General features: G+C 37.4%; 14 protein-coding genes, 3 long non-coding RNA genes, 1 other non-coding gene and 1 pseudogene across 26 annotated transcripts in view; 9 read left to right on the plus strand and 10 right to left on the minus strand.

The window, feature by feature from the left end:
• Positions 1 to 10,463: 10,463 nt before the first annotated feature.
• LOC147491002 (eukaryotic translation initiation factor-like) lies at positions 10,464 to 11,489 on the minus strand (annotated as a pseudogene).
• A 6,525-nt stretch (positions 11,490 to 18,014) lies between these two features.
• On the plus strand, positions 18,015 to 20,204 carry LOC147491003 (cytochrome P450 93A3-like). The gene is made up of 2 exons (XM_086565976.1): positions 18,015 to 19,043; positions 19,421 to 20,204. Exons 1-2 carry the CDS (start codon positions 18,018 to 18,020, stop codon positions 20,078 to 20,080), a joined length of 1,686 nt encoding a protein of 561 aa, XP_086422102.1. The 5' UTR covers positions 18,015 to 18,017; the 3' UTR covers positions 20,081 to 20,204.
• A 764-nt stretch (positions 20,205 to 20,968) lies between these two features.
• FAB1D (FORMS APLOID AND BINUCLEATE CELLS 1A) lies at positions 20,969 to 29,805 on the minus strand. 2 transcript variants are annotated; one of them, XM_086565807.1, is made up of 11 exons: positions 29,642 to 29,805; positions 28,003 to 28,883; positions 27,732 to 27,876; positions 27,318 to 27,662; positions 25,670 to 26,605; positions 25,193 to 25,518; positions 24,580 to 24,706; positions 24,318 to 24,485; positions 22,011 to 23,717; positions 21,653 to 21,919; positions 20,969 to 21,550 (listed from the first exon to the last, which is right to left on the minus strand). In XM_086565807.1, exons 2-11 carry the CDS (start codon positions 28,869 to 28,871, stop codon positions 21,224 to 21,226), a joined length of 5,217 nt encoding a protein of 1,738 aa, XP_086421933.1. In that variant the 5' UTR covers positions 28,872 to 28,883; positions 29,642 to 29,805; the 3' UTR covers positions 20,969 to 21,223. The 2 variants fall into 2 exon arrangements, with proteins under 2 accessions (XP_086421933.1, XP_086421934.1); XM_086565808.1 differs by lacking the exon at positions 29,642 to 29,805 and adding an exon at positions 29,519 to 29,636.
• A 1,291-nt stretch (positions 29,806 to 31,096) lies between these two features.
• On the plus strand, positions 31,097 to 38,118 carry LOC147491005 (uncharacterized). 7 transcript variants are annotated; one of them, XR_015199177.1, is made up of 8 exons: positions 31,097 to 31,280; positions 31,391 to 31,481; positions 32,355 to 32,453; positions 32,975 to 33,030; positions 34,760 to 35,097; positions 36,042 to 36,168; positions 36,624 to 36,683; positions 37,219 to 37,627. It is a non-coding gene; the product is annotated as an uncharacterized LOC147491005 (long non-coding RNA). The 7 variants fall into 7 exon arrangements; XR_015199180.1 differs by lacking the exons at positions 36,624 to 36,683; positions 37,219 to 37,627 and adding an exon at positions 37,983 to 38,118; XR_015199179.1 differs by lacking the exons at positions 36,624 to 36,683; positions 37,219 to 37,627 and adding an exon at positions 37,634 to 37,658.
• Positions 38,119 to 44,119: 6,001 nt separating this feature from the next.
• LOC147491006 (uncharacterized) lies at positions 44,120 to 44,767 on the plus strand. The gene has a single exon (XM_086567160.1). It carries the CDS (start codon positions 44,120 to 44,122, stop codon positions 44,765 to 44,767), a length of 648 nt encoding a protein of 215 aa, XP_086423286.1.
• Positions 44,768 to 45,048: 281 nt separating this feature from the next.
• LOC147491007 (uncharacterized) lies at positions 45,049 to 45,708 on the plus strand. The gene has a single exon (XM_086567161.1). The coding sequence runs from the start codon at positions 45,049 to 45,051 to the stop codon at positions 45,706 to 45,708; it is 660 nt and encodes a 219-aa protein (XP_086423287.1).
• A 4,601-nt stretch (positions 45,709 to 50,309) lies between these two features.
• On the plus strand, positions 50,310 to 51,523 carry LOC147491008 (uncharacterized). The gene is made up of 3 exons (XM_086567162.1): positions 50,310 to 50,444; positions 50,552 to 50,722; positions 50,780 to 51,523. The coding sequence occupies exons 1-3, from the start codon at positions 50,310 to 50,312 to the stop codon at positions 51,521 to 51,523; spliced, it is 1,050 nt and encodes a 349-aa protein (XP_086423288.1).
• A 635-nt stretch (positions 51,524 to 52,158) lies between these two features.
• LOC147491009 (uncharacterized) lies at positions 52,159 to 54,294 on the minus strand. The gene is made up of 4 exons (XR_015199104.1): positions 54,176 to 54,294; positions 53,568 to 53,720; positions 52,577 to 53,149; positions 52,159 to 52,499 (listed from the first exon to the last, which is right to left on the minus strand). It is a non-coding gene; the product is annotated as an uncharacterized LOC147491009 (long non-coding RNA).
• Positions 54,295 to 56,814: 2,520 nt separating this feature from the next.
• LOC147491010 (uncharacterized) lies at positions 56,815 to 58,094 on the minus strand. The gene is made up of 3 exons (XM_086568711.1): positions 57,878 to 58,094; positions 57,691 to 57,796; positions 56,815 to 57,617 (listed from the first exon to the last, which is right to left on the minus strand). The coding sequence occupies exons 1-3, from the start codon at positions 58,030 to 58,032 to the stop codon at positions 56,949 to 56,951; spliced, it is 930 nt and encodes a 309-aa protein (XP_086424837.1). The 5' UTR covers positions 58,033 to 58,094; the 3' UTR covers positions 56,815 to 56,948.
• An 18,678-nt stretch (positions 58,095 to 76,772) lies between these two features.
• On the plus strand, positions 76,773 to 84,153 carry LOC147491011 (uncharacterized). The gene is made up of 5 exons (XM_086565217.1): positions 76,773 to 76,926; positions 78,382 to 80,375; positions 81,788 to 81,908; positions 82,776 to 82,835; positions 82,928 to 84,153. The coding sequence occupies exons 2-5, from the start codon at positions 78,508 to 78,510 to the stop codon at positions 84,029 to 84,031; spliced, it is 3,153 nt and encodes a 1,050-aa protein (XP_086421343.1). The 5' UTR covers positions 76,773 to 76,926; positions 78,382 to 78,507; the 3' UTR covers positions 84,032 to 84,153.
• Positions 84,154 to 86,499: 2,346 nt separating this feature from the next.
• Positions 86,500 to 89,337, minus strand: STOP1 (C2H2 and C2HC zinc fingers superfamily protein). The gene is made up of 2 exons (XM_086565227.1): positions 89,157 to 89,337; positions 86,500 to 88,344 (listed from the first exon to the last, which is right to left on the minus strand). Exon 2 carries the CDS (start codon positions 87,701 to 87,703, stop codon positions 86,696 to 86,698), a length of 1,008 nt encoding a protein of 335 aa, XP_086421353.1. The 5' UTR covers positions 87,704 to 88,344; positions 89,157 to 89,337; the 3' UTR covers positions 86,500 to 86,695.
• A 497-nt stretch (positions 89,338 to 89,834) lies between these two features.
• Positions 89,835 to 94,629, minus strand: KT2/3 (potassium transport 2/3). Its single transcript, XM_086565226.1, has 11 exons — positions 94,366 to 94,629; positions 93,972 to 94,190; positions 93,325 to 93,483; positions 93,058 to 93,115; positions 92,638 to 92,955; positions 92,265 to 92,504; positions 91,713 to 92,030; positions 91,447 to 91,635; positions 90,921 to 90,996; positions 90,271 to 90,843; positions 89,835 to 90,147 (listed from the first exon to the last, which is right to left on the minus strand). Exons 1-11 carry the CDS (start codon positions 94,602 to 94,604, stop codon positions 90,038 to 90,040), a joined length of 2,499 nt encoding a protein of 832 aa, XP_086421352.1. The 5' UTR covers positions 94,605 to 94,629; the 3' UTR covers positions 89,835 to 90,037.
• A 2,638-nt stretch (positions 94,630 to 97,267) lies between these two features.
• TRNAR-UCU (transfer RNA arginine (anticodon UCU)) lies at positions 97,268 to 97,340 on the minus strand. Its single transcript has one exon. It is a non-coding gene; the product is annotated as a tRNA-Arg (tRNA).
• Positions 97,341 to 97,469: 129 nt separating this feature from the next.
• Positions 97,470 to 98,429, plus strand: LOC147491015 (uncharacterized). The gene is made up of 2 exons (XR_015200328.1): positions 97,470 to 97,571; positions 98,184 to 98,429. It is a non-coding gene; the product is annotated as an uncharacterized LOC147491015 (long non-coding RNA).
• Positions 98,430 to 98,600: 171 nt separating this feature from the next.
• Positions 98,601 to 101,723, minus strand: KOM (Rhomboid-related intramembrane serine protease family protein). The gene is made up of 6 exons (XM_086565756.1): positions 101,101 to 101,723; positions 100,307 to 100,470; positions 100,042 to 100,205; positions 99,690 to 99,955; positions 99,473 to 99,599; positions 98,601 to 98,937 (listed from the first exon to the last, which is right to left on the minus strand). The coding sequence occupies exons 1-6, from the start codon at positions 101,403 to 101,405 to the stop codon at positions 98,815 to 98,817; spliced, it is 1,149 nt and encodes a 382-aa protein (XP_086421882.1). The 5' UTR covers positions 101,406 to 101,723; the 3' UTR covers positions 98,601 to 98,814.
• A 24,269-nt stretch (positions 101,724 to 125,992) lies between these two features.
• Positions 125,993 to 126,772, plus strand: LOC147491017 (uncharacterized). The gene has a single exon (XM_086565966.1). The coding sequence runs from the start codon at positions 126,071 to 126,073 to the stop codon at positions 126,650 to 126,652; it is 582 nt and encodes a 193-aa protein (XP_086422092.1). The 5' UTR covers positions 125,993 to 126,070; the 3' UTR covers positions 126,653 to 126,772.
• Positions 126,773 to 137,749: 10,977 nt separating this feature from the next.
• LOC147491018 (F-box/FBD/LRR-repeat protein At1g13570-like) lies at positions 137,750 to 140,250 on the minus strand. The gene is made up of 3 exons (XM_086564160.1): positions 139,824 to 140,250; positions 138,274 to 139,210; positions 137,750 to 138,184 (listed from the first exon to the last, which is right to left on the minus strand). The coding sequence occupies exons 2-3, from the start codon at positions 139,195 to 139,197 to the stop codon at positions 137,909 to 137,911; spliced, it is 1,200 nt and encodes a 399-aa protein (XP_086420286.1). The 5' UTR covers positions 139,198 to 139,210; positions 139,824 to 140,250; the 3' UTR covers positions 137,750 to 137,908.
• Positions 140,251 to 140,498: 248 nt separating this feature from the next.
• LOC147491019 (GRAS family protein RAM1-like) lies at positions 140,499 to 142,186 on the plus strand. The gene has a single exon (XM_086564159.1). It carries the CDS (start codon positions 140,693 to 140,695, stop codon positions 142,046 to 142,048), a length of 1,356 nt encoding a protein of 451 aa, XP_086420285.1. The 5' UTR covers positions 140,499 to 140,692; the 3' UTR covers positions 142,049 to 142,186.
• Positions 142,187 to 142,545: 359 nt separating this feature from the next.
• LOC147491020 (uncharacterized) overlaps positions 142,546 to 142,576 on the minus strand; it is a 6,013-nt gene continuing 5,982 nt past the window's right edge. For both annotated transcript variants that reach the window (XM_086564158.1, XM_086564157.1), the window contains one exon: positions 142,546 to 142,576. This exon is cut by the window's right edge and continues 618 nt beyond it. The gene's annotated coding sequence lies outside the window, so the exon portion shown is untranslated.

Consider the following 142,576-nt stretch of genomic DNA (forward strand, 5'->3'; position numbering starts at 1 on the left):
TTGCCCGACAATTTGATAGCATTTCTATCACTCAAAGACCCCGAAATGACATACGTCATGCAGATTCGTTGGCTTATCTCTCCGTCGCAGTTCGAAGTGAATAGTCAAGACACATCATTGTGGAGTTCCAGAAAGAGCTAAGCATTGCCCTTACCGAAAAAGAGTTGTATGACTTGTATGTATATGAAAGCAATTACCTCTTTTGCTTGCACGCAACAACGAAATACGACCCACGTATAATCACACCAATCATGACTCGATAGCGGAAAAGGGAGATGGAAAATTCACAACATGACCGTACTTTGGATCTTCCATCAGAGTCCATAGATCCATTTGTTCCTCCTAAGTTCGCTCCAGAAACAGATAGTGAGTTGGTACATGAAGCAGATGATAGTCCTGAAGTTCTTGATATGAACCTATCGGAGCCAGTGATAATCTTCGATGAAGTTGAGTCTTCCTTGAATGAGAAAGAAGATACATCTTCCAGTCCAGTAACAGAACCTGCTTCAGAAAGACTAGTGAGCACAAAGCAACCCCGACCTGTAGAAGACGAAACTTCCTCAAGGAAATGTCGTAGAATCAGTGGAATCGGAGAAGGTACTGTTGCATTTCAGGTAATAGAAGAAGGCGTAGTAGAGTTACTTAATAATAGTGACGGAGTGAGTGTTTGTTGGGTTGTGGAATCGTCGAGCGTATGAAGCTCCGGTATCTCACCAGCAAGCTTTAGAGTTCTGAAACTTTTCGGAATTTCAACGATTTGTCGATATTTCGGCCCCAAACCTTTTCTCCCCTTTTTTTCTATGTACACCTATATAAAGGAAATAGATTAGGGTTTTGAGATAACTTTGAGAGATTCATTTCTTGGGTATTGTGGGAGCTCTATTGAGCTAGGGTTTGAGTGAGGCCTCTTGTTCTTGATTCTTAATATCTCTTGTAAACTCTCCAATCTTTGCTATAAAGGAAACTTGGCTCTTGTGTGGATGTAGGTAACATTTACCGAACCACCTAAATCTTTGTGTCTCTTTGCATATTTACTTCCTTATTTATTGTTTGCTTGCTATGGGTGATGATAAATTAGTGGCTTTGCTTGTTTGAGTTTGTTGTGATAACTACCAAAGTCTTGGGTGGGTGATTTCTTTGGTGTGAGCTCCAAGTTGAAATCATTTGGGATAGAAAGTAACTAGATTGAGGTGTGACTTTCTAGTGAAATCTCCCAACAAGTGGTATCGAGCTACTGGATCCGAAATGAGCTCTGGGTGTGTGAGGAAAAGACTCCGCCTTTAGCATTGGAGGCTAGGTGTTTGAGGAAATTCCTCTGAGAGGTTCTCCACCGTTGGTTTTGATTCAGTAAAGTCATGACGACCGACAAAGAAAGCTACAGGATAGAGAAGTTTGATGGAACAAACTTTGGCTATTGGAATATGCAAATTGAGGACGTTCTCTATCAAAAGGATTTGATGAAAACATTGATAAGTGAGAAGCCTGAGGAGATTCCGCAAGACAAATGGGATTTGCAGGATAGAAAGGCCTTGGCCACAATCCGATTGAGTCTTTCGAAGTCGGTAGCCTTCAATATTAAGACTGAGAAGACGGCGAAGTCTCTCATGGAGGCACTTACTACGATGTATGAACAACCCTCAGCCGCGAACAAAGTCTATTTGATCACCAAGCTATTTAGTATGAGAATGTCGGAGGGGACATCCTTCAAGGATCACTTAAATGAATTCAACCAAACTAAGGACCAATTGGAGTCGGTTAAGATTACATTTAGTGATGAGGTGCTAGCTTTGGCGATACTTGGACAAATGCCTCCAAGTTGGAAGGCTACAGTTGCGGCTATTAGTGGCTCTGCGGGAATGACCAAGTTGAAGTTTGAGCACGTTGTTAGTATGGTACTAACCGAGGAAATCCGGAGACAGGATTGTCCTTCATTTTCGGGGTCGGCATTGAGCACTGAAAGTAGGGGGAGAAATTCAAACAGGAATCGTGGTAAGAAGAAGTGGAGGGGGAGATCGAAATCTCAAGCCCCCCAATTGCAAAGCGTTGAACACAAACCTTGAGACATAAGTGAAGTGGTGTGCTATAATTGTGGTAGGCCTGGCCACTATAGCCCCAATTGTCCGGCACCAAGAAACAACAACAACATTAATAAGAACAAGAAAAATAATCAAGAAGCTAATGTTGTTGAGATAGTAGATGACGATTTGATATGTTCGATGGAGCACAAGAAGGAGTCTTGGGTACTTGATTCCGGCGCATCTTTCCATGCTACCTCACATCGAGAGTTCCTTGAGAACTACACCAAAGGTGACCTTGGAACGGTCTTTCTCGATGATGACCAACCTTGTGACATTGTCGGCAAGGGTGACGTGCATGTCAAGATGAATGGCTCATCATGGTTATTGAGGGACGTCAGACACGTTCCGGATTTGAGGAAGAATTTGATTTCTGTGGGGCAATTGGCAAGTGAAGGATTTGTTACAGTCTTCACCGGTGATACTTGGGAGGTCTCGAAGGGTTCATTGATTGTTGCAAATGGTAAGAAAGATAGTACTCTCTACATGACTGCACATGGTTGTGAGTCGATTGCCGTGGCACATGGCAAAAAGGATCCGAATGTTTGGCACCGCAGACTTGGTCACATGAGTGAGAAAGGAATGAAAATCCTTCACTTTTCTGGTAAACTCCCAAAGTTACAGTCGACTGAAATTGACTTCTGTGAGAACTGTGTATTTGGAAAGCAGAAGCGGGTGAGTTTTCAGAGAATGGGTCAGACTCCGAAAGCAAGAAGGCTTGAGTTGATTCATACAGATGTCTGGGGGCCTAAATGTCTCTTCACTTGGCGGAAAGTCATATTTTGTGACTTTCATTGATGACCATACTAGGAAGGTGTGGGTCTATTTCTTGAGACACAAGTCAGAAGTATTTGAAGTATTCAAGACTTGGAAGGCCATGGTTGAGAATGAGACAAGCTTGAAAGTAAAGAAGCCGAGATCCCGACAACGGTTGGAGAGTGTATGAGGATTCGGGTTTTAAGAAGTCTTGTCTTGACAATGGCATCAAGATGGAAAAGACTTTGCCGGGGACACCTCAAAGAATGGGGTTGCAGAGCGGATGAATAGAACAACGACAGAGAGAGCTAGGTGTATCGTACATTACACTAGCGAGGCTTGCCCAAGCAGTTTTGGGCGTAAGTGTTAGCACAAAGAGCTTACCTAATCAATAGAGGACCATCGGTACCTTTGGATTTTAAGATTCCGTGAGGAAGTGTGGAGCGGGAAGGATGTGAACCTTTCCCATTTGAAGGTGTTTGGTTGTGTGTCCTATGTCCACATTAGTGACCAAGCTATAAGCAAGCTTGATGCTAAGTCACTAAAGTGCACCTTCATCGGCTATGGCAATGATGATTTTGGGTATCGCTTTTGGGATGATCAAAATCGGAAAATCATTCGTAGTAGAGATGTTGTGTTTAATGAGAAGGTGATGTACAAGGACAGAGATGAAGCACAAACCAAGGAATCGGGTACAGAGTATGTTGAGTTGGAAGACTTCGATGTAAGTCGTGGTATAGTGGGAGCCCCACAGTCAGAGGATGACAGTAGTAGTGACTCAGAGAATAATGAGGATACTACACCACCGAGTCCATCTCCACCTCGTGCCCCAAGGAAGACATCCAGGCCACATGTACCGAGTACGAGATATCCACCCTCCACCTATGTGAATTACTTGCTACTTACTTCGATGGTGGCGAGCCTCAATGCTATGATGAAGCATTGGAGGTGAGTGATGCAAGCAAGTGGGAGCTTGCTATGCAAGATGAGATGAAGTCCCTCATCTCTAGTGGCACGTGGGAGTTAGCCAAACTACCCATGGGCAAGAAGGCTCTACAGAACAAATGGGTGTTTAGAGTCAAAGAGGAACATGATGGTTCCCCAGAGATACAAAGCGAGGCTAGTAGTCAAGGGTTTTCAGCCAAAGCGGCGCCGACTTCCGCAGAGATATTCTCCCCAGTGGTGAAACTGAATACTATTCGGTCAGTGTTGAGTATTGTTGCAGCGAAAGATTTGTATCTTGAGCAGTTGGATGTTAAAACTGCCTTCCTCCATGGTGACCTAGTTGAGGAAATTTACATGCAGCAACCGGAGGGTTTCATCAAGAAGGGTAAAGAGAATATGGTATCTGTGCCGAAAAGAGCTTGTATGGTTTGAAAGCAAGCCCCTAGGCAAAGGGTACGAAGTTTGATAACTTCATGTAAGGAAATGGCTACTATAAGTGTAAATACCCGACCATTGTTGCTACTTCAAGAGGTTCGACTCAACCACGCCATCATGTTGCTATATGTTGATGATATGTTAGTAGCAAGTTCGATATGTCGAAAATTGGGAGATTGAAAGAAGTTAGCAAGTGAGTTCTCTATGAAGGACTTGGGTGCAAATAAACAGATTCTAGGGATGAGGATCGAAGAGATATAGCGAAAAGGTATTCGAGTTGTCTCGGTGAGTATATTGAGAAGGTATTGAAGAGGTTCAACATGGGTAGTGCGAAACCAGTTTGCACACCTTTGGCAGTCCACTTCAAGTTGTCCAAGGAACACTCTCCCAAGACTGTTGAGGAAAGAAACTTCATGGCTAAGGTACCATACGCCTATGCCATTGGAAGTCTTATGTATGCCATGGTTTGCACGCGTCCGGATATAGCCCAAGCAGTGGGAGCTGTCAGTAGATTTATGTCTAATCCTGGCAAGCAACATTGGGAAGCCGTGAAGTAGATATTGAGATATCTGAGAGGTACTACAGAGAAATGCCTATGTTATGGAAGGGGTATTGTGAACCTGCAAGGGTATGTGGATGCCGATTTTGCAGGAGAAATAGATCGCAGAAGAAGCACTACTGGTTATGTATTTACAGTAGGTGTTACTGCAGTGAGTTGGATTTCTCGATTCTGAAAAGATTGTTGCTTTGTCTACCACGTAGCGCAGTATGTGGCCGTTCTGAGAGGCAAGCAAAGAGATGATCCGTTCTGAGGGATTGATGGAAGAGCTTGGGATGAAGCAAGAGAAAAAAGTGTTTACACAAAGACATCAAAAGTGTTATACATCTTGCTAAGAATTCCGCCTTTCATTCTAGGACCAAACATTGGTCTCCTGGTATCATTTTATCCGATCTAAGAGGATGAGGTTTTGCACTTGAGAAGATCCAAGGGAGTGAGAATTACGCGGATATGTTGACCAAGACCGTGTTTCTTGAGAAGTTGAAGGCGTGTTCAACCCGATTGGGTCTTCTTGCTTGAAGACCATGATGGATGAGCCGAGTGTTTCTTTAGTAAATTGGAATTGGATGGAGTTGTTACAATTGAGATGTGATGTGCATGTAGAATCTCGAAGGTTCCAAGTGGGAGATTGTTGGGCTGTGGAACCGTTGAGCGTATGAAGCTCCGGTATCTCACCAGCAAGCTTTAGAGTTTTGAAACTTTTCGGAATTTCGACGATTTGTCAATATTTCGGCCCCAAACCTTTTCTCCCCTTTTTTTTTCTATGTACACCTATATAAAGGAAATAGATTAGGGTTTTGAGATAACTTTGAGAGATTCATTTCTTGGGTATTGTGGGAGCTCTATTGAGCTAGGGTTTGAATGAGGCCTCTTGTTCTTGATTCTTGATTCTTGATATCTCTTGTGAACTCTCCAATCTTTGCTATAAAGGAAACTTGGCTCTTGTGTGGATGTAGGTAACATTTACCGAACCACCTAAATCTTTGTGTCTCTTTGCATATTTACTTCCTTATTTATTGTTTGCTTGCTATGAGTGATGATAAATTAGTGGCTTTGCTTGTTTGAGTTTGTTGTGATAACTACCAAAGTCTTGGGTGGGTGATTTCTTTGGTGTGAGCTCCAAGTTGAAATCATTTGGGATAGAAAGTAACTAGATTGAGGTGTGACTTTCTAGTGAAATCTCCCAACAGTGTCTAGCTGAAATATATCGACTGACTTATTGAACTTAGCTCTGCACTAACGATTAAAAGTTTAGAATTGGGATAGAACTTGATGCCAAAACTCACTTTCCTACTAAATCTTGCAGGTTTCTCTGTCTGATATTGTAGCCCATTTCAAGGGATCAAACGAAGAGTTGGTAGTTGAAGTGGTAAGCTCCCTTGAGAGTGAGTTCATAATATATAAAAAGAATGATCTGTACAGAGTTTTGTAAAAGAAAAATGCGCATGGAGGACACTGTGATTTCAAGATGTTTGGAAATGCTTGATCTTTTGAGAAAAGATGAAGACCAACGACCTATGGCTGTGTTTGTTTACTGGAAAACCAAGCGGGCAAATGATGTTTTCCCACTTAAATAGTGATTTTCCCGCGTTTGGCTGCGAAATTGAGTAATGGCAAACAGAATCTTGATTTGCCTGGAAAATGTTATTTTCCCATGAGAAGCGGGAAAATACGCTCCACTTCCCCCCCAAATCTTTTTGCCAGTGAGAAAATAGGAGTTCTTTTCCGCTTACGCAATTTCTAAAGACTGCATGGGAGAATGTACATCCTGCATATGTTTCCTCCACTACGATCAGCGTGTACATCCTACAATTTGGAAAAATCAAATGGCATTATACGATCGTTGTGTTGAAACCAATGGTGTCCCTGGCATACTATTGGAATGCACCTCTTTCTAATTCTGTCCATTGTAGGTTGTCCGCTCATTAATCTCAATACTAATCTTAGCTACGTACACTTTTTGTTCGATGTAATCTCTGAAAATGTTTGGTGATTGTTAGATGTTCTACCTTAGTCATCATAATTTTCAAATGTTCTTAGGCTACCAATGAAATCTTTATTAAAGCTGCACTTGATATACTTTGTATTGCTCATCTGTCTTACAGAAGGAGACTGTTTGAAGCTTTCGAGGGCCAATGATTTTTATAGTTAGTACCATAGTACAAAATATTGTGATATATCAGGATAAATGTTGAGATTTCAATAAAAGATATATAAATATCATGATAAATTTAGAGATATATATAGCTATAAATGTTAGTGATATTTTGACAATATTTATGATATATTGTGATATTTGGTAATATTTTGTTTAGTTAATAATTTTATTTAATATTTACTATCATAATTCAAATAAATATAAAAATATATCGTGATATATCAAGAAATATCTACAATATTCATGATAGTTATTGATATTTTAGATATATCTATGATATTTGCATATCAAACAATATAAAATATCTCCAAAGAAAAAAATATATCCATGATACATATCAAGAAATTAGTATCGATAAACACCTATATCCTGATATTTTATACCCATATTTTGCTTACTTAGAACTTTAGAAGGCGCACACCTGAAAACAATAGTGTATTTTTATACATACACGCCCCGTCCCCACCCCCCAAAATGGGGTTAAGCCCTCCATAACTGTTTGATACTAGCCATTTGACCCGGCCTATGGCCGGACTTGCTATATAGATAGCTAATGACTCAAAAGCCTAAAGTCCACTTAAATAAATCATATATGTATATTGATAGCTAATGATTCATTGCTTATAAACGTACTTTGCGGTTTATCAACTTCACCAACTAAAATACTTGCATTGTCCCATAAATTCAAGTTCCAAAACAAAGTAATAAAATATAGAGTCCAATCTGTTTTCTTTCCTTTTTTGCCCAATGTATCCAAAGCATTTTCCTCTTCTGGCTCTTTCCATATCAAATGATCTTTCCATTCATGGAGAATAACACGCCTATACTGACAGTCTGATATGGTCAATTGTACGATATCATGTTTCTCTGTAAAAGACAGAGTCTAAGGAAATCGACACAATTCTAAGTGCAACAAAGGCTCAGCGTCATAGTTGTAAAAAATAATATTATTTCAGAGTTTGCAAAAAGTTTGTTCAAAAGTGATTAATTGAAACTTTGAGCAACTCCAAAAAACAATCCTTTGTTTAAATGAACGGAAACAAAATAGAACACTCAAGGAAGAAGTGTACAGATCAATAGGAGTAAAAAAAAAGAGATCCTATATTTCTTACCTATCATTAGCAGCTACACCATCGCTAGTGATACATTAAGTTAGTTTACATAATCGCCCTCGTTAGTTCTGAAAATACGAAACGAAATTAAGGGGTGTGATGTGACCTCTCAATATCATTAACTACTGGGATTGGACCACAATTTCTCTTGTAGAAGAAATCCATAGGAGTCACATATGAGGAAATAAATATAATTGAATTAAGAAATTGAGGAAAACAAAAGCTAGGGGAATTACCTGTCAGGGTCTCTTCAAGAAAAAAAGCGATCAATTTGACTTGGAGTAACATAACGTTTAGGCATATAGAGTTGGAGCAAGCAGTTCAATTCGAACTTCGAAGGCACGGGAATCATTGCAATGGTTCAAAAGGCTAGATGATTTTTTTTCTTTTTCTTTTAGATAGTTTGGGGTTTTCTGGGTGGATGGCGAACAATTGAAAAACCAAAGAAAAAGCAAAAACGGGGCATTTCGCTTTGTTGTTCTTATAATTTGATATCCAGAGTTTCCATAAGTTAAGCAGTAACTTTATAAAGAAACTAATCATAAAATAATCAATTATTCAAAAATAAGAAAATACTCAGAAGAAATTAAGTATAACAAAACAAAATGGATCACAGAAGAAGCCAAAGCACATTCATATATTCAATTATCTGGAAGTACTAATACTCAATATGCTCAATTATCCGGAAAAATGTTCTCTTTTTTTTTATAAAGATAATATAAAAAGTATTATCATTGTCTTGAGTTGTGACCACTAAACAAACACACTAAGCACTAACAACCGTGTCGTTTAAAACGTTGGCTCCACTTTGACGTTGTATGCATAGGATAACCTTTGAAGAGATCGATGATTTTTGTTGGTGTTGTTGTTTTCAAAGGCAATCATTTTTGTATGGCCATGGAAGAATGAGTTGATAATTCTCAAGCAAAGACAGCTCGAGCAACATTCTCCCATCGCGTTCCGAGGATCGACCAACGGGACCCTAGTCCGAGTAAAGAAGTCATCAACAATATCGTGAATGTTGTCAACACGGCAATATACTCCTATGCCAACACAAATCTGCCTCCTCGGGCCATTAACTACTATAATCGGTCTAAGCCGTTGATACCACCTCTTTGTTCCCCATTTGACTCTCGAGCTTAATGATCGACAATGTGGACCTCAAGAGGTGTCATTTTCAAATGCATCGCCGGTATATCTACATGAACTTTTAGCCGCCAAACTTATTTTTCTCAAGTTGCTTTAGTGTTGATGAATAATTAACATTAATCCGGGGAAGAAACTATAAAAAGGGTATCGATTAATTCCATTTCTCTGGCTTCTATAAAAATTTCAGGTGTGGCAAAAGCAAACTACACATGCGTAACATTGTCATCGGGCTTTTGCACCACACCGGGAGGATAACCCCAGCACTTCTATACATTAGTAGCAAAATGTGAACGTGAGTTATGCCCTCAATCACTATGCCCCGCCCTTGCTTGGTCTTCAAGATTGCAATTTCGTGAGGGAAACATTCCCATCACTTCGACACGCCCACCCTTGGAACATTACCTTCGGATGGCGGTTCTTGGTCCGGGACTCATTTCTGCGTGTCATGCTCGCATAATTCTCGGATTCTCATGCAAACCGCTCCAAAGGGAGGAAGTGTTTGTGAAACAATCCCTACCAATAAGTGGTCCCGACAAAGAACAACATCCATAGTCGCAAAGAATAATAAACTATCCCCACCGCGTGGGGACATAACAAAACAAAATGGATCACATAACAAGATGCAGATTTGCCGAGGTTGAACTCACATAACAAATGCCCATCGAAAGGCCTATCCGTCTCAAGAGAGAAGGCTCTTACAAGCCTAGATCTCTTCGGCTTGTGCCTCCAACACTACCCCACCCGGAAGGATCTGCACTAATGCACTCGATGGTGCCATCAAATATATCATTATGGATGAAATCATCTTCAACCTTCTTCAAAACCTCCTTCACCACTTTAAAGTCCAAACACCCGAAAAGGACCGCCCATGATCTCACCAAAATTGCCGGGTGCTTTGGGTAAATCAATGCCAATCTCGCTCAACCAAAACCCATATAGTAGACATCCAAGCATCAATGTCACCGCCGCTAAAACCTTCCTTGTGAACAAATACTCAAAGGAGTTTCACAATAGGTTCTACCATGTGAGGGCTCATATCCAATCCAACCAAAAGGCCTCCTTTAATTTACAACATCCGGTGGAATTCCGTAGCATTCACCGAGCTTTTCTTCCACACAATCGTATAGCTTCATATAGAATGCAAATGCCAAGTATTCCTTGAGAAGAGAGACTGTTTTCTTACGGTTCATCCGGTTTATTTTGCAACCGAGTGGTCGTTTCTCTGCCGGCAATACAGGTGCTACTGGTGACATGCTTAGTAGAGGATCGTGATGCTACAGATCAATAGTAGTAGTCTGATTGGAAGGACGACCGAGCCAACCTGCACCACTACCTTGAAACAATAGACTTGTTCTCCCAATTATTAGGCCACCACAACCCTAAGTTAGAAGCTTTGAGTTGATGGCTGTTGGCTTGTTGGCAAAGGGAGCCTGGACACACACAAATGATCGGGCAAAATTGTCAATATTATCAATTCCCCGCATCCCGGCATCTTCCTCGCCTCCATTCCCGGCATTATACCCTAGGCCCAGTCGGTTGGGAAACCTCCTGCTCAAACCCCAATTGCATCCACGCCCGATTTCAAGAACCCTTATGCTAGCGGTTTGCACCCGGACGCAACCCAAGAGTCTTTTCTCAAGGTCGAATGAATTTCTCCACTATGGTCTTAGCTTTGATATGTCAAAACAAATTTGGAAGAGTAAGTAAAGAAAGATGGACTCAAGTATGTAAGGCTTTCATGAGGAAAGGGAATTGAGGAAGTATACCTCCTTGCGGCTGGGGACCCACTTGTCTGCTTGCAGATTCAGAACATCACGAACCATGAATTTCAGCCATTGTGCCAGTTGGGGGTGTGTGGTGAGATCCTTCATTCGGTTGAAGTAGGCATCATTAACACGCCGAGACTTGGGAATTTCATCCAGCTACTTGCCAATGGTGTTGAGAAACTGACAGTCTCAACATTTCCCTCATCCGGACAAATCTTAGGATATTGTCCCAACAACTCCTGTAATCAATCATCAGAACAACTTAAGAAACTGAAAAAAACTGAAAAAAGGAGTGACTAAAAATGTAGAGGGTTCTGATAACAACCTGAACAATGTGGTGTATAATCTTCTCAGGCACCATCTTATGTTTTAAAAGTTCACCTATAAGACGAATGTTTCCAAGAGTGTGCAACTTCGATTTTCAGCACCTTCAAATGCTTCTTGACAATTATTCATGAGGACACGCTTGAAAGTTATATCCTTCTCACCAGGCTAATCAGAAGGGAATGGTGGGAGTTTTTCATTGAGATTGGAACAAAGAATTGTACATGTAACATTTAGACGTCACCTACATGGGAACAGAGAAGGTTACATTTACATAATGAATCAAATCCACAACATAAAGAACTCCAAAAAAAAAAGGGAAGAAAAATGAAAAAGAAAGAGGAGATGATAATGAAATCCAAGAACAGAGCATACTCTATGCACTAACCCCAACTTTCTACAGTCGCTTCCTTAAGTGAAACAAAGGAGTCTATCTCATCTTTAGTATAGAAAATACCATGATTTTGAATAGGCGGATAAAGTATGAAAAGACTTTTCCCTTTCTCCTGGTTTTTGATCAGTTACAGATCAATTTATTTGCTTCTTTTTGGACTGACAGGTATAAACAATGTCGACTATTTCAAGATTGCAAAGTGTTTGTTATTATAGCTAACCATCTTTTGTAAATGCATGATCTTTTGTACAAAACAATGCATGAGTTGCATAATCCTATTCTGCAATTAGCTTTAGAAATAAACATATCCAGTAGTATAAGTTGTACGAACTATACAGAACATACTTCAACAACAACAACAATGTCCATATATATATAAGAAATAAAAACATAATGACTGGTATATATAATGATTTTTTTTAAAATATCAGTTTTGGAGGCATCTGATAATTTACATCCAGGAATGGTAGTTTGTTCTATGGTCACAACTGAAGGAAGTGGGACGAAACTATAAAGTCTAATATAGCTAACCTAGTAACCTAGTACTAATAATACCGTATTATCGAATAGGAACAAAGTCAGGAAAAACCCGAAATGAAAATTCGCAATGCACTGTCCAGAAGATATGCAAGAGCCATTATTACCTGGTAAGAAATTTGTGGTTTCTGTAGGATTACCACCACTGCAGACACTGGATTAAGTAGTAGAACCGCCAATGTGCAACACATTCAAATCTGGAAATTTATTGTCATCAGATGCATTTCAAGCAGTGCAATATATCTCTCCGCTAAAAAGGAATATAATAAATGACCACTTTTCTTTTAAGATCAGACAGAATAACCCTGAATCCAAAATGTCAGACGTGTTGTTCATTACTTTGTAAATATGAAATAGTGCAGTAACCTCCCTTCACCATTATACGTAGAAGTGAGAAATAAAAAATATTAATCTTCCCCGTCTTTTATTATTGGAGCCTGTGCTGGACCAGTTTGGTTATATTGATTGATTACCCTAAATATCTACAGTGGGCATGCCAGTGCTCGTAATATAGATTCTGTGACACCCTTTTTGAACCATTTAGAAGATTTCACGAAAGCCCATTGTTGAATTTATAGTTTCAGGTTGCAATTTTCGTATACAAATTGTGAAGTCTGACTAATAAGGAACTTTAAATGTCTCTCACTTGGTCCTTTGACAAACTTGTGGAACATGGTTCCTTCAAGAGAAGTACTAAACAAATAAAAAAAGAAAAAAAGAGAGCGCAAACTCAATATTCACCTGAATATGATCATTGGGGTCGATGACATTTGCAATGCCATTGGCAAAAGGTTATGAAACTTCAATAATGTTGGTAAGGTTATTGCAATAGTTTGATTTACTTGATGAATGGAGGGCTTGAATGGATGACCTCAGTTTATGGGGATAAGATTTAAGAAAGAAGTTTTTATCTACTTATCTATTTTGGGTTTTTATGTATTTTGGGCTACGAACAATTGAAATAACTAAAAAAAGGGCGTAGAATTCATTTTTTTAAGTAAAATCTGATGTGTCAGTGTGAGAGAAAAAAGGGGGATGACGTGGGTCACTCGGAGCATTCTCAACTACTCAGTATTAATGGTCTTTGATTAGACAAAAAGCACTGTTTAATTGTTTGACTTTGACCTAGTCACCTACAAAATGATTGGGCCGAGTGCACCCAACCCAACGTGTTTTTTAGGGTGAAACTGAGCGCCCATCACACTTGCAGCTCCCTAAATGAAGATAACCATACCCGTCAAATACTTCACCTGTTCACTTCACGCCATTTAGTAATTTAGTACTATCACAGTATCACCGTTCTTTAAATTGTTATCATTTTATTGTAGTATAATGAAGTATACATGAGATGCGGAACATGGAATCCTAATGTAACATGGAATAGTTCCTAATGTAATCTAAATCATCATATCCTTAGTAACTAACCGGCTTTTTTTTTTCTACCAAATTAATCCCCCTTGGACCTTGGTAAAAACTTTATCATACTATTGTGTCACGTGACCTCTGTGATTTAAGAATATTTTCTTACGTGTATTGAAGATGGAGTATGGAATTACAAATTCACAAGTTCACAACCCATACAAAATTCACCTTCTTCCATAATTTCACGTGTGACCAGACTGTTACAGTTGTGATTCTCTAATCACACAATCCTAATGAAGTTTTTTCCTCCAAAAGAGTGGAGACCACATCAAGCTCTTAAAATCCAATCTTTCATAGCAAAACCAATATAATTAAAAAGTTTTCATTGCAAACAAGAATTGATATGTCCCAAGGAATAGAGAGAGAGATATGTAAGTGGTGGTGGTGGTGGACTGGTGGTGGATGTAATTGGAGGTGAATGTGAGATATAGGGACAATTAGAATGGTATTTCAATTTTGACTGATTTTGTGGGTCCCACAAAAATTAAAATTAAAATTAAAACGATAGAAAAAATAGTGATTTATAACAAAAATGGTAAGAGTATTAAAATGAAAAAAAAAATATGAGTAATATTGAGGGGTTGAGTTTTCCACTATTTATAGTAGTAAGTAGGGGTGTAATACATGGCGGGGTGGGTCAATTACGGGTCAAATAGTAATAGGTGGGTCTAGGGGATACAAATCCAGGTGGTCGACCCAAGGGCGGGTTTGAAGTGTCATGTGTTTTAAGATATCACCCTAATTGGGTCGTCACTTTTAGGGGGTTTTGGTAGTCATCCGGCCTGGATAAAATTATCATTTTAACCCAATTTTACCCAAAAAAAACTTGCTAATTCTGCAAGTAATATATTTCCAATTCACAACATAGAAAAAAAAAATGGAATCAATCAATTAAAAAAAAAAAAAAAAAAAAAAAAAAACTTGAACTTGAACCCAAAACCATATTTGCAAATTTGAAATTTTTTTCTCGTGATTTACCATTTGTAAATTGATTATTTTCCATAGCATGATAAAATAAATATGGGAGTGAGGGTCTATGGTACAAAACAATAAAATATAAACTAAAAAAATTTGAAATTAATACAAGGGTGAATGATTCATCTTCTCCAAAATTCGAAAGTTGAATTTGAACTTTTGATATTTGCCCAATGTTCAAATTTGAATATTTGAAATTTATATTGAACTCATAAGTTTGTGTTCATATCTCCCGAATTCCTACAAAAGTTAAAATAAAATATAAACAAAATACAAAAATATTAGTGTTAGAGTCTTGAAATTGTGCGGGTCAACGGGGTTGGATCAGCGGCTTTTGACACGGTACGGGTCGGGCGGCTTGACGGGTCGGGTTTGAGCATAGAACCTACACCCATAGCCCGACCGCGTAAAAATGGTAGCGGAGCGGGTCTGTTTTCGGGTCGGTACGGGTTTGGGTGGGGGTGAAAGACTGGGTACCCTACCGGATGATGGGTCAACGGTTTTTTTTTACACTCCTAGTAGTAAGATTATTTTAAGATTATTCAACCCTTTGAAAATGGACTACATAGTCATTTCAACAATTCTTTAGAAAAAATTAGTTTCTTTATTCCAACTAGCCTAGCTATTTGTACGTGTCTACGGCTCTCCGCCACGTTAACATTCCCAAATTTTTATATTTTTTTATGTTAATTTATAGATGTGAAATTACTATTATACCTTTACATGTGTACCTTTATGACTTTCTCCCGACACAAAGGCCCACCGGTGGCCACATATTTGACAAAAACCAATTAAATAACAGTGAAATTACCATTTTACCTTTTGAAAAGACCAAGAAAATTAAAAAATTAAACAAAAAAAAATGGCATGGGTTGTAATATTGGTGTTTGGCAAAGGGTACAAATGGAAAACAAACAATTAATAACTTAAATAATCTTCTTGTAGATGAAGACGTTTTTTTTAAAGAACAAAGATACCCTTAGAAAAAAAAAGACCACCAACAACTTAATTTTGAAGAGGATAATTTTTTATTTAGACATTTCACGACACTAAATTATTAGAAACCAAATCCACACAAATAATTTTAAACCTTTGTCATTTAATGTTCGTCTCTCTTTTTTTCTTCATTACCCTGCCAAATTAGTTTTCTTCCTATCTCGCCACTTTCAAATTGGATATTTTCCAACGAAATTAGTTTAGACTTTAGATTTCAACGAAAAACAATGAACATTTAACACAATTTAGTTTAGATTTTAGATTCCAATGAACATTTAACACAATTAGTTTAGACTTTAGATTCCAATGATAAACAATGAAAATCGTTGATATTAATTTTTTTTTTTTTTTTATTTATTTTTCTTAATTTTAACACCTTTTCTTCAATTGTTCATTAAAGTTTGGAAACAATGACAGTTTTGTCTTTACATTTTTGGCATTTGAAAAAATAAGGTGAGAAGAAAAGTAGAAAACCCTGCATTGAAAATGTTCTGTGACAAATATTAAGAAGAAGTTGTCAAGAAACATGAAACAAAATATGACTACCATGATTCACTTGAGCTTCAGTTCAATTTTTAACTAAAACAAAATTGTATTAATTGCACTAATACCTAACATAGCCTCAATCTTAAAGTGGTAATGGTAAAAATATTTTTCAATTAGTTACAACATGCTGAAAGACGTTGAATATTTAGATCATGAGTGATATAATGAAATGGAATATTACATGCACTTCACACCCTTGTTAGCAATTCGGTGAATTATTTGCTAATCGAATCTTTGAATCCCCAAACATTTAATACTTTCAAAGTTTTGAAAAATTCAGAATAATTAATGATTTTTTGCCCTGAAAAGTATAATACATTATTTTACAAATATTTTAAAATTTCGGCAGAATAATTTGTTGGGGTTTCGAAAGGGTTGAAATATTGAAAAAAAATAAATTAAAAAGAATGAGACAAAAGAAAAGTATTTGTTTGCTTCTTGTTCTGCCACCCCTACTTCTTCCTTCTAAATCTCACGGTCTCACATCTCAAAAGCAAAAGAGGTACTTTCTCATCTCAGATTCACCATTTACTACTATTTATTTTTGTAACAAAATGTTTAAAACACGTATAAATTAAACACCGCATAATTATTGTATCGTGAATTTTTGACCGTACCATTTTTTTTAGTCACCGAATAATTCTTAAATTATTCTCGGATTGTATTTTTGCAGTATCCCGAATTGCTAACAAGACTTCACACCGAAGCAGTACTAACGTAGGGAAAAAATTCCTGGATAATTACATAAAGCTGCAGACCATGGTCTCTAGCCCATGTAGCAAGCCTATGGGCTTAAACTCATTAGAGCTATAGCACTAGCATGTAAAAAGCCCAAGAAATAAAAAGTCTAGATCGAGAGTTCCCAAACGAAACAGATAGCCCAAGAACAAATCTTTTGCCTACAGTGGCTTGTTTGGTCACTCCATGGCCGTATGGAAAGTTTTGACAGAGATAAAAAGTGAACTAACTTTTACCAATTTAAAATGCCGACAAAACTTTCCCCAAAAATGAAAACCCATTGTCTCGATCTTTTCTCCTTTTCAACAACTAAATTTACTTACCTTATCAAGCACCTGCTAAATTATAGAACATTTTGTTTTCGAAAATCTTCCAGAGAAAATATTTCCAAATTAAAACTTTTCACATTTGCATTTATTTCTATGATACCACTAGGAGTGGAGCCAGTCTGCCAGTGCATCAAAGTTGATGTTCGGCCATAGAAGAAAATTTCACAATATTAATTTGTTGGGTTCCCTAATTTGTTTTAGAAAAGACCTCATAATAATAATAATAATAATAATAAAAAAGTAAAAAGTGGAGAAAAAAAAAAAAAATGAAAATGAAAAATCGATTTTTTTTTTTTAAATGAAAGGAAACGGACCTAGTAAAAAAAAGGAATATAGGGAAAAAACCCAACAAGTATTGATTATGGGGTACCACGTTGGATTCTTGGCCAAAATGTTCTAGAAACCAAAGTGTCACATCTGCCAAAATGGCTCAAGAAGCATTTAGAACTTAGAAGACCATATGTAAGTGTCAAGTCTGTTTTAATTGCTCAATTAAATGAAGATATATAATGATGATGAGTTGCTGAGTGATTGGGTTTGGGTGGTACCGTGGTAGGTTTGATATTTGGACAGTATGATCGCAGTTAAATAAGGATTTATTGATTGACGGAGTTGCTGGGTGATTGGGTGGTAGGTTTGATACTTGGACAATATGATATCAGTAGACTGTCACACTATTATTTTGGCCTTGAGAATTATTTTGGCCTGGGAGGCGTTGACCATTGTCGTACTTAAATATACCATGAAGTTTTAGTCTTTCAAGTTGAAACTTGAAAGTAACGCAATGTTGATGTGTGTGGAATGCATGGCAAAGGCAACAAACAGTACATATACTTTAACTGTTACCCATACGTTTCAATATATATAAAAATAAAAAACACTCAAGTATTAGATAACACACGATTCTTAGAGCTCTCATTATACACTATGGACATGGCAATTCTCTTTTCCACTATAACTTTCTTCATCTTTACAGCAATTCTATGTCGAAATTTTTTGTTTTCCAAGACCAAACTAGGCCAAATGCATCTCCCACCAAGTCCAATGAGACTACCAATTATTGGACACCTTCACCTCCTCAACAACACCCCTCATACATCTTTCCATAATCTCTGCAAACTTTACGGTCCATTAATCCATCTCCGTCTTGGGTCAGAAATTTGCATTGTCGCTTCCACGCCTGAAACTGCAAAAGAATGTCTCGTTACTAATGGTCTCACTTTTGCTTCACGTCCAGTTAACATTGTGATTGATCTCCTAACTTATGATTCAGCTGGTTTCGGTTTCGCACCTTATGGTACTTACTGGCAGTTCATGAAAAAAATTGTCACTACTGAAATACTATGTGAAAGAACACTTACACAGTCACAACGCCTTCGAGCTGATGAAGCTTCTGAACTGATTAGCATATTGTTAAACAAAGCCAATAGTGGTAAAGTCGTGAATTTGTCCGAAGAAGTTGCTAAAGTTTCGAACAATATAATTTCTAGGATGATGTTGGGCTTTAGGTGCTCTGGAGAGGATGAATGGGGCAAGGGGATTAGAAGTGTAGTCCGAGAGGCCACGGAGATCATTGCGACGTTTAACTTATCCGATTTTATTTGGTTTTTGCGACATATTGATGTGCAAGGAATTAAAAAGAGAGCCATGAATATTCAGTTCAGATTTGATACTTTACTTGAAAAAATTATCAAGGAGCGTGAACAAGTTAGAAGGACGAAAGTGGAGAAGAGTAGCAAGGATTTTCTAGACATGTTACTTGATCTATCAGAGGATGAGAGCTCGAAAATCAAATTGACCAGAGCTAATATTAAGGCGTTCATGTTCGTAAGTTACTTTGACCTTTCTTCATTTTCATTGTTTTTTTTACATAAGCATTCTCATTCTCATAATAATTAATCACTTCAACATGTACCAATAAATAGTCCAATATACACACTCCATAACTCCAAGTCTCCAACATCGATCACTTGTACATGGTATATTACTAATCTACTAGATTTTAGTTGTTTTAGCAGCAAAATTGTTTGTTGCTTTGCTAGGTAAAATTATCCAACTTGTTAACACAAGTATGGTAAATGCAACTGATAATGGGCTTTGTTAGTGTTTGGTCAAAGTAATGTTTGTAACCTCCTTTAATACCTGCAATTTACTTTCTGGTCCCTTAACTCAATCTTTGTTTTATATATTTTTTTTCCCTGTAGGACTTTCTTACAGCTGCAACTGATACATCTGGGATTGTTGTGGAATGGGCAATGTCAGAACTAGTTAATAATCCTGCACTTATGGAAAAAGCAAAAGAAGAGATAGATTCAGTTGTGGGCAAAAACAGGTTGGTTAAGGAATCTGATATTGCAAATTTACCTTATTTGCAAGCAATATTCAAAGAAACACTAAGACTTCACCCACCAATTCCTATATTTGAAAGAGAATCGACAGAAGATTGCAAAGTTGCTGGCTATGACATACCAGCAAAGTCCATTCTTTTCATAAACAATTGGTCTATTTGTAGAGATCCTAAAACTTGGAAAAACCCACTTAAGTTCCAACCTGAAAGGTTCATGTCTCAAGGCCCAGGTAATGAAAATGCAAGTATGGTTGATGTTAGAGGCCAACATTTTAATATTTTGCCATTTGGATCTGGAAGAAGGGGGTGTCCAGGCGTGGCATTGGCAGTTCAAGTTGTTCCTACAGTGTTGGCTTTGTTGATCCAGGGCTTTGATTGGAGTATACCGTCCAATGGTAATGAGGTAGCACCCAAGGTAGTTGATATGAGTGAAAGGCCTGGATTAACTGTTCCGAAGGCCAAACCTCTCATGCTTGTACCCTCAATCAGGTTGAATCCATTTCCAATGAGCATTTAGATTGAAAAAGAAAATTACTTGTTGTACGAACTCTAGTATTTTAGGATTTATTAGAATTTGTATTGCGGATTCTTTAAATGGTTCTTTTCACAAAGCAATTTTCTTTAACTGCTTACTTGAGCAATTGCATGCGTGTCGACCCCAGCAGTAAATAAGCACTTTTAGCTCAAAAAGCAATTACGGAATTACGATTTTGTTTTAAGGACAAGCTCAATAAAAACTGCTTTTAAGCAGTTCTAACTGGTACTAATATCCAGTTTTCCATTATCATCAGTACATCTAATATTCTTGCGCCTCTGTGCGTCAATGTGAGGAATTCATCGAATGTTCTACTATGTAATCTTAAGGTCCAACGCAGTTTATCATTATGCTACGCTATCGTAGCCAATAACCGTTGGACATTTAACTTTGATCATCACATCATGCTTAGTACAAAGGTACAATATCACGAGCTACAATTTATTAAAGATAAAATTGTGTATTATATTGTCTTCTCCATATGCAAAGACTAATATCAGATTCACCAAACAAGCTGTAGTGGAGATCCCTGGTAAGATGCGTAAAACAATGTTTTTGTTTTAAAGATAAAGTCTCACACCAATATCTGACAATTAAAGGAACACTAAGACCAACAGAAAACATACTGAGAATGAGCGGGTGATCCACTTGCAGATAACTACAAACTTATATCTCTTATGAGATGTCAATCACATGAATCTTGAGGGCAAACAGTAAAGAAGTAACTTTATAAAGGGTGCCATGCTAAGAATTATTCAACCATCCACTTACGGTGTCATGAATCCTGCATTGACTAAAACCATGCATCAAGCACAACAAGAATATATGCAATCTTAAAAAATAGAAGTAACCCTGAGAGAGAGAGCACACTTTCTGTAAAATGGTACTTTTATTATCTCTGTTAGAAAAAAAATGATTTGCCATTACCTTTCCTCTTTACAATATCAAAGAATGAAAAACCAATGTACATTTGGACCTATAAAAATGTAACCAACCCCAATGTAAAAAATATTGGGTTGTGTTAACTGACGAGACATCTATCTACAGTCCTTGAGATATTGACAATACAATATGAAACACTAATGTGATAGGGTATACATTTGGTGGTAAGAATCAAGCACAACTTCAACTGTTTTCTGTCAGCTCATTTTTCAGTTGAAAAGAGTTGCTTCTGTCGCCACAACACTTGCAAGGTCCAGCAGATGTCTCTGGACACCAATGGCCAGGAACACTTATGAAGTGCAGAGACATGAACTTCCTGAATCTTTTCTTGTAGTCTACTGGGGAGACAACAGTAGGAGTTGCATGTCTAGGAACAATGGAGGCCTTTGCCAATGTCTCGAGCTGCTTCTCCCAAGTATACTGCCTCAGATAGTCAATAATACCACATACAAGTTCACGCTGCTGCATGTCTACTCCCACAAGTAAAGAGTAATCCATGACATTTATTGACTGCAGACATCAGCATAACAAAAGGAAAAAGGAAAGAAAAAATTAATAATTAAAAAATAATCCACTAAGATTTGGGGTGGGAAAAGAAAGACCACAACTCACAGTAAGGAAAGAAGTATCATTCCAGAGAGCTCGCTCCAAGGCATGCTTAGTTTTCCCACTAACATACAAAGGAGAGACATTCATGTCTTCAACAAAGTTCCCATCCAACAAAACCTCTCCAATGCCATTTGCATTAGATGTATATCTAGCATACTCGGAACCTTTCAGATCGTACAAGCGTGTTATATTTTTACCAAAGAGAAGATTTTCCATAACCATCAGTTCGTACTTCAGATCCTTTCCACTTTTAGGCTGCCTAATGGTTACCTGCATAAAAAGAAACGGGAGACGATAAACAAACACATTAGTAAAGGTTTACTCAGAATGTTGTCTTACATATGGATCAAAGGTAACCAACCTGATAGATGCCCAGTATTTTTGCAAGGCACGTCTGGCTTCCTGAGTTGAGGGACTGATTAGTATACTTGAAGTACTCGTGGGCAAACTTCACAAACGAATCATATTCTTTCTTCTGAATTTGCTTTATGACAAATCTGTCATCCAGTGTCTTCACAAAGAGAGATCCACTCTTCCCACCTTTAGCATCCCAGTTCTTGCAACGACTTAGAGAAGATATATAATCAAGTTCACATGGACAACAATGTCTTCGAAGATCATGGAACTGCTTCTCATACAAGCACATTACTGAATATTTTCCTTTCTGCGGAGATTTTTGAACACCTAGGTGAATCTCCGGATGAGGATCTTTCAGATGTACAACACTGGAAAAGGAGGTGTAAGACTCTTCGGATGAAACACTTTCCCCTGAATTAATTCCTTCTGAATCCAAAGAACCATTTGATGACCAATATGATGATGCCACAGAAATATCACAATCCAGAGAAGATACATTCTCCATTCCTCTTTTGAAGTTTCTTTTCTCTTTCCTTGCATCCTTCTCAAGTAAATCTTCAGTTGAAGTATCTCTCTCATGCAACCAAGCTAAAGCACATGCAATTATGCTTGTGAGTTCACCCTCATAGGCCAGCACAGATTTCTTTTCAGGACCAAGTGGGATGTGCAATCTAGAACCTTCCTCAGCGTTCAGTTGATAGGCCGAAGGCAGGAATCCTGGTGTATAACTACTTGTGAATTCAAACTTCTGTAGGTAACCTCTCTGGAGATCTATACTATAATCTTTACAGATTTCTGAAAAACGTTTCCACGCCCAGCCCTGTGAATCATCTGTTTTAGATACTAGTGACTTCTGTGAGATGGATGCACCTCTGTCCAGACCCTTGGAACTGCACGTAGATGATGCTTCACCAAACTCTGAATTATGAATACTCATATCAGTAACAGAATCATTGTGTTTCAGTTTCTCTTCAACTACGGGAATGTTTATATTTATCTGCAATGGCTCAGAAACAGGTAACTTCTCTTGACACTTCCTATCATGTGCAAGAAGACTAGGGAAGAGATGAGAGAGACTGGAAGGAGAGTCTTGACCAAGAGGAGTCTCAACCACGATTCCACGTGCAGCGGATGCAGTATTGTGAGTTGTGCTGTCAATGTTCAAACCACCCATGGTTGGCCTTCCATCAGCCTGGGAATCAGCAAAGCTATTCATTGCATTGTTCAGGTGCCCAGACTCTGGAACAAAAAGTTCATACTGGTGTTCTGAAGCTTGGAATCCTTTAAAAGAATGTTCACCTTTGCCAGCAGATATTCCATTCGACTTGATTTCAAGTTCTGCATCGGCATTGCCACAACGGTTTACAGGATAGTCGCAATCACTAAAAGATGAGGAAGCAATGTGCTTGCTGTGATCAACAATAATAGCATTTTTCCCATCAGAGACATCCTCTGAAGAATTTGCTTTTCCCTCAAATATCTGATCCTCAATCCCATCCTTCCGTTGCATCAATTTTACTTCTTGAAGTGTTGATTTTAAAGCCCAATTAGTATTAATGTTTCCGAAATCAGATGACAGAAGAAGTTGCAAACGCCAATCCCAAACATATGACTCGAGCAAAAGTTCCTGGATTAATCTATTCAAGATGAGAGGCTCATGTACAGCCTTCCCCAGATGCTCGTTCTTATTATTGATCTCCTGAAGTTTTGCCTATTTGTTAAAGACAAGGCAGAAAAATCATACTCTATGTCAGAATCTCAATGAATTAATTATGAAATTAAAGTACAACCATAACATGATTCAGAAACTCAAACTTTTAGATTTCAAATATAGCCAAAGTTTGTGACTATGCATCCTGTAAAGTGTGTCAAACTTTGGTGATTACTAGATTTTATTTGTCTTGGTGGAATATAAATGTGAATAAATAGAAAAGTCCTATCACACTTAGAAACTAACCTAGAACCAGAAGATCAGTCAATGGCCAATATAACCTTGGGTCAGGCATGTACATAAACCAAAATAGCGCCCTCGAGGACCTGCTTATCTGGTAAGGGCATTTACCCCCATTTAAAAAATGATGAAAAACAAACTAGCTACACTACGGTGTTGATATAGTTGCTTTTAGCATGTAAAGAATTCTCGTTTAAAAAGGCAGAGATCATAACTGATGCTAGTCTGCTACTGATTAAGTACAATACATTCAAATGGGAAATTGGGGAAGGAAGAATAAGTAATAGTATAAAGATCATTTTAATAGTCGAATGCGATAAACAGAAGGAAGGTGTTAAAAGAAACCATGACAACACTAACCTCAAATTCGAAACGTTCCTGATTCAGCATCTCCTCAACTTCAGAAAGTTTTTTCAACAAACTTGTAAGGTCCAAGGATAGCTTTGAATGTGAGCTGCAAAATTCAGATTTTCTATTCTGCAACAAATTAGCAACCTCGTTGAACAGTAGCATCCCCCTCTTCCAAACCTTTGAAACAAAAAATCACTTGCATATAAATTTGCAGTAAAGACACATAAACATTGGGAATCATTAAATGGACTGTTTTGAGCAAAAAACTTACAGTTTCTGCTTCTTTGTTGATCCAAAGTTGTCCATTCGGGTTGTTGAACTCCAAAACAGGTGGTGGCATACAAGCCGTATAGATATTGACTGATGAATATGTGAACATTGTAACCATAGCTCCCAATCTGTGATGAGCCAAAGACACCACGGATCAAAAGATAGTAAAAGACAAAATTCAACAAGTCCCAGATTGCCAATTAACTGATGTTACAATAAGACTTTATCACAATATGCTAAAACACGATTTTCGAGAAATCAAGTATTCTACAGATATGAGATTAGAAAATATAACTTTATTGCGAGTATAGCCACATAGGTGCAGATGTAAACACAAGTTACCTACAGGATGTCTGTGAACAAAATGTTTGGCTATTTAAAGATGGAACAATCGTACTAATTGCTGAAGTTCTCCACTTGTGGGAGAAAAAGATATTTGACATTTTCCTTCTCCTTTCTGATGATGAATATCTAAAAGATATTTGACATTTTCCTTCTCCTTTCTGATGATGAATATCTACTTCCTATGGTATTTAGTTCATGTTAAGGTCTGGAACAGTCTATCCCACCTTTCTACAAAGAAACTGAAAAACTTATGAGTTCAATGCCCATACCCATAGAAATGATGGTAGTCTCTTTGGAGTGAATGTCCACAGCTAGATTCGTTAGTATCAGAGTGGACTGAAAAGCCGAGCTCCAAGAACTTTCCAAATGATAGATCATGAGCAGCGCTGGACATTACCACTCTCCGTGTAGATCTCTGTTTCTGGTTCACGGGCACACACTTTGAGCATTGGGCCCACATCCAGAGCTTCCCTTCAGCTTCACCAGGCAGGGACGACTCGACTGAAAGCTGTTTGACTCGTATCATGAGCTTCCCACTTTGGTGCAAATAATTATAAACATGAGCTTGTAGTGGATCACCACAAACGGAGCACTCCTGTCACGATTTCGTGGGGAAAAAAACAGAAGGAAAAATAAATACATAAATCAATAATAATAATAAAAATAATAATAATAACTTACTGAAATGATTTTGAAAGCTAAGAAAATTGAAAAATAAAAAAAAAACACAGTTGAGCTATGCATACCTGATTAAGCAAGAGACCACGCAAGAGCTGCCCGAGGGACACATCAAAGTTCCTGTAGTACTTCACACGATAAAGATGCCTCTTCTTGCAAATAGTCCTTTTTAAGAGACTCCAACTAGATACTGAATACAAAATGCTTTGAGCATCTAGCATTGTGTAGATGTCATCCTTAAGTTTCATTTGGTCTTCTTCATTATTAACATTAGCTTTGCATAGTTCAATTGGGATTTCATTACAAGCTAATATGGATCCAAGTGATTTGGTATCGGGCGACACCACTAAATCAGCATTATCCTTTACTTCAATTTCAAAATAGGTAGATTCTTCAGAAGGTGTGTGAAGAGGCAATACAGGCATACTCTGGCCAGGCTCCCTTTCCTTGTAGTGAAAGTTTGAGGAGAAAGAATGATGAGAAGGAGAGAAAGATAAAGTAAAGCGGTCTCGAACTACTTTCTTAACAGATGCTGAGATAGCTGACAATACACTCCCTAGATGAACAGTTGGCACCGCTTCATCACGAGGACTTTCCAGTTGGTAGTCATCGACGTCATCAGACATATTACGATGAATATGTTTATTTTGACCAGTTTCTTTCTCATATGAAGTTATATTGTTACTAAATCCAGTAAAAGCAGAATTTTGCTCCATATCCATGTTGTAGTTGCACGAGGTTCCTTCAGAAATAGGTATATCCATAGTCAATGAGGAAGCAATTTCAGATAAGGAATCATTCACAGAATAAGCATTTTTACAGGTGTTTGGCAGATGTTCTTGAGAACATTCATCATCCACTGCAGAACAGATAGTTAAAAACATTGCTCTTTGATCTACACGGAAAGAAGCCTCCAAAATTAAATGATATGCCAGAACAACTGCAGAATGCACCACAGACTTGATCTTCTTTAGTGCATCACTATGAGCTCCCTTCAGCAAAATCTGCAGGACAAGAACCACATCAATAATCCCTTTTGAAGGCTGGCAGATATCATACAAAATCGTGAAATACAGGTGCCTTTATGGAAGCACAAGCATGGATTTGATAGAGATAGGGGTCCAAGCATGTTTTTCTTGATAGGTTGTTCCTGAAAGTGTTAGTGGAATTAGAAGTCGACAGAATAGGGTTTTTTTTTTTTTTATCTACTACAAAAAAAACGACAACAACAACAACAACAACAGAAGAAAGCTCTTAGAATTACAAAATTACTTTTATCTGCAGTGAACGCTGATTTTCACTCACCAGATTTAGTAATTTCAGTAAAACAACCAACTATCTACAAGCAACACATTGAAAAAAAAAATACCAAACAACAAGGTAAGAGAAGAAAAGAGTACGTAAAAACAAAAAGATCTTGTTTTACTGTTATACCAATGCGAAGGAAGTATGTATATCTTCATGTACAAACAAGTTATGTATGAGTTTATCTATTATAAAATGTATTGGACCTAGTACGCAACAGAAGATAATTGCAAGAGTGGGTTCTGTGGAGATAATGATGTTGCTTTATGAAAAGTATCTAAAATTCTTGTATCCCGATCCTAAGGTTGTCCTTCATAATTCAAAAGTTCACTACAAAAATTTATTTGCATCATTGAAATAAAAGAAACTGCAACACATGAAGTAATCCCAAAATGGATGGATTGGACTCACCGTACTGCCCAATGGTCTATGACATCCCTCAAGAAACATCAATGTCTTAACTGGCTTCCTCCCTCCTTCCCTTCCGATGCCATGTTCCTCTACAAACTTTTCAAAATATAATGACTCACATTGCTTCAACTTCTGGCTCATCAAACTGTCAGCTGAAGAGAAGATTTGTGAACCAGTGTAACGAGCGATTCTCTCTAACCGGTGAAGCTTCATATCAAAAGCTAGAGTTATTCCTTTTGCAAGAAATGATTCTTGGACATCTCGAGAAACAGTTTTCTCCACTAAAACCACATTTGGATGGCACATCTCTATCATCTCAACAATAGATTTAATATCATCCTTCTCCTGTTCAGAACGAAAAGATTAGCACCAGCCACAGATGAAGATTAGCAATAAAATGCTAGATAATGTTACCTTCTCCATTGAATCAAATGAAGACAACGCGCTTGTACCCTGTCCAAGAATTCCTTTGAGCAGCAGGAATTTCGGATTTTTGTGGTTGGTTAGCATGATCTTATGTGCAGCACTCTTTTTAAAAACCATTCCGTTGATCACTTTACTGCAAATATGAGTAAAATATTTGTAAATTATAAAGTGTGTTTAGGACTACTGTCATACAGTGACACCTTTATAACATCTATGGTAACTAGTAAGCATAGAAGAAACAGCTAATTCAATAGCACACCTTTCGCTTCTCAAACCAGTTGCAATACATTTCACCTTCACATGGCCATCTAGATCCACTATTTTCCCACCAACTGTATCAGGCTTGATAAGCAATGCAGCTTCCCAAGACAAAGAAGTGACTAGATCCAACCAATTCTCACCAGCCTCTTTAGGGATGCAAATACCCTCTGATTCTAAAAGTTCAGTTACAAGGCTCTTAAACTTTCCATTCATTACTGATGTCATTGCCTTCTGAAAATCCTCCTTAAATTTAGAGCTGCGTTTTTCACACAGTCTACCCAATGATGACGGTTTTCCCCATTTCGCAACATCACTACATTCATCGTCATCATCGTAGTTAACCACAGTGCCCTCTACATTATCCTCCATATCTTCAGGATCAGGAGGTAACCATATACTGGGATCTGTTTCAAAATCAAAAGTATCACAAAGGGGTTTTTCGTCATTCACAGGTTGAAACGAGTGGCTAGGGCCATCAGTACCACCCTCAGTCCCTTCTGCACAATCACCAGCTCCAAGGATTTTTACATCTCTTAATTGTCTATCGTCAATACTACATATATTCTGGTTATTCCTACTATCCTCAAGATCTTCCGCCATTCTTGTAGCAAATCCTTTCAGTGGACTAGCGAAGCTAGATTTAAGATACTTTTGGCCAGTATCTAGTGAATCTAACAAACTATCTGGACTGATCGTTGGAGTTACAACCGGAGACGGTCCATCTTGGATCAAACACTCTTGCTGTACAATCCTCTCTCCACAAAATTTACATAATGAAGCAGGATCTCTGGCATCCAATTCAGAAGGAATATCTTCCTCAATTCTATCCCCAGACTCTGTTGATTCCGCACCACAATAATGATACATTTTGTACAAGTTCTGCAAAATCAGTGAAAACCGGATGAGATCTACTATAGACTGTTGTAAATTCAATCTAAAGGAAAGCATCTGAAGGTACTAACAGTTCTCTATATCATAGTCTCCTCAGTCCTAGTTAACATCCTTTTATCAAATCCAAAAACTCTACAAGTGCAAAATCTCACTAAAACTAATCCTGCTTAATTCTAATTCAACACAGTTTCTTGGAAATATTGTTCCACATATCAATCATTTTACCAACCAAGATAGCCCAACATATAACATTTTAAACTGGAATGAAATAAGAGCATAACTAATTAAATGAACACCAAATCAACTACTTTAAACACCATGACTTCCATTAATACTATTAAACACTGAGATGGTTTCTTGCATGCAGTTAGGGGCATTATTGCAAAAACAGTGAAAACCCAAATCTCAAAACTAACCAAATGTACATATTCTAACCTCTCAAAAACTGAAATTTAGACCATTTATACAAGAAAAGAACCAATGCTCAAACCATAAACTAATAAAAGAAAAGCATCAAATGAATCATAACACCTACATCACAGTACACAAACAGCCCAACACATAACAAAGACTTGAAAAAAAACTACAACATCAGATTGGAATAAAAAGAGAGCATAACTTACTTGTAAAGAAAACCCAAACAAGAAGTAAGTAACATGAAAGCAGTATAACTTGCATTTATACTGATAAAGAACGGATTTTTAACAAAAAAATAACGTTAAAGAGAGTAAAGAGAGTAGACTTACTGAGATGGTTTTGTGTGTATAGTGTGTTGTTGTAAAGAATGGGAAAGGAAAACTAAAGAAGAATGAAAATAAATGAGGAAGGAGAGTTGGAGAAGAAAGCGTTTTTTTTCTTCTTTAAGTGGGGGCCAATGCATTCATTTTTAAAAAAATTACAGTATTTCGAGACGTGTACTGTTAATTTTGCATGGAAGTCTTTATGCCGTGTGTTTGTGCATCAGTGATTCAGTGCATGTACTCAAATTTACTCTGTTTTGTTTTATAAATACGTGTGTTATTGTGTTAATGATTGATGTTTGGTGTGTCGACTTTCTTTACGCACTTGGCACGGTGCCGTAATTGTTTTGAGGGATATTTTTTCCTAAGTGCGTCTCCACCGTAGATGGGTAACCGTCTTTGAGAATATGAGGATCTCGAGATTGTGACATTATAAAATGCATTATATGAACGAAGATGTCATTTCGAATACTCCTAGGGGTGGGAATTTGGCCATAACGACCCTAACCCGGCCCTGACCAACCCGACCCTAAGTCCTATAAAGCCCTCACAGAGTTTAGGGCCTACCGTCCTAATGCCTTCTAGAGGCGGTAGAGGCTAAGATTCTAAAACATAGGCCCGACCCTAATTCAGTCCTCATTAGCCCGACCCTAACCAAGCCCTAACCGGCCCTATTTCACACTTCTTTATATATATATAATAGCAGTCTCTTTTCCTGCTCTCTGAGGGTGTCCACGTAGGCTAATTTTAAGTACCCTTTTTACTCACGAGAAATCAGGATGGATTAAGAAAAAAGTGGAGAAAAAATTGGCCGAACCACTTAAAAAGTAAAGTGGAGAAAAAAACTGCGATAGATGTCTCCCACTTAAAATGGAAACCCCACCTCAAAAACCCACGACTGTTCCCAAAAAAAAAAGAAAAACCCACGACTAAAATTAAAAACAACTCTTGAGATTCTCTACCCAGACGAACCAAACTGTTAATCTGAGACGTGTGGAACCCTATGTTCCGTATCTTCCTCCCACAAATCGCCATAAATCAGGAAGAGGTACAGAAGCATTACTAAAAAAAAAGGGAGATATCTCCCACTTAGAATGGAAACCCACCTCAAAAACCCACGACTGTTCCAAAAAAAAAAAAAAAAACCCCACAACTAAAATTAAAAACAACTCTTGAGATTCTCCGATGAGTCGACCAATTCCTCTGCCCGGATGAACGCGAAACCGTTAATCCGAGACACAATGGATTTCGATTGTTGACCAATTCCTCTACCCGCACGAACGAAACCGTTAATCGAGAAAAAATATTGTTGTTTTTGTACATGTTGTTTGACCGACTATGTGGTTGTTTAGAATCTTGAGGGTGATATACTTTTTAATGACTACTATGTGCTTTGATGCGTGGGCGTTCTCTAACAAGGTTTCGCCCCGCCTCGGTTCATGCCCTATAAAATTTCAAGAAGAGAGATCCAAAAGATTGTATTTGATCCTCTTACTTCCTCTGCGTTTATGCCTATTTCAACTGTAGATGCTTTCGACACCAACCACAAAACATTTACTGGCTTAGTTATACATTTGAAACAGAAAACACAAACACTGAAAAGCCTTCTTTCAGAGTTTTCGAAGCCGTTTTCAACCGTTTGCAGGCAACGTCTCCCACCCCGATTTTCTCTTTCTTCTTTCATCTCTATATCTCTAACTATTTATATATGGTCGTCGTTAATTTCATTCTTATTCAGGTTTTCTTTTTGTTTAGGGTTCTTTTACTTCTTAATCCATAAAGATAATGAAGTCACAAGAGATGCTCGAATTCGAGTCATTGGGTTTGAACGAACGAAATTTTGACGGTAAGAACAGCAAGCAAGTACTTCGTCCCTCTCTTTCTTTATAAAGTTCAAAATTTTCATAACAATTGTGTGTTTATTTCTGAAATTTGGTGCATTAGGGCTTTAAAGTGGTGTCTGTGAGCGCCCTAATTCACCCTGTTAATTGATTTCTTAGTTTAAGTTTTAAAAAGTGGCACTTCGTCAATTTGCCTTTTGGGTTGTTGTTAGTGCTTATTTAGTAGATCTGAGAAGTGGGATCTTGCATTTTGTGGAATTAGAGTCCTTTGTTACAGAATAATAACTACTACCCTTGAAAACCATCAAGCATTTAGTTGACAGTAAGACAGAAGTACTGAATTTATCATTGATAGTGGTCCTGATGATGTAGTTTAATATCTCACTTCTAATTTATAATATGATTATGTAGAAAGTTTTACACCACTCTTTCTCAAAGTCTGTATGCCGGTTTTTATTCCTAATGATTTGTTCTCATTCGTTTCAGTCTAATTTCAAGTAGGAAAGGTTAAGTAACTGAGGATTTCTACCTTTTAATAGCAAGTGTTTTTTTATCCAATTAAATTGTTGGAAAAAAATATTATGCTTAAAGAAATGGGTACTGTACAAAATTGTGAGAAGGTGAGTAAGATTTTAACAAATTGTAAATATGGAATATGGGATAATGATTACATAATGGTATAACTTATTTAATGTAGCTACAATATTAAATTGTACACGTAAAAGGCCATTATACTTATATGATCTTTTGTAATAATTAATCGATTTAAAGCCTTGCTTATTTTTTTATTTTATTTTTTATTTTTTTTCCCCATTTGGATTGGTTATGATAAGGTGACATTGATTTTAAAAAGGGGATTGGTGATCGCTCCGATGCAGGTTATTCAGCAGGAGAACCACTACTTATCTGACTGAGAACGTGGCCATGTATATATATGGTCAAATACAAAAATTTGACTGCAGAAGAAGAATATGAAGGCAACAAATTTCTTTTTAGTCAGCTTTTTTTTGTTGGATAAGAATATGTTAGGAAAGTGATCATTCTCTTACAATGGTTATAAACTTAATTAGTTTGTTTCATAATATATAAAAAGTCGAGCTTCATTTCTGGAACAATATTCATAGCAGCCCGGTCACTACGTTCCATTAAACTCTCTCTCGTTTTTCGCTTTTCGATTAATTGTTCTTAACTTTGTTAAAACTGTTCTAGAGCCTAGGGGTTCACACACACTTTATATCAACACATCTATATCTATTATTGCACAATATGAATGGGTGTCTTTAAAGATGACCCAATCCACAGTACGAATTGGTAAGTATTTGTAAATAAGGTTTTATATTGTACTTAAGCAATCAATAGTATATTAAACCCGTCAAAATGACCTTATCCACATGAGCTCGAACTGAAAATATAGACACTAGAATAGGTTACTTGGAAAAGCTCCAAGATAACAATGTCTAAACTTTAATGGTATTTTTGTTACTGTCATTGCTTACAGGAATAAGTTATGAAAAGATAGTATGTTGTAAATACCAACTGTAAGGATCTTGAAAGGTTAGTTTTTTACTTAAACCATGTAACTAAATGCCATGTTAGGCCAGAATAAATAACTTATGTAACCAAAGATGCACAATTTAATCCTTCTCTCTATTGGTTTTTAGTGTAAATTTGTAACCTGAAATTATTTATGTTTGTAGTTATAACATAGATCAGGCACAATGAAATCACATGCATATCACATATGTATCATATGCAAATTTAAGGAATTTTCATTCTGGGGTATGTATTTCATATACTACTTACACATTAAATATCGTTAGCCTTATAATTATGCTTGGTTTTTCAGATTTAGTATAGGAAAAAGATTCTAATGAATTTACTTTGTCTGATCTCTTTTGTGACCTGAATTTCAGTTTGTGAAAATCGGAATTATCATGTTTGTGATGTGTTTTTTAAGGAAAAGGAAGTGTACTCATGATTTTTGTTCGGATTATAGATATAGGTTATCGGTTGTTTAGTGTAATCCTTTATTGAGTGCATTAGTGAAGAAGAATGAGATTGAGAATGTAGAAGGTGTGTATAAAGAGATGATTAGGAGGCGAGTTGAGCTGGATTTGTTTAGTTTTAATACTATGATTAATGGTTATTGTAAGGTTGGGAAGTTGAATAAGGCTAGGGATTTAGTTGAAGATATGAAGGTCTGGGGGGTTTTTCTGAATGTTGTTACTTATAATACTCTTATTGATGGATATTGTAAGATGGGAAAAGTTGGGAAAATGTATAAGGCGGATGCGTTGCTTAAAGAAATGGTGTCGAGTAATATTGTTGCTAATGAGGTTACTTTTAATATTCTCATTGACGGGTATTGTAAAGACGAGAATGTTGGTGCTGCTATGAAGTTGTTTGAGGAGTTGAAGAATCGGAAGAATTCTAGGCCTAACATCTCTCCTCATCACATCCTTCTCAATTAAGTCAATTCTTATTTGCTTATACATGTATTGCATGACAGGGTCATGTTTCCCAAGTTTCCTGTTTTGTGGGTGTGGCGCCACTTGAGTGGATTTCGAGTTAGGTCATATAAATCAGGTATTTTGTTCTCCTGCTTATGTCATTTTCCAAGTTTTTGTTTTGTGTATGTGGTCAAACTAAATGTGCATGGTCTTTTCCTCTGAGAATGTGTTGAGGTGGGTGCCTATAGATAGCTATATCGGTCGGACTGGCCTTCAAATATGAACGTTATGTTTTATGGTGTTTATTATGAATCCACGATGCTTGGTCCAGACGAGTCATTCATTAATCCAATGATGACTGACTATTTTGATTTCACGAGAAGAACACGTTTAGCTACAAACCAGTGTAGATGATTTTCGTAGCTTCAGAATGACATCTATGCATGATGACCACTGTATCTATTATCTTTTACTGTTTTATCTAAATGGGAGTATCAATTGTGTTGCATATTTCTTGATTGGTTTGCAATATTAGTCAGCAATAGGCATCTATGCTTAGTATACTGACGTTGTTATACTCGATATCCTATATTCATTTCCAACGATTCTACAAAGAAATTGAGTGGGAATAATGGAATATAAAAGAAATCCAATGCAAACTACAAATACATTTCCTACTCTTTCAAAAGATACCGAGTCTTTTAGAAATAGTTTCTATAATTATTCAAAGCTGGTTTTTTATCCTATTGAACATTGTTGTTACTAGAAAAAAGGTTAGTCATCGTCTCTATTTGTAGAATTTGTATGTTTTGCTTCAATTGGAATTTTTGTAGATGCAGAACTCAAGGTTTGGAATTTGGAAAGTTGCATGCATGAATTTTCAGTATAACGAGATGGAAGTCGTATGATCAAGATAGAATTTGAAATTTCTTCCTTTGTAACCAGGTATAGCAAGACTACAAGAATGGATAGTAATGTATATGTGAAAAGAAGCATATGGCTGTAACCAGATTGGTTTTTCATTACCACGTACCAGAGTCATACTTATATGACAATGAAATTTCGACAATCCACCAGAGTCGATCAATGACAAGTTGTATCACTGCACACCATCTCTCAGGTGTTATTTGCAGATCAAAGTATTTAATAATTGTCTAAAATGGTGGATATGGTATGCCCTCTCTATCCTATAATGCTCACAAATAGGTATGAACATAAATTCATTAATTTTTTTTTTTTTTTAATCTATGATTTCACATTGTGAAATGATCACGTAAATCTGTATGATTGTATTGAGGTCACTGCACACAATTTTTGTTCTTCACTTGAAATTCTATGAATTGATTTCTAATTAAAAATGTTTTATATATTCATTTATTTGTTTTTGTTTATATCCAATGTAATTGGTGATAACTAAACTGACATTCAATTTTCTAAGCCATTGCGGCTATTAGAATTGAGATATAGGAAAATTGAGGATACAATGAATATAGACTTTTCAACTGGGACCATAAATGAATGTAAATAATGCCTTTACACTTTTGAAAATATCTCTCTTTGGTTGTGTTACGTATTGTTATATATATTGGAAAAGAAAATGGTCAGGGGCATAGGATATGGGTCACTTCCTTCCTAATGGTAGTTTTGTAGCATACTTATTTATTGATCTTAGGTAGTATACAATTAGGTAAGAATCAAGATCATAATCTGGTATATATATCTTAAGCGACACTAGGATGGTCAAGACATGGTTGGAAGCTATTTACTTTATATAGAATTGTTGTGATCAGATATGCATCTTTGTAAAATTTAGTTTAGGTGCATCTCAACAGTTTAGATTGGCATCCATGCTCTAGCAATTCAGTTGGTATAACTTTTCTTTTCTTTGTTTGCAATTCCTTTTTTCTAATTTATTTTAAATTTTCATTATTTCTTTTCAAGCATTGGATATAGGTTCACATGAGCCACAATATTAACTATTAAGTATAGTGTTAACAATAAATCATTGATTAAACCTAGCAATTATGTGTGTTAAATTCCAGTTTTTGTGTAAGTGAGTGCATTTCTTTTTAATCTTAATTTCATTTTAATTTATTCTTGCATTTGCTTCTCTAGATTTCACACTTGCACCTTCAGACATGGAAGTTGCATCTTTGGATTAAGATGACGAGTGACCACAGTATGAGGCCAATTAATGATTGAACCAATGAGTTCAACGTGGAATTTCATGGGGCAAAAGAAAGTACGTTGTTTATGATTCCTCCTTCCTACTGCTTATGCTTTATATTCTTTTGTTTTTTTTTTCTAGACGAGCCATAAGATTATCAAAGTTGTTTATAAGAGAATCCTAGCTGAGAATATGTTAATATTGTTTCAAGTGTTAATAACTCCTTGGTTATTCACGTTTGACGACTAGCACATGTATATGGATCAGTCAATAAAAGGAGTGATATCTCTAGAATCCATTGGTAGAATACGGATTAAATTTCACCCGGAAATTCTATGTAAGAGATTGTTTGCAACCTTCTGCAACAATCTCTTAGATTATGGGTTTTGCATACTCAAATTGTTTGCACACCATGGTTACCATGTATTCTATTGGCAAATGTTTGAATAGACATTCTAGGTGTTGTCGAATCATGAATGTCGTAAACATATATGCATGTCTAATGTTGACGTTGTGGATTTATGATGTAGTTGTTCAAAGGATTGGAGAGTCCCCAATCTTATTCCAGACACCATGGAAGTTTATTGAAGGTAAATTTCCTCAAAATAATTTGAGTTAGTTTTTGTGTAATCTAAAATGCCTAGATGAACTTACAATTTTTTGTTATCATTTTTCCTGTAATAATGGAAGCGATAGAAACCATTCCTGCCCTTTGTATAGAAAATGCAATGACTTTTGGTGTATATTGCTTTTAGTGGGACGTTATTTGTCATCTTAGTTTATACAAGTAGAAGTTGGTTGTGTGAAGTTGCTTTTTAGATAAAGGAACCTATAAGAGCAACCTAGAAGGTTGGAACCTTTTGAAGTCCTTAGCGTGTTCCCAATTTAGCTAATGCTTGAGTGTTCTAGAGAGTTGAATTATGAGGATTTTGTTACTTGACTATTGTTAATCTCCTCTCTTATCAGATTTGTAATCCCTCATCATTTTAAAGACGATAATCTAATTTTGTTGATTTGGTATTTAGGTTTTAGTAGCGTTAAAGCTTTTTGCCTCTTTTGGTATTTTAAATTGGTGTACAGTTATTGGGATTCGTAACTTCCAAAGTATATGAATCTGGTATGCAGGTACGCGTGATTGAACATTCGATTGAGAAACAAAATGGATGGATGAATGCACATTTTTTTTTCATCTTTTTTTGGAGTTTTTTTTTAAGTTTGGTATATGTATATTGAATGGATTTTTACTGATACTTTTAACCCTATGGTTTAGCAGTCATATATGTTTGGTTACAAAAAAGAATACCAAAAAAGAAAAGAGAAAAACGCATGTCTTTTGTATACTCTTATTTTCTTTTTTTCGAAGTGGGTATGCAAGAGACGAATACATGTATCATTCCACCAGCGACAGTGATCAAAGAAAAAGTAAAAAACTATATTAACAAGTATTTGCAATACAATTTACATGATAAGTCTGACTATTATATCTGCAATAGAGGTTAATAGTCTCAATTCGTTACTGATTTGTTTCTTAAAAAATGAGGGAGTGCATATCGATTCACATTGGCGGCCGGGTATTCAGTCGAAATGCATCTTTGGAACTTTCTTGCCTCGAGCACGGCATCCAGGTACTAATCAATCATTCAGATCTGAAACATGTTTTATTGTTTTCTCATTCTCGATTAAGAGTTTGTTAGATCTAGAGTTAATATGTGTGTAGAATATGTTAGATCTAGGCTTATTATTCTACGCTGAATGTAACAGATCGTATTTTTTTATCTGAAATTTGATTGGTTTATTTTAGTAGATCTAAATGCATGTTACGTTGAAAAATGATTGGTTAAGAGTATGGACCGTTATGTTATGTTAAGAATTGTGTATTCATTTGTCAGCCTGATGGCCAAATGCCAAGTGACAAAACTGTTGGCGGAGGAGATGATGCATTCAACACCTTTTTCAGTGAATTCAAACATGGGGCCAACATGAGCTCATGGGTTTGCTTTACCATTTGTCACGACCGGTCATGACAACTTCAAGAATCAAGGTAAGCAACTAATTAAGCATTGAAACAAGACCATGTATAGGGAATTATGGTTCTTCCATAAGCAATACTAGAAACAGTGGAGCGCTAACTATCTTTAGAGACAGTGACAATCAAATACTTTGTGTCTTGACACAAGGTTTAGGCATTGCCAGCAACTGTGAAGCTGAGTATTTGGCAATCGTATTAGTAAAATGTGTTGTGTAGAGCAACTGGAAGAATTTATGGATTGAGTGTGACTCTCTTGCATTGTACTTAGACTAAATGGAGATAAGCCCCTATGGAGTTAACAAGCTGGAGATTGACTCACATCGACAGATGATGTAGAGTCCTTTTAGGTTATATTTCAGATTATGTTGATTAGCGAGAATGTAGGTTGTGGGGTTAAGTGAGAATGCAAGACGATTGGATGCAAAACATATCATGGTTATTAATGCATATATTGTCAAGGAAGAGATGGTAGACGATTCATTGAATAAACTGTTAATTATGTAAGTCATGCCATCATCTTCCTAAATGTTTTATGTTTCATTTTTGTAATAACATTACTGGTCATATTCTATGGTTAAGACTTGGTTTATAAATCAACGTACGATTTTTATTCAGCTACCATATTACACTACCAGTTTGCAATTGATTCATGTTATGATAGATAATATACATTTATCTCTATTTTCGTTGAGATAATAGCTGTCATGTAATCACCCTCTGGAGCATTTTTTTCTTTGATTTTGTTTACTCCCTTATTGGTTCCAACAGCTGAAATATAATTTTTGCATTTAATTTTCATGGAAAGTTGTGGATATAGTCGCCTCTGCCCCAAGTCAGACAACAGCAGCCAGAGTTGTTGTAGATTGTGTTGTGCGAGCATGTAGAATCAAGTTTCCTACGTCGAAAAGTGACGACTGTGTTGTTATATGTCTCTTTCTAGATGAGGTTTTTCCATCCAGTCAAGTTCAGGAGGTTGATTTGGATGAGAGGCTTGAGAAGACAAACCCAACATTATCAGTTGCAAAGGACAATGACACAACAAATGCGAAAGTGCAGGGTTCAAATTTGAGCAGTGGTTGGGTTCAAGATCCTATATACTTCAACACGTGAACACCGCCCGAAGCTCGATGAAATTTGTTCTGTTTTCGATTCGATGAATGAAAAGCTTCCTGCGAGGAGCCAACTTCAAGGAGCATTGCTGAGTGCATTTCAAGTACATAAGAAAGGTGTTACCAGTGTGAATAGTCTGCCAAACATTCCCAGATTTCCGTCCAGCGATAAAAGTGTTGCTAATTGGAATAAGTGGTTCAGAATTGACCCTGATCCTATGCTCTCCTCACAAGCAAAGTTAGATCAATGACAGTTGAAGTTCATTCTTCCCCAAGAAAGTGCATGATAGCATTGAAGTGGCAAATGAACATTTTAATTTAAAGCTTCCCTGTATATGATGGGGTGTGATCTGCCAATGGTTGCATGCGTCTTTGAAACTTCATATGGTCTTTACCAAATTTTTGTCAGTTAGTAGTGATTGTTTATGGCCGAAGGTATACAAATCATGTACTCATGTTGTCTTCCATTGTAAGTGTGGAATAATCAGGACTCATTTGGTAGTTCCACTTATAGGAGGACAACCTCCCTTCATTTTATTATTTTATTTTTTCCTTCTGCGTGATTTTTTGTTAATCGAATTGACAATATTCTATAGTCTCTTATAAGTCTTTTATTTCTAGATGCAATAGCTCTTTTGCCATTCGGCAGGTGGTGTAATTTGGCAATACGTGTTCTTCTCTCTAAAACCAAAAAAAAAAAAAAAAAATCATATAACAGCACCGTCCAAGTATGAGAACACAACATTAATGAATAGTAGAAAAATAAACAACCACTCAAGGATACCTGCAAATAAACCCAGCGCAAATGCTTTAGAAATCAATCAAGAGATGAAAAACCTATAAATTTACTCACCAACAACCTATAAATTTTAGCATTGGATTTATTTTCCGTGACAGATGAAAAACTTTACTTTACACATTACATGTACATCAGTAAGCTTATCATGAACTTGGCAACAAACTAACGATAGAAAATTAGGAAATTATAAAAATCGAGAGCGAGTTCAAGGGATATTGGGAAAAATAAAAGTACCTTTAAGAGAGACTAAATTTACTTCTTCGCTAAAGTCAACTGAAGAAAGATACTCGAGAGATAGATTAACCCATTTGCTTTCTTATAAAAATGAGAGTGAGAATACACGTATAGAAATTAGAGATACAAGTGGTGAAAGTGAGACCATGTGTTAAGGATGCTAATGGGCTAAGAATTAAGCCAACATTTATCATAAAACCCATTAAAAAAAGAAAAATTAAAAAGACAACCCAAAATTTGGATATCTTAATACACTATAAGGCCCATTGATACAAAAAAAAACCTTTAAGTCTAACAAATTATTAGCACTAGGAACTTTGATCAATTAATTTACTTTCTGAGTTTCAATATAGTTTGGAAGTAAGATTTTTGATACATAATAAAAAAAAAATTAAAAAAGTAATATAAAAACGATCCTCGTTCGTTGAACGGGCTAAAAAACTAGTTCACTATAAATACACATATCATAATTGTCCAACTCTTTGTTAAATATTTTCAATTAAAATAACATTGTCCTTTGTAATTTATCACTTACACCCAAGGGTACTTCCAATAACTTGTCTTATATAACAAAAACTTGTCAACTTAATGTGTGAAGAACAATGAGCACTAGCCTAATAAAAATAAGACTCTATTCCTTTGATCATCAAGTCAAAGTCCATAACTTATTATTCTCAATTTCTTTTCTCACTTATTTCTTATAAATTATATTTTTATTCACATCCAAGCCAAGTCTAAAACTAAAGATTTCCTTCCACACCATTAAAGCAAAATCTGAGCGGACATTTGTAACATAGAAACCAAAAACAACCTTTGTCGGAAAAAATGACATTTGTAATCTCAAACCTTTCTCCATCACTTGTTCAAAAGCCAATATTTTCATTTCCATATACAAAGCTTGAATCACTTTTAAATTAGAAGAAAGGTAATATTATATTTGTTTGAATCTATTATAGAAATAATTTATGATATTACAAATAGTTTAACAACTTCCATGACCCTTAACCAAAACTATTATGTTTCTTCTTTATATCTATTATTTCTTCTTTTAAAATGATAATATAATTATTTATCTATGTATTTCAATTTAAAATATAATTTTAGTGAGGTTTGAGTACAAGGAAGAACAAATTCTGAACTCTCGATGTACTTCAGTTCATTAGATTGTGGATGTGCATTTTAAATTTTTGGACTTATACATGATTATTACTAGATTGGTTGGACTTTGAGTTTGTAGATTATTGTACATTTTTGTAATATAAATGAGTTTTAAAACTGATGTAGTAAAATATATATATATATGCCCGGCCCTAAAGCCTTTAAAGAGGGCTTAGGGTAGGGTAAGGGCTTGAGGTTTAGACTTGTGACCCGGCCCGACCCGACCCTATGCTGACTTTAGGGCCAGGCTGACCCGGCCCTAATATTTGAAGGGCTTTAAATGTTTAGGGCCGGGCTAGCCCGACCCGGCCCATTGCCCACCCCTACTCCTAGAGGGATGGTACGTACATTTTTCAAAAATATCAACATTTATTTTGGATAGAAGGTTTGTATATACTTGTTATTACGAAATATATCATAATCTCTTCAAAATAATTGAGTGAGTCCTCTCTGCCTCGGACCTAACTTTATCTGAGATATTTACCCTTATTTAAATGTTTATTTTTATCTCATAGGATTAATAAGACATCACACCAAGTGTTTATGACTTAGCTATAATCTACGAAGGTAAGTGTTTTGATGGGTGGTAATGACTGTTTTTCGTGAGTAAAAACAGAGGAATAACCAACAGAGGACTAACGGGGCTATACTGATTTCCTTTTAAAAAAAAAGTATATATAGTAAACTAAAAAAAAACGAGAAGCTAAGTTGACTTACCGATACAAAAGAGCAAAGGAGACAGACGAGGATAGTGAAAAAAAACACAAACAAACACAGACTTTTCACTTTTTCGGGCTTCAAAACCCTGGGTTGTTTCGTCCCTCTCTCTCATTAAGGTGATTGAGTCATTGAGGCATTGAGCTCGCAGCACGCCGGCACCAACCTTCTTACTTGTTGGGGATTATATCAATACCAATCGATTCCCCACTACACAGATAACTTATATTTGAACACAATTCAACTCCGGACAAAATCTAAATATCAACTACAACCTATACTAACATGCCCAACTCGCTAAACAACTATTAACAACAGATAATAATGTAAAGCAGTAAAAGCAAACCACAACACAAAGATTTACCGTGGTTCGGCCAATGATGCCTACTTCCACAAGAGCCAGTTCTTTATAAAGTGGGAAGGAAGATTACAATCTCTCCTTTCAGTCTCTCACCTTACTAGATCACTCTTATCTCTTTACAGGATTGTATCTCTGTAAAGATTATCTCTCAATCTTGATAGCTTTCAAGATTGGGTTTCTCTCTTTGTTTTAGTCTGGATTCCAATCCTTCTGACTTGGTTAGGTTAGGTTTTCCAAAACCTTGATTTTGGTTTTTATCTCCAAAAACCAAATTTCGCGGTTACTGTAGCGAGGCCCACGAACTTAGACTTGAAGCTGGTCGCTTCGCTTGCAGAGCGCTGGTCGGCGCCTAACGCATCTTGAGTCTTGAGCGGGTCGCCCAACGGCGAGTAGGCGGCTCCGAATCGAAGCCGAATTTGCTCCGTTTCTCTCCAGCTCTGTTTCTCTCCTCATGTGAGGGATAACTCCAACATTACCTTCGCGCACCAACCTTCTTATTGTCGAATTGCAGAATTGTTGAATTACGCGCAACAACTCCACACTGTTGATCACTTGATTCATTGATTGTCAAATTGCATAATTGATGAAAGTGCTTAAAGGTTAGTTCAATTATGAGTTTTATTATTAGTAGTGATTAAATTTATATTATTATGACTTTGTTGAATAGAAAAAAAATTGATTTGTAGGGTTGTGGATAACTTTACAATATCATAACACTACTACTGTCTACTACACGTCTACACCATTACACCAAGCATCTAGTTATTTATACTTGTATGATTTCGTGTTTGTTTATTACATTATAACTCAAACTCGAAAAATAAATTGAAAAAAACAAATGATTTTATGTGAGTCAATCCTTTTTCTTTGAAGTGTATGTATTAATGTATAAAACCAATTTATTAATAATGATCTACTATCTTAGGTTACCATGTCGCAACACCAAACGCCAAAGAAAACAAAAACTCTATTATTGTTTTTTAAGCGTAAAGTTGCTACCTCGGAAAGTGATGAAACTTTTATGCCTAATCTTAATACTTCAAAAGTTGGTGGCAATGAGCAACGTCCTTCCAAAGTCCAAAGGGTTGTGATAGAAGAAAGTGAACCTTCTCTTCAAGTCCAACCGGTCGTGATCAACGAAGTTAAGCATTCTCCTCAAGTCCAAAGTGTTGTGCTTCAAGAAGTTGATGTGACTTCTTCATTTGAATAAGATCCGGGTTTACGTGTTCCAATTTACGAATACCCGGTTAATCAACAATAAGTGGTTAGAATATATTATCTCTCCAAGGGACCTACACAACATCGTCTACAGGAAAAAGAATATCCAATCACTAAGTTTGGAAAGCAAGGTCGTTGGTTCAAGTATAATTGGTTCTCACAATTTCCTTGGTTATAGTACTCAATAAATAAGGATAAAGCTTATTGTTTTTCTTGTTTTATTTTTGAAACAAATCCGCCGAAGCGTCGAATTTTCTATTTAAAATTTTACAAACTGGAAGAAGGTTAATGATGGAAAGAAGTGTGCTTTCTTGCAACATGAAGGAGGTCCATGTTCACCACATAGGTCGGCCACCTTGTCTTGTGAGAATTTTATGAATTCTTCTCGACACATTGATAATATGTTTACAACACAATGTCAAGAAGAGCTTGCTAATAATCGTTTGCTAGTCAAAGCTATTGTTCAATGTATTCAATTGTTTGCGCTACGAGGGATTTCTTTTAGAGGTCATGACGAGTCAACCGAATCAAAGAATAGTGGGAATTTCAAGGAAGTGTTGAAGTTTGCGACGATGTTGAATGAAAAAGTTGCTGAATTAATAGGTGGGGCTTGGAGAAATGCCAAATATACCTCACCTAAAATTAAAAATGAACTTTTGAATATATATGCTGAAAAAATGAGAAAGAAGATTCGTGAAGAAGTTGGTGATGCAAAATTTTGTATCCTTGTCGATGAAGCACAAGATAGTTTAGACAAAGAACAAATGGCGATTGTCATAAGATTTGTTGATAGTGGTGATTTTGTTAGAGAGCGGTTTTTGGGCATTGTCGGCGTGAAAAACACTTGTGCATTGACTTTGAAAGAAGATATATCCAATGTTCTTGCTCGTCACAATTTGCTTGTTACAAATCTGAGAGGTCAGGGGTATGATGGTGCTAGCAATATGCGTACATGGTCAAATGGAAGAGATTGCAAACATTGTTTCTTAAGGAGTGTCCATATGCATACTATGTGCATTGTTTTGCACATCGTCTACAACTTGCCTTAGTTGGGGCTTTTAAAGATGTGTCGGATGTTTGGTTATTTTTCTCAAAGTTGACTTCTATAGTTAATCTTCATGTTTCACAAAAGCGTAAAGCTAAGTTACAGGAGGCTCGACAAATTGAGATTGATAAGTTGGTAGCTAGTGGTGAAATCATTAGTGGAAGAGAACCTAATCAAGTGTCCACCTTGCAACGAGCTGGAAATACTCGATGAGGTTCTCATTTTGAATCGGTTAGTAGCTTAATAGAGTTGTTTGATGCAACTTGTACAGTTCTTGAAAGTGTCATGGAGAATGAGTCAAGTAACTCTATGCGTGGGGAAGCTAAAAGTGTTTTAATTGCAATGAGAAACTTTGAATTTGTCTTTCTCTTGCATTTATTGCACAAGATAATAGGAATCACTAATTTATTGTGTCAAGCTTTGCAAGTAAAGTCTCAAAACATTTTAAATGCTATCAGTTTAGTCTCGAGTACAAAAACACTTTTTCAAGAACTAAGAGAATCAAATTGGGACACTTTTCTTAGAGATGTGATTTCATTTTGCGAAAGATATGACATTGCTATGCTTGATATGGGTGCTCGTTACATGGCCGGTACAGGTCGTTCTTGTCAGCAGAGAGATTACATTACAGTTGAGGATCATTACCACTTCGATATTTTTAATGTTGTAATAGATTACCAGTTACTGAAGTTAAAGAATAGATTCCCCGATGAAGCAATGGAGCTTCTTTCTCTTAGCTCAGATTTAGATCCAAGTGATGCTTTTAAGTCTTTCGATATTGATGATATTTGCAAACTCGCCAATTGTTTTTATTGTGAAGACTTTACTAAGCAGGAGATATATATTTTGAAAAGCCAACTGCAACATTACAAGATTGATGTGGTTAATCATGCTTTTTTTTCAGAAAATGTCTACAATCTCCGAGTTATGTCAAGGATTAGTTAAAACAAAAAAGTCAAAACACTATTTTTTTTATTGATAGATTGATTTGTCTTATCTTGACACTTTCTGTTTCCACGGCAACTAAAGAACGAGCATTTTCAGCTATGAAAATTATCAAAACACGGCTTCGTAACAAAATGGGGGATGTGTTTCTTGCCGATTGTATGACTGTCTATATTGAACGAGAGTTTGCTGAAGAAGTCGATTTGGATGGGATAGTAAATAAATTTATTAATAAGTCACTGACCAACCTTTTTTTCTGTGTTTAGATGGTGTATGGATGATGTAGATAGATGATGATCGTTGAACAAAAGAGAAGCGTATCAAAACCTAATTATCCCTCACTAAGTAAAGGATGAGTAGGTATCGTTCCACTTTTAAGTGTATGTTATGTGAAGAAACGAGGACTTTGGAAAGGGGGTTTGAGGGATTAAAAACTAATATTGTAGAGATTGTAGATTCTAATGTTAAACTAAGCTAAACTAACTAAACTATTGAGAATTTATAAGAGAGAGAATTCAAGAGATTAGAATCCACCAATACTTTTAATCTATGACCTTCATGGTTGTTCTTACAAGTAGACTACAATTAGGCAATCGAGCGAGTGCCGATGCCTCTTAGAATCTAAAACATCGTTAACAATTAACTCTACTTAAGGTTGTTCCTATGTTTATGCTATTAATATCTTCTTTCCTTTTATGTAAGCTCGGGGCAACCATTCAATGTATTACCAAGAGCAACATCAAGGAGTACTTCCTAACAGGGCAGACCATTCAATGAATCACCACTTAAAGGCAAACACAAAGAATACTTCCCCTAGGCGCCCACTCCCTCGAAGCTACCCTTCTAAAGGCAACATAAAGAATACTTCCCTAACTCTAAAAGAATTACACTACTAGAAGAAAAGTAAAGAACACTAGCATGATATTAATATTGCAAAACATAAACCCTATTCTATACTTCCATCCCCCGGTGTGGGCAATGGAACTAATAACTACAAACATAAAGAACTAACCCGATTGAAGAACACCATGAACCGAAGAATCATTAAACCTTAAGCATCGGGCTTTATCTTCTCCCTTTAAGGAGAAGATTAGCCTTCCATAAAGAAGGAAGAACACGAAGAACGAGAAGAAGAAGAGTTGAAGAACATAAGACTAGAAAGAATAATTTATTAAGACTCGGCTAGTTAAAACCGATCTTTTATTATTAATCTCTCTCGCTCAAGTTAAGGCAAGAATATAAGTGAATTGGCCAAATACATGAGGCACTTAGGTCCTCTATTTATAGGGGTTACAATGAGCTCTAGAAGCATTCCAAACCGTCATTTATTTCCTAATACAAATAGACTTCTTCCAGAGTCCGACTTCGTCTTCAAAACCGAGAAGGAATTGGCTCTGATTAATCGATTCATGCGTCGATGCATTATCCATGCGTCCCACTTAATCAATATGGGCGACGCTCATCGTCCCGGCCCCTGACGCAATCAATGCTGGGCGACTTTCGATCCATCGTCCCGCACGCATAAGCCGATTTTTCTCTCTTTCGCTCTATCCTTCTATCCTCTTTTATGGGCTTTGGTCCAAGCAACGAATTCTTTGGCCTTGGGCTTCCAAATAGACTTTAAAATAGGTCCAAGTCGCATCTTTAATAGCTCCAATTCCTTGGCCTTCTCCATGATTGTCCATGGGCCTCCCATGATCCTTAATGTTCAATTGCCCGTTTTACCCCATTTTCTCTAATATTCTACTTAAACTCTCTTTTTTCACCAGAGAATCTTAAAACACAACTTATAAACACTATTAGTCCACTAAGATGGCTAAACAAGAGGCATAATCGAAGGTTAAACAACACTTTTTGAGCACTTATCACAACTCCCAACTAGCCTTTTTGCTAGTCTCTTTAGCAAATAAGATAAAAAATAGATAAGTGATCAAAATCACATCCTAATAACAAAAATAAAATCCTAACTCATTTTCACAGGCATCGCGATTGCATTTACCATATGCAACAAGGCTTTAAACCTTTAAGTTCCCCAAAAAGAACGAAGTTATAGTCTCGTGAGGGTTTTCGTGTGATATATACACAAAATCAATCAATAGCATGTTCAAGAATGATAGTATTTTTTCGGAGAGAGAGAAATTCCTTACCCACTTAGTGTTTACTCCAAATGCGGTCTCCATTGCTAACTACATTCTTGCAAAGACTCATAGATTATGATGGGAGATAGTAAAATTGACAAAATTCTTAATCAAGGCTTATGTGTGTACTTAGTCAATCTCCTATACTCTCTATCCAAGAAACGGAATCCCTAGTTTACCATAGGTAGATAATCTCGACTTTCAATCCTCATCGGTCATACTCTCCGAGAAAAGAATCTCTCGGAAGATGGTCTACTATTTTACCTCATGTATGTGGGGAAAAGAATAATGCATCTAACATCCCACATACTACCTTGAAAGACAAACTTCTGAATAAAAAGTAGTCTCATGGAAAGAATGTCAATCACATATGAAGTGTCGGGTCCTTCACTTTAGCATCCTCTCACCTATTCTAGACTTAGGTACCATCTTGAAGTGATAAGTCATGGGTTGTAACTTGGCTTGGGTATTGGTTTATGAAGGAAAGGTAAAAAGGATTCTAAGGTTGTTTCAAAACACTAAGGGTTTTGCTTCTTTCTTTGGAAGATTTCTTCAATTTCTTTTGCAGAAAAATTCTTCCTTTATCTTAGCTTTTCCATCCATTCGTTCAACTTTTTTTTTTTTTTTTTTAAACTCGGTGGTATATCCTTGATTAGTCTTGGATATGCTTGTTTTCCACTAGCTTCTTTCACTTTGAACGAGAATGATGGACTTCATTGTATCTCTCCGATATTTCCTTGTAATCTTCCTTTTGTGGTCTTTTCTTCCTCCTTGTGCCCCTCGTATTCTCGAAACATATGGGTATGGCCGATAAAGATTTTGGCTATACTCCTTGTCCGGAGTTGGGTGACGGGTAAAGGGTTTTATGAAAAGAAAATGGCTTATTGTAAGGCTCAAAAGGGTTTAACATGATGGTCCTACTAGGTGGGATAAAGGCTGAATGGGTTCACTACTTGACTTATCAGTATGATACTCTGTTTTGAATAGACTACAAGACCTAATGGCTATCTCCCCAGTTGACACCACCAAAAATTCGATATAATTCGATGGCTAAAAGTTGTCACTAAAAGGCTTTCGTGATAATTATGGCTGTCAGAAAAGTCGTTGGCGAAGGTGGTGTCACAAATGCATCATTGACGGGTTAAAATTGTCACTACAACCGTTGGCAATGCTTCCACATCCGCGACACTTATGCGACTGTTTGCAACCATGACCTAGAACGACAACTAAGGCTTGTCAAGAATTCCAACAATTAGCGTGATGACCCAAAATTGTCAGCTTAAACAAGATATTTCAATGGTTTAAAATCATCAGAGTTGCCAACAGCTAATTTCTTTCGCAAATACTGACAACTATCTCGACGACTCAAAATAGTCAATATAGCCAATTTTTTCCCAACAGCTTTAAATTCTCAGAATGGGCTACACTTATAAATTGTTGTAGAATGTGTCATTAATTCTCAACAATGACGAGCTTTTGCTGTTGAAAACGGCATAAACCAATACTAAAGCATAGTCGCTAAAGATTATAATATAAAAACAATTCGTACACCACAAAACCACCTCAAACAAAATTCCATAACCAATACCCTTTTTTATTAAAAATCAATATACATGACATAGAAGTACAAAACATTTACAATTTTTTATACTACATTACAGAATGTTTAGCTCCCGAAATCAATGGATTATCAACAACTCATCTCGCTTAGTGAGTCCAAAAGAATTGTCGAAAGTAATGGCCTACATTGCAACAAATAGCCACCGTATCCAGCTCAAGAAGAAATTTCCTGGTTACTGGAGACAGTTCCGAAAAATCTAATTGCCTGTGAAGCCAAAGGAATTTCCAAAAAATATAAGAAAAATGTTTCACTTCTATGAAAGGATTGATAATTGGAGCATAAGATGCCTTGGAAATACTTTGATGCATACCTGCAAGGCAAACATGATGTCTGATTCATCAACTTTTAGTGTTACTCTACACATATTTGAAAATTCCAGGAAGCCGGCGGGAGGAATTTGTGCTGATTTGCTCAAGTCAATGTAACTTAATGACCAAAAAACGTTCGCATTCCCTAAATAGTCTCCATCATACAATATGCCATCAACTTTCCCTATATCCGTTCATAATTTCCGATTACGAGGACAATATGATAATTGAGACATGTCAATATTGAGGAAACGAGGGTTAAGCAAACAGACAAAATTGTATTAGCAAAGTATAAGATCATAGTGCGTAGTTAATCCGAGAATCTTAAGGTGACAGACCTTATGCATACCTCTGGATTGAGTATTGAGATGCATTACATAACATGCATTTACAAATATAATAATTAATGGCTAAATTCATCCGTTGCTTATTGATATCAATGTCTAATATGTCTGGAATATTGTTAGTAGGAAAGACACACTCTAGGTTAAGTGGGTGTGGAAGAACCTAATAAAGGATAAGTTCTTTTGGGACATGAGCATTCCTAATGACTGCTCCTGGAGTTGGAGGAGTATTTTGCAGGGGAGAGATGATGCAAAAGAACTAGTGTACTATCAAGTTGGGACCGGCAGTGATATTAACTTATGGATGGACCCTGGCACCCAGTTGGTATCCTTAAGCCTTATTTTTCCTCTGGGCTCACCTATGTATTAAATGTGAGTCTAAATGCAAAAGTTAAGAGTCTGATACATAATGGGGTCTGGCAAGTGCCGCAGGTACTGCAGAGACATATGCCTGAGGTTATGAAGCAAGCAGAAGATGAAGTCGAGGTGATTGGGGGCTCAGACAAAGTGGTTTGGACTGCTACATTGCATGGTGAATTCCAGCTCAAGGAAACCTATCACTCGATCAGGAGGAAGAGACAGCCGGTAGCTTGGAGAAATCTGGTATGGTTTCAAAACAAAATACCTCGTCATTCTTTTATTGGTTGGATGTTGTTCCAGGAAGGAATTAAAACTCTTGTGAAATTGAAGAGGCAGAAGGTGGTTGATTCGGTGTTGTGTGGAATTTGTGGACAGAAGGATGAAACAGAGCGTCATCTGTTCTACGAATGTAGTTTCGCACGCTATGTGTGGAACGAAATGCTCCTGAGGGCGGGATATCGGAGAATGGTGGTTGTCGAATGGGAGGATGAGTTGGAATGGATTATTGGATTGAGTAAAGGGAAGGGATGTAAAAAAGATGCGATTCGTTTGTGTACAAATGTGTTTTTTTACTGGGTCTGGCAGGAGCGAAATGCGCGAATATTTGAGAACAAGTATCGCATTGCCCAGCAGGTTGTGGAACTGATTATTCAAGATGTCAAGATCAAATTGCATAGCCTGGAACTGAAAATGGAGGATGAGCCCGATAGAGTGAGGTTTATGCGACAGTGGAATGTTAATGTCCAAGTCAGCAACAACGATCCTATAAGCTGCAAATGGGAACGACCAGGGGAAGGCATCACAGTTCTGAATTCTGATGGTACGCTGCAAGGGCTCAATGGAGGGTGGGCAGCAGCTATACGCGACCATCAGGGGCAAGTAAAGGCAGCAGCAAAAGGAAACTCAAAGTTCAACACTATTGCCCTTATTGAATTGGAGGGAGTGTACAAGGGTTTAAAGCTAGCTAAGCAACATCAATGTAGCAAGGTGGAAGCTAGGACAGACTCGACTAATGTTATCTCGCTTATACAAAAAACGAAGTAAAGTGCCTTGGCGGGGACGGAAGTTGTTAGCAGATGTGTTCAAATTATAGACCACTTGGAAATGTTTGATATTAAACATGTTTATAGGGAATGTAATAAGTTAGCGGATGCTTTAGCTTGTAATATCCCATCTGTTAGTTTCATAGAAGTTATCCCTAGCTTCGTTTTCGAGGATATAAAGAAAATTGTATCTGACGGCGCTATGGGAAAAACTTATATCCGATTGTAACTCACTATATTTTTATTATTAATGAGAAGGGGTAGGGGACCCGTAAACAACCTAAACTTGCTGATAAAAAAAAAAAAATATATATATATATATATATATATATATATATATATATATATATATATATATATATATATCAATGTCAAATGATACCTGATGGATATAATTCATACTGCTGTTTCTTTCTCTCTTTTTTCTCGAGTCTAAGTGTGAGGTCATCACTATAAATCGTACTCAATCACTCTTACATGGAGAGACCATAATATGAAACGGAGTTATAACTAATGAATCAACTAAAAATAATGATCGATCAAAGTACAGGTAAATGTGAACATAAAAAATTACCATCAGGATCAAATTCCTGGTCATAAAGAGATATGTTCAAATCAGGAAGTACTACTGCAAATAAGAGACACTGGATTTGTACTCAAAAGAAACCAAAAATACCAATATATATAATTATATATACAACTACAAGCCTAAAAGATATGGAAAGATACAAATCAAACAGAGAGTTTGTAACTGTATACCTGTTGGAGTTTTACTTAGAGGTGGACTATCTGGCCTATGGAAATACACATGCTCATAATGGCAAAGAAGGTCCTTGTAATATTTCCTCAGCCCATATGAACCATTTGTTGCGTTTGCAGGAAAGTTGAAAACTCTGCTTAATTCTCCATATATGAATAATCACGGACGATGCCCTTGTAAACAAGGATAGGGAATGGAACTTAATTTGTGTTATCAGCTGCACCAAAAATAGGCAATGAGTATCTTAATGGCCACTTCAAACTCTAAAAATGAATCTAAGGAAAGAGAGCACACCTCTCCAACAGTAGTATCCTTCTTAGTTCCACGGAAAAGCTTCACCATAGAGCAAAGTACGATATGCAGTGACAAATGTATGAGTAACTCACAAACAAAACCTGAATGTTATAATGTGAAAGCACAGGAAGGGCTAATTAAAGTTTTTCAGCGTACCAGTTACCAGTAACCATGAAACCATCAATGAGTACCAGTTACCAGTAACCACATAAATATTTTTTCTTCTAGGACAAGGAAACAGATACCAATAGTTTGTTTCTTCAATGCAGATCTTGTAATAGACTGTGACCTCAATGCAACTTATTTGATTATTAGCCATGTCTTTTGGCCCAATCTCAATCCTTAAAGGAACACCTTTCATTTCCCACTGTGAGTATTTCCAACTAGGTGAATCCTCTTCTATATCTTTCTCAGCATGGACACCGGCATTGCTCAATGTTTCCACAGTGGCAGAGCACACATCAAAGATGACCTGCATATCAGCGTCTTCGTAAGGAACAAGAACCACAATAACTTGGATGGATGCCACTTTAGGTGGAAGAACCAAACCTTTGTCATCACCATGACTCCAATCTGTAGAAGTAAGAGAATGAAACGAGTACATTATACTACTTTCTTTGGCTGGCAGATAGCGACAAGGACTTGCCAAGCAAATTTATGTTTTTCAGATTTGTCAAATGCACATCTCGTCTCTTCATATACAAGAATGAACAGTCCTACAAACAGCTAAGTGAACAGGAGATATAAATTACTTTCAGAATGAATCAGACTTCTATAAGTTCTATATTAAATGAACTCTTGATCTGACGAAGAGTCTATTAGTTTTCACACTCAATTTTTAACTATTCTAGGACAGTTGGAAAATATCAGTAGAAGTGCTTCTCATCCAATGCCTTTATAAAATTTCACAGAGATGGTTAACTCAGTACTGTTAAGTACCTAAGCAATTATGTGAAATAAAAAATAACAAAAGAAATTGTGTGAGAGTTACTGTTCAAGTGTTGTACTCCCAGGAATTCTGCCAGACCATAGCCTTCTCTCTCATCTCATTCTCGAAGGTTATCTCGAACATCTTGGCAAAATTCTGACCGAGGCAATGGGATGTTGCGCCTTGTATACCATGACCAGTATTTGGAATAAATACCTGCCAAAATATTATCAGAACAGAGATGCAGAAAGCTCATAGTTTATAGTAATCACTGAAACAAGTAGATGAGTTGCACGAAACTATCACGAGTCACCTCAACAGTTGTTGTATAACTCATGAAAGGACCCATATCTCATCCTTCATTAACAGTCTTAGAGTGGACTCTGAGAAAATGGCAAAGGAAGAAGAGAAATACAAGGGTTTTGGGGGATGGGGAAGCTCATGAAGACTTAGATATTCACATGTCTGTCTCTGCAAAGTATCTTCTTATTTCTGCATTCCTTGCTTTGATGCAGCACTGTTTGATTCAGCCGGAGGTGGTGATAATAGAAAGCGTAGGAGGAAGTATGTCTGCTCTCTCTCTCTTTATTTTTATTTTTTATTTATTTATAAAGGGAACAATTGGGTTGGAGTTGGTTCATCTGATATTTCTATTGAGCTGTTATACTAACCTGCAACTCCTTTAAACTGTATGTTTTTCTGCTTAGGACAAGTGAAACATCCACACAGCAGAAGGAAAATGCGGAGCAAGAATTGCTTATGAAAGGACTAGGAAACTTTTCAAGCTCGCTTGCCTTCCCTTTTACAACTGGGATTGCTAGATACTCCCCATATATCCTTCTATAGAGCTCCAATATTTCACGAACCTGATAAATATTATCACATAAAGGAAAATAGAATGACCACGTATCCAAAAATATATGCAACATGCAACAGAATATCTTCTGGTTGTCAGATAAGAGATAACAGCATCTACACTAGAGTCTAAGACACATAGCCGCAACTACAAAAGCTAATCCTGAATATACCATCATTTGGAATCCAATACTTCATAGAGTTGCCAATAAAGTTTTAATTGCACTGAACTAGTTAACAGATTGGCTCAGTTTTCCAAATTAATCAGGTAGTACACCTTGTTGCAGAAAAGTTTACTTGTTAAAGTGTTATAGTTTCATTTTTCCTCTGTTTTCTGTGAAATAATAATATTCCAGTATCACTAATTTCTTTGTAGAATGTATATGACCTCTATAATCAAAATAAATACTCCAATATATGTGTTATATTTCCATCACAAGAAACTTTTCAGGCTACCAGTAGATATGTTATCAACTTATTACTTTTACAAATGACAATCAAATTAAAACCAGTGACAAATCGTCGACATGGATTGTGGAATTTTCAACACAACCAAGTTTCAAAACTTCAAACGTGTTACGTTTGTTTTGTCGTCTCTTGATTTATGCATAAAGCGTTTATTGATATTAAGAGATAGGAATAACAGGAAAAGGGTAAATAATGAAAGAAGAAACAAGGTCAATACACATGTACATGAATAGCATAATCCTATATGTCAGGTATTGAGGCCAACGATTTTAAAGTATCACAGGACTCCTTAGCAAAACTTTTTTTTTTTTAACTCACCTAAAGCAAAACAGTTGAACATTTTATATTAGCTCAAGTAGAATAGAACAGCTTGGCATAAGCAAATCAGCTCAAGTGAAATGCTACGCAACAAACACCACTGCCCAAAACTTGGCCAGTATTTAATATAATTAAACGATTTCAAACTATGTGTATGCGTAGAGTGTTATACAAGTCTGAGAAATATAAATACTCTGAAGTCTGAACCATTAGCTTATCTCCATAAGAAACAAACAAAAAAAAATGAAGAAGAAGAAAGCACCTACTAATTAAGAAGCGAAACTGATGTTCATGAAGGGACCAAAGTCAAGTCCAGTGAACTCTGCTCTAGACTGAATGAACGACCTACCTGCTTGCCTTGCTCCGCTCTGCTCTACTTGTCTCCACTGCTTGCTTGTCCGTCTAGGTGAGTGGTTCTTTCTGCTCTTTCTAATGAGCTTACTTACTTTTTTGCAAGTGTCCGTGCAAAAAGTGTTTTACCTGTTCCAGGAGGACCAGAGAGAAGAACACCCTGTCAGACACCAAAGAGCTACATCAAAATCTACCAATAGAAACTAAGCTTATTCCAAAAAGAATAAGATATTGTTGATTAAAAATAGTACGTAATAAATAACAGAATTAGAAAAAATTATCCGAACAAACTGCACTTCTCTCTCGTAGTACTGCATAGGGTTTCCCATATAAATCATTAACTCGTCAAGAAGATCCCAAACATCACCGCCTAAAACTACTTCTTTGTACATGGATTTTGTTTCACCAGCATCTCCAACAGGCTGTGTAAAGATTGATATCAATGTACGCAACGGATTTATAACAATCAGAAATTCCAAAAAGTATGTGAAACAAAAATAAATCATTGATTTTATCCAAGATGATGAATACAGGTTCTAATCACAACTCCTCAAACCTTAAGGGATATTAAGTGATTCACTGAAAAATAGAAGTTATAGACTACAAAATAGAAGGTATAGACAGAAAAATGGAAGGTACAGCATTTGTACATTTAGATTCCTTAGTAAAGTATGACATCAGATCGAGCTTAAGAATATTAATTTTTTCCTAAGTAGTCGACTTAGTTTGACCTTTCATGGTACTAATGGTAGATACTTTTATATTCCAAAAAGGGCGGAGCTAAAAAAACAAACTAACAAAAAAGAAATCATTCGTTCGTGTAAAAGAGTGGAAAGTAAACAACCTTAAAAATAATACCTTGCCAATAAAAGCTGATGAACCACCAAGTCGTACGATCCCAACATCAACAATTCAACATTAACAGGTGCACCTCCTAGAGCCTTTTTAAATGTGGGAGATTCAGCCAATGAAATCCCACTAATAGTTGGGACAAAATCAATTAGCTTTTCCCAAAGCAAATGTCATATCACGAAAGCCATTCTTTCCTCTAAGCTAGTATTTAAGAAAGGAAACAAAGCTACATTCCAACATCTTAAGTAAAACAGCAATAAATAAAGAAGATAGTAAAATCTCAAGAAGAGTTTATCAAATAATTACCTCCTAATAAGAGAGAGCTGAGATGATACCTGGTAAGACCACCATGTTCCATTATTAAAGATTAAACCTACCTTTTTCCCTCCTCCTTTATCCGGGCTTGGGACCGGCAATGCTAAGCAAAAACTTGGCATTGGCGGAGTTTAAAGGTTTACCTAGAAGATGGTAATTTAAAATTCACTAGCACCACATAATACATTTAAAAAGACAAACTATCAATTGTCAAATAATATACAATTCAAATGACTTTCTTAGCCAGCAAAAGGGTACTACATAAACAACTACAAATAATAATACCTAACGCTTCCTCGACCGCTTTCGTATATTAGTCTTCTCAACAACCACTACATTTTCATTAGGATCATTATAGATCAGCTCATCATCCATTGCCTGTTCACTATTGCTGGTTCCAACTTCAGCACTGGTTACGACTGATTCATTGGGAAGAATACAAGTTTTATCTTCATAATATGCCTTTGCTGGAACCTCTAGTACAACATGCCATTCCGGCTCCTTGGGATCTTTAGAGTAAAACACCTGGTTAGCATCTTGTGCAAAAATGAATGGTTCGTCACCTAATTGATTAGAACTAGCAAAGTTCGACAAATTTACTAATCTTAGATTCGCTTCCTTATCACATCTAACACCATGGTGAGTCACTTTAACCCAATCACACTTAAAGAGGACAGGCTTGTACCCTTCTCGATACTCTAGCTGGATGATATCTTTGAGAACTCCATAGTACATCAATGATTCATCTACTGGAGTCTTGTCTTTAGCACTAGATCGACAAGCGGTTATACAATCTGTGCTAACCCCACTGTTTTGGTACCTTTTAGTTTTCTCATGGTCCTTAGTAACATAGAGGAAGCCGTTTATGCAGTACTTCTTGTAGCGCGTAGCAATCGACAAAGGTCCTTTAATAATATCTAAGAAATCAACATCCGTAGAGTCAACGATCTCTGTCTGTAAATATTAACAACAAAGAATTAGATTTGATCAATCAAAAGCAGGCAAATATTAAGTTATTTTCTAGTACCTGCTGTTGCAACCAGGGCAAAAACTCTTCTTCGCTAGGTACCTTATAGTGTCCAGATTTCTTTCCTAAAGTTGCCTTACGTTCTTGTAAGAATTCAGTGTATTTCCTTAAAGCAAAAGGGGGAACATTTAAGCTTACATAAGATGCACGATGATAATTTAATATATAGGGTTACAATAACGCATACCTTTGCCACGTTTCATATTTAGGATGACAGTTGAGTACCCAATGGCGAGCTTGTTCATATTCAATACCATGGATGACAAAGGTCTGACCTACGCCAACTGGTCCAGCCTCACCATTGTCATCAATATCATCTAAAGATTTAGCAGAGTCATCCATTTTCTCCTCCAGTTCTTTCAAAATACTTGTTTTACCTTTTCCTTTGTACTGATTGCAATATGTTATTGCCTCCTCATCAAGGTATCTCTCGCCACACAACCACCGAGGCGAGCTTTGTTTGCAACATAGCCTTTAAAAGTCTTCATAAACCTTCAATATTAACGACGTGTTAAGTATAACATATTTCAAATAATATGTCTACAATGTAAATAATCAAAATTACACCATACCTTTCAAATGGATACATCCATCGATAATAAACAGTCCACAAACCCGAGCCTCATAAGCCAAATGGATAGGCGGGTGCATCATGACAACAAACAAACGGCGGAGGAAATACTTCTCAAGTTCACATAGTGTCCTTGCCATATCCTTCTCTAATATTAACGGTGAATCAACATCGATAATCTTGGAACATAAAGCATTAAAAATGAAGAGAAACTTTTAATTAAAGGGCTTAATTTCCTTCCTATCCTTAAATGCATGTTGGATCAACATAGGAAGCAAATCTTTGCATCAAGATGTGATAGTCATGAGACTTCATATGTGCACCTTTTAAGTCCATACCATCTTCTGTGACAATATTTCTCCAATTGCTACTAAAACCAAAAGGGACACGTAAATCACGTAGTGTCTGGAGAAATAGCCTTTTCTCTTCTTTCATGAGCCAATACCGACCAGGCCTCTGAATTTCCTTTCCATTCTGTTTTTGCAGCCATAGTCGCTTCTTGATTTTCAGCCGCTTCAAATCTCTACGTGCATTAGCATCATCTTTCGTTTTTCCTTTTGTGTTCAGCATCAATGCAATCAAGTTCTCACAAACGTTTTTCTCGATATGCATAACATCCAAATTATGGCGCGGGGGATATGCTCCCAAAGACTTCGAGAAACTTAAAGAAAATTGATTGTTCTGAGAAGCAAGCTGATGCATCACCATCCGCATATTCATCATCTTCTCCCACCTTTCTTTTTTTCTTTTTTTTAGTTTTCCCCCACACCACATCTAGTCCAGCAGTCATTTTTTTCACTGCTTCCCCACTCAAACGTATTGGTTGTCCACGAGACTCCTCTTTCTTATTAAAAGTGTTAGCACTTGTGTCTTTTTTCTGCTTGTATCGTGGCGACCGACCAGCCACCTCCTTTACCCATGAATGCATGTTTCATTCCATATCGAAACCACATAGAATCTGTCTTTGGACCGCAACAAGGACAATAAAATTTACCGCCTTTCTACAACCGAAACATCCCCATATCTTTGGAAAGTCATGTATTGTCCACAACAACATAGCACGAAGATTAAACTTCGGTATTAGTGAACGATCCAATGTTGTGACCCCTTTCTCCCACGGAACTTTCAACTCCGAACCAAAGGTTGCAAAACACATCAATGTCCTTCCCTCGGGTTGGCTTGGGCCTTCAATGAGTAGTGTGAGCATTGTAAATTGTGGCTTCATGCATAAACCCGGTGGAAGGTTATAGAATTACACACAATACAGGCCAACAAGCGTGTGTTGTGCTAAACGTGCCAAAAGGATTAAATCCATCCGTGGATAATCCCAAAGCGAACATTACGAGGATCGGATGAAAAATCTTTATACCTTCTATCCATGGACTTCCATGTGTTAGAGTCGATTGGAGTGCCTCATCTTTCCGGTGTCATTCTTCCTGGTTGAATGCCAAGTCATCTCTTTAGCCACCCAGGCACGCGTATATTCTTTGCGATCTTGGAGTTATTGGAAAATATCTCAATATCTTAGCGGGGACTCATTGTTTTGTTCTTCCATCAAACTTGAACCTAGACACACCACATGTGTCACACTTGATCTTTTGGAATCTGTTTTCCCCAATACAACATACAATTATTTGGACAAGCATGAATCTTCTCGTATCCAAGTTTCACTTCTTTAATGACTTTCGGCGATAATGAGTATTTTTGGGGTGTTGTTATCCGGAGGTAACGCGATCCTTTAGAAATTTGGAGCTCAAGAAAAACTTCTATTGCTCCATCCATGGCCCACTTTTAGGTTCAAGCAGACAGGTGTAAACCTCGAGCACATTGTACTTACTACCATTGTACAAAGGGGTTCGGATACTCGGCATATTTCCTAACTTCGATGGGTGGTACCTCTCACGAATCTGTTCTCACCTTGAGTCCCCGTGTTTGGTTTATCTTGGACACAAGCATCCGGATTACCACCGAATCTTGAGCCATTGAGTTTATGAAAGCTCGTCAAAGTCATCCATGTATACATCTTCTTGGTGGTCATGGAATCTTGATTCATTATCGGTGCTCAAATGTTTCACTCTCACCATGCAAGTACCAAATCTTATAAGGCGGGTTGAAACCATGTTTGAACAAATCTATCTTCACTTCTTCATAAGGAACCGAATTCGTTGATTCTTGCACATATTACATGGGCATTGTGGTCGCCTCTCAGATCGGAAAAGCGAACTTGCACGAATTTCACAAAGCTCAACACACCATCAATAAAACGTTGATCGGAAAACTAAGATCAATCGGGCCCATCATCTTTTGCAGAGTCACCCATTTCCATTCTCAAACATGTTTAAAACAAGCATCATTTAGATAGATAAAGGCATATATCTATGCAATTATAAACAATCCTCGGCAAGATAAAATATATATAAAAACAAAGAGACAACTGAAAATAAGATTTAATATTGAAGAAAAGTGCTTACTTGATCAAAGAGAAAACCCCGTTAATACTAATCGATGGAACCGGTAGAGAGTAACAAAAAGGTGTGTGTTGAGGGAAGGAGGAGACAGAGAAAAGATAGATTGGAAGTTTGTATAACTGTTTTATGGGAACTTCCCATTTTAGTTCTTTAGACGTTGGAATTCAAATCGATATCCCCGCTAAAACACATGTGCGTAGGGCAGGGAATTGGGTCGGGTAGACCCGAATCCGACCCGACCCAATTACCGAATACATCGAGTTCGGGTCTATTCTCATATCCGTTTATGTATTCGGATATGTCGGGTTCAAGTCCGATACAGATATAATTTTTGGGATTTTTTAAATTTTAGTGTTATCCGATCGGGTTAGTCGGGTTTGGTTGGGTTCGAATCGGATTCGGATATTAAATTTCACATATAATCGGGTTAGTGTTCGAATCTTGTGAAATTATTCGGATTCGGATTCGGATATAGCCATATCCGACCCATTCCCTGCCCTACATGTGCGGCTTCACAAGCCATAAGTCATTTCACATCGAGATGTATGTTGCAATTATAAAATATGACGAACTCGAAAAATTTGTGACGGTCATTTACTAGTACTTGCAGTCTTAAACCGTTGCTAGGTAACGACAATTGATGAGTATCGAGGAAGCTCTTGCTCGACTGTTGGGAAAAATCAAATTTTTGGTAGTGTGATGTCACTTCGTGATTAACTAAATCAAAGAATAATGAGACTATATTACAACGACATAAAGAACTGAAAGATGATGAGTCACTAAGACTCGGATTTTTCGTAAGAACTCTCCAAAAAATGGGTATAAAGCTCAAGTCTTACGGGCTAAGTCTAAAAATTCTACTTCCGGTTTATTAGGGGTTTAAATCTCTTTCTAGCAAAAGTACACAAACCCGACCAAATCTTATGGTGGTGCCTTGATAAAGAATTCTATCAATAAGAACTATGTCGAAAGCATAATAAATAGTCTAAGCGATAATGAAATCAATAATATCAACTATCTATCAAACTCAACACTAAGCGATTATAGAATATATATCCCGGACTCATCATTAAAATTCATTTTTTTTCTCATGCTATCTTGATATAGAAACAAAAATATTTTTGTTTTTGAAAACTAATTTTCAAATTCATTTCTCAAGTACACCCTCCCCCCTACTTTTGCATGCATTGACCTCAATGTATAAAGAAGTAAATGAAATGGATCGCGAAAAGGTAGGATATTACCATTGATGCGAATATCAATATTTGATCTTTCTCGTCATATAAAGGTTAAGCTCACAAAATAGAGAAAATCAAATATCATTAGTTCAAGAAACAAAACAAATCTGAGGGATTATTAAAGTAACTAATCCTACCGGAAGCAAAAAGGTTCTCAAAACTACTGTGGCGGACCTCGACGTTATGGCGTCCTCTATCTGCTAGTCCGCCTCTCGGTTGACTCTCCAGCCTGACTACCCGCTCTTTAATCTCATCAACACTACCAGCCAGGGTATCTACTGACCTCGTCAGTCCTGAAAGTGTATGGGTGGTCTTTGCTTCGGTAGTCCTTTGATGTTCAAACAACGCCTGCATTCCCCTTTGCATATGTATCATAGCAGCCCTCATGTTCTGATCCTCTATAGCTTGATAGGGTGATATGTTTCCAAAATCATACTCAGTAGGGTGTGGTGCAGCTACAGGGTACGTCGGCTGTCCCTGCACATCTAAGTACTCTGAGCTCCATTCTCCTGCGGTCCTCGTAGCCAAAATACTCTTAGGATCATAGCTCTCGAGTCTCATCCGAGCAGCTGATCTAAATCCTAAGCCTTCCATGATCTTTGTGGCTATGACCGGGAGCGCTATCTTAGAATGCTCCACCTTCTTTGTCTTCATATTCCCCAGCCTTCTAAGAATAAATCTACACATACAGATTCTAACGTCCCTAGTCATCAACATCCAAAGCAAGTGTAGACCGGGCTGGTATAAAGTGTTCTCACTCACCGTGCCTACTACGTTGTGACAAAGCCATCTGTATGCTAGCTGCTGGTTCTTCTGCAGAGACTTGGTCTTCGTCTGGCCTGCTTGATTAACCTCTGCATGTGGGCCAAGACGTCCATGGTAATCCTTCAATCCTCCCAGTACAGGTGTCTCATCCCCCTCATACATCGGAATTTGGGTGAACTCCTGGAGCATCTCCCTCGTCAACTTAAACTCGTCTGTCTCAAATTTCAACACAAGCTCACTCGTCTCTGGTATGAAATGGTCTATAGCACCGAAAAACTGTCTAACTAGACCCTCATCATACGAGTCACTCTCGTCATACAAAAACACATCCCAACTCAACGTCGAGATAGCATTTCCAAAGTGTGTCGAGAGACCCTCTTTCTCGAACAAATTCCCAAACTTCAACTCTGGATGTATCTCTTTTAAGACTTCCATAATAATCAAACAAAGGAAAACGAACAACGACAACCAAAAAGGAAAAACTGTAATTACTGTTCACTGGTCGAGCTGATGCGTCTGGACGCAAATTTCAGTGTAATCCTATGCGTCCCAGACGCACAGGTCAAGTTCAAAATTTTGATTTTGGCGGGGTGTGAAATTTGATGTTATCTTTCGAAAATGGCAATGGTGGGTAGCTTATGCTGTGTTGTGAATGATATATATAAAAATGGGATGAAGTGGTGGTGTAAAAATGCAAGAAATTAAAAAATTTGGTTTGGTTGCGTCTGGACGCAAGGGGTAGGCAAAATTGATATGTCCCAGACGCACATTTGAGTGGTTGGGTTTGGAATTCTTGGAGGATGATTCCTCAACTGATTTCCGGCAATGGTTGGTGGTGGTGGAGGTGGCGAATCTAGGTTAGGGTTTTGAGGTGGTGTGGGGAAGAGAATGAGTTGTTGGGCCGAAATGTGAACTGATTTGGCCCAAACCCATATAATTTTTATTTTTTTATTTTTAATTTTTTTTTTAGTTAGACTAAAAATAATATATAACGGGAAAGGAAATCTTAACATTAGTTTGAAAACTAACGGACCTTAAAGCATGGGTTCCTAATCAAAATTTCGTGAACGAAATGAAGTGATCAGAAAAATTAAAACGAAAGTTTTTCAAAAGAATGATCGAGGTAGTCTTTTACGTCCGGATCCCTAAGGCGTAATGTGAGTCTTTTAAAGTCGATCCTCAAGACTAGAATTCCCACTCCAAAACTGATCTCTCAACAACATGCTTACTTCCTATAGACATTTTATACTCGGTTTACTAGAGTTATGAGACTTTGACTCCGGCGCTTGCAACTCTTCTCAGTAAGGGATAAAGTTATGAAAATCTGAGGGCCCGGCTATCAGTGGCACTTATACTAATGAGATCCTAAAGAGTCAAGCTTACGACGCTTGACTTCCTCATGCAAAAAACTTAAACTAGACAGAGTAACAGGTTCAGCAAGACATAGAATGTAATCTTTAAGGTGTATAGGTAACTTACCCTAATTTTCCGCTTCAACAGTGGTCTGATAAACCGGATCTTTGAGAAAAATGGCCTCTACGTCTCCAGTAGGTAACTCCAGAAAAGGCTTTAGTCGATGAGCATTGACTTTGAAACGAGTTCTTCTCTTTATGTCTTCTACTTCAATAGCTCCAAAAGGTGTGACATGTCTTACTATAAACGGTCCCGTCCATCTAGATCTCAATTTTCCGTGGAAAATTTCTAGACGAGTTGTAGACCCGAAACTTTCTCATCCGTGTTCAAATTCTCTCTTTAGAATTCTTACGTCATGTAATGCTTTAGTCTTATCCTTGTAAATCCTCGACTTATCATAAGCATCACTTCTCATTCCTCTAATTCAGCGATCCAAGCTTCCTCCTTTCTCCTACTTGATCTAGGTTGAAATTCATCTCTTTCAACACCTGATAGGCTTTATGTTCTAACTTCAGCGGTAGATGGCACGCTTTTCCATATACCAAGCGATAGGGCGACATCCCTATGGGTGTTTTGAATGATGTTCAGATGCCCATAGTGTATCTTGGAGTCTAAGAGACCACTTTCCTAAATGGATTTCTTGTCTTCTCTAGAATACTCTTGATTTCCCTATTCGAAACTTCGCCACCATTATTAGTCGAGGGATGATATGGTAAAGCTAGCTTGTGAATTACTCCATACTTTGCCATAAGATTCCCAAATACACGGTTCTGAAGTAAGAACCGTTATCACCGATGATGGCTCTCCGGTGTTCCAAATCTTGGTAGAATGTTCTTCTTCGAAAGTCCACGGCGACTTTATGATCGGCGGGTCTTCGTAGAACCGCTTCAATCCATTTTGAAACATAGTCCACAAAAGTAGAATGTAGGTGTAACCAAAGAAGGAGGAAATGGTCCCATGAAATCTATACCCCATACATCAAAGATTTCGAGATAAGGATCGGTTGTTGAGGCCACTCGAACCTTTTCGAGGTCTTACCCGTAAATTGGCATCTCGGACATGCTTTGCAATAAATATTTGCATCTTTAAAAAGAGTAGCCAATAGAATCCAAATTTGTAATACCTTTTGTCTGCGATGCGTTATGGGCCAAAGTGTCCTCCGCAAGGTCGATCATCATGACGAAATGATAGAATGGATTCTGTTCCAATCCCGATGCATCTTGAATAATTTGATCCTAACTTCTTGAATAAGTATGGATCATCCCAAAAATAATATCCGGCCTTTGAGTAGAATAAAATCTTTTCTTTGCTTGCTCCAATGTGATGGTACCTTTGTCGGTCACAAGATAATTTGCAATGTGGCTATACCATGGCATTTACGATATCTTGAACAACCGCTCATCGAAAAAGTCTCACGATTTGTAAATTGTCTTCCCAGATTCTCCACTAGCAATCTAGAAAGGTGATCGAAGACATTCATTCTGTTCCTTTTCTTATCACGTATCTCCAAATCAAATTCTTGTAAAAGTAGTATCCATCGGATCAACCTAGGCTTGACATCCTACTTAGCGAGTAAATGGCGCAAAGGCAAAGATGGTCGATATAGACAATCACCTTTGAACCTATCAAATATTGTCGAATTTGTCAAGAGAATAAACGACGGCTAAGAGTTCCTTCTCGGTGGTAGAATAATTAACTGAGCTCCATTTAGAGTCTTGCTAGCATAGTAGATTGCATACGGCACTTTCTTGTCTCTTTGTCCTAGAACGGCTCCTATAGCATAATCGGATGCATCACACATGATTTCAAATGGTCGGCTCCAATCGGGTGCACCTGAATGATTGGTCTTGAAGTGAGTGCTTCCTTTAACTTCATAAAAGCTTCAACACATGATGTATCAAAATCAAAGACAATATCTTTCCCTAACGGATGTGATGAAATGGTCTTGCAATTCTCAATAAATCCTTGATAAATCGACGGTAGAATCCTGCAAGTGACCTAGGAAGGCACGAATATCTTTGATGCTTCTTGGTTTGGGTAGATCCTTTATAATATCAATCTTCGCCGATCTACTAGAATTCCTTCCTTTGAAACATGGTGACCTAGCACTATCCCTTCCTTTACCATGAAGTGACACTTTTCCCGGTTCAGAACTAAGTTGGTATCGCAACAACGTTTAAGGACTAAGGAGAGATGGTGTAGGCAATCCTCAAAAGATGATCCAAAAACTGAAAAATCATCTATAAAAACTTCCATGTATTTCTCCACCATGTCGTCAAAAATACTCATCATGCATCGCTTGAAAAAGTGGCGGTGCATTGCATAGACCAAAAGGCATACGACGGTAGGCTTAATGTTCCGAATGGACATGTGAATGTGGTCTTCTCTTGGTCCTCAAGGTGAATATGGATTTGAAAATATGCTGAGTAACCATCAAGAAAGCAGTAGTAAGCTTGTCTAGCTAATCTTTCTAACATCTGATCGATAAATGGCAATGGAAAATGGTCTTTCCTCGATCGCTATTCAACTTCCCGTCAGAATCGATGCAAACTCTCCATCCATCCTCTGAATCCTAGTTGGAATCAACTCATTGTTCTCGTTCTCGATCAACGTGGTTCCTGACTTCTTCGACAACTTGAACTGGACTAACCCATTGACTATCGAAATAGGGTAGATAATGCCTGCCAAGGAGTTTGACGACCTCTTCTCTAACTACTTCCTTCATTTTCGGATTAAGCCTCCTCGTGGTTGCTTAGAAGTCTTGGAATCCTCTTCCGGATGAATCCTATGTTGAACTATCATAGGGCTGATCCCCTTGATATCATCAATTGTCCAACCTATAGCCGACTTGTGTTCCTTTAAAAGTGCTACTAACACTCGATTCCTCGCCCCGTAGTTAAATCGATGCAATGACTCTTTGGGTAGGTTCCCAAATCTCCCAAGAAAACATACTTGAGTGTAGGCGGTAAAGGCTTCAATTCTAGCTTAGGTGGCTCCTTCTTAAGCTCTTTAGGTGGTCCATCAAGCATAGGCGATTCAAGCTTTTCTTTGAACTTGATGTTATCCATGACAATGATGAATCCAAAATCGCATTGATTGACTCAACACTAAGTTCCTCAATCTGAAATCATAGAGTTTCAATAAGTCGCCGGCCAGGATATGAATGAGTCGATATAATCCCGTGCTAACGCTTCAATCATGCATATACCTCGTTCACGAGTACATACCTCCCCGTGGTTCTTTGTAACATATGGAAAACATTGGTCTCGACTTTCATATTACCAAAGCGATAACGCCATATTACCGCTTTGACGGGTTGATGAGTGCATTTGCGGTGGCCAAGAATGGTCTGCCTAGAATGATTGGTATCTGCCTACCAGATGTAGGTTCTGTGTCGAGTACTATGAAATCAACCGGATAATAGAAATCTTCGATCTTGACTATGACGTCTTCAATTAGTCCTCTAGGTATCTTCATCGATCCATCCGCTTGGCGTAAAGTAACATCGGTCGGTTTTAGATCCTTCAAGCCCAACTTTTAGGTAGGCGAAATATGGTAGAAGATTCACACTGGCACCCAAATCTAATAAAGCTTGTTCCTCCAAAGAATCTCCAATTCTTCATGTAACAGTTGGACTTCCAGGATCTTTCAGTTTCACAACCGATAGATGATGTAGATAGATGATGATCGTTGAACAAAAGAGAAAGTTTATCAAAACCTAATTATCCCTCACTAAGTAAAGGATGAGTAGGGTATCGTTCCACTTTTAAGTGTATGTTATGTGAAGAAACGAGGACTGGAAAGGGGTTTGAGGATTAAAACTAATATTGTAGAGATTGTAGATTCTAATGTTAAACTAAGCTAAACTAACTAAACTATTGAGAATTTATAAGAGAGAGAATTCAAGAGATTAGAATCCACCAATACTTTTAATCTATGACCTTCGCTTCATGGTTGTTCTTACAAGTAGACTACAATTAGGCAATCGAGCGAGTGCCGATGCCCTCTCGATCTAAACATCGTTAACAATTAGCTCTACTTAAGGTTGTTCATATGTTTATGCTATTAATATCTTCTTTCCTTTTATGTAAGCTCGGGCAGCCATTCAATGTATTACCAAGAGCAACATCAAGGAGTACTTCCCTAACAGTAGGCGACCATTCAATGAATCACCACTTAAGGCAAACACAAAGAATACTTCCCTAGCAGCCACTCCCTGAGCTACCCCTTCTAAAGCAACATAAAGAATACTTCCCTAACTCTAAAGAATTACACTACTAGAAGAAAATTAAAGAACACTAGCATGATATTAATATTGCAAAACATAAACCCTATTCTATACTTCCATCCCCCGGTGTGGGCAATGGAACTAATAACTACAAACATAAAGAACTAACCTCGATTGAAGAACACCATGAACCCGGAAGAATCATTAAACCTTAAGCATCGGGCTTCATCTTCTCCCCTTGAAGGAGAAGATTAGCCTTCCATAAAGAAGGAAGAACACGAAGAACGAGAAGAAGAAGAGTTGAAGAACATAAGACTAGAAAAGAATAATTTATTAAGACTCGAAATAGTTAAAACCGATCTTTTATTATTAATCTCTCTCTCTGCCTAAAGTTCCTCGAGACAAGAATATAAGTGAATTGGCCAAATACATGAGGGCACTTAGGTCCTCTATTTATAGGGTTACAATGAGCTCTAGAAGCATTCCAAACCGCCATTTATTTCCTAATACAAATAGACTTCTTCTAGAGTCCGACTTCGCCTTCAAACCCGAGAAGGAATTGGCTACAAGAGTTGATTCATGCGTGCCCGACGCATTATCCATCGTCCCAGACTTAATCAATGCGTCACGACGCCTGACGATCTATCGTCCGTGACGCAATCAATCGCGTCTGGGCGCCGATCCATCGTCCGGACGCGTAAGCCGATTTTCTCTCTTCGCTTCTATCCTTCTATCCTCTTTTCTGGACTTTGGTCCAAGCAACGAATCCTTTGGCCTTGGGCTTCCAAATAGACTTTAAAATAGGTCCAAGTCGCATATTTAATAGCTCCAATTCCTTGGCCTTCTCCATGATTGTCCACGGGCCTCCCATGTGATCCTTAATGCTCCGAATTGCTTCGTTTTACCCCATTTTCTCTAATATTCTACGAAACTCTCTTTTTCACCTGTAGAATCTTAAAACACAACTTATAAACACTATTAGTCCACTAAGATGGCTAAACAAGAGGCATAATAGAGGGTTAAACATCACTTTTTGAGCACTTATCAGTCACGTAAGGCAAAATTTCGCTAGTGCGATACTCTGTACTTTGTTTAAATGTTTTTGTTATAGTTGTCTAGGTTTTTAGTAACGACACTCACTCTTTTGTCTATTTTGAGTATTATAATAAAAATGACGACTATTTTGTTTACAATGTTAATTAATTATGATCTCAAATAGATATTCGCATGGTTTCGTTTGACACAAGGAGTGGATGGAATGGTTTGATTTGATTGGTTCTCTTAAGAAAACAAAATCATAGAAGTGAACTTCAAACTAGCCTCCCCTGATATTACATCCTGATTCCGCCCCTGAGTAAGAAGATGTTTACGTATTTAGTATTTTGGAGTGAGATTGGAATCAAGCCAACGTAGTTATGGGGTTAGTTTTTATAGGTGTTGTGAGCAACTAGTTGGTAGGACATGTGTGGTGATATAGACAAATGTACTATCATGTGAACAACACATCCTCACAAGCAATGGCGGAGCCAGGGGGTCCCAAGTACACATTGGCGTACCCTCAACAATATATACAAAAAAATATAAATAGTTATTAACACTACTTAAGACTTAAGACTTAATCATTGTATTTATCACTTAAAACTTAATCACTGTACCAAGAATCTCCTTTGCTATATTTTTCTCCCCAAAAAAACACACACACACACACACACACAGTTTTCCTTACATGAATTATATTCTTACTAAATGGGTCATTACAACACGTAGTAACTAATAGGGACACAATCTATTAGCATATATACTATGTTTGTGAAAATGGTTTCAGGTTTTGAAGTTTGTTTTAATAAGAATCTATCTTATTTGGATGTGTTGGTCGTGGTGTTTCATATGTAAATTTTTTTAATCCATATGCATTATTGTTATTCTCAGGTGATATCAAGTTTGGTGTATATAACCTCAACTTGTATTAATCCAAACTTATTTGTTGTCAGTTTATTCTCTCCAGTTGGATACTTATATTCTTCGCTCCAAAGTACTTACTATACAACTTAAACACTGAAGCTATTTTCATTTAAATTTAATGAAAACGGAACTGAATTTCATTATTGTTGTTTGTGTAGGCAGGTGAAGCATGTTAGATATTACATGCAATGAGCTGTATCAGAAACTTAACATTTGAAATTAGGATTCCGTGCATTCGTGTATATCAAATTAAGCTTATTTGGTCTTGAGAAGTAATAATATCATTTTTTTTAAGGGTTGATAATATTGATCATATTAGAATTCCCATTTTTTTTTTCTTAGTCATATATATGGTTCTCTAGGTGTAATTGCGTTGGACAAGGGATGTAACTCAGGCGGGTCTGGGTTGGCTCACCCTCACTCAATTTCTTGGCTCCGCCATTGCTCGCAAGCTGCACTTGTGTGGTGGTTCCAGGTATTATGTTGTTTGAGCTCGTATTGAAAGAATGTGGTTAAGGATGTGATAATGGTAATGATTTGAGTGTTGCAGTGGGTAATTAAATGCTTGATGCTTATGATAGCAACAATGAGAGTGGTAGATGACGATGTTACGGGATGAAATCGAATGACAAGTCATTGATGCTGAACTGATCTTGACGAGTGGGCGAGTGCTCGTATGTTTGGAGTCGGTTGAGTTGGCAGAGTCATTATATGTAGACGGTGTGCGTGTCACATGCTTGATGTCCCTTACACTTTTTTTTTTTTTAAACTAAAAAAATCCTTCAACTACAAATCACACTGAACATATACAAGTTCGATCTATATGTTTGTGTATTGATGTGAGAGTCTAGGGGTGACTTTGGATCGGATCGGATAAAGGGCTTCTGGAAAAATTTATAATTTTTTCTGGATTGATAATATTCTTTCAAAATTTGATCAAATTATTTTTTGGATGACAATTCTTTTTTCTGCATAAAGTTAAAAAAATGGAAAATTATCATAAATTTCGGAATCCGTAAAATACGGAAGTAAATTGGAAATTTGAATTATATAACTGGATTATCTTTTAGGATAACCATTTTTTATCCAGTTAATACATTCATATAGCAATCATTTTGAAATGTATTAATTAAGTAAACAACTTAGACATTTTAACATGTTTATTCAGTAAGTTTTTTCTTCATGTCAATACATTGATTCAATAAATAGGAAGATCGGAGAAATTGAGACATGTACTAGAATGACAATATTGATTTCTTGAAGTTGTGAAAGAGACAATGTTCTACTTCTCTAGGGTTTTTATTTGGGTTGTAAACTATCTGCAGTTTTAATTTAGGAACTATATGAAATAGGCCGCTATATATTAAAAATTCATAAATTAATCAGAAATCGAATTGGATCGGATTTTGAAAACACATCCAATCCCGATCTAATTATTTTTCGAAAAAATTGGATATCGGAATGCAAATATCATTGTCAAATTCGAAAAAATATCATATCAGAATTCGAAAACAATTGGGTTTTCTGAAAAAATTGGTACCCCTGTGTGAGACAAATAAATCATTAATAGTTTAGCTTTTAGGAGTACTTAAGATTAGGGCTGTCAATGGGTCGGGACAAGCCCGAAGCCCGATTGAATCCGAACCGATAAGATAAGGACTTAAACTTTAAATTTAGCCCGATAAGATTATTGGGCCAGGTCTGGACATACCTATGCCCGATCCGATAATGGCCCGACCCAAAATCTATAATAGTTTTATGTGTTTTATATTTAATATTATTAATATATGTCACGCCCCGAGACCCAACACACACATCCCGAGGACGTGGAATGAATCTCGAGGCCGACACCACCCCGATTATACCGAAATTTCGGCAGAGTTTCCTTTGTTTAATCGACGTTCGTAAACCCTAAAACCTGTCATAAACCTATCATAACCTGGAAATCCTAAACTACAACCTTCCAACAACCATATATATACAAACCAACCTTCTAAACAACATCAAATCCCATCCACCAACTATGTAAGTGTAATCACTCTTGAAATACATCAAATATTACATCAAAATGAGCGGAGCTCTATATATATACAACCAAAATGACTAAACTATCTCTATACATCCAAAAGTATGAACTTGACTCTGTCCTCGTCAAGCATAAGGAAATCCTCCCAAATCACCATAACCGTCATCACTAGGGTTAGGGAAAACCTCCTCCTCAAGAATCGCTCGTCTGAAATGTTAAGTAGGATGAGCAAACAACTATGCCCAGTAGAAATGCACATAACCAATACTAGACTACTTATAACAAAACATTTAAAACATGCAAGTTTTTATAATAATATCCAAATATCGTGACTATACAATAAATCACTAGCTAGCATAAATCATATCGGCATGCTTCTTTAATATTCAAAATATAGTTTTCACAATCATCATACAACTATTGTGGCACGATCCTATTAGAATGGTGAAGACCGGGTACTTTCGTGATCCACAGCAATCTCGGTTCAAGACTTTCCAAAGTGAACCATGCACCGTTGTTTTCCGATTTTACCGGCAGGAGCTAAAATACCGTTGTTGTGTTCGTGACACAAAAATCCCCAAAGCTTTTAGGGCTCAAAGTGGGCCTGTGGACCACGACCCCCATACGGGTCGTCCACCTAACTTACGGTGGTCAACCGTTCGACGACCGGCAGACTTTCGGGATCCCGACACACATCCGTGTGGACTAAACTCTCACTCCTGGCCTAAACCTCATCGAGGTAGCATGTAACCCCACACAAAGCTAATCACCATACAAATGACACGCGCAAAGCATGGTTATCTAGAAAAGTAGAAAAGGAATTCCCGACTACATCCAAAGGATGCATCCCTTTAAAGGTGGCCCACCACCTCGAAGGTGTACACCACAATTGAATCCTAGAGAACTTAACCGTCTCGAATTTCGACAACAGTTCCTTCTTTATAGGAATTCACAATTCCTTTTCTAAATCCCTCGTGATAAGCGTAGTAATATCTATATATATACTCGTGATTACCGATTGTTTTCAAATACTCTATTTACATATTTAGTTTTTCTTTTTAAAATCTGTTGGTTCTTTTTGTGTGAGTTCCTGGATTTCCCACCATCAAGTAAAAACAACTTATGACTCCCGAACGGGCCAGTCATAGTAAATAACAACCGATGATTCCCAAACGGCGAATCATCATAAATAACCACGAAACTCTATCCCGGGGACAATCCAGAACCTCACACATATTTACAAACACAACCCGTAATCCTCACCAAGATACAAAATACATCTCTCTGTCTCCTTACTGAGACAAGAGACGCGAACCCTTCCCAAAACCAGTTTTTCTCTTTTAACAAAGAAAGCAAATCTCCGCTACCCCGATTTTACAAAAAAACCATTTCACACGAAAGCTATCTATATATACAGTTTATATCGAGGAAATACAGTGCAAAACATGAATATCATATATACATGCATGGTTGATAAGCAACTATCTATTTCATATTTAAACAATTCAAATCATGCATGAAAATAAGCAGACTATATATTGGTATATATGTAGGTTCCTACCTTAGCAAGCTCCGTTCTCCTCAAGCCCACTTATCCGAATCAAGCCCGCTTAACCGAGTCAACTCGAATTCCCTCCTATAACAGCATATACATATACGTCGTTTATTAGAATTGATCGAACAACGAGGAATTATTATCTAGCGTAGGCCGAGAAGAAATCCCGATGTTAAGAATTTGGTTTCGGGTATTTTTTTTTTTCCTATAACTACGCTCAACAGAGCTACAAGCCATTTCGGGCACTGTTACTATGACGGTCCCTACGGCTATTCCGGCCATGGCAGGCCCTCATATCGACGTCATTCCTATCACATCTCAATTCAAATTCCAAATTTTAACTACAACCAATCCCACGCCCTTCGATTCATATTAAATCTCTTGAAATTCACATTAACAGTTATAAATCGACATGAATCTCTCGAACTTCACATTAACAGTTGTAAATCAACATGAATCTCTCGAATTTGAAATGAATAACCAAATTCTTACTAAACCAGCAGCAAAAATCGCTCCTTAGCTTGCTTCTCCACAATTTCGCAGCTCTCCGCCTCCAAACCCAAATTCATCACGACATTAAACCCACCCCCATTTCAATTATACTTCCTCAATACAACCAACTACATAAAAATCGAAGTTCAAATTATTTTCTTGTAGTTTAAATTCACTAACCTTTCATCAAACACGACGACTCCAAGGATTTTCTACCGATTTCGTTAAGCCATTCCTCTCCAAATAGCTAATTTGTCGAATTATACAACCACCCCATTCAATATCTCTCATCAAATACAACCTCAAGCTATTGAATTTGAATCTAAACATTAATTTGAAACGAATTTAACTTACCTTTCGGAACTACGATGAAATTCCACTCAATTTTCGCCGCACACTTGGGTTTATAGTTTCTAAGGATTGGGTGTTCTAATTCTTGGTTTGAATCACTGAATTTGGGGAGAAGGGAGTTTCTCTCTCCTAGGGTTTTAAAGAGGTGCGAATTGGGGAAGAAGAGGTGCGATTTGATTTCGCGATTTTTGTTTTTTTTTTTTCTCTTTGGTGCGATACGGTCAAGGCCCAAGCCCAATATGACCCAATTGGGCTTAAGGTCCTAAATAACTTCTAACCCCCACTAATTTGACGCCGCGTCGTAATTATTTTTCCGGCCCATCCCGCTAAATTTAATCTTCTATATTCTATCTCACCGCAGGCTATAACAATGACCCACTCATGCGTGTAAGTTGTTAACTCGTGCCAGCTTCGCACGCAGAAAACTGCTAACCGGCATTTTGTCAAATTTTCGCATATGGGTCGCTTACCTAACGTGACTTATGAGTCGGAGTTAAGTTCCAAAGAACTTACGTACGGTTGAAATATAACCCGACGACCAATTTACATAAACGACCCTAGATTTAATATGAAATTTACGAAATACCCTTAATAATAATTCAGGACTTTACAATATATCTATTATATTTATTGAAAGTTAACATAGAAATTTGGAAGCCATATTGGTTAGTATTGTGTTTGCCACACAAGAGATGTGGGTTCAATTCTTGCCACTTACAAATTTGCAATTTTCATGTATTGCTAACGGACTTAGGCCTGGCCGAATCCGAACTTGCCTAATAGGACCTAGGCCGGGTTTAGACTCAAAATATCAAATATGATTTGGGCCGGGCCTGAACCTAATTTCCGCCCGCCAAGGATTTTAGTTGGACTTAAGATACCTAAATATTGCTTTTTATAGTTCATGATTTCAATTGGAATCTCTGAATATTTTGTTTTTTAAGAAATCGAAATAACAATAATTTATGGTCAAAATATGTTGGAATTTCAGTTTTTGAAATTGTCAAAATTTTATAAATTCCAAAATCCTAAACTATAGTTGGATCAAGATTCTAGAAAAACCAAAGTTGTTTCCTAAAAATACAAATCTCTAAGAAAAATCAACGCGCATGGTTTAGCTATCATCTTAGATTAATCGATAGTAAAGGTGTCAATGGGTACCCATTTAACCGGAACTAGAACGGTAGAAAAAATCCCGGTTCCTATTTTTAGGAACCGTTTAAAAATGGGTACTAAAAAAACCGGACCATATAGAACCAGAATTGAATTATTTTTTTTAAAAACCGTATCAGAACTGGAACCAGACCAGAACCGAATGTTATTGTACTTTTAACATAAAAAAATAATGAAAAAATAATATAAAAACTCAAAACGTTCATTTATATATTACTAATTTTGTTTATTAGTATAATATAATGTAAAAATTTTACAACCTTAAATATCCAATATTTAAATTATGTTGAAAAATATAGGTTACAACCTTAAATATATGGTTTTATTTAATTTATTATTGAATGACATAATTACTTATATCAATATTTAAAAAACGATTCGTTTGTGCAATATTTTTGTATTTTTAGTACAATTTTTTTAATAAGACCAATAAAAATATGTGTAAATAAGAATCTCTTAAGAACCGAAATGAAAAACTGGAACCAAAAATACCCACTAGAAACCGATGGTTATGGGTATAGTTCTACAATTTTAAGAACCGTAAAGAACCGAAATCGTAAAATTAAATGGTTATTGGTTCTTACAACACTAAGAACCGGACCAGAACCAGACCGTTAGACACCCCTAGCCGACAGTAGCTTACAACCAAAAGTAGTATAGTACGTAACTCTTTCTTCGCCCCATCAACTAAAGCATGATTTCCACGTGGCATCATCCTACACAATACCCTAGATTCGCAAGAGTAAATCTCAACCGTTCATCGAGTAAAAACACACAAAAACAAAATTTTAACTAACTAACCAAAGCCTTATCTCTCACACACCCCAAATTAAAAAAATAAAATAAAATAAAAAAAGCCCACATTTGAGACAAATCCTTTTTCTAGGGTTTTCAGATTGGCTATCTTTTTTATTTAACTCTCTTTCCAAAACACAACACTTTCAAAAAAAAAAAAAAAAAAAAGCATCAGGCTTCAATCAATCTCGTCAATAAGGTTCGTTTTTCAATTCAGTCTGTCTTTATCTGTACATGTTTAATTTACGTGTTATAGTTTTGATTCTATGCTGTTTTTGTTTAATTTAGTGATAAAGGTGGTAACTTTATGTTGATTTTGTGATAAAGTCTGTGTATTTGATTTTACTTAGCTGGTAAATTAGTCTTACTTTAATGCCCACATTTGAGAAACTTGTAATTTATAAGGTTTTAGAGTGTGATTATTGTGATGCAGGGGTTAATTTATAATACCAGGTTGTATGTTATTTTTGTTGTGTTTAGTAATAACTATTAGCTTTGTGATGATACTGAGATTATATTAGATTTTTGTTTTTTTGTTTGGCAATTAATAGGATAATTTGCTGGGGACTAGTTGTCAAACTAATTTCAATTTTAATCCCACATGTGAAATTATTCTCAGATTCTAAAAAATTTATTGAAAAGGGACTGATTAATTTCTCACCGGGTTTCTCATAGCAGGTAGTTAAAGCTGCTAGTTCCTTTTTGTTTTGTTTTTCTGAAATGAAATTCAAATGTTTAAACTATAACTTAGTAAATCATTTTACTCCAAAATAAAACTTTGGCACTGTTCACTAGTGCCGAAAAAAGGGGTTTATAAATTCTTTCACATTAGGCACTGTTGTTTTGTAGGTCTTAATTTTTAAGGAGTTTAGAAATTGTTTTTTTAGCTCCTAGATGGTTGGTCTAAAATTTGAAGTTTTCAATGAAAGGGTTGATTTTCTCAGTTGACATTGATCTGCTTGTTAATATTTGGTTTGTTTGTTGAAAAATTTAGACTTCCATAGAAGACTGCCTCAATCAGCAAAACTGATGAAGTGCCTAAACTTATATGTTTAAACCTGGTAAATAGTGTAATAGTTAGAGGTTCTGATGCATGTATGTGGATTGTTAGTTTCATTTCAATATCTAAGTGATCTACTCATTTGTCATTAGTTTTTTCTACATGACATTTTCTTTTGGTGAAAATTAGAACTAAAGCCTCAAGCATCACTCTTCCTCACTTAGCGAAACTGTTGAAGTACTTCAAAATATTTTAACATGGTAGTTATTATAATTTCAGAGGTCCAGACATGGTTATGTGGACTGTATATATGTGAAGGTCCGATGTCGTGTCACAACATTATAAAATGCATCTGCATCTTCCCTATCTAATTCGGAATTCTAGTTGTTCGAAGACACTGGTTGAGATGAATATGTATGATCTGTTGTAGCTTCCATCTAGGGATTATTTGTAGTGATTGTTGACACTTTTGTGTGGTTTCACATGGATATAACGTTGGTTGCTTATGGTGCTTGATGCATTATAGATATTGTACTAGAAAATTATCCCATGCTACTTGATGGAAAAATGCCTTCAGGAATGCAATCCCTAGGTATAAATTACATCGAGGAAGAATATATTCATACAATTATTTATTTTTTCCATTTTATGCAGGTCACAATTGGCTAACTGATGTCAGAGCTCTATCACTTTCTAACAATATAAACTCGGAATAGGCAAGCACAAAGTGGTTCCTGATAAATCGTTGTCGTTCATGCTTTGTTGTTGTTCCTCTTTACCATGTCTAGTGATCTGGGGTCGCAACATCTCCCTATGCAAAGCAAGCAAGCAACACCAATGGGACCCATGTCTAATAGTCTGGGATCACAGCAAATATCAGTGTTAAATAAGCGAGTGGCACAGATGACACCATGTACACTCAGTAGTCCAAGTTTACAGCAAATGTCAAATCCAAATAAGCGAATGACACAAATGGTATCCTTGCCTAAGAATCTTGGATCTCAGCAGTCATCATTACTAGGCAAGCGAATGACACATGTTGAACCCATGCAAACTAATTTAGCACCACAGCAATCATCAGCATCAAACAAGCGAAATGCACAAATGGGACCCTCTCCCAAGGGACAAACCGAGTCATATGAATTGGTGAGGGCTAAGCTGAGAGAATCACTGGCTGATTCATTGGGAATTGTTTCTAAGCAGCAAACCAAATCTGTAGGAAATGATTCTCAGGATAAAGCTGCTAACACCTTGAGGCCAGGGAATGGGGATAGCCAACTGTCTGATATGACGACTATATCTACAGAGGATAGCTCATGCCATATACCTGAAAAGTCTTCTAAAGACAGTGACAGTGCTCAGAAGGTCACTTTTGTCCAGAGTCCATTTCAGGAGGTTTTGGCAAATGATATGCGAGGGGATTCTATAGAAAAATTAAAATCTGATGGGCATGAATTCCAGTACAACTATGTTTTGCAACAATTTGATGAAGATGTGGCATTCAGCAACAATTTCTTTGTCAAGGATGAACTTCTTCAGGGAAATGGGTTATGCTGGGCATCGGATCTTGAAGTACAGGTTGTTCAACCCGTGGAAACTCATTCTGCTAAAAGATCCAAACTGGTACATGAAGAAACCGTTGGATATAAGAAATCACCGCAGGATGTAGCAACTAGAATTGAGGCTGAACTCTTTAAATTCTTTGGTGGTGTTAATAAAAACTACAAGTTGAAAGGAAGGTCTCTTTTGTTTAATTTAAAAGATCCTAGTAACCCAGAGCTCAAAGAAAGAGTATTGTCTGGTGAAATTCCGCCAGAACGTCTCTGTGCTATGACTGCAGAGGAGCTTGCTTCTAAGGAGCTCTCTCAGTGGAGAATAGCTAAAGCAGAAGAATTTGCACTGATGGTGGTTTTACCCGATTCCAGTGGTGATGTCAGGCGTTTGGTAAAGAAAACACATAAAGGTGAATTTCAGGTGGAATTCGATCAAGATGATGGTGCTTCGGTAGAGGTTGCAATGGAAGCCAGTTCACTTCCACAATTTCAACCAAAGATTGATGAGAAGGAAGCTGGTGGTGTTTCTAAACCTATTCAAACCATAACATCTGAAGGAGGTATACATGAGAAGGTCAACTCCGAAGATCAAAAACTTCAAACTAGCTTAACCACACTTCCAGATGATGGCACTGATCTCATGCAAAGTCTAATAGTGGATGATGAACTGAAGGATGTAGACTTTCTTCCTCCAATTGTGTCTCTAGATGAGTTTATGGAGTCGCTTGATTCGGAGCCGCCGTTTGAAAATTTAGCAGTGGATTCTGGAAAAACTATGGTGGAGGCCGATGAGAAGGATAACCCTGATAATGGGTCCAGGTTGGAGTCTTCAGATCTTGTAGATGCATCACCTGATAAACCTGAAAAAGCGGAGGTTACTTACACGAGTGATTGTAATCCAAAATCCAAGATTGAAGGAGAGCCAGAAACTTCCACCATTGTTAGTACTCCTAAGCGAGAATCAAAAGCCAATAACAATCTTAGAGAATCAGTAATACCCAGTATTGTTGTTGCCCCTGAGCAAGATCATGTATGGGAAGGCTTACTTAAGCTGAATATTTCATCCATGGTCACAGTCATCGGAAGCTATAAAAGGTACATACTTTTGTTAGCTTGTTTAGTTATTTGCTATATATATATATATATAGGAATTTTAATATTTAATTTTACATTTTATAGAGCTACTTTTGTAACTCCTTCAGTGAAAAGCAGATATCTATTTCTGATTATGTATTGCACAGATGTCTGTTTACTAACCTGTGTATTGTGGTGGCCAGTAAGAAAACTAGCTGCCCCCTGCAGCTGTGCACTGTGTTTAGTATGAGTCAGTTTCTCATGATAAACTTTTCCTTTTAAACCCGTTGGATCTTATATTAGTGTTTCCACCTTTTAATTACAAATCACTTTAGGTGTACTTTGCACTTGGTGTTTGGCCTTTATTCTTAGGGTGTTTCACTAAATTGATCTGAAGTTGAAATTCTATCTGTACCCTTTAAGGGCGGTTTGGTGACGATTACTTACGGAGCCATGTGTGAATGAATTTGTACAAGGATTTGTTGGAAAAAAAAGTTATTTATGTTAATACTCTCAATTGGTGTGCCCAGTAGGCCTCTTTTTCACCATTAACAAACATGTAACTGTGTTAGTGTAAAGAAGGGGAAGAAAGGACAGAAATCTGAACTCTGAAATCTTTAACTTTTCTTTCCTTTTTTTTCCCCCTCCCTTTGGTAAATGCATGTGGGAAGAAACTTTGAGATACGCTCATATCAACGGTTGCACAATAGATGTCGTAAAATGAGGTCATGTCATAGCTGGACTCTAATATGTATTAGTACAAGCGTTACCATGCGTTGCTGAACCCTCCATTTCCATTATAGGTTTTTTATGTCGTGTGTAATCTGATGGTGTTAGATTGGGAGGGGTATTGTAATTCACTTGCAAGTATCATCCTCAGTGCCTGAAAAGTTATCTTTTTGTTCTTTTGTGGTCAACGGCAGTTTGACACAGGCGAAACCATTTTTGCAGGATAGGGATTGCATATTAACTGCCGTATTTTCCCCTTTTTTTTACTAAATTTTACTTATATGGTAAAAATAGTATTATGTTTTAAGTTTGTGTCGATTAGACGCTGTTGGTAGGCTTTCCTAAACAAAGTCAAATAGACGAATTTATGTTCATTAAACTTTTGTCTCGTCAGTGGCAAGTAATATATTCTCCAGAGGCTGTTACAACTGAGAAGCAAGCTGTACTGTTGCAAAGAATGCTAGCTACCTTTTAGTCAATCTAGGTTTCAGCTTAGTTTTAATTATTGTATTTATGTAGTGTTCTTAACTTACTGTATTCTTACTGGAATTGTTGATGGAGCTAATGCCTTATTTTGCTTATTAAAAGAGAAAAAGTGCCTGACTGATTCGACTGCCTTCGTTATACTCAAAACGTTTCACAGAAATGTCTGTATTTACTTCTTTCACTATTGCTAAATTCCCCCTATCTTGTTTCAATGACAGTGGTGAAAGAATATCGGCAAAAGAATGGACCAGCTTTCTTGATGTCAAGGGTACAGTCAGAGTAGATCCATTTGAGAAGTTTATTCAAGAGCTGCCTATGTCACGAAGTCGTTCACTTATGGTACCATTAATTATAATTGATTATATTCAACATTTTGTATTCTATATTAATTGTGAGCTCTAGTCAATTATTTTGAGAATTGTGCGATTGAAATTCTTGTTTGCGTCCGATTTGGTTCAAGAGCATTTCACTCCCTTTTGTTTGTCTTCAATTTTTACCCTCCAAAACCACTGTTCATCCTCATTACCGCTCTGCATATTTACCTCTGCATTATGCATTCAACATCTTACTGCCTCCACTTCATCCTCCTAGCCTCATCTTTCTCCACCTTCAAGCCCGATTCCCACCAACTTGCTGTGCATTACGAAGAATATTTCCTTGTCAGCGAAGTAAGGCAAAATGAAAAATAAACTTGTTACCCATGGTTCAAGGTTTCTTAGGGACATGTTAAATACTTTGTTAATTGAGAGCTCCTTTACTGCATGTGGTTGGACACTTTACGTATGTTCATTGATTTTTGAGTTCTGAAAAGTGTAAAGTTGGTTTTTCAAGACTTGTTATGTGTCAGGAAATTGTTATCATTATCACTTTCTCATTAGTCATGGCTATAACATTAGGAATTATACAACTAAAGCTTGGATGCAATCTGGTATTTCCAATGGCTCGTGGTATTACCTCAAGTCTCTGTGAGATCCAAAGACCAATATTGCATCTATGCGTCACAACAGAATGGTGAGGCCATTGATGATGCACCATTTAGAGGAAAAAACAGAACAGATTAATTTTTGAGCTGTGTTCATCCTCCAGCTTATGATTCTAATAGTAGTCTTTTTATTTTATGTTTACTTTATTGACCACTTTAGAAAGGTTGATTTGTAATGTTGGCACCCTTTTGTTCGGGATCTTACGGATTTCATTTTGCTGTAGGTTGTACATTTTTGCTGGAAGGAAGGATCCCCTGACAGTGGGCGAGTGAATCTTTGTGAGGCAAGGTTTCACCCATCTTTTTTCTGCTGCCATTTAAACATGAAACATGCTTGATCTGTTAATTGATTCCAATTTTTTTGTTTTCCCACCAGGTGATAGACTCATACGTTGGTGATGAGCGAGTAGGATTTGCCTCGCCTGCAAAAGGAGTGGAACTTTACCTTTGTCCGCCGCGTGGGAGGATATATGAATTTCTTCTAAAGTACCTATCTAAGGAACACATAGAAACACTTAATGCTATAAATGATGGCCTTATTGGTCTTGTTTTCCTGAGAAAGGCTCATGTAACTTCCACAATATCACCCAAGTCTTCTCACCAAAAACACAACTCAAAAAAGCAGCACTCTTCTGCAAGGAGACAGCAAGAAAAGAATGCCAAAACACGTATTGCCACCACTGAACCTTCCCTTCCAGTAGAGCCACCTTCACTCAATCCTGAACCTCCGGTAGATAATGAAGCTATGGATGATATCCCCCCTGGTTTTGGTCCGGCAGCTGCAGCTGCCCGATATGAGGATGACCTCCCTGAATTTGATTTTACTGGAGGTTCGAACTCGTCAGTTTCACGTTTCCCTGTGAACAAACCTACCCCTTCACAACCTTCTGTGAGACCATCTCGTCCTGTGGACCAAATAAGAGAGCTAATAAATAAGTATGGTCGTGGTGAAATGACTTCTAATAGAGGTGGGGTTGGGGTTCAACCTGATGAAGATGATGACATACCAGAGTGGCAACCACAATCTCTAAATCAGCCAATGCCACCTTCCCAACAGCAGCTGCCTACCCCACCCAGTCACACTCCTGTAGGCCCCCAGCTAGTGCAAACCTTCCAGCAGCAGGCCTTGCCAGTGCAAATATTAAACCAACAGCACCATTTTCAGACTGTGTCTGTGCAACCCCAACAGTTTTCACAGTATCCCAATCAACAGTTGGAACCTAGCCGTCCCATACTGCCTCATCTTCAACCCCAACTGAACATGATGCAAGGCCAACAAAATGTGGTTAATCCTTGGCAGCAGGGTGCACCCTGGCCTACACAATCAGGTCCTCCAGTACAAGGCAGTTTGTTAATGCAGCCAAGTAATAACTTTGGTGGACAGCCTCTTGAAGGACAGTTCTATGGGGCACCAGCTGGCTTTGCAGCTGGTCAGAATGGAGAGTGGAGGTCGGATGTGAATAGAAATAGAGGGTTTTGATATTTTTTTCACAGTTGCGCTGAGTGTGCAAACTTGTAATTATTATCTTTTGTAGAATCTTTACCTTTAGTTTGTAGTATTTTAGATATGGGTTTAAAGCGCAAATGCTTTGCTTTTTTTTTTCATTTTGAATTCCTACTTATCTGTCATTTTTGTTCTATTCAATCTTCCATGAAATGTTTCATTTAAGAATGGATTGAAAAGTTAAAATAATTTTATTGGAACTGTGGATGCTAAATTTTAAGATTCAATCTGCGGAAACTTGTCCATCTATTTTATCGTGGACATTCTATCTTCGTGCTTGAACTTTCTTATGGAATAATCTAGAAAGTTGGTCAGGGAGACATTGTCCATATATATATCATGACAGCTCAAAAGTATGAGATGCTGGCAAACAGTGTGAGTTGCTGTTCATTTTATTTTCAGAACAGTTTTGTTAACATTGTATATTTTATTTTCACCAAAAGTAATTTAACATTGTATATAGATCGGGGCAAACCCAGCCAAGACTAGCGACTTTGTATATAATTTCTAATTAACTAAAAACAAACAGTGAACCCGTTTTGTTAACTTGTAGATATAGCATGAAACTAGGAAAACAACATATTTAAGTTTTGTTTTCAAAATTGTGAATATATGGATTCTCATCGCCAGGATTTTTACAAAAATTAATAACGAATAGTACTAATAACCAAGTATTGCTAATTTGCTAATGTTAATCAGGAATCATGGTTCCCTCCCTGAACCATGATTTTAATTGGTTATTAGTACTATTCTGCGCATGTGAGTTGTGATTCACTGAAAATAAACAACTTAAATATTCTGATTCCTAGTTTCATGCTATATCTAGTACAACTCATTGTTTGTTTTTAGTTAATTAGAAATTATATACAAAGTCGCTAGTCTTGGCTGGGTTTCCTAACCATCTGTTTTGTAAAGGTATAATTGCTTGGTTTCCCAAGTAGATCATCTTGAATTCTGAACCAACAACAGTAGTTGACCTTCTGGTCCACGTTTTTTGTAACATTAAAGTTAAATTACTTTTCTTGGTGAGTATGTTGATGTTAATCAAGCAAGAGGTGTTGCTTGCCTAATTCAATATGTCACAAGAAGGAAACTTGACTTGGATTTTGTGACTCGCCCAACAAGTACTTCAACGTTAAACCCAGCCCCTATGTCGGGGCGACCTGTGGTGCCTCTCATGTCTCTATGAGTCTTGAGTCCGCTCTCATTTAATTATTTGTCGACCTGTTGCAACCTGCAAGATCATTAACATGGCCCACTGAGGTGCCCTGTGCTTATGACCCGGTAATTCAATTTTGATATTGATATTATACAACAACGCCTGCATTTTGCAGATTTCGCCATGGTTATGATCTCTGTCATCAAATTACTATAGTTTTGGATAAATACAGTAAAAAATGGTTATGCGTATCGAATTTTGGTTTGTAACTAGTTGGTCAAACACAAACAAACAACTACAAGTTTGATCAAACTTGTCCGCGATGCCATGACATCTTTCTACGTTGTAATGAGGCGTAGGTGAGTGAGCTGGAGAGCTGTAGCAAATCCATTCGCACAAAGAGACAACTTCATTTATATTATTTCGGACAGTTTTGTCCCAATTTCCATTTAAAATTACAATAGAGACAGTTAAATATTATTGTAATATTAAATAGATTATAAAGGCTAAAAAGTAAATATGAAGACTGACGAGATGATTGGCGTGGGCAAATGTATTAATTGAGTTGTCTCAATCAAGATAATCTCTTTAGACTATTATGTCCCTATTTGCCATCTTAAATTATAAAATAAATATTTAGATATCAAACTAATAATTGGTATATTTTAGGGGCAAAAAAGTCTTAAGATTTTTGGGAAAAAATAGTAAAACAAACGAATTGTATCACAGACACGTGGTGTAGCACACGTGCTCAAAACTAGTATTGGTAAGAAATAACGACATGGTGACCTCAAGTTAAATTTTGTCAAAGTTTGTTTGGACTATACGTCTATACCTCAATTTGTCAGCGCTATAATCTTAATTATCATTATCCGTGTCTATAGACAGACTCAATCTCCATATACAGGGAAAAGAGTGGGGGGGCAGTTGTTGTGCGCCAAGTGTTGTTTCCACTTTCCAGTCCAGTCTCTGGGTTCGAAACTGTGACCACATGACACCAGTATCACAAAGTAGACTGCAGCAAACAACATTTGCATTCTGGTTTCATCTTCATTAGAGCAATCTCTGGTGCTAATCTTCTTCCGAATTCACTGATCATTGTGCTCCTTCTCAAAGGAGTTTCAGCCTTAACCTTCGTTGTTAGGGTAAGTGATCATATGGATAATTTTTCTACAACAAAAGAGTTACCATCTAACCATTGATGTGAAATATATTGACTCGAGCTCCATGAGGGACAAGTAATCCAAATTGAAACCACCACAACATCCAGTAGTACAACTAGAGGGGAAAGATAAACTCTCCTTTTATTAAATGAATGAAAACATACAGGAAAGTTCAAGATACATGTAATTAAACAATGAGTGCAAGTCACTAGATATTGAAAACAACAACATTTTCAACTCCGGAACACATTTACAGGAACCTCCCAAGTACAAACTGAAATTAAAAACTCAGGAGTTCAATGTTAGCAACATGCTGCATCACCCGAAAGCATCAGAACCTGATTCCGATCCAGTTTTCTGAACGTTATCACAAGACCCAGAAAGAAGGCTGAACAATGAATTATCTGAAATGTCGAATGGTGGACGTGGGAATTCATTAAAGCCACCAAAGTTGTAAGTATCAAAATCCAATGAGGAGAAAAAACTGGATGGATCATCAATGCTGCCTTTCGCATCTATGGTATTCTGAACACCACTATCACTGGAGAAATTCGAGCTGAAATTGAAAGCTAAACTTCCTGCCTTGGCTGCTTCATTGATGTCTCCTTCATTCACTGTACCCCATGATCCGCTAGTTTCATCAACAGGAAGGGCAGGAGTATGGCCTTGGAAAAGACCAACATGTCCAAAAAGCTTGTCTTTTCTTGAGAAGGTTGTGCCACACGAGCACAGCCACTTGTTGCGTCCACAATGCTTTTCATGAGTCTTGAGATCAGCAAGAACAGAGAACTTCTTGCTGTTACATCTACTGCAGGTGTAGCTCTTGTCACAATGGGTTCGTTTGTAATGGTTTTTCACACAAAGGATAGTCTTCAGTGGCTGGAACTTCTTGTGGTCCTTGTTGCGCTTGCAACCAGTAAATGGACACGAATACCTTTTTGTTAGCATTGGTTCTGTGCTTGGTTCCTTATTAGGCTTTGCAAGGGCTGCTGGGGTTTTGTATTCATCCCCATGACCTCTCATGTGCATCCTTAGGTTTGCATCCCTTTTGAATCCCTTACCACAGATCAAACAGAAATGGGTGTGCGGAGCCAATATTTCTTCTTTCTCCAGTTGTAAGACTTCATAGGAACCAGGAGGTAGGTTCTCAGCTTCTCCAGCATCTTCTTCATCCTTGGGCATATGTTCTTCGATAGTGGATGTTGATAGGCTAGGTTTACCGGTATAATTTTGTTCAAGCTCCCAATTAGGGATCTGGTCAATCTGGTCAGAATGACATTCAAGCTTGTTTCCACCACAGGCACTATTTTCCTTGACAATATCCATGCTTAAGCTAGGGGGACATCCAACTCCAGAGAAACTTTGAAGCTGGCCAAGAACAGGATTTACCAAGAGAGTGTTCTTAACAGAGGGCAGAAGGCTTCCGGCTGTTGATATCAATTGAACTATGATGGAAGTGAGATCAGCAGTCACTAGTTGCTGCTGCTGAGTTGCAGGTCCATCTGATAGTTCCGGAACTCGTTTGTCCTGTCCATCAATCAAATGCACCAGATCCTTCAGTTGGTTAATCTTTTGCTCAAGGAAAGAAAGGTTCGACAGTACAGATCCTGAATCCCAATCATTGGGTCGAGTAGCCGCAACACGTACTTCTTTTGTTTGACCATCTATTTGCTCTGGTATTTTACTTTGATTATCAGGCTTACAAGGAATAGAAGATGAGGGTTCAGAAGGCTTGCTGAATTTGGCTACAGGCTGTCCAAAATCTGGACTAGATGAATCCTCCCGCTTACGGTGATGTTGCTGTGAAAAAGTGGCTATGTGGTTGATGACCAGGTGTGAAATTTTTGGATGCTTCACTCCGCAAAGCACAATCAGCCCAAGTTTTTGAACAAAGCTTTGCTCCAGTATCCATCTTCAACATCCTTTCTTAGATATCAGAACGCAAACATAAATATCTGAGAGGGAATCTGAAAAGAGGAGTCCTCAATTAAAACCTTAAATGGAGTTGAGATTACTCAAAAAATATGTATATATGAATATTCTTGCATAAATATCACCTGACTACCCCTCCCATCCCAACAACTAAAGCTGTTGCGCTAGTTTTAAACCTTTTTTCCATCATACAAGTACAATAACAATTTTTTTGAATGACATGGCACAACTAATGTTCTGAAAATTTCAAGGATCTAGGACTAAGCTAGCCAGTTATCCGTTACCACACATCTTATTCTTTGATTTCAACTAGTAGAACAAGTACACTTTAATTCAATCAGCATATCAGTATTCCCACTGTCTTGGTGAAGTATTCCCATATCTGGATAATGACGTATCCAAAGTCCAAACTGACCTAGATCATATATACTCTTTTAACTCGAGTCCACAAAATTCTGTTTCAGCAACAATCCATTTAAAATAAAATTCTAATGTTTATGGATCTTTTATTCACTCAGACAGACCTTAAAAATTCTCTTTTTATTTAGCAAAGAACAGTTTACTACCACAACAATAACAACAAGCAGTTCAGATCTACTGTTTCCAGATTAAAACCAGAACCATGTGGAATAAGTAACAAAAAGTCCCAAACTTTTTCATTAGAAGCCCAACCATAAAAACCTTCAACATGAACCCCAAATAACATCTAACAAACATCTTATCACTAAGCACAAAAAAAAAGTAGCCCATAGTCCATAACAAGCTAAAAAAATTAGCATAAAAATCGTTTCTTTACGTGTTAAACATAAATGAAGGACACAAAAAAGAAAGGGGGAGATGAGTTTACCAGATTGAATGAGTTTTGAGGATGATGTTTGTCGGCTAGTTAAGTTAAAAGTGGTGTTGGTGGCTGCTCTTTGTGATACATGTATGAGAAAGCCATGGACTTAAAAAAAAAACTTTAAACTATTTTTATGGATGAGAGAGAAGTTTAAGAAAAGGAGAGGAAGCCAGAAAACTGAGAATAGTAGTCAATCACAGCTCAACACATACTGGATATGCCTTCATTCGGGTCGGGTCGAAATCCGACTCCGAACCCAAGTCAACTTCAGTCGGTGTTTTTTTTTTTTATATTAATTAGGTGAATGGGAGTATGGTAAGTAATGCTGATTTGATTCCTTTTGGCATCGAGAAAGGAAGCCATGGTAATATAGAAATGCAACAAACTTTTTTGTGATGCTCTCTAGAAATTTTGATGTAGTTGGATACCACTACATCTTGCTTAGGAAGAAAAACATGCATTCATGCATGAGGACTTTTATAATATAAACCAATAGATAAAATTTGGCTTTAAGGATACTACATGTTCTCAAGGAAAATAAAATTTAAGCAATACAAACTGAGCACTATGTTTGCATTAAAACACACAATAATGTTGTATATTGGATTTTGTTAAATTCTATGTTAGTGGTGATGTTAAGAGAGTTGTAACATTGATATATTAGAGAAACTAAAAAGATAATAATGGAGAAGACTAGAGATTGATTAGGGTTAGAGAGTTTTTAGGTGTGAGAGAAAGTTGTTATCTTCCCAGAGTTACATACTTATATTAACTTTACCATGATAATAAAAACTACTAAATATGGATGTCCACACTTATAGAAACGTGAGACTTTCCATATTAGATATATTCTAATACCGGGAAGACTACTTGAGATCAATATTGAACTAACATATATACAATTTATCGTTATCCCTTAACACTTCAATAGAGTCGATTTCTGAGCCTTCTTCATTCGTTATGATTGCATTCCTTGCGTCGCATCCAAATTTCTCTCCTGGTAAACAAAAAAAAAATGTTCATTTCACAAAAAAATCCTGAAATACATTGTTCTTTGTCATAGTCCATCTTGGTTGTGATCACAGATAATGTGTAAGGAACGGGATTTGATGAAACTAACCTGCAATTGTTTTAAGCTGTTCCATGGAAATTGGCATTCTAATCAGTCTACCAGCTTGAGTGCAACCAGTTTTCTTCCTCACCTCGGGATGGCCTCTATAAATGCTCACTCTTGGATAGAACCCTCCATTCGCTTTCTTATACTTGCCCTCTTTCTCTTCTTTTTTCTTACAATAATAAACTTCAGGGGTTCCATTTAGTGTGTCATGCACTGTAATCCTATGACCCACCTCTCTTTGCTGGACTAGTTGTTCCAAAATCTCTGAAGAGAAGCTACTTTGAGTCACAGTGTCAATGCTGGCACCATTGTTTAGTAGGAGATGAACCATTTCTGTATGATTATCTGCCGTGGCAATCTGGAGGGGAGTAAACTGATGGCGATTCTTAGAGTCCACATTTAATCCATGTTTCAGGAGCTCTGTCATGGTGGAAATATCATTTCTCTTTGCGGATTGGCAGAGAAGATCTCCGGCTGCGTAGGGGTCTGAAATTGCTGCGCAATGATACAGAATCCTAAAGATGGAATGGTGCTTTGCAGAAATGGCATCCCATAACGCAGTGTTCCCATCCTTGTCTGTCATCAATGACACAAGAAATCGATCAAGATATATATTGAGCGAAAAGATAATTAAATAAGAGGCGCTTCATTACCCTGTATATTGATGTTGCATGCATGCTTGAGGAGGACCAAAACGCACCCTTCATGCCCTTTTGATGCTGCAATGTGCTGATGATAGATCCAAAATATGAAGCAATTCCATAGATTAGAAAGATGTATATTACTAGTACTTTCATGTCTAGCTACTCAATATTTTCTGTGGCAGACAGAGTGAATCTGAGAGTATAGCACTTGGCAGATCACATTGGATCTTAGACAATTTCCAATGAATGACACATCCCAAATTCTAACCTAGTAATTCGTTCCCCCTCTATGTTTAAAGTTTGATCATGATCCCTCACTGGTGCCACGTTTAATCTATTAGCCATCAAAATGACTCCAATTCCAGACCTAGCTCCAATATGCTTGTAAAGACTTAACAACTTACCTAATGAGATTTATGGCAATAAAACTGAAAGAGGAAATGTATAGAACATAAAACTGTTATTCAAATGTTATTTTCAACTATAAAGCCAACAACTTGATCGACATTGATCTTCCGTTCAACTACAAGCTCACCAGTGGAGTTCTTCCTTTGGAGTCTCCAATATCAGGATCCAACCTCGCCTTCAAAAGTTCATCCAGAAATGCTGCATTACCAGTACTGGCAACAGCTAAAAGGTTGAGAGCTATATTAGGGTCGCCACCGTCTTCTCCATTATCTACCAGTAGATCAGCTATGCTGAGATCCTTAAATTCCCTGTAATGCTGCCATCAAAGAAATTCAAACATTTTAGAAGTATACAGAACCATCATAACCTACATTACACTAGTACTCCGTCTACCTGAAGAAAGTTTTTAAGAATGGCGATGTTGTCTTCTTGCGTGGTTTGCATTGCTTCTATCAAATCGCTAGTCTTCAACCTCAAAAGTTGAGATAAGGACTTTGTTCGAAACGTAAAACTCTGTGGCCTACAACATAGTCCACCAACTTCTCCAAATATGTCTCCACTTATAAGCTTCCCTACTACTTGTTCTTTATCTATCTCGCAATGTATAGTCTCCACTTCACCTGATATCATGATGTAGACATCTTCTGGTGATTCATTCTGCATTATAACATCCTCTCTAGGTGGAAAGTACTCGGCTCTCATCTTCCCAACCTGATCAGTGTTAATATGTATTAGCATTAGAGATATCAATTTGGAAATGTTTTAGCATTAAGTATATCAATTTTAGTGTAGAATTTCAAGTAATGAGCACACGCCTTCATAATGTTTGGTATAGTTCACAATTGATAAACCATATAAGGCTTTCGTTATATACTTTCACGACCAAATTATACACTTAAATCATTTTCTTTTCAACTATTGTCTAAAACTTAAATCAGCACTCACCAAGATCAGGAGTGTTTCCCTCGAAACACCTTTAAAGAGATAGATCTTCTCAACAGTTGGTAAGAATAGATGCTGGCAGATATTTGTACAGATCGATCTTGGCAGTTGTTCAATCAATTGATGCTGGTTCAAGGTCTCTGCTCTGAATCGTAAGCACATGTATGTTAGTATTTGCTCTTTCAACCTCGGAGGTAGGTGATTGCGAGTAACAAAATTGGAAGCTGCTTGTATGCTGTTCCTCTGCATTAAGAGTGAATAGCTCCAGTTAGTTCCTATGGGAAATGAATTGTAGCCTTGTAGGTTTTTGCTGCATTGATAATTATTACTTGTTCATTTTACCATTAAGGTGACTAGTGATTGAAATTGGGCTTACGAATTCCATGGTGCGACGAGTTCCTTCAACGACTAAATTAGTCATGTTTCCAATGAGGTAAGCTGTGAGACCAAGATTAAACAACATGTAGACTATGTTGAAGATCATCTCCCTAGTGTTCACCGCATGCAAGTCTCCATAACCAACAGTACTCATTGTGGTCATAGACCAGTAAATCGCACAAACATATCGAACCCAAAGACCCGTTTCTCTGAAATTTGGTATCACTGCTCCAATCCACGTCTCACCTTGTTTTGGGTATAATTCAGCCAGCAGATAATACAAACACCCAGCACAGTGTACCAGAAAAAATGTAACCTGGTTGACATTAGTTATTTTAATATGTCATTTTTATTCCAAATCACATCTTCAAAGTTCTATGATCAAACAAAAAGTATCAGTAACAATAGTACGACTTACACAGAGAAGTTTACCACATCTTATGAAAAAATAACTGAATCTAATGTCTTTTTCCAGCCTGAAAAAATGTGAGCAAACAACAAGAATTGCTCAAAAGTATTCACAACACTTGAAAAATCTTATAACTGCATCACTACTGTGGAAAAATAACTGCATCTAACTAAAGTTCTTGTCAAACCGGAAAATTTATCTAAAATCTAAAATTGCTCACAAGTACACATAACACTTCAGCGCTAGCCTAGACAGTGGAATTATGATGAACCTAACCTTGTGAATAGTTGCTTGGCTCTTCTTAGACGCCAAAATCTTAGGATACCCAAGAGGCAATAAGGTAGACCCATTTTAGTTCTTCCAGTAAGCAAGTATCCCAAAGCCTCGAATGGGAGTGTCGAAGCTAAATCCATAACAAACCAGGTTGATAAATACCTGAGACACAACAGTTGTTGTAACAAATAAAGCTTCAGGCATGTGGTGATAATTGAAAGGCACTAATTCTGATCTTATCATGAATAGTGTCAATGTCCCTATACTTCATGTTGTCTCCGTAGCCACCCCATTTTCAGTTGCTTAGGCACAATGCCACATGCTACCCTTCTGGGCCCTTTACTTATTATATCTCAAATGCCTTTTATCACTCATAAATTCTGTTACGAAAGTGACATGTTGATCTGACAGGAAGAACATTGAACTAATTCTAGCCCCTAATTCTACAAAAACAAGATGAAAGTTTCTTGGATGAAATCTCACCAGAAATTCCCACCACCAACATGTCAAAATTCTCTCGTTGCTGACAAAAATTTCAATGGACTGGTGTTGTGTGTGGGTGTGTACATTAAGTTTCAATTCCTATTTGCTTAATACAATTACCCTTTAGCCAAAAAAAAAACGTTAAGTTCAAAGGAATATGAACTAACCTTCTTGCTACTTTTCTAGGGTCACGGATTAATAGCTGAGTTCTTGGATCAATGTACGCCACAAAAAAGGTTAAAACAATGTCAATCGCGAAGAACAAATCCACGACGCTGTCTGCAATGTAAAGTCCTCTTGTAGGTGAGGACTTCATGAAAGCAATCTCAAAAGGATAAACCCATGCAGAATATGCTACTAGAAAAACCATGAAAGCCTCCCAACACCTGAAACAACCAAGAATTAATTTATCCTTATAATAACTCTAAGAATGTACCACTTAAGGTGTATGCATTGAACTTGCTATTATAGTGAAAGAAAACACTCCAAAATCAACGATGTGGTAGCAATTACGTCTACTATTAATGTTGATTGGTATAAAGTTCTAGGGGTGGTACTGACCTGTATCCTGAATCCAGAGGAGTAATGGTTCTTCCCCTCGACTCGTTCTGATTCTGAGTATAACCCGTAACACCCAATGGAGGAAGTATAAGCTTCGAAACATTTCGAACATTAAGAGAAGCCTTATTTTCATTTTCTTTAGTTAAGAAGTTCAAGTGGTAACCATGATGATTCTTCCCAGACCTCTTATTCATCTCTAAGCTAGACTTAGCCTTGTCAGGAGAAGATATGGTTTTCATGGTACTGAAAACAAGAGTAGCAAGGTAAGCTAGCTTTATATATCATATGAGTTCAACCTTAAAAACATGAGGCCTTAAGGAAACTAAAATTATATATTTTCCATGAGAAAAATATGGTGTGAGCGCGCAGATTAGGTGGTAGTGGTCCTAGCAATGAACCAAAACTATGATGATTGATGGAAATGGACAGTGGCATATAGTACATCTGCATTACTTGATCCAATTTATGTGATAAGTTCTTGAATGGGATGGTGGGATTTTTTTTGTTTTCTGTACATGTGGAATGTGGATGAGGATCCTTGATTTATTTTCTTGTCTCCAATAATTTGCATTAGTTTGTTATTGTGTTACCAACTTCAGTTAAGCTTATTAATCAGCATTGTCAATCAATTATACAAACCATCTGATATCAAGAAAAAATTGGCATAACACGCACCCTTCTGTGATATTAGACATGTTGGCTTCACATGAAACTGGCCGGTAGTTAAAAATTTGAAAAAAAATAAAAATATGCTAAGAATTCTTCATCTTAACGCCTTAAAACTTATAATGGTTGTTATAGCACCCTGTGCAACTAAATGATGTTATTATAGCTTAGTGTATTCGAATAACTTTTTAGTTGACTTAATATCTTTTTTCTAGTCCAAAGATTCGACGTACTGCATACTCAGGGGAAAAGGAAGAAGAAAACTTGTTAAAGTTTGTGTTTCCGTGTTAATGGTGGCACTAGAGGAGTCATAATGTCATAGCTAGGTTAAGTGATTTTGCCTGTTTTATGGACTCCAAATTGGATCATAGCTATAAAGGATAAAAGGAAAACACTTGTATCCCAAAATCACGAATACCTATTTGCTCTTTCATTATTGCCAATAGAGTCATTAATAGTCATTTTGGTCCCAACTCCATGGAGTCATAGCAGTTGAAATAAAAGAACCTTAAACCAATGAAGATGGACAAAAATAAGTGTAACCTGCGAAATTTGAACAAGTTGATTTAGCTGAATTTCCTTTTAGTTGGGTAATCATTATATTCACTAGCCTTGGGCATGGGTCCCTCTCTCTCTCTCTCTCATCTTTTACACTCTTTCTCATACAAAAACCGAAATGCTTCTCTCTCTCTCTTTTCTTTTAAACTCTCACTCTCTTATTATTATTATTATTTTCTGAGGAGCCATCAGAAGAAAAAACAAAACAAAACAAAACAAGCTCAAATGAACATGTATCACGAAATTATGCAAATGCAATTATACAAAAGCAGAACCGATAGACAGCTTATTAGGCTAAGTTGCCCACAAAGCAGTAGAGATTTAATTTGATATTTATTGTGTAGACTGTATCAGAGCACCCAAATTAAGTTAAGAAAAATAAACAAATGTACAAGCTTACTGATAAAAAGAATCTACAAAAATATAAGCTTAGCTATCTTGGATTTATACTAAGTTATTAATTACCAACCAAGTATATTCTCCAAGGGTACCCATTCTCTAAGTAGCAATAGCATGCCGCAGGCCAGAATACTTTTTTTGTCCAATAAACTAGATGGCTACCACTCTGTGGGTTCTGTATGGATCCAAACCTTTTGCAGTTTTGCACTGACTAAATCCAAAAAATAGCCTTGTTGGTATACAGATTTGGGTCCAAACTGATGTAGTACAAATTTGTGTTCCACACCATATAACTAAATACATACCAGGATTACCAGACATCCTTGTCAACTACAAGCTTGTGACTATATCCAGGAAATTAAATCACCTTGTTAGATTTGGATCCATACAGATGGTACCAAAACATTTGTTCCACACCACCACATTTCACGTTGGCTTACGCTATCACTTTCATATTATTTATTTATGTTTTTCTGAGGGGCCAACAGAAGAAAAAACAAAACAAAACAAAACAGGCTCAAATGAACATGTATCACGAAATTATGCAAATGCAATTATACAAAGGCAGAACCGATAGACAGCTTATTAAGTTAAGTTGCCCACACCGTTTATAAGCAGTAGATATTTAATTTGATATCTAGTGTAGACTGTATTAGAGCACCCAAATTAAGTTAAGATAAATAAACAAATGTACAAGCTTACTGATAAAAAGAATCTACAAAAATATAAGCTTAGCTATCTTGGATTTATACTAAGTTATTAATTACCAACCAAGTATATTCTCCAAAGGTACCCATTCTCTAAGTACTTAAGTAGCAATAGAATGCCGCAGGCCAGAATACTTTTTTTGTCCAATAAACTAGATGGCTACCACTCTGTGGGTTCTGTATGGATCCAAACCTTTTGCAGTTTTGCACTGACTAAATCCAAAAAAGAGCCTTATTGGTATAATAGATTTGGGTCCAAACTGATGTAGTTGGCTTTGGGCTATTATTTCAAAATACCAACCGTTCAATGATTTGAATTGGATAAAATTTGCCACCATATACTTAGGAGTTTGGGCTAAAGGTAAAGACAAAAGATTAGATAAATGATTCATTTGATTATTTCACCAATTAGAAGATAAGTAAGCTGTTAGGTTAGCAACCTAGCATCCATTAACTGGAAAAAGATTTCTAGGAGCATTACTCATAGCGATAAATATCACTGAGTTCCATGGGCTCACACCTGGCCCGCTCAGCATAATCAGAAAAAAACATAAAATAAAACAAATATATCGCACACCCGGTGGGACTCGAACCCACAATCGCCTGATTAGAAGTCAGACGCCTTATCCATTAGGCCACGGGTGCTCTTTGATGTTGTTGAACATCATACATTTTATTTAGCTAATATCCAATTCACGTCACAACAGCAGCAGTTTCGTGCGTTCCACACAACTGTAGGAAATAAAACTTAAACAAATGACAAATCACCTTAGAGTGATTATAATCCAAATGTCTTGGTTAAAGTCGTGATTAATAAAACTCGTTACTTGCATCATTGCATGCTTTCCATAGCTGTGCGACTGTGCGAGATTACTGGTGAGTTTATTGCCTCAATCCTGTACCCCCCCGTGTACCAGTTTCATCGCACTACCGGGACCTATGGCTGCAGTCAGCTGAGGTTATACCACTTATGGCCGTGTGCCAAAAAATGAGCCATGTCTAATTTATATGTACGCATAATTTGCAGTTGACAGATTAATTGGTTCTCACTTTCGTTGTGTTTACTAATCAGTTAGCACCATCGGCATATATATATGGTCATTCCAGCTCTGCGCATTGCGTTCTGTTGAACACTGATGCAGTGTGGGCTATAGAATGCACAAGTATGTGAAACACTAACAGAATATGCAATACCAATTCCGCAGTTCTTAGATCGGGTAGTGTGCGAAACCTCGAGGTGAGTGATTTACAATAATGTACAACAACGTATCTTTTCGAGTTTGTTTGTAATACTTGACCTAAATATATAGGTTAAATATGACAGTAGTAATTACTCATGTACAATGATACTTATCACTCACCTATAAGGGAAGATCATAGCAAATAAATGATTAACAGAGAAAATCTTTATGTAGGTTTTGTTTTTCCATACTATATATGCTTCACTTTTCTGTAACCTGAACTCAAATGGTTTTTGTATATTTCAAGCCATCCTGGTGGTACTAGCAGGGAGACCATAAATGGTTGCAATAAGTTAAGGCTATACCATAGACTGTCGTGTGCTAGAATATGTGCAGGACAGGGGGTCGAACTTTGGGGTTGACAGATTAGCCTTCATCAGCTTTGTAAATTAACTTGAATGCTGGCATGAGAAATTACTATATACCTATAGATATTGTACACATCCTAAACATTCCATCCAAAGATTTAAATGATCTATTGCATTGAGAATTATTTAGGTTGTCAGTTATCCGCGTATATGATCTGTTGGGTTTTTTAGTATTATGGCACGGTTCTGCTGAATGCAAATCTTTGGTCGTACTTAGCACAATATGTGACCGATCAAGAAAATATACAATCATAAAAGCCATGGATTACTATTTACTACTGCCACTAATTGCAATGTTTTCCACAAGTGCTCGTGTATATTTCTCATTATAATACACAAAAACAGTCACATGATCCAAAAGAATGTAAGCAAAATGGTGTATTTACATTCAACAAAATTTTGCTTGGTTACACTAAAAAGCAGAAAAATTAGTAAAACTGCAATATGTCCTTCCATGGCTCCATTGGAATACTCCATCAATTGTACAACAAGCTGAAGCTACCCAATCAACTATGAACAGATTTGACTGCACAAGTCTCCAATCCTTGCTTTTGAGATATCAGCGTATGGATACATACGATATTTGTCATTACGTTTGCAAGTCACTGTCAATCGTCCTGCACTTACCGTGACCTGTACATACAAAATCAGCATTAGGGTGAAAGTTGCAACAGAAAGGTTAAATGGGATTAGCTTCATGCGAATGTGTAGACAGTAAGTTGTTTGCTTCTTATCAGGAAGGTTTCTCAGGACATATAGGATTAATTCTAGGCTAAGTACATTGAGTTTAAACCATTACATAGCTTGGGATCTGAGTACTGTTAACACTTAACAGGCATATCAGTTTACTCTACCATATGTGACAACACCATAAGTTGTCATCATGCTTATACTTCAAACCCAACAACAGTCCTGAACACTCCTTCATTTCTTGGATCGATGCACAAAACGCTCTCCCAAAGACAACCTTAGCTATGGGTGGGGGATGGCCAGGGATCATTATGTTAAGGGAATCATAGTCTTATATCTGGCTCTAAATCGCAGTCCATCTATCCTATTTGTAGGACTAGAAGCCATATTGAAGGACTGGAACTTGCTGTGTAGCTCGGTAAATTAAAGAGAAACTAATAGCGCAATCAGACTTATTACAAGCAATCAGTATATATACCTGGCAAGAAATTTCTTTGTCGTTGCAGGTCCACCTTTTTGAGGTAACACAATCAATATGGTGACACCAGCTACAATAGTTGTTTGCATTCACTCCATGAAGAACTGCTGTGAGACCTCCAGCGAGACTGTAGTGAGAATGTTATGCAATAAGAGTTCCACATCAGCAGGAAACAAAACTTACAAAAAGAGAAAACAGAACTTACACAACAACTTACACAAAAAAAAACAGAACCAAAGAAATACTCCTCGTTACTGGTTTGTCAAGTTTGAGCTTGAATTCAATAGAACTTTTGCGATTGTATTCAAACAGGCCTCTTTTGTGCTCAGGTACTTCACCCAATTGAGGAGTAAAAAATAGCACCAACCCAAGAAGAATCCCAGATACAAATCCTCCCATATTGGAAAAATTATCCACATGAGGTAGGAAACCAACAGAAAAGTTGACCATCACCAGGAAAAAAAGAGTAACCAATGCTGAAGGCTGTGATCAAGCATAGACAGGCAAAAAAAGAGTTAGACAAATAAAACAAGAGCATGTGAACAGAGAAATTCAAGAGCTAGGAGGACCTTATCAGAGTAAACTTTCCAGTTTCGGATAAGTGCAGATAGCATAGCACCAAGTAATCCAAACAGAGCACCAGACGAAGTAACAGCTGGGTTGTTCTTGATAAAAAGTGCAGCCGTCAAACTACCAACAAAGGCAGAGAGTATGTAGACAAGCCCAATCCTCCCTACAAAACAGAAAGAAATAAGAAACTGTAAGCATCAACCACACCCATATAAGAATTCTGGCCATGTATTCCTTTGTTTCGGAAAATGATAAGCAACTCACATGACCCAAACTCTTGCTCCAAATGAACTCCAACAAATATTACACTTGAGAGATTGATAACTAAGTTAATGATCCCTGCATGAAGCCATGGGGATGTAAAGAGGCGCCACATTTGGTGCTGTTGTATCAAAAGTTTCCGCTGAAGAGCCCCCAATTTATCCAAGCTGCAAGAAGACATGCATCAAGCTATCGCTCAACAAAGAATCCAAGATGTTTAATTGAAGTTTGAAGTATGAACTAGCGTATTGCTTAAAAGAGATATTGTATTGCATCTATGGCATCTCATGATTAGAAGCACACTCACATCTATTCATTTACAAACGTAATCCTGCTATAACCAGTTAAACAATGGGGGAGCATTCTAGTCACTTTTTGAGCTATTACTATATCATCTAAATACGTACTGAAGTACAACAAGCAGAGTCATCTCATTCCTTCGATTCTATTTTTTTCTAAAAAAAACATCAGGGCAAATTGGTACCTCAATCTAGATTCTAGACTACTCTAAACACTTGAAAATTGTTAATGATTCTCTGCATACACTAGATACTTCAAATACATTCATGATATTGCTATCATTATAATTCCTACACAAACAATGCTCCATTTCTCTTCACCAACCACAAGACAATTTGAGCAGACTCCATTTTATCAAAACAGAATTATTACAAAGCAGAACACCAACAGCAACACAAAGTAGAGAAACAAGAAGAGAAAAAATGCCTTAAACTCATTAAAACTTCATTCAACACCCAAATGAAGAAAATTCCATAAAATTCAAGAAGAAAACTCACGTAGAAGAAGATGGCCCGAGGAAGGGGTTTTCAGAAAGTGGCTGAAATGAAACCCTGCCAATAGCAGCAAGCACGCAATCGCCTTTCGAGTTTCGAGGACAGTCATTAACGATCATAGTTGAAACAAAGACGACAAGATTGATCATTACAAAGAGAGAAATGACCCAAGTGTTTTCTTTTCTTTTTAAGCGAGAACCAAAGAATCGCGTTGTGCATTTTGGTAAACTTTCATCAATTTGGTCTATGGAGAAGCGTTTTGGTGAATGGATTTCGAGCTCTACGTGATCTCTAATTGTTTCTGCCATGGAAAACTTCAAGAAAGTGAATGTAGTTTGCTATCAAGGTACTTGTAGAAGAAGAAGAAAAGAGGTTTGGTCTGTTTCTTTGAACAAGTGAAGTGAAGAAAGGTTTTATGCTGTTGTCCAAGAAACGGTTAAGTCGTTATGGGGTTTTGGGGGGGAATCAGTTAAGTTTGTTACAGCACCGACATTGAGGGTTTTGAGCTGGCAGATTTTTTCTAGTTCTTGCGTGTTTTCTTGCTTGGACTAAAAATGCAAACAAAGGAGCTTTGCTGCGTTTGTTTACCATGAGGATGGAAGGAAAGCAAAAGTCTAGTGTGGTCCACATTTTCCATAATTTGTGTGTTTTATTGCTTGTTGCTTTGGAATAAGAAAAGGGTTTATTCGATTTTGCCCCACTTTTAATAGGATATTCAGAGTTTTTTTTTTGGGTAAATCTAGGGTGCGCGGGAGAGAGAAAGTGAGGATGAATCTGGGCCACTCACACATAGAGGTGAGGGTGTATTTTGTTGGAATCTCCAATAAGTATTTCAAAATACTTGTGTGTGTGTGCAAAGTGGAGGAGATGAACTATGTGTGTTATCTCCACTTTAGTGCATTGTTTAGTTCCACATTGGTGAACCACCACTAGCAAGTGAGGTATATGAGGAATTCCTCTAGCATAAAGGCGCCGCCCTTAGGGTACAAAAGGCATTTGTGTTAGGAGGGAGGACTCACCCAAAAGCCACACACGCCAAGCCACCAAGACCAGCGCGGCGCTTGGGCTTGCCGACTAGTGGGGGATTACCAATTGCCTAAACTTGGTTTTGCTTTTTCTTGACAAGTTTCGGCTAGCTATAGAGTTCTACCGAATTGGTTTGTGAAACCCGAGGCCACGAGAGGTGTCCTTCTCCCATTCCATCTCGGTAATCAGTATGATCCTCTATATAAACACTTGTGTTCATAGAGGGTAGATCATATTACAATACAAAGGCGAGAGAGATAGGAGATAGAACTTCGAGTATAGAAAGAGATGTAAGTCGCCTCTCTTCACCGATCGCCAAAATCTATACCACCATCCCACTTCTCAGAAAGAGAATCCATCAAGAGAAAACCAAAAATCGTGAATACCATATAAGCCTTCATCCCACTTGGAAGGCTCTTTCCTTAGAAAATAGGCAGATTCACCCCTATTCTTTCTTCTTTTCTTCTAGAACGGACTACGAAAAGCGGTAGCTGAAAAGAAGTTATATTGTCGTTTCAGAGGGGATGAAGGTATGGTATTCGTTTTTGGTTTTCTAGTGCAAAGTCAGTCTCTCTTAAACCATCTGAATTCTCTCTGAGAATAAAGATCGCCCCTCTGTGCCTTTTGTTTATATGAGCACCATTGGAATGGGAGAAGGACACCTCTCGAAAATCTTTCACAAACCAATTGACTAATAAATCCCTAACCTTGCCAAAAGCAAAACCAAGTTATTACAATTGATATAATCCCCTTGTCTTCTATTTGTTTTTTAACTGCAAAGTACACTTGATGGATATCCACCTACGTGAATGTAGAACTGGGTCGGTTCTTATGAGTATTCAGGCAAGTACTCTAGAGCATTCATGAAACACAGGCAGTGCAAGGGCCAAAAAGTGCAACACCGCAAAACAGGCATATAATGAAAGAGCAATGTGGGTGCATGTCCTCTATTTTACTACAAGGGAATGTTGGTTCAAAGATTTTTTAATCCACCACTTTCACGCGTATTATAAGACATGTTACCCTATGGCTGGTTCAAGCCCGTAAAGCACCAGTATCTTATGCATTGTTTTTTCGATTCTCTCGGGCATTTTGTTAACCCATTTCTTTTGTAATATCCTATTCCAAAATAGTGGGGGACTATTATTATTTTGAAATAGTGGGGGATTATTGGAATCTTTTGTGTATTTCTAAATACTAGTGTGTGTGTGTGTGCAAAGTGGAGGAGATTAACAAATGGTGTTCTCTCCACTTTAGTGCATAGTAGATAGTCCCACATTGGTTATCCACCACATCGGGTAGGGTTCGGGCCTGGGCTTGGGCTTACTATTGTGGGTAGTGGTTTGACTAATAGCCTAAACTTGTTTTGCCTTTTTCTTGGCGACAAGTTTCAAGGTGTTCTATTAGGAGTTGGTCTCTCTTCCTCCTAACCTCTATAAATAGGATTTGTGAGTCCATATAGAGAATAGACTTGATCGAAACTTCGACTCGAGAGAAACGAAAACTCAAACCAGTTCTTTTCTTCTTCTCTTCTTCTTGTCGGCCGCCCGAGAGAGTTATATTGTCGTTCTAGAGAGTAGTACGTTCTAGTGCAAAGTCGACCGCTGTTAACCATTGAATCCCGTGAGGAAGACGCCACGGTTGCCTTTACGCACCATTGGAAGGGGCTTAAATCTTTCCTTAGGACGGCCTAATCCGCGCCTTGGTTATTCTCGCCATCGCCGTCCTTGTCTCTTCATTGCTACTTCATTTCCTCTCTTTTCATTCGTTTCTACTTTAGTTGTTGTGTTCATACAACTATTCTAACAATCTTAAGGAAAGAACAAGATGTCTACACCTGTTGACACCACGCCGATCAAAGAAACCAATTCTGGAGTCATGGAAGTTACTTCGTCTATAAGAGATGCTGCACCTCTACTGAATGCTCGCAACTTACCTAATGTGTCAAAGATTGAATCCTTCAACGGTTCACACTTCAAGCGATGGAGAGAAAGGGTGTTCACAGCCCTAGATGTACTCAACTATGCAAGGTATCTCATCGTCACAAAGACCCATGGAGGGTTCTAATGATTTCAAAAGAAATCAAGCTGCTTGGCTCAATGGGAATAAGGTATGTCGTCATGCTATTTTTGAGTACCTTGTCCAATGAAATTTTGATATTTATTGTTCAAATAAGAATGCACATGATATATGGGAGAGTTTGAACAAGAAATACATAATAGAGGATCTTTGGTACTTTCGAAATATGCTATTGGGATTTTCTAAAGTTTCATATGAGAGAGGATATAGATGTAACGCCTCAAATCCATGATTTTCATGTCTTGATTAATGATTTGAAAACCGAGGGTATTAATTTACCCGAAACCTTTGTTCTTTGGATGTTTGATTGAGAAACTCCCGAGTCTTGGAAACACTATAAAATAGTATGAAGCATAAACGTAGCGGATGACTCTTGAGGATGTGATCATTCACATTCACATAGAGGAAAAGAACAAGACTTCGGGATGAGGTGTTGTCTAAGGAATCCATTCTAAAGCCAATATCATTGAAGGTAATCCCAAAGAAATCTAACAAAACCTCTAAAAGCGTAGTACAACAAAAATAAGAATTTCAAGGTCAAAGGCACTTCTTTTTAAAAGGAGTGGTAATCGCAATGGAAATTGTTATGTTTGTGGGTAAACTGGACATAGGGCTTTTCGGTCTGGACACAAGAAAGACACCGATGATCCTCCCAATGCTAATCTAGTTGAGGGAGATGATATTATTGTTCTTTGTGGTGTCACAAGTGTTCATGGCCATTGGAAAGAAGAACTGGGTACTAGATTCGGTGCCACCCGCCATGTCCGTGGGTGATGTTGAAGCCTTCTCGGACTACATACTAGTGAAAGATGAAAAGGTCTATATGGGTGACTCTAGGTCCATTCCTGTTGAGGGAACATGCAAGATTCTTTTGAAGTTAACCCGGGGAAAAACCCTTTCACTTAGTAATGTTCTTCATGTTCCCGAGATTCGCCAAAATCTGATTTCGGTCCTTCATCGGGAAAAGTCAAGCGCCAAGGTGACTTTTGAGAGTGACAAGTTTGTTCGACAAAAGAATGAGGGTTTTGTTGGTAAAAGGTTATTGTAATAACAAAGGTCTTTTCATGTTGAATGTACTTGACAACATTATTATTAATAAGAATGAATATGCTTCTGCTTACTTGCTTGACTCTTTTAATATATGGCATGGTAGACTAGGACATGTGAATGTTCAAGATATGAAAAGGATGAAAGCATGTGGTTTATTGTCTGATATTTTGGATTTTTCTAATGATAAATGTGAGATATGTCTTTGAGACTAAAGCCACGAAGAAACCCCGCAACTGTTTCTAGAGATAAACCGGATTACTAACTCTTATTCATACAGATTTGGGTGAATTCGGAAGTACTATGTCTAGAGGGGGAAGTTTTATTATATTACATTCATAGATGACTTCTCTAGGTACACCATGGTATATTTACTTAGAAACAAGCATGAGGCAGTGAGATGTTTCTCAAGTACAAAGTCAAGTTGAAAACCGGCTTAATCAGAAGATTAAAAGACTTCGGCCCGACAGGGTGGAGAGTATGAGTCTAACCCCTTCTAGGACTTTTGTGACAAGAATGACATTATTCATGAGACTACTCCACCATACTCTCAAGAGTCTAATGGAGTAGCGGAAAAAACGAGATGAAAGAGATGATGAATGCTATGCTTGTAAGTTCGAGCTTCCCTGAACTTATGGGGAAACAATCCTATCCGCTTGCCATATACATAATAGGATACCCAACAAGAAAACAGGGAATAAGACACCATATGAGTTATGGAAAGGTCATGTACCTAACTTGACATACTTCAAAATGTGGGGGTGTCTTGCAAAGGTTCTTGTGAACGAACCTAAAAAGAGAAAAATTGGGACCTAGAACTGTTGATTGTATGTTCATTGGTTATGCTCATAATAGTCTGCATATAGATTTTTAGTAGTAAAATCTGATAATAACCTTGTCGATGCTAACACTATTATAGAGAGTAAAAATGCTGATTTCTTTGAGAATTTGTTTCCTTTGAAAATTGGCATTGAGAGGTTGGTTGCTCCTAGTGAACAACAATCAATCGGATCCCCGAAATTTCTCGAACAAGAAATTTGGAAGAGTAAAAGAGAGACGTAAAAATCCACCAATTATGGTGATGACTTTTACATATTTCTTCTTGATGATGATCCCCGTGATGTATAATGAGGCAATCGGTTCTCGAGATGCACCTTTCGGAAGGATGCTATACACTCGAGAACTAGATTCGATTATAGCTAATCACACATGGGAGATAGTTGATCTACCTCCCCGGGTGAAACCTATAATGCTACAAGTGGATCTTCAAAAAGAAATTGAAACTAGATGGTTCCATTGAGAAATACAAGGCTAGACTTGTAGTCAAGGGATTCTCCCGTAAGAAAGGCATTGACTATTTTGACACTTATGCTCCCCGTAACTAGGATTTCTTCTATAAGAGTTCTAATGGCTCTAGCTGCTATTCATAATTTATTTATTCATCAAATGGATGTAAAAACTGTATTTTTGAATGGTGATCTTGATGAAGAAATATATATGATGCAGCCTGAGGGTACGATAGTACCAGGGAATGAGCATAAGGTATGCAAGTTAGTTAAGTCTTTATATGGGTTGAAACAAGCGCCAAAACAATGGCATGAAAAGTTTGACAGTGTCATGATGTCTAATGGATATCACATAAATGATGCTGATAAATGTATTTACTTTAAATCTTTTGATGTGAATACATATGTGATTATCTGTCTATATGTGGATGACATGTTAATCATGAGTCCTAGCCTTGATGTTGTGAGAAACACCAAGATATTTTTATCCTCCCAATTTGAAATGAAGGATTTGGGAGAAGCTGATGTGATTCTTGGAATCAAAATCATCAGAAACTGTGATGGCTATACGCTTTCACAAGAGCATTATGTTGAGAAGTTTTGAAGAAGTTTAACTTTTATGATAGTAAGCCCGTATGGTGGACACCTTATGAGGCAAATAGTGAACTTCAGAAAAATGCTCAACATGGTGTCCTTCGATCTAGATATGCCCAAATTATTGGTAGTCTCATGTACTTGATGAATTGCACTAGACCGACATTGCTTATGCAATTAGCGGATAAGCGGATACACTCATTGTCCTAGCCGGAACATTGGAGTGCATTAGAGAGACTAGCCAAGTACTTGAGAGGAACAATGAATTACGCATATCGTTTTAGACAAACTCCACCCGTGATAGAGGTTATTGTGATGCAAACGGATATCTCTCATAATATCAAGTCCACTAGTGGTTATATTTTCACCCTAGGTGGAGGTCGCGATTGGAAATCTTCAAAGCAGACCTTGATAGCTCGTTCAACCACGGAGTCCGAGCTTATTGCTTTAGATAAAGCCGATCTTGAAAATGAGTGGCTTAGAAACCTCTTGGCGATCTTCCTATTGGTACAAAACCGCCTCCACCGTACCTATGCATTGTAATTTGTCGGGCGCGATAGCAAAGGCAAAAGAGCAAATTGTATAATGGGAAAAGCAGCATATTAAATGCGAGACTACTGATCTATAAAGCATTTCTTTGAATCGGAGTTGTGGCTCTAGATTATGTGAGGTCAGAGTTAAATTTGGCCGATCCTCTGACAAAACCGCTTAACAGGCACTACACCATAAGGGTCATTTTGTAACAGGGCAAAATTTCCATTTGTAACGAATATATCTGTTACAACCTTTCTAACAAACATAAGTGTGAGGTTCTTTGGTATCCGTTAGTATATTTCAATTTATTTTTCCAATTATTATCAAAGCAATATTTTAATCATTTGTAACAATTATGTCTGTTAGGAAACAAACTAAAATAAAGACCAAAAGGGTATATACGGAACTAACGGAATAAACTGAAGTAAATAAAACAATTGTGCCCCTCCCATGCTCGTCTCTCTCTTTATCGAAAAAAATGATCGATCTCTCTCAAGTCTACAAGACTCCATGAAACACTATCCCATGTATTGTCTCCTCTGTCAAACCCTCATCGACCGAAGATGAAAAACACCGTGTATATATGCTTTCTCTCTTAATCTATTTTCTCTCCCTACCAAAAACTAGCTAGTCAATTTTTGAGTTTTTGTTTAATTGTGCTCCATGAACTGGTCAAATTAGGTTTATTTGTTTCAACTTCTAGCGATAAATTTGGGTAATTTAAGTTTTGTGTGGAATTGTAACATTGGAATGTAAATTTATGCTCACGATTGGGATGATTTTTGTTGCTTGGCTAATCAAAATAAAAACACCTTAACCTGCTCATGATTTAGTGGTTTTTCATGTAAAAAAGTGTTTCTTTTATAGAGCTCTAAGGATGGAGAGCGAACCGGGTAAGCTCTCGCCGATCTCTCATCTCTCTCTTCGCATTTGGTTCTCGAGCTCATATGGAGAAGAAGGCTCGCAACAGATTTTTATTTTTTTGTTCACCTCTTAAAAGTAGTTTCATTATTCATCTACTTTGTTGAAAATTTTCTATGTTTGCTTGATGTTTTGGCCAGATGTGGTAATCGGAATTCCCCTAATGAAGGGCTTTCATTTTGTGGTTCTCTTGAAGGTTCAGGAATTCATGATACTCAAGTTTGTTTTTCTGCACGCTAAGCGTAGCTACTCTTATCATCATCATCATTCGTACCTATTGATACCATAAGGTATTTGCCCAAAGATCCCTCGTTATAACAGATTATTGTGTACATTACATTGTGGGTTTAAGATGTGTACATGGGCTGCTGCTAGGAAGCTTTTCACTAACATACGTTTGAAAAGGTACAGAACTATGTGTAACATATTTGCTCAACAACTAACATATGTTTGTTGCTTTACATTCACATAGAAAATATATCACTTTGCTCAAATAGTTTGACTAGCTAAAATCTCAAGGAATTTTGAATACATTGGAAGTCTAACTTGTAGTATCTTGTTGTGTATTGCATCTCAGACTGGAAACTTCAAAGAATTATGTTGAATGTGAGCTAAATGCTAATTGACTTATGAATGGATGTCTCCTCACTAAATTTAAAGTTGATTGCAGATTTGCAGGTGCTCTGGATTCTTGCAACTCCTCTAAGCTGCGCTCCCATTCTATTCTATAACTCCTATTCAACTATATTAGGTCACCCTCCATGACACCATATTTAACACCATGTCGTTTTAATGGTTATTGTTTGCTTTAATGAGTTTTTTTTTTTGCAATCTTTGCAGGTGATGAACACTAGTCCCTTTCATTAATTGGGGTTTTAGTTATTCTAGGATTCTTTGGAAAATGTGGTGCTCTACAAATTAAGGTATCAACTTGCTTATAAATGCTTATTTTTCTGTGAACTAAAAATTGACTTCAATTCTGTATTTAGCCTTGCATCTACTATGCCGATTTAAAAAAAAAAAAAAATCATTTACAAGTTAGGTACTCAATAACAAGTTGCTAGCAATTGCCAAGACTGAGATTTGAATTTCAAGTAATTTAGACATCGAGTGCTTTATTAGTGTGAACGCAGCTCGATTAGTGTGCGGTAATGGCTCAGTCGTGTCTGCTTTCATTTTTTGTACACAAACAACTTAGGAGCGACTTGACCGTATGCCACTAGTTTGTCAGTGAACTATGTCTATGTACCATGTTAGTATGTTACTAATTAGTCTGGTATTCTGCAATGAATTTAGCAAGTAACGAGGTTATATCACTGTCTGTAGACTGTAGTCAGTTTCATTTAGCAAGTAACAAGTTTGTATCAATGTCAGTTTCAGGAGTTTCACTAGTTAGTTTTATTTGCAATTTGAGTACTTGATATTCCGTCATTATGTATTGTTCCTTTTGGTATTCATTTATTATGACCGCATGAAATTCCTTACACTACAATAACTTGTTATGAATGATTTAGTGTGTGTGTATTTTTTAATATTTTTTTTTTTCTCTTATTTCATTCCTGAAGAGGATGAAGAATTGGCACACTGACTGATTTCCTTATGTTTTAAAGGGTGTGGGAAACAATGACTATTTCTGTGATGACGGCAAGGCAAAATTTTAGTTTCGAGTCATCAGATTTAGAAGAATGAAATCCAAAGACATGGTACATTTACTTCTTACATTGATATAATCTATTCTATCTAGACATGGTAAATTTAGTTTTGAGTCATCAGATTTAGAAGAATAATGAAATCCAAGTTCACCTTCAGGTATTGTTCTTGCTCAAATCTTGGGTGTGTAGCGAAGTTCTTTTAATACCCTTAAAGGTTAGTTTTTTGTGTACTCTTTTTTTCGTCATTAGAAAAAAGAAATTACCTTGCCTTGAAAAGAAATTATTACAAACTAAATTTGTTCTTATGAAGGAAATGGGTTGTTGGTAGTGTTTAGATATTGTGTTTTCGCATTTAATTCACTTGGAAAATGGATGACTCATTAGGATTATGGTGTTTGAGTGGTAGTTGTTCTACATTTCTTATCGTTGTGGGAAATCATCGTTAGTAAGGGCGAGGTGTTGTTAAGGTGTTATAAGAATTGTGTGATAATGTTGAGGTAGTGCTTTTTAGATTATGTTTTAAGCCTTGGTGAGAGAACCTTTTTGTCTATTTTTTTTTCTACCATGGCAAACTCATGATATGCATGCTGAATCCATGTGATCTTTTAGGGAAGGTGAATCAAGTAAAATAGATTTGGTTACAACAATTGTAACACAATATAATAGAAACTGACAAACATTAACAAGTTGACACAACTACCAACTCAACCATTGAGAATATGCCGAGTACCAGTCAGAAGTAGCACCACCATCTTCACCCTTACATTGTTGGATGTGTATACCTGTTTTTACCAAAAAAATGTCGCCTTAATCTCATACTTCCCACATAAAAGAATAGACCACGAAAAATTGAAGCCTAAAATGTAGTTTAATACCACAAAATGACGTAACGGGCACTAGGACGTGCACAGTTCCATTTCTCTGATAATCTCAAAGTGTATTATGCAGCAATGCCGCAATATCAAATGTACCTCTCGTATTTGCTTTGAGAACAGCTATGTCTGCATTCAAATTCCTACGTGCCAAAGAAGTGTTTATCCATCATAAAGTAATATGTTGATTACTAACAAATAAGGATACAAGCAAGCAATTAAACTCATGCACCTAAGAAACAATCGAAATTCAGATGTCTAAACTTGTATTGTGAAAAATAAACCTCCTTGTTCGATCACTTAGTACTTAACCTACATAGATGGATTGTGGATAATCAGATGTGATGTAGCTCCGTACAGGGTGGAAATCTTTTGGCACTAGAAAAAATATTTTTTTTTGCACTGGACTGTTTTTTAGTAACGGTTATATCTGTTACGCTAAATGTTAGTAATGAAAGGGCCCCAAGCTTCACTAACACTTATATCTGTTAGAAATGAAAGATTTTCGTGGACAATCAACGGTTGACTATCTGTTACAAAATAATTACCAATGAATATAATTGTTACTAAATTAATATACGTAACGAATATATCCGTTACTAAATTTGCCTAAATGACTGTAACACCCCAGAAGTAACGGATATAAGCGTTAGTAAAAATATAAGTAACGATTATAATTGTTGCTAAACCCCATTTATGGTGTAGTGAGGAGACAAGTGGTTGATACGTCGAGGGGGATGGGACTTTTACCTTAGATAGAGGGCGACACTGACGGCAACCCCACCTATGTGATTGGAGATCCCATGAAGTAGGTTCAAAGGGAAAAACAAGTCACCTCGTCGCTCTGGTATGCTATTGTCTTTCTTTGAGACGTCCCACCCTATGACTAGATATCATTTTTGTATACTTTGTATAACTTGAATTGCAATGAGAAAGAATGAGTTATTTTACTCTTAATGGAATCCATAGTCCATTATTTTTTATGAGATAGTGTATTCTAACTGCTCTGTACACTTGATGGATATCCACCTACGTGAATGTAGAACTGGGTCGGTTCTTATGAGTATTTAGGCAAGTACTCTAGAGCATTCATGGAACACAGGCAGCGCAAGGGCCAAAAAGCGTAACACCGCAGAACAGGCATATAATGAAAGAGCAATGTGGGTGCATGTTCTCTATTTTACTACAAGGGAATAATGTTGGTTCAAAGATTTTTTAATCCACCACTTTCACGTATTATAAGACATGTTACCCTATGACTGGTTCAAGCCCGAAAAGCACCAGTATCTTATGCATTGTTTTTTCGATTCTCTCTGGCATTTCGTTAACCCATTTCTTTTGTAATATCCTATTCCAAAATAGTGGGGGACTATTAGTATTTTGAAATAGTGGGGGATTGTTGGAATCTCCAATTAGTATTTCAAAATACTTGTGTGTGTGTGCAAAGTGGAGGAGATGAGCTATGTGTGTTCTCTCCACTTTAGTGCATTGTTTAGTCCCACATTGGTGAACCACCACTAGCAAGTGAGGTATATGAGGAATTCCTCTAGCATAAGGGCGTGCCCTTAGGGTACAAAGGCTTTTGTGTTAGGAAGGAGGACTCACCCAAAGCCACACACGCCACCCGCCCCGCACCGAGCCGCGTCGCGCTTAGGCTTGGGCTTGGGCTTGGGCTTGCTGACTAGTGGGGGGGGGGGGATTACTAATTGCCTAAACTTGGTTTTTTGCTTTTGCAACAAGTTTCGGCTAGCTAGAGTTCTACTTCGAATTGGTTTGTGAAACCGACTCTGAGAGGTGTCCTTCTCCCATTCCATCTGGTAACCGTATGATCCCTCTATATAAACACTGCTGTGTTCATAGAGGGGTAGATCATATTACAATACAGAGGCAGAGAGAGATAGGAGATAGAACTCGAGTATAGAGAGAGACAGAAGTCGTGCTGCTGCTGCTGCCTCTATACACCAGCGAATCCAATCCAAGAGAAAACCAAAAATCGTGAATACCATATAAGCCTTCATCCCACTTCTCAGAAACAGAGATTCACCCCTATTCTTCTTCTTTTCTTCCTGTCAACCGCCAGAGAGAGTTATATTGCTGTTCTAGAGGGTAGTCTGTTCTAGTGCAAAGTCAGGCTGCTGTTAACCATTGAATCCTGTGAGGGAAGACGCCACCACTTGCCTTTACGCACCATTGGAAGGGGCGAAATCTTTCCTTAAGGACAGCCTAATCTCGCGCCTTGGTTATTACTTGTTATTATGTCCTTGTCTTCTATTTGTTTTCTTTTATCTGCATACAACATATTTCAACAAAGAAGCACTGATCCAAAGGCCCTCATTCCTGCGTACCTATACATCATGCGCATTGAAGACATGCTCTTTTTTTTTTGGTTGAAAGCTAAATTTATTATTTACTTATATGTCTATATTTACAAAAGCCCCAAGCATCAAAAGCTAGGATTGAAACAGCAAAAATAGGTGAATGATGCAACCATATAGAAGAGAAAGGAGGTAAAAAACTTAAGTCATCTAAAGACCATGAAGTGTTTTCTACATCTGGGTGTTCCCTCCACGTATCTGATGATGCCAAACTAGCAGCATGAGAAGCAAAGCAGTCAGCATATGAATTCCCCTCCCTGTAGCACCATTGAATTCTGAACTCCTCAAAATTTTGTAACAAAGAAAAAATTTCCCTGTTTATTTTCTCCAACATTCAATTTGTATCGACCGTTGTAGCCATCATGTATTTGTACAACAATTGAGAATCAGTTTCCAATTCGATCTTGCGGATGCGAAATTTCACAGCCAATTGGATACCATATAACATAGTAAAAAACTCAGCCAAATTGTTGGAGGTGTGAAGTATTGGGATCACATCACCCATGATAAACTGCCCATTAGCTATTCGTAAAACACATCCAGCACCTCTGAATCCCAGATTTGCAAGGGCCGCTCCATCTGTGTTGAGTTTTGCCCATCCTTCAATAGGTGGATGCCACTTAATATATATAGTGATGAGCTCATTTTGTTCTTTTTCATCTAGGATGTCCTTAAGAATTTGCAGCTATCCATAAATCTTTCTGATGTAAAAAATAGGATTTGGAGTGTTGCGGTTGAAACGTGAATCATTTCTTGCAAGCCAAATGAACCACAAACCCAGTCCTAGCAGGAAAACTTGAATATCCCCATCAGTTTGCTTCCTTACTGTATTCAACATCTTGAAAACTCTTTGTTTAAAATCCTGAACAGAAGAGTAGAGGACGTCATCGATCATTGACATGCAATTTGTACCACACCATAGGACCTTTGCAAAGCTGCATTCGAAGAAAAATGAAATGGAGTCTCGGAAGTAGTCTCACATAGAGTACACCACGCATAAACTTGAAAATGAAGGGATGCCAAATGATCCACTATTGGGATGACACCTTGCAAACATTGCTAGAAGAAAAATCTGATTCGAAAAGGTAACTTGAGTCTCCATACAAATTTGAACAAAAAACTTTGTTCGCACACCAAACTACTCCCGGAATTCACTAACTGTAGACATCCATTATATGCTGACTTTACAAAAAAACACCCCAAACTGGTCCACTTCCATTCAAGTTTATCACTATCAGTCGTGTGAAACAACGGAATGGAAGCGATTTTATGAACAAAATCAGTCGGCCAAAATTAACGAAGCAATTCCAAATTCCATGTGTTATTAGAATGGTTTATAAAATCAGCAACTAACTCCAAATGACATGCCTGTGGTTTTGAAGGCATCGATAGACGTTCATTGTCATTTAAAATCCAAGCACCCTCCCATGCATTAATTGATGAACCAGTTGCAATGTTTCAAATACCACCAGCTCTAATCACCTTTCGCACCTCACAAAGTTGCTTCCACATGATGGAGTCATTACTTCAAATTTTTGCATTTAGAAAGCTTGTTGAATGGAAGTACTTGCCCTTCATCTGTATCGCCCACATGGAATTTTGTTGCAGCAAATCCCAAGCTTTTTAGGCAAACAGTGCATAATTTTGAAGTTGTAAGTCTTTGATACCAAGTCCTCCATTACCCTTGGCAGTACATGCTAGCCTCCAAGAAAAATAATGCATCTTGTGTTCAGAAGGAGAGTGCCCCTAGAGAAAAGATCTTCTTATTACATCCATAGTATCAATAATTTTTGCCGGTAGCAATGTGCAAGACATAGTGTGAGTCGGTATTGAAGATAAAACGGAATTTACCAAGGTCAGACGACCGCTTTAGATAGAATCTTCGACTTCCAGCCAGCAAGCTTATTTTGAAAACGATGAAGTAACGAAGCAAATTTATGAATGCGGCCTCTGTCAGTAAGATTTGGTATTCCCAAATAGGTTGGCATACAGCCGGTGGATGGCATTCTGAAGGATTTGCGGAGAAAATAAACAAGCCTCATGTGGAGCTTTGGATGATGAAGAATCTGAGACTTGTCTCTGTTAATTGTTTGGCCAGATACTCTGCAGTATTCTGTTAACAAGTTGTTTAAGTGATATTGCTCCGGCAGACCACATTTCCCAAACACAAAGAGATCATCGGCATACATAAGGTGGGAAACAACAGCACAATGTCTTGCAAGACGGAAGCCATGAATTAAACCTTGTCTTTGCAACTTTAGAAAATTCAAAGACAAAATCTCCGTGCATAGAATGAAGAGATACGGAGATAAAGGGTCTCCTTGTCTGAGATCTCTTGTTGCTTTGAAGAAACCATGAGCAACTCCATTTAAAAGAATAGAGTACGAAACTTTCTCCACACAAAACATAATGTGGTTAATCCAGTCAATAGGAAATCCAAATTTGGTAAGTACAAATCTAAGAAAAGACCATTCAAGTTTATCAAAAGCTTTTTGCATATCAATCTTTAAGGCAAAGAACTTGGATTTCCTATTACCATGACCCCTAATTTTATGATAAAACTCATTTGCTAGAAGAGCATTGTCATGGATACTTCTCTGTGGAAGAAAAGCGGTTTGATAAGGGCTGATTATTTTCCTCAGAATAGGTCGTAACCTATTCACAATAATTTTTTAGATTAATTTGTACACAACATTAGTTAAGCTGATTGGGCGATAATGTTCAGGGGATGTGGGATGTGAAATTTTTGGGATTAATGCAATAAAAGAATGGTTAAGCTGTAGTGAAAAAGATCCTTGGGTAAAAAATCTGTTTACCGCATCACACACCTGTGGTCCGACAAGGTGCCAGAAATGATGGAAGAAAATTTCTTGGAAACCATCTGGCCTTGGAGCTTTGGAAAGGGTGCATTTGTTTTAAGGCGAACAAGATCTCCTTATTATCAATTGGCTTCGCGAGACAAAGAAGGTCCTCAGTGGACAAAGCTGGTGTCTCTACATTTAGAATCTCCGAATCAAAAGAAGGTGTAGAAGTTGTCATTAAATTTGCAAAGAATTCTGTCAATCTATCTCCAATATGTTGCCTTTCTGTGAGTATAGCACCTGTAGGGGTTCTAATCCGGTGAATGAAAGATTTTTGCCATCGACATTTGACTAGAGCATGAAAATACTTGGTATTCAGGTCACCGAACTTATACCAATCATAGCAAGATTTCTGACCCCAGTGAGTAGCCTGTTGGACTAGAAGATCATTGTATCTTTGAATTTGAGTGTGCTCTGCCAAACAAATCATCCCTAGGATCGGTGTGAGTAAGGATTTCATATTGAATTTGCTCAAGTCTGTGCTGCGTATCTTGCATTTTGGTGTCCAAAAGACCGAAAATGTTCTTATTCCACCATTTGAGGTTCTTCTGACATTGCTTTAGCTTATTACACAAGGTAAAAGATGGTGAGCCTGCAATGTCAACTTTGAAAGCCAACTGAACTTGTTCAGTACAGCTCCTATCTTGTAACCACATGGCTTCAAAACGAAAAGGTCTTGGGAGGTGATTTGGTTCATTGCAAACTTTGATGACCAAGAACTTATGATAAGAAGTCATAGACATTTGATGATAAACATTTGTGTTCACAAAATGAATAATCCAAGCAGCATTAACCAGAGTTCTATCAAGTCGTTCCCATATTCTTCGCCGTCCAACTTGTTTGTTTGTCCATGTATGTGAAAATGTTCCCAATAAAACCCAAGTTGATCAATTCACAAGCTGCAAACATATCCAGAAAAGGTATGGCTTGTACATAGTTGAAAGGCCGACCACCCCTCTTTTCAGTTTGGGTTGCTACTTCATTAAAATCCCCCATCACTATCATTTTTCATCATTTTCTGGCTTCAGCAGAGGTAAAACAGCCCATTGCATCTTACGAATTGCCAGTTTTGGATTTCCATAAACACAAGACAAAACAAAACTCTCATCCTTCCCATTCATAAATAGGTCGACATTACAATGGATAAACCAACTGTCGAATCCCAACACTTCAACCTTCACAAAACTTTCCCACAATAACCACATACCACCTGACAAACCCATACTTGGCACTACAAAAGAACTATAGTCACCCAATCTATGTATCATACTAGTAGCTTTATTTAGGTTACTACATTTAGTTTCCATTACAAAAATAAACAAAGGCCTAATAAAAGAAATCTTCTTTTTAAACTCCTCCAAAGTCGAGGGACGGCCACATCCCCGACAGTTCCAGCTGATGCAATTCATGGCTTGGGGTGGAGCTGCTTGCGGGCAGCTGCCTTCACCGTTTGGCTTCTCTTACGCCTGCCAGACAGGCACAAGGTATTACTATTTGAAGACATGGAGTTGTCACGATCCTCCATAATAACATTTAGTGGAGTCTTTCGCCGCTGCTATCTTTCTATGTTATAACTGTCCACCACTTCAGTCTGGACTTGGGTATAGTTTCCATCAGTATCAGCAGCTTTTCCTTGACTAATTTCTTGCCTTTTGAACTAGTTCAACTTTTCCGCTTCCCCGCCTTCAAACTGCGTAGTAAGATCAACCAAAGGAAGAACCACATTAGGATTAGACATTTCTATCTGTGATGCTCCCACATAGAAAGGCTGTTGTGGAAGTGTATTAAATTGAATGACAGGGAGTTGATGGTTAAAACCAATCTGATCAGGAAAAATGGCTTCAGTGTTGACAGGGTTGTCATTAATCATCCAGTCTTCATTAAAATGCTAGCCTGCGCCCATATTAGAATCAGGGGTGTTTAATTCCATTATCATTGGTCCTTTACCTTTACCTGGTGGTCCTGGGTTGTAACCATCGTCATTTGGCCCTTTCATTGAAGTATACAGCCCTCCTTCATTAAAAGAGTTCCTGGTGAGAAAAGGGTAATGTCCTCGAGGTGGTTCAGTTGGCGATATCATTTGAGATTCTTGGAGAGGGCACTTAGCAATTGGTTTAGGAAAAATGCGGTTCTTGGCATTGTAGAGTTCAAACTTCAATCCAGTTGAGATGAATTGAGGTTCAACATAGAAATCAATATTGTTGTAATTGCATGACGCCTGAATATGTCCAATGAAACCACATCGAAAGTAGAATATTGGTAGATACTCATAAGCAAATTGGATCCATTCTGCCCCATTAATTGATTCAGGAAGTTTAAAACCAGGTGGAATAGGGTCTTTAACATCAAGCAACACCTTGACTCTTGTTAGTTCAGCCATTTCTTTATGTTTTGGGTATAGTTCTAAGTGCATCAGTTGGGTAGGTCCGAAACAACCAAATTCAAGTAAGTTGTTCTCAACTATTTCCTTGTCCTGAAAAATCTTAGGAAAGTTTAGTAATTGAACCCATATGAAGAACTTGTTGAAATCAAGTTCCTTGTTTTCCTTCACATCTATCCAAGGTTCAATCTACAAGATATGCCACGACACAATCCAAGGTTGCCTTTTGAGGATCAGTTCCCATCCAAGACATGAATTGGTGATTGGTTTCATACGCTTAGAGTTCCAAAATCACAAACAAAGGTGTTTTGATCTTTGATCATGGTTATTGTGATAGATAGGGCAAAGTTAGTGTTGAGATGATGAAGAAATAGTGAAGGATGGTTTAAATAGACCTTCCATTGTCTCATCAGCATCCGACTCCAACTCGCGTGGTAGTATCTCATCATTCAAAAACATAGAAAAAACCAGTCTAAAAGAGAAAAAAACCAATCATTCCAACACAAACAAGATTAAGCTCGTGCCTTAATAGGCTAATCATGATTAGCGTCAGTCCTATTAGTTTAAACTCAAAAACCAATGAAAAAACAAACACTTGTTTGAAAAAAATAACTACTTAGCGCATCATTAAAACAAGTCCGCAGACATTTGAAAAAACAGTAGCTGGCTCTCTGGGTTGGATTTGGGCTTAGATGTTTGGGTATGGGCTTAGGGACAGGTTAAGTGTTGAGAGAGTGTTGATGTTTGAGAGGTGTTGAAAGGTGTTGGCCCCAGTTCTACTAGTTGACTGAGTCAACTTTAACTGTTCCGTATCATATTTTCATAATGGCAATTTTACCCTTTACGTGACTTGCACATGGAACTTGTAAATTTCAGTTTCGATTTATTTCGATCTTGAATTCCAATACAATTTCATTTCGTTGATTTCGATTTAAATGACCATCTAAATTAAAAAATCGATGGCTTGGATGTTAGTTTTTACATATCACGAGAAGTCAAGAAGGAGTTAGTTTATAATTAGGGTACTAAAATGATTAATTAACAATTACCCTAACAATTAGGGTTTAAGGTTACTTACAAAATTTGGGGTTTTTTCCAATTGTAATTTATTTGTAAAATTGAACATAAATTGGCCCAAATTATACTATATAAATTGGGACTTTTGTCAAATTAGACTTCTATTGTGCATATTGTACATAAATTGGCCCCAATTACATGTACACAAATAGGGTCTTTCGTCAAATTAGGGTTATATTGTGTATATTATTGAAGATAACAAGTTAGGGGTTTTATCCAATTAGGGTTCTATTTTGCAAAGTGAACACTATGAAGTCTATTGAATTGTGGGATTTTAGTATATTTTAAAAAAAATATTCAATTTAAAAATATTTTTATTTTTGGCCCCTCTTATAACAAAACTTTTAAGCTTTTATCCCTTCCTCCATTAAAGGACTATGGGAGCAACATTCAAAACTCCAACGGCTAGTAGCTAATAACCCTTGGATGCTAACCGTAAGATTTTGACACGAGTCATTTTGTTTTATTTCAAAAAAAAAAAAAGTCACATGTGGCACATGTGAGGGGTATTTCGGCCATTTTGAAATTATGAGGATCAAAACATACATAACAATTAAAGTTGACTCAATCAATTGACAGAACTGGGACCAAAATGAATTAAGCAACTTATAGGAGCCAAACACTGAATACCCTATTAAAAGTGGGGACAAAATCGAATAAACCCAACAGAAAATTGTCTTTCACTTGTGGAAACTAAACTAGTATACTGCCATTGCAATGGGGGTGTGAGCGGAGCCCCTGTGTATGCTATGGTTATTTGACAAAAATAATAAATCAAAGAACCACGAACCTGCAAAGTGTCTGCGGGAATTTGATCACGGCCGCAAGGTGTAAAATTACATCTCCACATAGGCTCCACCTAGGTGCTATTAGGATTTTATAACTCCAATTGTAAATTATTGTATAGTCCATAAATATCCACTCTCTATTGTTTCCAATGGAGAAGTGTAAAAAAGCTCAATTTTAAACTTGGATGACACTTGAAGGGACGTCCGAACATTTCTTTTGTTTAGACGTGTGTTCAAGTGTCACCGAGACTATTTATCAACTAATAGTGAGATGGGGAATTCCTCACCCCCTCTATCAACTAATAATCTATTACTTACGATTTAGCACCCCTATTGGATAGAGTTTTTTGACACTTGGGATGTAAACTTTCCACTCTATACGATTTACACCCCCCCATTAGAGATGCTCTTACTAGAATTATGATAAACACAAGCATCCCTCTAAGCAAGAACTGCCCTTTCAACCAAACACTCCAACCTTCTATCCGACACAATAATATGTGGTAGAAACAACTCTTCCAACTCAACCAACAACTTCCTCCTCCCCCTCCCCCTCTTCTTCAAATCCTCATTGTACTACAACAACTACCCATATCCTCATTTCCATTAAAAACAATCCCACTAGCTAACTTATGTACTCTCTCTTTATCAACACCCAACACCGATATCCATTTTCTGAAGTATGGACAATGCAGATAAATCATCCCCAATGTTTAAAAGCTCGTAAAATATATGTTTAAACAATAGAAATAAAGCTAAAGAACGGACTAGCCTCTTCAGGTAAAGTGTCGAAATTTTGTATAGTTTTGATTCAAGTGTCGAAATTTGAAGAGTTGTTTAGGATTTCGGTTTCAAGAGAGAGGAGTTAGGGGTGGTTTTAAAGGTGTAGATGATTCTGATTCTAATAATGATGCGGATTTCTTACTCAGTTCCAAATTTCCAGAGTAAACAAGCACAACCTTCAAGGTGAATTTTTAACTTGAATTGTTTTATGAAGGTCCATAAAAATATATTTGGGTTGAGAATAACCAATAGAGATTGGAGCCATAATAAAAATAGTAAGAAACATGTGATTGAAAAATAATATCAAGTTTACCTGAAATTTCAGGCTCTTTTCAGAGTCGATTGTTCATTATAATCTAACCCTGACCCTATTGATTGAAAAAAGTAAAGCACGATTGATTAACAAATTGATAGAATTTAGATGAGAGCAAAAAACTTATATGATGATCCAGACTCTTTGTGCAATGTTGAAACTTGAAACTTGAGAGAAAGGAAGTGATGTTGGGACCTGCTATCGAGATGAGAGTGAGAAGAACGAGAGAGAGATAGAGGAGTTGAGACTTGAGAGAGAAGAGTTTTGGCAGAGAGAAAAGCGGACAGACAGACAGAAACCAACCAAACAACATTTTAACATTTTGGACCACATACCCCCCTCATCCCAGAACGTTTGCTCCGCTCACTTGACTATGGAATGTAAATGGTTTTTGAGTCCATATATAGCTCAACCTTTCGGATTTGAGAGAAAAAGCAAAAGGAAAATACTAGTTTTCTTTTCCTTTCCTTAGCTTTTGCATAATATGGAGGTACTGTTTAGGCATGACCTTACAATCTCGGAGAATAAGATTTGTATAAGATGTTTGACTGAACTCAGGTCGGTGCTTTGAGTTGCCTACGTATCTAGTTCTTTGATGAACTGGAATCAAGTCAGACGTAGTTCATGTTGAGTGATTGAGTGGGAGATGGAGACAATGTCCGCCTCCCTCGAGAATGGAGAAGATGCCTCCTTTTATAGGCGTAGATCCCCCTTTTGTGTTGTCTTGATGATTGGTTTTACTCCTTCCGTTATGAAGTAATGATCAGTCATTAATGATGTTGTTGACTAGCTTGCATCGGTTACGTTTCATAGGTCATTTGGACGACCTGACCTTAGGTCGTTTGCACGATCTGCTTGTAGTTTGGACACATGGTCTGCCACGAGTGGAGGGTACTGACATAGCCCCCTTTCTTTATATCATTGTTTGTAGAATAGTGGTGTAAAGAAAGATAATAAAGGAGACCGTGTCTTACTAGGTTGAAAATGGAGATTGTTGCGAATTGAATTTTTTTGTGTTTGTAGGCTAGATATCATTTGTTGCTTAGAGCTTTGTTGGGAGTTTGATGTGGTAGGTCCTACGTCATAGTGCGCAAATCGTAGCTTGTAATGCGTAGATCGTAAATCGTATGTCATAGCTCGTAGTACGTAGATCGTAGTTTGTAGATTTGTTTTGACTGATAATTAGCCTTTGAGTGGTAATTACAGTTGAATCAAGCTTAACCCTGGCGTTGGTGTTAAGTTGATTGTACGCCTTTTGGGGGTGTCACTATAGTTGATAGCTAGCCTTTTGGGGGCGTCACTATGGTTGATAACTAGCTTTTTGGGGGCGTCACTATGATTGATAGCTAGCCTTTTGGGGGCGTCACTATGGTTGATAGCTAGCCTTTTAGGGGCGTCACTATAGTTAATAGCTAGCTTTTTGGGGGCGTCACTATGGTTGAATCAAGCTTAACCTTGTCATTGGTGTTAAATTGATTGTACGCCTTTTGGGAGCATTTTTATTGATAGTTAGCCTTTTGGGGGCGCCACTATAGTTGATAGCTAGCTTTTTGGGGGCATCACTATAGTTGATAGCTAGCCTTTTGGGGGCGTCACTATAGTATAACTAGTCTTTTAGGGGCGTCACTATGGTTGAATCAAGCTTAACTCTGGCGTTGGTGTTAAGTTGATTGTACACCTTTTGGGGGTGTTTTTGTTGATAGTTAGTCTTTTGGGGGTGTCACTATGATTGATAGTTAGCCTTTTATGGGCGTCACTATGGTGGTTGTTCCTTGTTGAATGTCCTTGATTGCGATCTAACATCGTAGTGCGTGGTTCGAACTTGATCCTTAGTAGGGCATCAAGCTGATTGGTTGATAGCTAACTTTTTGGGGGCGCTATTATTGTCGTAGATGCCATTTGAGCTGGCTGATTAGTAAGCCTTTTGGGGGCATTACTATGACTGGTCGTTAACCTTTAGCTAGCGTGCTTATCACTAGCCCCCAGTAGTAGAAGCAGCCCTTTGTGGGTGTTAATGTTGTTTATCCCCAGTGAAATAACTTGTCCCAATTCGGAGGTGGCTATGGCTAGCCCCCAGCTTGATTGGCTTGCAATAAACTGCAAGGGAGTGAGCTTCCATTTTGCAATTTGATTAAGAGCTGACTTGAGGACGACATGTCTTGAGGACGACCTAAGTTGAGGATGAATTGATCTGAGGATGAGCTATTCTAAGGATGGCCTGTTTTGAGGGTGACCTAAGCTAAGGATGAGCTGATCTGAGGATGAGTTGTTCTGAGGATGAGTTGTTCTGAGGATGGCCTATTTTGAGGGCGACCTGAGCTAATGATGAGCTTATATGAGGATGAGTTGTTTTGAGGATGAGCTGGATGAGCTGTTTCGAGGATGGCCTGTTTTGAGGACAACCTGAGCTAAGGATGAGCTGAGCTGAGGATAAGCTATTCTGAGGATGAGCTGACTTGAGGAGGGCTTGTTTAAGGACGATATGAGCTGAGGATGAGCTATTCTGAGGATGAGTTGAGCTAAGGATAAGCTGACTTGAGGATGGCCTTGCCTTGAGGATCGACTGACTGAAAATGAAGATGAGTGCGCTCGGTGGATGAGTTGAAAATGAGGATGAGCTGACTTGAAGATGGCCTGTCTTGAGGACGACCTGAGCTGAGAATGAGTTAAGCTGAGGATGGCCTGTCTTGAGGACGACCTGAGCTAAGGATGAGGTGATCTTTAGCTAATTGGAGTAAGTTTGTATGTGTTTTGGTATTTTGGCCATAACTTTGGCTACAGCTGTCAGAATCACGCGTGTGAGCCCAATTCGGAAAGATCTCGGTGGCGCGCATGTTGTCACCACAAACTTTGCTATGTGGTGGCCATTTTCGAGGTCAAAATCCATTGTTTTCCCCTCTAAAATTACCTTTTTCTATTTTTGTCCGACTGAAAATGATCATGCTACCGATTTGATGAATGACTGGATGACGACGACACGGAGGAGGATGACTTGGCTTGATGATGATGACCCGCTAAGGATGACCTGAGCTGATAGAAGGCTGATGGATGACCTGGCAGAGGTCTTTGCATGAGATCTAGCTGAGGTTTTGATATAACTCTGTGAGGAGTTGTGATGGTGTGTGGGTGTATGCTTCTCCTCATTGATATTAACATGCTCTAAAATTTTTGTTTGAGAGTGGTTGAATCAGCACCTTAGTTGACCTGGTAAGGAGCGACACGTAAAATCGGATTCCCGGATCTCAGATTGTCACCAATTAAATTAAGAAAGGAATGGAACGTCATATGGTGGTAGTTGCAACCCTCGGGTTAGTACTGGATCGATTGCAAGTGATCTGTAAATTTGAAATATATCTTGCAACATAGAAGTGTGCACAGATTATCCGAATTGATCTAAGATTAAATATTAGTATAAATGAAGGATAGTTGAATGTAGACTTATATCTTAAAACGTGACTTTTTCGCTTGCTGCCATTGATAGTTGAATGGAAGAATGCTGAATGTTCTTCCCTGGTGGTTTTACCAAGTTTCGTGAGTTGAAAAAATGATGTGAATGCTTTTTTTCAAGAAAACGAACCGGCAGACGGCGCCAATGTGGAAGTACTGTTTAGGCATGACCTTACAATCTCGGAGAATAGGATTTGTATAAGATGTTTGATTGAACTCAAGTCGGTGCTCTGAGTTGCCTACGTATCTAGTTCTCTGATGAACTGGAATCAAGTCAAACGTAGTTCATGTTGAGTGATTGAGTGGGAGATGGAGACAATGTTAGCCTCCCTCGAGAATGGAGAAGACACCTTTTTTATAGGCGTAGATCCCCCTTTTGTGCTGTCTTGATGATTTGTTTTACTTCTTCCGTTATGAAGTAATGATCAGTCATTAATGATGTTGTTGACTAGCTTGCAGCGGTTACGTTTCCTAGCTCGTTTGGACGACTTGACTTTAGGTTGTATGCACGACCTGCTTGTAGTCTGGACACGTGGTTTGCCACGAGTGGTTGAGAGTGGAGAATAGTGACACATAACAAACAATCATAGAAAAGGAAAATAAAGTTTAATAAAAAAAAAATATAGTTTTCTATTTCTTTATTTTATTAAGTTTTGGCCTCACAAACATATAGATTCCATTCCTAGTTTTTTCCTTTCCTTTCCCCGAAGTAATTAAATAGACGCATCAAAAATAAAAATCCAATTACATTTGATTTTTTTTGATCATTTTTGTGAGGGAGTAAACAAACGGGCAGCCCTGATAATAAAATTTGAAAATTTGTTTACTTTTAGAAAAGAGTTGCACAAAAACAACACTCTAACCATTGAAAAAAAGGGCTAGTCATCTCCCTTCCTTCTCTCGTTCCCAATTTTCTCCGCAAAACGAAAAAACAAACAATGGCATCTCTTTCAAATTACAGTCTCCTCCTCCTAACAATAATAATAACAATTGGAGAAACCCAAGCAAGACCCTGCAAAACCTTCTTCATTTCATCTTTCACAATCTCTTCCTTCAAAAACCCTTCAAACCCTAATAATAATTTCATCATCAATCCCAACACTGACCCACCTAAATTCTTCACCATCTTCGATTTTTACCCAACTCAAACCCAACCACTACAAATCTTCATCGACCGACAACCTTTATTCCTCGACACAACTCAATTCCCAAAATACCCTCGTGCAATGCGTGTCGAAAATAACAAACCAAATGTTGTTACTTCTTCCCTTCGTGAAAGGACCAAGGATATTTTAAGTGTTGTTGTGGCTTTACTTTTTGGTGTGGGTTGTGGTGCATTGACTTCTGCTACTATGTATTTAGCTTGGTCTTTGATTACTAACAGGTTTGAAGAAAGCCACGATGATGGGGACTTTAGTGATGATGATGATGTTGCTAGTTTTAAGAAGATGGGGTATTGTAAGATTCCTGATGATGCCGCCAAGGCCCCGGCACCTGTTCTTGCTAAAGAAGTGGTATGAAGATGAAAATTTGGAATGTAGATATAATGTTTCCTTGGGTTATATTTGAATTTGGTGTTTAAAACTATTATGTGTTTTGTTATGGTTGTTATATTTATATTATCTATTATGTTGACTTTATTTGCATGATCTTGATTGCTTGTTACATTTCGTGTCATTATGTTTGTTTGGCTGTAGAATTACTCTGGGTTAGAGAAAAATGAAGTGGATAGTTCGAGACTTGATAGGAAAAAAAGAATAATTTCCTAGTTTTATGACCTATATTTTACAAGGAGCCTATGTAAAAATGCCGGCAATCCGGGTTCTTCTAATGAAACCCAAAAGCGGCATATAGGACTGAGCTAAAATACAATAGTAAGACGTGGATAAGATAGATCGATAGAACTTGCTGTTACAGTACCGGACTGTTGAATGTTGACTTTTATAGGATATAACACACAAGAGTATAGGTAGTGGTGCGGGATATTTGCAACTGGATTATCTTCTTCTTGAGTGCTGAACTGCTAATCTATGAAGGCACTTATTGGTTGTAGATAGTTCTCTGATCTATTTAGACAGTTGGATGTCTAATGTCGAAAGGACGCTGAATGTTTCATGAGTTCTTCTGGGATGTGGATGGGTTTTTGCATTTTTGTCCTAGTGAATATTTTCATGAAAGCTAGATAGGGCCTGCTCCTGGAAAGGGAATCTGCAATAGGTTGATTGAGTGGAGGCGTAAGGAAGGGCCTTGAGTGGATGAATCACACTCTGATTAGCATTTTTCATTTGTCATAATTCAGTTTTACGGAGAAGACTATTAGGTAATTTCATTCTAAATGTGTCCACATTTTTCTTATTAACGGGGATTTGGGTTTTAAGTGTATATGAGCTTCTTTCCAAGTGGCTTTGAAGGGTTAGTAGGAAAGTGGATGCTTGTGGAGGAAAGTCATTTTGCTAGACATGGTTGATTGATAGAATGTGATTAAACAGTGTTAGAGTTTGCAAAACATAATTGTAGATCTTTGTATGATTTTCGTGCATGTATACCTTCAGGTCAAAGGCCGTTTTTCTGGGAGAAAGCCCTAAGACTAGACAACATAAATAGTTTATGAATATGAACCCACCCTCTGAAGGTTTCCATGGAATGGGAATTGAAGGAAGTTTTTCTCCTGTAGGTTTGAAGATAGGCTAGAGATTTCTACCAGATCAGACAGTTCACAGTTAGGTTAGGTTGAGAACTCGCTAGAAGCATTAAGTGGGACAGGTGCTAGATGCTAATCCGAAGAGCAAAATTTTTTTTGTGTCAAACTGTTGGAGACTGCTACTTGACTTTTATAGGGTGAGGTACCTTGTCACTAATCCACCATAATCTTGATAATCAGTCCATTGTGGTATGGGATAATATTTCACTGGAAAATAAAAATAAAAAATAACTTTTCTTTTTAATAAAGAACCATCTATCATTACTTTTTTTGATGGTGAAGACCCATGAGGAATTCACGGGCTCCATAATTCATTCATTATTTAGAAATTGGTCTAAAAAGCTATTACAGACTTCCAGTTCAGTAAGAAACTCTCTATGCCATGCCCATTTTGCAAGTTTATGAGCAGAAACATTACAAGTTTTGGGAGTAAATATAAACAAAAGAGAATTCAAACTCTTTGAAATAGAAGAAATATATAGTAGAGCTTGGTTCCAGGTTCAGGAGGATGCTTCCGCTATGTCTCTATAAGTTTGGATTATAGTTTTGGTATCACCTTCCAAAACGACTTCCTTACATTGTTTCTGCATTGCAAACTTTACTGCAAGAACTTCTGCTTCACCAGGAGAAGTGGTTTTGACTTTGCTGACCATTCCTCCCAAAAGAAAACCTTCACCATTCCTGCCAGCCACAGCTAAACAAGCATGAACACTTTCTCTGTTAAAAGTTTAGTTTCACCCATCCAGGGGGTGGCTTTATTCAACTCAAATTAGAAGTAGTAGGATTAGTATCATCTTCCATGATATATGGTATATCATCTTCATCAGAAAAAGCTAGATTCCAATCCTGATAAGTAGAATAATCTTGATGCAAAACTGACTGTTGACTAGGCATAGCTCTTTGAAATCTCTTTTTGTTTCTGGCTTGACATATAACATCCAAGATGGCACAGAAAAGCATAGAAGGATTACAAGAAACCTATATCAGTGGGTTTCTTTAAATTCATGCAGAAGGATAACTAGTTTATCACATCAAAATCTTCCACTTCAGTTCTAAGACCAAAGCTAGATAAAAACCATATTCCTCTAGACCATGAACACAAGAAGAAAAGGTAGTATAGATCCTCTGAAGTATTGTTATAAAAACAACACATGGGGTCAATATTTAAGTGGTGAGCCACACGGACTTCACCCGTAGGAAGGATGTTATGAGAAGCCTTCTATATAAAATTCTTCACTCTCAAAGGGACTTTGAGCTTCTAAATCTGAGTATATATCTTGGGATTGAAATCACTAGAAGAGGCGTTTGATGCCTTATTCCTGATGGTGAGGGTAGTTTGATAGGCTGACTTCACTGTAAAATTGCTCTTTTTAGTGAATTGCCATATAAGGTTATCGGGGAGACTTGGTCTTGCTTTAATAGATATGATGGCACTCTTTATAGGTAGAGGCAAACTTTCGAGAAGAGCTATATTCCAATCTCCATCAGAGAGAAGGGCATCCTGAACAGTCACAATTGAATAATTAATGCTCTCTACCCAATGCTTTAGAGGCTTATACTCTCCCAAGAAGAGCACCCATGGATCATTCCAAAAACTTATAGCGCTTCCATTACCAACTTGCCATGCCATACATGTGGCCACTATTTCCTTAGCTTTAGAGATGCTACTGGACATGAAAGAAGAATTAGAAGGTCTAGAAGAATCATCTGACATGGGCTTAAGAAATTTCCCATATTTGGCTCGCATCAGTTTTGTCCACAAACAATCCTCTCATATTAGAACCTTCCAATACACCTTAGCCAAAAGTGCTAAATTGACTTTCTTGAAAAATCTCAACCCTAGCCCTCCCTTTTCTTTCCTTTGACAAATTTTATCCCATTTACAAGTGTGAATGGCCTTGGAATTTGGGGAGCCCTTCCACCAGAAATCTCTGCAAATCTTATCCAATCTCTCAGAAACTATAATGGGAATAGCAAAGGTGGACATGGTATAAATGGGAATAGCTTGGGCAACAAATTTGATCAAAGTTGTTCCCATCTTGGGAAAGAAAGCTGGCTTGCCAACCATCTATAGCTTTAGAAACTTTGTCTGCTAGGAAAGAGAAATCTTGAACTTTGGATTTTGAGAATGATAATGGAGAATCCAAATATAAATCCTTCGAACCAACAGGGTTAATACAGAGAATGGATTTAATGATTCTTTGTTGGTGAACATGAGCATTTGGGCTAAAAGAAACACTTGACTTGTCATAATTCACTAGTTACCCAGATGCTTCACAGTACTCATCTATAATATCACTCACAACCTCAACATCTTTAATACAAGTCTGACAAAAGACTATCAAATCATCTGTATAGGCCATATGGGTAATACCAAGAGCCCCTCTAGAGACTTTCAAACTTGTCACGAGGTCAGTTTGTTCAGCTTTAAAGAAAAGTCTTGACAAAGATTCCGATACCAAAATGAAGAGGTAGGGTGATAGAAAATTCCCTTGTTTGATGCCACGAGAGGGAAAAATGGTCTTTAAGGGAATCCCATTAACAATAATATTATATTGGACAGTGGAGAGGCAAAAGTTAATGAGTTTTATCCATTTGAAAGAGAAACCTAGGTTGTTAAAGATTTGAGCAATAAAAGTTCACTCAATCCTGTCATAGGCCTTGGCCATATCCAATTTGATGGCACACCGTTTTTTTTTTTTTTTTTTCTCATAGACTTGATCTTATAAAGGACCTCATGAACAACTCCAACACTGTCTCCAATATCTCTTTTAGGTGCAAAGGCTCCTTGGTGAGGGGAAATGATCAATGATAGGAGAGGTTTTAGTCTATTTGCTAATATCTTAGAGAGAATCTTATATATAACATTGCAAAGACTTATGGGTCTGAAGTGTTGGATCTTGGTTGGATTTGAGATTTTGGGAATTAGAGAAATGAAAGTCTTAGTGAGAATAGTTCCAAACTGCTCTGTCCTAAAAACCATATATCATTTCAATAATTCACCATATCAAAGACCATTAATACTGAGTAGTTGAGAATGCTCCCAGTGACCCACGTCAGCCCCCTTTTTTTTCTCTCACACTGACACATCGGATTTTACTTAAAAAAAATGAATTCTACGCTCTTTTTTGGCGATTTCAATTGTTCGTAACCCAAAATAGATAAAAACCTCTTTCTATACTCTATTTTCAATTCTACAAAACACTCCCAACTCTTAAAAAAAAATATTCATCTCTTCAAACCCTCTCTCTTCCTCCAATTCACCTGTATTCGTACCTTTTTCACTATTGGCTCAATCTTCCTTGCCGAGTTAAAAAAAAAAGTCTAAAAGAAAAACCCCTCTCTCTCATCTCTCATTGCCCTCTAAAAAACAACATTGAAGAGCTCTCATTGACAGACGAAGAAGGAATCAATATAATCAACAAAATTTATTTTCACAATTTGCCAGTCCAATGATTTGTAAGTTTTTTTTTTTTTTTTTTTTGGTTTTGAAATCGATTCAATCAAAACTTTCCTTCTTCTGAACAGAAAAAGGAGACCCCCAATCACAATGATGAGAATCATCGCTTCTAGGAAGTTCAATCAAATTCGGCATTTTTGGATGACTATGGTAACAACGAAGATTGGCGGCGAACCACACGCCTTTATGTGAAGTGATATTAGAGAACTCAAGAACAAGATGTTCTGAAATTATTGTCCGTTCTTAATATAACAAAACGTCGGCTACTATATTGTTGTGCCGGTACAATTGGGATGTTGATAGTGTAAACAATGACCGGTTTCTGGATGAAGAGAAGGTGCGCAAAGAAGGTCGGGTTAATGGAAAAACCGGTTGTTTATTATTATTCTGCAGATAAGAAAGTTAATTGTAGAATTTGTTTTGATGACTTTCTTTGTGGAGATATGGTTAGTGTTAAGTGTGGTCATTTGTTTTGTAAGTTGTGTTGGAAGGGATACATTACTACTTCAATTAATGATGGCCCCGGATGTTTAACAATGAGATGCCCCGAGATTAAGTGTGTTTGTCATTGTGGGTGAGGAGTTGGTGAATAAATTAGTTTCGATGAAGAAGCGAGAGGAAGTACTTGCGTTTCCTCGCCCGATCATATGTTGAAGTTAAAAAAGAATTAAGTGGTGCCCAACTCGGATTGTGACAATGCGGTGGAGTTTGGAGGTGGGAGTTATGATGTTTCCGCAATTGCAAATACAACTTTTGTTGGAATTGTCTTGAGGAAATGCATCGTCCCGCTGGAATGTGATACCGGCTAAGTGGATTTTGAAAACAAAGGCGAATCTGAGAACGTTACTTGGATCTTAGCTAATTCAAAGCCCCTCCCAAAAACGCAGATGGCCTATTCAGAAAAACGATGGTTGCATGCATATGACCTACACACCTCCCTGCAAAAATGAGTTTTGATGGTTGTGTCTTGGTTCGTGGGAATCTCAAGGTGCAAAAACAGGTGGTAAACTATGCATGTAATCGTTATGAGAAAGCAAAGCAAGAGGGGGAGTACAACGAAGAAGAGAAAAGAAGGGAGATGGCTACAAGTATTATAGAGAAATATACTCATTATTATGAAAGATGGGAAGCCTACAATAAATCAAGGACAAAAGCGGTTGCAGATTTACATCAAGCGTAAACGTGCTCATTAACAACATAATGATGGACAACATGAATCGGCGGGCAGTCAAGTTCATAAATAAGCCCGGGCACAAATAATTGAATGCAAAGGTAGCGTGCTCAAGTGGACCTATGCCTATGGATATTACCTACGAAGATGAACCCGCAAAGAGGCGTTCTTTGAGTTCCTTCAAGGTGAGGCTGAGTTTTGCTTAGAACGTCTTCATGAATGTCTGCGAGAAATGGATTAAAAAGGTTCCTTGATGCTAAGGAACCGGAAGATTACCGGGAGTTCCGTACAAAGCTAACCGATCCGGTGAGGGTGACTAAAGCATTACTTTGCAAACTGATCCGAAAGCGGAGAATGGAATGACCTTGGGTGATGTGGACGATAAATGCAAATGGCTTGGGATGGAATGACGAGTTGCAAGGTGGGATGGGTGAGGAAATAACCCGAAAGTGGTGCTTTGGCATCGGCACACCGAAGACCAAAGCTCTTAGGATTACTTATCCTTGCCGGATGTACATCCAAAGACCGATAAATGCTTTACTCTCCGCTTAATTAATGCGTCGGCGGTTTGGGGAAAAAAACAATTGCCATAGAGATCAAAACGATAAATGGATCTTAAATTCTTAGGCTCGTTTGATAGGTCATAAGAGCGATGGCAAAGACAAATTTCGTCACCATTAATATTAAAATGTAGATTCTTTTTTCCTATAAATATAAAATGTGGTTATGCATTCAAATTGAACTTCGATGGCAACCGCCAAGCATGAGTAGAGGAACTCTTGGGGGACGACAAAGTGGAGCACATCGATGTATACTGATTTGTAATGGGCGACAAACCTGCACCGAAATGTATGAATCTTTCTTTGGGGTTAATTTTTCAGCAATTATTGATAGGATGTGATCGGGAAGGTCTAACCAATCAACGCTATCATCAGCAGCAACAGTTCTAGCACCTTTGTCCATGTATGAGTAAATGAATTTGTTGCAGCATATGGGCGCAATGTAAATGTGTAGATTTGTTTAAACTGTTTTGGGTTGTTAGAGAGAGAGGTGGGCTGGATTTTGTATCGAAGAACGGGTTATGGGGTTCTGTTGCTTAGGAGATTGGATTGAATTTAGGTGTTGCTTCATCTGTAAAACTGTTTTATGACTGAGAGGGACAACGACATACCCTGAGAGGATGCAGGTATATTTGCACATTCCATGCTAAACAGTTTTCTTTTCTTTTTTTATATTACGAGCCTTCGATTATTTGAACCATACCTCTCTATTGGTTCTTATATGTAGATATTAGAGGAAAGCACTGGTCCTTATCCATAACCAGCTTATGACCAATTATAAGTCTTTATTTGTTAAAACATTTTCTGATGAGGAGATACCAACCAGATTGTCTTCCGATATTAAGGAAGACATTCCGAGGTTCTTGGAGTTGGTGCATGTGGAGAAATGTGATGCAAGTACATCCTATTTTATTTTGTTCTTAGTGTTGGCATACATTATTATATGCTCATTAATTGTTTCTTTTCCTTTTTCAGATTCCCTTCATTGCTATGTACCGTAAGGAAAGTTGCCCCACATTATTGAAAGATTTTTCCGAGGAAATGACTGTAACAGAGGATAGGAATAAGGATACACGTAAACTGAAGTGGCATAAGGTAGTTTGTTTTTCATAGAAAAGATGAAGAATACTCACTCATCATCACTTGCATCTGCGATGAAACTAAATGTTGAGCAGTTGATGGTACGTCTTTGTAGGTACTTTGGGCCATCAAGGATTTGGACAAAAGTGGATCTTTGCCCTGCGGAAGAGCTCTTTAGTCATACTATAAGAAACGCGTTACGAGGAAGAGTCAAGACGGGTTTATGATCTAACCGCACTCAATTTAAACCCGAAGCTTTTCAATCAATCATCGATTTGCTTAAGACCGCTGAAACGAAAGAGAGGTTGATGATGTCGACTCAAAGTTTAATTTGCATTTTCCTCGGGGAAGTTGGTGTGGATGAAGGACGCTTTAAGAGGCCCTAAGAGAAAATCCCATTATAGTATTTGTAGTAAAGATCCGGGCTTTGGGAGGTTTCTAGAAAGATTGGTCATAGCTCAACAACTTGGGCTACTAATTAATCTAGAGACGATGGTAATTCTATTTCTCTATTCGCATTTTTTATTTATCTTTAAAATGTTGTTGTTCTAAGCTTCATCTTCACTTGATTGTAGAACATAGTCCCATTGAATGATGCAGAGAAGAAGGAATCTCCTAAAGATTTAGCTCAAAATTTTACAATGCGATGTTTGAGACTCCTCAAGTCGTTGCTCGAGGGTGCTAGGCACATGGTAGGTCTTTGAGTACTAACTCTTATTTGGAGTAATTGTTTTGTTAAAATTTCTAGATTCAAAATTGTGTGGTCTGTATTCATTTCATAATTTGTTGGTTTTTTGTTTGCTCCAGGCAGCTGTGGAAATCAGCTGCGAGCCACGTATAAGGAAACATGTCCGTGGTAAGTTTATGAGTGGAGCGGTAGTCTCAACAAGTCCTACTCGATGGCAATCGATTCATTTCATCGGTTCTTTGGTGTGAAGTGGTTACGTAATAAGCCCGAAAAGAATTTAAAGATGTACAAATGGCTTCAAATCCAAAAGTGAAGAAGAGAAGCTTCTTAAAGTTACTATCAAACTACCACAATAAGAGTTAGACAGGTTGATAAGTGAGATTACTGAATATTATCTCGATGATGAGGTCGGTCATTTTGCCAAAATTTGGAACGAGCAACACAGCTTGATTTTGCAAGATGCATTCTCAAATTTTCTTATTCCTTCGATGGAAAAGGAAGTGTGTTCTATGTTGACTGCTAGATCCAAAAAAAAAACTGCTCATGGAATATGGGAAGCAGTTATGGTCTAAGATTTCTGTAGCACCATATAAGCGGAAGGGGACTAATGACGTAACCCTGATGATGAAGCTGCACCAAGAGTCATGGCTTGCTGTTGGGGACGTGGAAACCCTGCAACCACTTTTATGATGTTGGATTCATCTGGAGAGGTGGTCGAAAAATTTACATGAATACATGATTTCATGTTGCCATGGCATTAAAGTGGCTAAATGGATTATACGTTGTCGAGGAAAATTTTTGCACCCTTAATAAAAAATCCAATCACCTTGAATCTCGATTGGGCAAAACACAGGTTAGTCAGATTGTTTTATTTTTATTTTTGTTTATTTATTTATTTGAATGTTGAGTGTGTTTGATTATTGATTTAATGGTATGACTTAATTGAATGCGTTTGTTACAAGATGACAGTTGTGTAATTAAATGGAATTGAACAAGTTAAACTTCTAAGTCGATTCTGTGTTCTTAGACAGATTTTAGAAGACTAGAATTAGAACACCTATATAGAAGTGATTTATAACAGTTTGGACTGAGTTCACATTTACCAATCGTTGGAAGTAATGTGGATAAGAATTTCAATGATGCATATGTCGAGAGAGATGACGGCGAATGACTGACGAAAAACTATCCAAAGGAAACGAACGCGAGCTCTAACTCTATGGAGAAGGATATGAACTGTGGACGTGTTCTGAAGCAATTTAAAGTGATGGAAGCAGAGAATAATAGATTGCAAGCTGCAGTACATGACAAGAACTTATTTCTGGAAAAAGACGAGAATAATAGATTGCAAGCTGCAGTACATGACAAGTTTGTGGAAAAAGATAACAAGTGTGAGCATATTCTAGAACAATTAAAGCTGATCCAAGCAGAGAATGAAAGGTTGCAAGCTGAAATTCACTACTTAAAGGATCAAAAGATAGATGTCAGAAAAGGACTTGGTCGACTGGTTGGCTAATAAAATGTACTGCATCCATTGTTTCGTCATTGTTAATCGTTTCTATTGTGAACTTCTTTCTGGTATAAATTTATGACATGTTATTTTAGATCTAGCTTACTTTAGTTTTGGTAAACTGATCAAGTATATCGATGACAAAGGGTTGCAGACTTGCACCTCATATTGATTGAGAATTATTGAAGCTCACTGTATTGTTAAGTCAATATGCTTTAGTTTAATGAGACCTGACGATGTACATGTTTTGAGGATGCAAAGATGTTATACATTTTCCTAAATTACCCACGCTCAAAACCCATAAAGATGATTGATATACAATAGGCTGTTGATATAAAGATTTCAGAAACATTGGAAATATGCCAAACGCATCACAAGTTCACAACTTTTGAAAATTTACACTTCAAATATTCACCATTTGCCCGGGAGAGGGCACATTCAGATTTCAGCATTCAAAAGCTAAAAAAAACTAAAAAACCAAACGGCCTCTTACTCTAATTTTCTGACACGCCTATAGATAAATGAGACGGTATTCATAACAACATACCCTTCTAAGTGACTAGAGAATAATATCACAATTACAATTACATTCAGATGACAAACATTTGTGTGGTGCAAATGTGACTTATCTTAGCCCAACCCGGTCTCGAAAATAACTGCCTCAAGGACAAGCTCTTAAAATTGCATCTACTTCGAAAGACTATAGAATTCAGGTGTCATGTATAACAGTTTCCTGAAGTAGTCATAAGTACAAGGAATTGATGAAGCAAATGTCAATCTCCAAAGAAATTACATTTTTGTTGTGATAACTATTATTTGTCTAAATACTTCAATATTGCAAATGGTGCAATATGGTGTACAAACAAATATTTATTGTCACCTATATCATGATATTTATCTAGATTTGAAATTGACATCGATTTGTCTTTCGCTACTATTGATGCATCAGCCAGAAAAAATGTACGCATTACACGTACTAGATCAAGGTTTGAGAGCTTGCAATCTCTTAAAAAAAAATAAAAAAACATAAACTCTTCAAACAAAATATGCAATGAATCATTAGCTATCAATATATATATATATATATATATATATATATATATATATATATATATATATTATTTATTTAAGTGGACTTTAGGCTTTTGAGTCATTAACTATCTATGTAGCAAGTCCGGCCATAGGCCGGGCCACATGGCTAGTATCATTACAATAATTCACCATAAGTTGGTATAGCTTTGAATAAAGAACCATATATCATTTCAATAAATGGCTTGACATGAAAGAGAATAAAATTAGTTATCTGTCTCAGTATGTGTGGATTGTTTGTGAGAAGTTGTGTAAATTGGAACTCATTACGTTCTCCTTAATGTAGGAATAAGGTTAATAATTGGATCGAAGTCACTATTGCAGATATCTGGTTCTAAATAGGGAAAAGTTAAAACTGTCTATTAACTTCACTCTAAGATCCCAGGAAAGTCAAAAATACTTTGGAACTGAGATCGAACTGTCAATAAAGAATCATTACTAGAAGTAAAAGATCCATGCTCCAAAGAAAAGTAAACTCTATATAAAAGATGTCGAATGGCTAGCTAGATTTAAACGACAGTTAGTCCAAGAAAATCTGGGCATGAGCAGAAGCACGTTTAAATTGCAACAACTCTTTTGACGCCTTTGATGCTTCTTCCAACGTGGATTTGATAATCATTTTCTCCAGCACTCGAGAATTTGTGAGCAGAAAACTAATCATATCTAGTTCTGGCTTTAAACCAGTAAAACCAATAAATTTCACTTTTTTAAGCAGGTGGAATGAGAAATTCACAATGCCTGGCGTGTGCAAGATGCTTTGTACGGGTTCTTCCATGGATGTCGTCTCCTCAGAGGCCTGAAAAAGATTGAAGCATGTTATTTAGTACGGAGTTTCTACTAAATCGAGAATCAGTACTTGTTAGTTTTTTAAAAGCCGTAACTCACCATTATTTGTAGTTCTTCTATATTAGGGGTACATTTAAATAGGTAAAGAGCAGCCGATATCTCCGTTGGAACTCTGAAATTAACTTCAACTGAAAGCTCCCACAGATGAACACAGACAAGAGGTGGTATCTCCGGGACACCATCTAGTATCAAATACTTTAAACAACTATTATCTATCGCCAGAATTTGAATTGCTGGTAGAGACGAAAAAAATTCAACCAAACTTCCAGTTTTGCCTTTTGCAGGAAGAGTGCGTGAAGCAATTTCTACATGATATAAATTTTCTGTGTTTGTGAAACATATATCTTCAAAATCACTCCAAACTTTGATGTCACCAAGATTCGGATTATGTATCTTCAGATTAGAGCAACCTTCAATCCAATACAATCTCAATCCATTGAGACGTACGCACTTGGAGACTAAATTCTCTAATACATTAGGATCTATAGTAACATAATGAAGATGAAGTTCTGTAAGATACTCAAAGCATTGAAATGAAGGAGGCTGTCTGAAGATGCATCCCGATACTTGTAAATGCTCTAAATCTTGACAAGAGTATAAATGTGAAGGCAACTTATATAGCTCGCCCACCTCAAATTTAAGGGCAATATCTCTAACACCGCGTCTTGAGAGAAAAAGGATCCAGCCATCAATTTCAGCAAAGCATTCAAGTTTCCCCAAATGTAGATGGAATGCTTGAATTTGGCCAGTGTGAAGTAAGAGAAGACGATCAATAAGCTTCACAAGCTCATCCTTCTCAAGACCCTTGTCATTGACTTTTACTTCAGGAAGGTTAGCCCATCTGCTCCTCCACTGCCTTGATAAGACACTCGTTCTTATCGTGTCCTTCACGGGAAGGCGCAACAAAATTGTTTCTTGAACAGGTTCTGGTAGGCTGCTGATTCTATCAATATCCATCTCCATTTTGCAATGCGATCTTCCAAGAGATTAACTAGTTACGACTTACGACCAGATTAAAAAATATATCAATACAAAAATAAAGTAGTCAGTGATAACTGAGCATGCAGATTCACACGCTTATTTGTACTTTTAAGCAACATAGATCTGCCAGAATAACTGGAGTGGCAGAAAAATTACAGAAACTACTACAGGATGGCGCAAATTCAATCCAAACTCTGCAGCCACTATAATTAATTAAAACATTAACCGTTCGGATTCACCTTATAAACCACGAGCATGGAATGAGATTACTAATACACTACTATCACATGACCAATATTTAACAATATCATATCACGTACGATTTGTTCTACAATCTTTTGCTAGCTATCACCGACAGCCTACTATATGGAATTACATAAACCTCAATGCTTGGAAACAATGCCATATTCATGTACACATTAAAATAGTAGGTAAAGTGCATGTAAGAATTGAAGAACAGTTTGTTATCCTCAAAACAAAACAAGAATCTGCCAGTTCGAAAAAAAACCATTAAACAGCAACGAACTCAACTCATCTAGGAACATAAATATACTAATATATACGTACTCAAAACAAGAATATATAGGGAAAGAAAAGTTACAACTTACAAGCTTCTTCCTCCTCTCTTCTAAAAGAAACGACTTGCGAATCTAGACTAGTAGCCGAGCATAGTAGCTTTAAACCCGAAACTAGAAATTAACGACGTATGAGTTTTGACGTTTTTTTGCATATCTAAACCCAAGTCCACCTCCCGAAACCTATTGGAGTATTGGCTTCTATTTTCTATTTCGTGATTTGGGCTGGGCTCAAAATTCAGGTTTTGCAACTCGACTCCTTAAGCCTACGTCTGTTTAATTACCAAATCGTTTGCTCTGTGCAACAACAATATGCAGCCTAAAAACAAGAAATCACTTTGGTGATCAAATATGTAAAGTAGTAGACAAGGTCAAAGTATTTGGTTGTTTCAATTTTCTTCTGTTAGAACTTAAAACTAAAACTAGTATTTGATCATTACGCAAATTGTTATCACGAGCATATTAGGCCCACACACCCATTACTGCACTAGCCATTACGATCATCATTAGATAATAAAATTTCAAAATGTTAATAAAAAATCAAACATGGTTCATGACTTCATGAGGGTATACTATACGCCAAAAGAGACTAAAAATAAGATGTTAGTATTCTAGAAGTTGGGAAGGTAAGAATTTGGATCAAGTCATTGGAGACGGTAGGCTTTGATTCCATATTTTCCCAACAGTTATTTGTCCAATGGCAATTGGCATCTTTTCAACACTCCCAACCAAACCATATCTTCTCTCTCATATCAAAAATCTATTCCTTTTCTTGTCATTCATTTGTCTTTGGTTCCTTTTGACGACAAAAGGAATTTTCATCTAAATATTCCTCACCCACCTCTTATACTCAGTCTTCAACCTCATTTGCACTCCCCTTTCGAGTCTTCTCTTTCAAAAACATGGAAGATGAAGTAGATATAGATAACGAAGAGGAAGTTCTGTTAGACTTGAATCTTGCATATACATGTAAAGAGAACAAGAGAAAGTTGAAATATGGTTCAAATAGTATGCAACCATATAAAGGTTACGAGGGAAAAATATATGAGTTACTTCAAATGAGAGAACAAATGCTAAGACTAGATCCCATGCGACGAGGCGTGGTGGAAGATGGTAAAGGTTTACAGCTGATCCATTTGTTGCTCATTTCAGCTACTGCAGTGGACGACAGAAATATTGAGTCTGCAGCTCAAAACTTGTATCAGTTGTACCAACATGTCTCACTGTCCGGAGATTCTGTTCAAAGGGTCGCCGCTTACTTTGCAGATGGTCTATCTGCAAGGCTTCTTACTAGAAAGTCACCCTTCTATGACATGATCATCAAAGACCCGACACCTGAAGAGGAGTTCTTAGCATTTACCGAGCTTTATAAAGCGTCTCCATATTATCAATTTGCACATTTTACAGCCAACCAGGAAATTATTGAAGCGTATGAAGCAGAGGAAAAACAGAACAACAGAACTTTACATGTAATTGATTTTGACATCTCTTACGGATTCCAGTGGCCTTCTTTAATACAATCTCTTTCAGAAAAGGCAACCATTGCCAACCAAATATGTCTGCGTATTACAGGTTTTGGTAGAAGTTTGGAGGAACTAGTAGAAACTGAGAGCAGACTAGTTAATTTTGCAAACAGTTGCAGCAATTTGACATTTGAGTTTCAAGGAGTGCTACGCGGCTCTGAACCAATCCATTTGCGTAAAAAGAAGAATGAAACAGTGGCAGTGAATTTAGTATTTCACCTACATACCATAACCAACTCCATGCACATGTCCAGTACATTCAAATCAATATATAGATTTCATCCCTCTATTGTAATATTGGTAGAAAAAGATAGTAGTCGAACCCATAGAAGTTTCTTATCAAGATTCATGGAGTCACTACATTATTTTGCAGCCATGTTTGATTCACTAGATGATTGCTTGTCACCAGAGAGTGTGGAGAGGTTGTGCATTGAGAAGAATCATCTTGGGAAGGAGATAAAGAGGATGATGAACTACGAAAAGGATGAGGAAAATCATCAAAGGTTGGAAACATGGAAGGGAAGATTGGAGAGTAAAGGGTTTGTATCGAAAAAGCTAAGTTCAAGGTCTGTGATCCAAGCAAAGCTTCTTTTGAAGATCAGGAGCCATAGTTCTCCGGTCGTCTATGGAGGGGGTAATGGTTTCAGAGTACTTGAGAGAGAGGAAGGGTGTGCACTTTCTCTGGGATGGCAAGACAGATTTCTGGTAACAGCCTCTGCATGGAAATGCATGTAGGAATGTTCCAAGTTCCTAACAAGCTTGTCATTACATTTTACATATCCCACACTGTATTATCTGAAATTCTAACACGATTTACTACTGGGAGAAAAACAATGCTCCGTCTTGTTGACAATAACATATTTTCTTACGATAGAGCTTTCTCATTCTCTAAATGAACCAGTGACTTAAACGACCAGCACGAGTTGTAAATTTTGTGTCATATACTGTATATAGTCTGCTAGGTTATTGTTAAATCAAGAGTTGTTCCCATTTACATGTGCTTAGAAATGAAGGAAGGGTTTTATGACAAAGTGATCACCATGATGAGGAGATCCTGATGAGGGAAACTATGATATCGCCATAGGAAACTAGTCAACAAGGTAACATCAACATACAGCATATTGGATTATTTGTTTTCATCACTCTGTAAAAATGGTGTAAATTGTATGAGGTGGCACCCACTCCAACTACTTCGCATTTTGGTATCATGCCGGTCAATAAAGCTCATAATATAATTATAATGCAGCACCAAACTAATTTATA

Source organism: Coptis chinensis, chromosome 6 (genome assembly GCF_015680905.1).
Source record: "Coptis chinensis isolate HL-2020 chromosome 6, ASM1568090v1, whole genome shotgun sequence".
In the NCBI taxonomy this organism is placed as follows: domain Eukaryota; kingdom Viridiplantae; phylum Streptophyta; class Magnoliopsida; order Ranunculales; family Ranunculaceae; genus Coptis; species Coptis chinensis.

Excerpts from the sequence above, each read along its gene's own strand:
- LOC147491007 (XM_086567161.1), top strand. The coding sequence starts at position 45,049 with ATGGAGAATGAGTCAAGTAACTCTATGCGTGGGGAAGCTAAAAGTGTT.
- LOC147491019 (XM_086564159.1), top strand. The coding sequence starts at position 140,693 with ATGGAAGATGAAGTAGATATAGATAACGAAGAGGAAGTTCTGTTAGAC.
- FAB1D (XM_086565807.1), bottom strand. The coding sequence starts at position 28,871 with ATGTATCATTATTGTGGTGCGGAATCAACAGAGTCTGGGGATAGAATT. Across the intron at positions 27,877-28,002 it reads ACTGGTTTGAGAAGCGAAAG|TAAAGTGATCAACGGAATGG; the intron begins GTGTGCTATTGA and ends TCATATTTGCAG. Across the intron at positions 21,551-21,652 it reads ATGATACTTCTTTCCTTACT|TCAATAAATGTCATGGATTA; the intron begins GTGAGTTGTGGT and ends TGATGTCTGCAG.
- LOC147491010 (XM_086568711.1), bottom strand. The coding sequence starts at position 58,032 with ATGGATGACTCTGCTAAATCTTTAGATGATATTGATGACAATGGTGAG. Across the intron at positions 57,797-57,877 it reads AAATATGAAACGTGGCAAAG|GAAATACACTGAATTCTTAC; the intron begins GTATGCGTTATT and ends TTTTGCTTTAAG. Across the intron at positions 57,618-57,690 it reads TGCCCTGGTTGCAACAGCAG|ACAGAGATCGTTGACTCTAC; the intron begins GTACTAGAAAAT and ends TAATATTTACAG.
- LOC147491017 (XM_086565966.1), top strand. The coding sequence starts at position 126,071 with ATGGCATCTCTTTCAAATTACAGTCTCCTCCTCCTAACAATAATAATA.
- KOM (XM_086565756.1), bottom strand. The coding sequence starts at position 101,405 with ATGGCAGAAACAATTAGAGATCACGTAGAGCTCGAAATCCATTCACCA. Across the intron at positions 100,471-101,100 it reads CTCGGGCCATCTTCTTCTAC|CTTGGATAAATTGGGGGCTC; the intron begins GTGAGTTTTCTT and ends GTCTTCTTGCAG. Across the intron at positions 100,206-100,306 it reads GGAGCAAGAGTTTGGGTCAT|GGAGGATTGGGCTTGTCTAC; the intron begins GTGAGTTGCTTA and ends TCTGTTTTGTAG.
- LOC147491018 (XM_086564160.1), bottom strand. The coding sequence starts at position 139,197 with ATGGAGATGGATATTGATAGAATCAGCAGCCTACCAGAACCTGTTCAA. Across the intron at positions 138,185-138,273 it reads TAGAAGAACTACAAATAATG|GCCTCTGAGGAGACGACATC; the intron begins GTGAGTTACGGC and ends AATCTTTTTCAG.
- KT2/3 (XM_086565226.1), bottom strand. The coding sequence starts at position 94,604 with ATGAAAACCATATCTTCTCCTGACAAGGCTAAGTCTAGCTTAGAGATG. Across the intron at positions 94,191-94,365 it reads CCTCTGGATTCAGGATACAG|GTGTTGGGAGGCTTTCATGG; the intron begins GTCAGTACCACC and ends TGGTTGTTTCAG. Across the intron at positions 93,116-93,324 it reads GCCAAGCAACTATTCACAAG|GCTGGAAAAAGACATTAGAT; the intron begins GTTAGGTTCATC and ends ACATTTTTTCAG.
- STOP1 (XM_086565227.1), bottom strand. The coding sequence starts at position 87,703 with ATGGATATTGTCAAGGAAAATAGTGCCTGTGGTGGAAACAAGCTTGAA.
- LOC147491006 (XM_086567160.1), top strand. The coding sequence starts at position 44,120 with ATGTTTACAACACAATGTCAAGAAGAGCTTGCTAATAATCGTTTGCTA.
- LOC147491003 (XM_086565976.1), top strand. The coding sequence starts at position 18,018 with ATGCATGGCAAAGGCAACAAACAGTACATATACTTTAACTGTTACCCA. Across the intron at positions 19,044-19,420 it reads ATATTAAGGCGTTCATGTTC|GACTTTCTTACAGCTGCAAC; the intron begins GTAAGTTACTTT and ends TTTTCCCTGTAG.
- LOC147491011 (XM_086565217.1), top strand. The coding sequence starts at position 78,508 with ATGTCTAGTGATCTGGGGTCGCAACATCTCCCTATGCAAAGCAAGCAA. Across the intron at positions 81,909-82,775 it reads CACGAAGTCGTTCACTTATG|GTTGTACATTTTTGCTGGAA; the intron begins GTACCATTAATT and ends ATTTTGCTGTAG. Across the intron at positions 82,836-82,927 it reads GGCGAGTGAATCTTTGTGAG|GTGATAGACTCATACGTTGG; the intron begins GCAAGGTTTCAC and ends TTTTCCCACCAG.
- LOC147491008 (XM_086567162.1), top strand. The coding sequence starts at position 50,310 with ATGAGCATTCCTAATGACTGCTCCTGGAGTTGGAGGAGTATTTTGCAG. Across the intron at positions 50,445-50,551 it reads TGGACCCTGGCACCCAGTTG|GTACTGCAGAGACATATGCC; the intron begins GTATCCTTAAGC and ends CAAGTGCCGCAG. Across the intron at positions 50,723-50,779 it reads CGGTAGCTTGGAGAAATCTG|GAAGGAATTAAAACTCTTGT; the intron begins GTATGGTTTCAA and ends ATGTTGTTCCAG.